Source organism: Oncorhynchus gorbuscha, linkage group LG15, assembly GCF_021184085.1.
Source record: "Oncorhynchus gorbuscha isolate QuinsamMale2020 ecotype Even-year linkage group LG15, OgorEven_v1.0, whole genome shotgun sequence".
Taxonomy (NCBI): domain Eukaryota; kingdom Metazoa; phylum Chordata; class Actinopteri; order Salmoniformes; family Salmonidae; genus Oncorhynchus; species Oncorhynchus gorbuscha.
The window spans coordinates 26027021-26171199 of record NC_060187.1 but is presented as its reverse complement, the minus strand read 5'-3'; the positions used below and the strand labels follow the sequence as shown (position 1 = coordinate 26171199).

At 41.7% G+C, this 144179-nt stretch overlaps 4 protein-coding genes across 16 annotated transcripts in view; 2 read left to right on the top strand and 2 right to left on the bottom strand.

The window, feature by feature from the left end:
• Positions 1-34919: 34919 nt before the first annotated feature.
• On the top strand, positions 34920-40869 carry LOC123997015 (transmembrane protein 165-like). 2 transcript variants are annotated; one of them, XR_006832073.1, is made up of 7 exons: positions 34920-35280; positions 35782-36010; positions 38280-38455; positions 38587-38769; positions 39056-39161; positions 39280-39601; positions 39739-40869. XR_006832073.1 is itself a non-coding variant. In XM_046300947.1 (6 exons), the coding sequence occupies exons 1-6, from the start codon at positions 35131-35133 to the stop codon at positions 39354-39356; spliced, it is 921 nt and encodes a 306-aa protein (XP_046156903.1). In that variant the 5' UTR covers positions 34920-35130; the 3' UTR covers positions 39357-40869. The 2 variants fall into 2 exon arrangements, 1 of the variants encoding a protein (XP_046156903.1); XM_046300947.1 differs by having other exon boundaries at positions 39280-40869.
• Positions 40870-48638: 7769 nt separating this feature from the next.
• On the bottom strand, positions 48639-99946 carry LOC123996813 (circadian locomoter output cycles protein kaput-like). Of its 9 annotated transcripts, none has more exons than XM_046300543.1 (23): positions 99851-99946; positions 77365-77432; positions 76909-77155; positions 72626-72717; positions 58575-58637; positions 56971-57119; positions 56755-56846; positions 56503-56532; positions 56329-56418; positions 56109-56229; positions 55808-55921; positions 55547-55665; positions 55294-55376; positions 54748-54854; positions 54466-54613; positions 54213-54294; positions 53771-53924; positions 53566-53660; positions 53318-53470; positions 51641-51787; positions 50999-51438; positions 50600-50840; positions 48639-50504 (listed from the first exon to the last, which is right to left on the bottom strand). In XM_046300543.1, the coding sequence occupies exons 4-23, from the start codon at positions 72643-72645 to the stop codon at positions 50241-50243; spliced, it is 2712 nt and encodes a 903-aa protein (XP_046156499.1). In that variant the 5' UTR covers positions 72646-72717; positions 76909-77155; positions 77365-77432; positions 99851-99946; the 3' UTR covers positions 48639-50240. The 9 variants fall into 9 exon arrangements, with proteins under 9 accessions (XP_046156499.1, XP_046156501.1, XP_046156500.1 ...); XM_046300545.1 differs by having other exon boundaries at positions 51020-51438; XM_046300544.1 differs by having other exon boundaries at positions 53771-53921.
• Positions 99947-109887: 9941 nt separating this feature from the next.
• LOC123997916 (neuromedin-U-like) lies at positions 109888-119718 on the bottom strand. The gene is made up of 7 exons (XM_046302641.1): positions 119480-119718; positions 117545-117600; positions 117221-117268; positions 116926-116979; positions 115996-116028; positions 110207-110260; positions 109888-110112 (listed from the first exon to the last, which is right to left on the bottom strand). Exons 1-7 carry the CDS (start codon positions 119628-119630, stop codon positions 110077-110079), a joined length of 432 nt encoding a protein of 143 aa, XP_046158597.1. The 5' UTR covers positions 119631-119718; the 3' UTR covers positions 109888-110076.
• A 24218-nt stretch (positions 119719-143936) lies between these two features.
• The window catches only part of LOC123996812 (exocyst complex component 1-like), a 14119-nt gene continuing 13876 nt past the window's right edge, over positions 143937-144179 (top strand). For all 4 annotated transcript variants that reach the window (XM_046300542.1, XM_046300540.1, XM_046300541.1 and 1 more), the window contains exon 1: positions 143937-144090. The gene's annotated coding sequence lies outside the window, so the exon portion shown is untranslated. The remainder of the gene's footprint in view (positions 144091-144179) is intronic.

Sequence of the window (144179 nt, the reverse complement as noted above, 5' to 3'; positions counted from 1 at the left end):
ACTATGGCGTGCGAGCACATGCACACACCCTGGAAAAAAATCTGTCACGCTCCCTAGTATGCAACGATGAGATATACTACTGTTCCTTAACAAACAGCAACATGCGCAGCAGTGACACAGATGAAAGGAACAGTCCAGACTCCGTCGAGAAGCTCCCAGGATGCCTACACCCCTTCTGGGGTGAGCAGTTTGCCAGTTATGCCCTCAGGGGTCCCATCCCCCCAGTTAAACTAGAGAATGGTTTCAGTGCAAATCTTTTAAAAATAGAGCTCTGCATGGCCAAGCATGTGTGTCAGTGACTGATGAGTGACCATCTGCCTGTATTTGACTTTTTATGTCAGTAAGAAACTCACTGACTGTTATCTGAGCAGTTTAGCATCAGCGGTGAACTAGACTGGAATACTTGGGGGAAAGAGGGAAACATGGAGGCAATTCCACGCCAAAAAGACCGGAAATATTTTTGGTATCTCAGATTGTTTTGGCAATTCTCAGTTACAAACTTCATTGGGAGGAATGGCGTTTGACATGCTTTTCCATTTGTTTTATTTTTACATCATGGTGAAAGTGGCAATTTTAGATCCTTTTTAGACCTATACAAGACACTATGAATCTTGAACCATACATGATACAGATAACATATTGGTGTCATTATACTCTGTATAGTGTGCTCTAAAATATGGAGTATGTCTAGATTCAGAAATGTTTTTTTTAAATCACGTTAATTTATTCAACATAAAAAATATGAATATCTCAAAAGCATATTTTTTCTTTATCTTATTTTTAGACATTGTTTGAATCAATATACTCATCAAACATGTGAAATTTGACCTCTGTAGTACTTTTGAAGATATGACCCAATTTATACATAGTACATTATAGGATAGTTATTAACCAATCATAGCCCTCCTTTAGGATTGTGCATTCAGCAAATCACCAGCAAAGGGAGTTACCTATGAATCCATTTTCCCATTCACTGTGTTGGTGGTGCTCATCAAATGTATTCTAACTTAAAAATTAGCAGAATTTATTAGCAGAATTGAATTGTTCGAAACAAAATATCTTTGTTCCAACTGTTTAATGTTGTAAACAATATGTATTTTAGGGCTATCCTGGCATGGAATCGCCCATGGATAGCAGTATGCCATCTGCATAGCGGCTTAGTTTGACCGTCTCTTTATCAATCTTAATCCATTGTATCCTTTTATCATCTCTAAGTAAGCAGGCTAAGGGTTCTAAAGACAGAATGAAGCGCAAAGGTGAGAGAACGCACCCTCGGCATGTTCCTCTGTGGAGGGTGAAGGCATCTGACATCAGACCATTAGCGCAGATTTTGGCTGTTGGTGACTTGTATAAAAGTGATATATTCTTAATAAAGTTTGCCCCTAAACCAAACTCTTTTTATTTAACTAGGCGAGTCAGTTAAGAACAAATTCTTATTTACAATGACGGCCTACCCTGGCCAAACCCGGACAAGGCTGGGCCAATTGTACACCACCCTATGGGCGTGGATTCGAATCAGGGACTGTAGTGACACCTCTTGCACTGAGTTGCAGTTCCTTAGACCACTGCGACACTCGGGAGCCCAAACTCTGAGTGTTCGAAACAAATATGCCCATTCTATGCTGTTGAATGCCTTCTCCACATCCAAGGAAACTGCCCCTGGCGTAAAAAAAGGCTGTGCATGAGTTTCCTCATGTTGTCTGCTACTTGTCTATTTTTTACAAAGTCAGTTTGGTGTTTGTGGATTGGTTTGTGTAACATTTTATCATCTATTATCTTCCAGCTAATATCTTCCCAAATATTTGATGATTCACGTTTAAAAGTTTAATTGGTCCTGGTTTTGGTCTTGGAAAAGTACCTCTCTCTTTCGCCACAAGGTATACCTTGAGTAGTTGATCTGGAAGTATCTCAATAAGAATTTTATTAAAGTCTTTATAAAACATAGAAGACTTCATCACATGGGGATTTATTACTTGTAAGTGATTGAATTGCTTCGGTAATCCCCTCAATGCATATATCTCCCTATAATGTGTCTATCATCTAATGTCAGTTTGGACAAAATAATCCACATTTATAGGTGGTGGACTGTAATTCAGCTTGAGTTGCACTTTCTTTTGCCCTCAGAACAGCCTCAATTTGTCGGGCATGGACTTCAAGGTGTTGAAAGCGCTCCACAGGGTCCTGGCCCAAGATGATTCCAATGGTTCCCACAGTTGTGTCAAGTTGGCTGGATGTCCTTTGGGTGGTGGACCATTCTTGATACACACGGGAAACTGTTGAGCATGAAAAACCCAGCCGTGTTGGAATTCTTGATACACTCAAACCGTTGTCATGTCCGTTCACCCTCTGAATGGCACACATAAATAATACATGTCTCAATTGTCACAAGGCTTAAATATAATTCTTAAATATCAACAAGTGGCATCAATAAGGGATCATAGCTTTCCCCTGGATTTACTAGCCAGTCTATGTCATGGAAAGAGCAGGTGTCCCTAATGTTTTATATACTGTGTAGCTGTGCATAGTAATCGTTAAATCTACTATTGATCCCACTTGGATCTGTGAATATATTCTTATTAGTGGATGAAATAGCAGCGATGAGATGTGAGGTTGCCTGTTTTTTTTTATATCTATGAGCTACTATTTTAACAGCTTTGTCTCCTAAATAATAGTTCCAGGAGTATACATTTTTTTTAAACGTTTTTTGTTCAGTAAATCCCCCAGTTCCATTTAAGATTTCATGAGATTAGGATTGGCTTGATGTTGCCTTTCAATAACAGTCAAAAGCTCTGTTAATTATTCAATTATTTTTAACCTTAGTTTTTTCTGTTGAGTGGCATGACTGATGATCCAGCCCCTGACAGGTTTTTTTTAACCTTTATTTAACTAGGCAAGTCAGTTAAGAACAAATTCTTATTTTCAATGACGGCTTGGGAACAGTGGGTTAACTGCCTGTTCAGGGGCAGAACAACAGATTTGTACCTTGTCAAATCGGGGGTTTGAACTTGCAACCATCCGGTTACTAGTCCAAAGCTCTAACCACTAGGCTACCCTGCCGCCCCAGGTTGCTTTATAGGCCTCATAGACAGTAGGACATGAGTTAATAGTTGCTGCATTTGTTTTGAAAAATGATTCAGTCTTATCATTGAGTTCAATGAATTTACAGTGGGGCAAAAAAGTATTTAGTCAGCCACCAATTGCGCAAGTTCTCCCACTTAAAAATATGAGAGGCCTGTAATTTTCATCATAGGGACACTTCAACTATGACAGACAAAATGAGAAAAAAAATCCAGAAAATCACATTGTAAGATTTGTAATGAATTTATTTGCAAATTATGGTGGAAAATAAGCGACCTCATCTTTTTAAGTGGGAGAACTTGCACAATTGGTGGCTGACTAAATCATTTTTTGCCCCACTGTAGATTTAATCTCAATCAATTTAGCTTCAATCTAGTACTTCTGGGAAGGTTGTTAGAGTAGGTAAAAGAGAGCGATGAGAGCATGATCAGAGAGTAAGACGTATCTTAGCCTTGGAGGTGTTACTTAAAATATCTTGAGGACCAAAAGGAATCAATTCGAGAGTAGCTCTGATGGGGGTTGGAATAAAATATATAAGCCCTCTCCCCAGAGTGTCAGTCTCCACATATCAGATAGATCCCACTGACCCTTTGCACATATCTGTTAAAACTTTTGATATTCAAATCAAATCAAATGTATTTATATAGCCCTTCGTACATCAGCTGATATCTCAAAGTGCTGTACAGAAACCCAGCCTAAAACCCCAAACAGCAAGCAATGCAGGTGTAGAAGCACGGTGGCTAGGAAAAACTCCCTAGAAAGGCCAAAACCTAGGAAGAAACCTAGAGAGGAACCAGGCTATGTGGGGTGGCCAGTCCTCTTCTGGCTATGCCGGGTGGAGATTATAACAGAACATGGCCAAGATGTTCAAATGTTCATAAATGACCAGCATGGTCGAATAATAATAAGGCAGAACAGTTGAAACTGGAGCAGCAGCACAGTCAGGTGGACTGGGGACAGCAAGGAGTCATCATGTCAGGTCGTCCTGGGGCACGGTCCAAGGGCTCAGGTCCTCTGAGAGAGAGAAAGAAAGAGATAATTAGAGAGAGCATATGTGGGGTGGCCAGTCCTCTTCTGGCTGTGCCGGGTGGAGATTATAACAGAACATGGCCAAGATGTTCAAATGTTCATAAATGACCAGCATGGTCAAATAATAGTAAGGCAGAACAGTTGAAACTGGAGCAGCAGCATGGCCAGGTGGACTGGGGACAGCAAGGAGTCATCATGTCAGGTAGTCCTGGGGCATGGTCCTAGGGCTCAGGTCCTCCGAGAGAGAGAAAGAAAGAAGGAGAGAATTAGAGAACGCACACTTAGATTCACACAGGACACCGAATAAGACAGGAGAAGTACTCCAGATATAACAAACTGACCCTAGCCCCCCGACACAAACTACTGCAGCATAAATACTGGAGGCTGAGACAGGAGAGGTCAGGAGACACTGTGGCCCCATCCGAGGACACCCCCGGACAGGGCCAAACAGGAAGGATATAACCCCACCCACTTTGCCAATGCACAGCCCCCACACCACTAGAGGGATATCTTCAACCACCAACTTACCATCCTGAGACAAGGCTGAGTATAGCCCACAAAGATATCCATCACGGCACAATCCAAGGGGGGGGGGGCGCCAACCCAGACAGGATGACCACAACAGTGAATCAACCCACTCAGGTGACGCACCCCCTGCAGGGACGGCATGAGAGAGCCCCAGTAAGCCAGTGACTCAGCCCCTGTAATAGGGTTAGAGGCAGAGAATCCCAGTGGAAAGAGGGGAACTGGCCAGGCAGAGACAGCAAGGAGAGTGTTTTCATATCTATGGGAGAGGATCCATTTGACATGTAACAGGGGTTGAGGACAGCATTAAAGTCTTCTCCTAATAATATAGGAAGACCCAAAAATGTGTCACTGCACAGATCTGGGCAATGGTACCAACAAATGTATGCAGCATTGAAGGTCCCCAAGAACACAGTGGACTCCACCATTCTTAACATGCAAGAAACCAAGGCTTTTACGGTTACAGAAGTCAACAAATGAGAGCAACTGGGGAGTGGGAGTGGAGCTAGGCACTGCAGGACCTGGATTAACCTCCACATCACCAGAGGAACAGAGGAGAAGTAGGATAAGGGTACGGCTAAAGGCTATACGAACTGGCCGTCTAGCACATTTCTGAACAGAGAGTAAAAGGATATATATATATTTAGAACTTTTTTCACATACCTTTTTATATTTTTGTTTTAATTTTCCATAAACTCATCTTCAAAACACTCTCCTGCAACCCACCTCACCAATTTATATTTATTTTAAAAAAGTATTATTTAACTCAAATCTGTAATCCTCCAAGAAGCTAGCCAGAAACTAGCCAGAAGCTAGCCAGGAGCTAGCCAGAAGCTAGCCAGAAGCTAATCCAGAAGCTAATCAGAAGCTAGTTAGCTTCTTTACTGGCTAATTGTTAGTATTCAGCTAACCACGATTTGTGGTCTTCAGCTATCCTTTAGCTCGAAAATCTATTGCCAGTTTTGTACGGCGCAGCGCGGCTCGGAACGGAACATACCGGACCAATTTTCTCTCCATGTCCCTGGATTTCAACCGCTAGCTCTGGACATTCATACCTGGATCTCACAGCTAGCTAGCTGCTATCCGTGTGACTATCGGCTTTCGTCGATTCCGGAGCAAACATCAATTATTCCGGAGCTAGCCAGCTGAAGAGTTCCATCAATCACTCCTGGGCTACAATCACCTATCCGGACCCGTTTTACTGCCTACACGGAGCCCCACCGGGCCTTCACAACTGGACTGCCGACGTTATCTACCCGAAGGAGTTATCTGGCTGGCTCCTCCGTCGCGACGTTACCTGAACGCCCATCTGCGGCCCGCTAACCGTTAGCTGTCTTATCGGCTGCTATCGGAATAGACAATCGGACAATTTTTTAATAAAAAAAAAAATTGTTATTATTATTTTTTAATTCTTGGGCCTCTATAACTATATCTATTGTTTTTTTTGTGTGTGTGATTTGGATTAATTCCCTCTACCAAACGGAACCCCACTAATCTACCAACGGAACGCAAGAGGTGGCTAATGACAGACCTCCATCCTATGCTAGCTTGCTACCGAAGGCCTGGCTAGCTGTCTAAATCGCCGTGACCCCCAACCAACCTCTCTACTCACTGGACCCTTTTTATCACTCAACTAAGCATGCCTCTCCTTAATGACAATATGCCTTGTCAATTGCTGTTCTGGTTAGTGTTTATTGGCTTATTTCACTGTAGAGACTCTAGTCCTGCTCACTATACCTTATCCAACCTATTAATTCCTCCACCCACACATGCAATGACATCTCCTGGTTTCAATGATGTTTCTAGAGACAATATCTCTCTCTTCATCACTCAATACCTAGGTTTACCTCCACTGTATTCACATCCTACCATACCTTTGTCTGTACATTATACCTTGATGCTATTTCATCGTCCCCAGAAACCTCCTTTTACTCTCTGTTCCAGACGTTCTAGACGACCAATTCTTATTGCTTTTAGCCGTACCCTTATTCTACTCCTCGTCTGTTCCTCTGGCGATGTAGAGGTGAATCCAGGCCCTGCAGTGCCTAGCTCCACTCCTATTCCTCAGGTGCTCTCTTTTGACAACTTCTGTAACCGTAATAGCCTTGGTTTCATGCATGTTAACATTAGAAGCCTCCTCCCTAAGTTTGTTCTATTCACTGCTTTAGCACACTTAGCCAACCCGGATGTTCTCGCTGTGTCTGAATCCTGGCTTAGAAAGACCACCAAAAATTCTGAAATTTTAATCCCAAACTACAACATAGAACTGCCAAAGGGGGCGGTGTTGCAATCTACTGCAAAGATAGCCTGCAGAGTTCTGTCCTACTATCCAGGTCTGTACCCAAACAATTTGAACTTCTACTTTCAAAAATCCACATCTCTAAAAACAAGACTCTCACCGTTGCCGCCTGCTATAGACCACCCTCTGCCCCCAGCTGTGCTCTGGACACCATATGTGAACTGATTGCTCCCCATCTATCTTCAGAGCTCGTGCTGATAGGCGACCTAAACTGGAACATGCTTAACACCCCAGCCATCCTACAATCTGAACTTGATGCCCTCAATCTCACACAAATTATCAATGAGCCTACCAGGTACCTCCCCAAAGCCTTAAACACGGGCACCCTCATAGACATCATCCTAACCAATTTGCCCTCTAAATACACCTATGCTGTCTTCAACCAAGATCTCAGCGATCACTGCCTCATTGCCTGCATCCGTAATGGGTCAGCGGTCAAACGACCTCCACTCATCACTGTAACAGTAACAACACATCCGCTACGCTGATCCTCAACACAGGGGCCCCTCAGGAGTGCATGCTCAGTCCCCTCCTGTTCTCATGGTTCACTCAAGAATGCACGGCCAGGCACGACTCCAACACCATCATTATGACCCAACAGTGACTCAACAGTGGTAGGCCTGATCATCGTCAAGGACAAGACTGCCTATAGCGAGGTCGGAGACCTGGCCGTGTGGTGCCAGGACAACAACCTCTCCCTCAATGTGATCAAGAGAAAGGAGATGATTGTGGACTACAGGAAAAAGAGGACTGAGCACACCCCCATTCTCATCAACGGGGCTGTAGTGGAGCAGGTTGAAAGCTTCAAGATCCCTGGTGTCCACATCACCAACAAACTTGGTCCATGCACACCAAGAGAGTCATGTAGAGGGCACAACTAAATGTATTTCCTCCTCAGGAGACTGTATATATTACAATATAATATTGGACATGTGTCCTCAGACCCTCAAAAGGTTCTACAGCTGCAACATCAAGAGCATCCTGACTGGTTGTATCACTGTCTGGTATGGCAACTGCACTACAGAGGGTAATGCGTACGACCCAGTACATCACTGGGGCAAAGCTTCCTGCCCTCCAGGACCTCTATACCAGGCGTGTCAGAGGAAGGCCCTAAAAATTGTCAAAGACTCTAGCCACCCTAGTCATAGACTGTTCTCTCTGCTACCGCATGGCAAGCGGTACCGGAGCACCAAGTCTAGGTCCAAGATGCTTCTACCCCCAAGCCATAAGACTCCTGAACATCTAATCCAATGGCTACCCAGACTATTTGCATTGTCCCCCCCTTTACACTGCTGCTACTCTCTGTTATCATCTATGCATAGTCACTTTAAAAACTCTACCTACATGTACATATTACCTTAATTACCTCGACTAACCGGTGCCCCACACATTTTACCGGCATCCCCCTGTATACAGTCTCCCCTGTATATAGTCTCGCTATTGTTATTTTACTGCTGCTCTTTAATTACTTGTTACCTTTATTTCTTATCCTTATTCTCTTTTTTAACGGCATTGTTGGTTAGGGGATTTTAAGTAAGAATTTCACTGTAATTTCACTGTCGCATTCGGCACATGTGACGAATAAAAATGTATTTGATTTGATTTGACATTAGGCCTAGCTCACTCATTAATGTCTTAATTAAAATTATGGATTGCCTCATATCTGTTTGTTGTCCCCTTATGCCATAGTTTGTACATCTCAATTGTCAGTAGAAACCACATTTGTTTAAGCAAGCAAGCAAGCCATATCAGCTGTATTTATTTTTCAGGCAGTAAATGAGGCTGAATGAACTGTTTCACTGCCAGACAAGGCTCCGCTGGTAGCCAGGTGTAGTGGTGGTAAGGATTCACTCCATGGTGCTGAAAAGAAAGCTCTGCTGTTGGAACAGCTTTATGTTGGCCCTAACAGTTTGTGGGCATGGTTTGTCACCATTATAGTGCAATTAATAATATGGTGGAATGTGTTGTGTTGGGTATAAAAAAAAGTTTAAAATCTGTTTGTCCCCACCAAGATTTACATGCTAAAATCACCACTGGGCCTAAATGTTTTGATAAGGTTTGTATCACATTTAAAGTGGCCAAATAACTTCTTCTTAAAATGAAGCACATTAATCCACTTTACAATGGGTGTAGAGCCTAACTGACATACATAAGCAGCTGGTGAGTTGGGGAAGATCATTACACCATAAAAATGCACCTTTATAATAAAAGCATTACATGCATAATCGCATTAGTGGTCACTTTTGATAATGATGTTTTCCTGCTAATGGAACATTCACCTAATAGTTTATCCACATTTGAAGCTAAACGTTCTCATCTGTTGCATCAGGCTCATTGCTTAAAACAGGTTTTTTGATGCTAGTGGTTGTATTAATTTGGGATCTATCACATCCCACAATTGTCCCAGACTATGTTTGGAATATTTATTTCTTACACAGAATAGAACAGGTAAGTTGTTTTACTATGGGGGATAGTAGATTGACATAGGCTAGTGCTTTTGCTGTTTGTTAGGCCAACTCATCTTGTTGGCTGATGAAAAGTAAATGTGGACAGTTCTTCCAATATCTTCAATATGCGCCTCGGAATTGGATAAGGACGCGCTCAGTTGAGTCCCGATGTGTCTGTCTTCACTTTGAGAAAGACCACGTGACAGAGCCATGTGAGTGAGAGGTGCTTCAGCACACAGTGAAGAAAGAGGGAATTATAATTATTATATTCAGCCCAAGGGCTTACATTGGTTTTATTAGACTTTTTAAAATGTAGATGTTCCCAAGGTCTGCATCAGTGGCTTTGGAACATAGGCTATGTATGGAGGCCAGGAGATGCTAAATGTGTTTTTATAATTAAAAGTCAATTACCATGAGACCGGCAGTTATTTGCTTGACAATCACCAGCTGACCAAATGTCATGACCACCACAGCCCTATGTAAAACGGCCCTTATTTTAAAGTCACACAAAAAAACATATAGGATGGCAGATTCAGACCTAATGTATGTAGCGATCAAAAGAGCAGCGTAATTAAATTCAAGGTGAGTCGTCAGGTAATCGGCCGTTGGCAAGTTCAGACAGAGCCAGGGATGGAGGAGTAGAGATGGTAGTGGGCTGATCCTGCCCATTCTCCTCACTGAGAGGATAGTCAGAGTGGGAATCAGAGAGGGGGGCCTGGGGCCTGGTGTGTTACTGACTTTTAGGGTGTGTTATTGATAACAGTTACTGGGAAGTACTGTCTGTACCTCTGTGATAGGGTGGAATCGCCTAATCCTGTTATGTGTGGGCATGACTGTATGTCAGCAATTATTCCTGGATAAACACACCCTGTAGAAATGAGTTGGATCTTAAGAGGTAAGTTTTGTATTGCCTTGCCTTACCTCAAGCAGAGCACTTTGTTTTTTTCTCATGGAGTCTGCAGACACCTCATTCTCCTGCTGAACAGTTAATCAAAATGGCTACCGGACTATTGCATTGACTCGCTTACACTGACTATGCACACTGACTGGACTCTACCCACACACATAGAGTACTTACACTGACACTTACACCACAAACACAATACATACGCTCACACAAAAAACAGACACACACACTACATGCGCTCACACACATAAAACACGCATGCATATTTACACTACACACACACACACATATTGTACATACATACACTTTCACACTCTCCATATACATGGTGCTACTCTGTTTATCTATCCTGATGTTACATTCCCCAGCAAGAAAACCGAAAATGTCGCTCAAACAAAAGGGGAACTAACAAAGAGTCATGAAGACAACCAAAACCAAACAGGTAGGGTTATAGGAGGGGTTCTACAAGACACTCAATGGGATGTCCACTGAAAGTTGCATAGTAACAACAACTGGGACCTAAAAGACACCCACCATGAGTGGCTACTACATTTACCCACTACGAGGCAAACAAAAGAAAACCCACACCAAACATAATTAGGGATAGGCGTCCCGTCAACGGGGCAATTGTAAATCATGCAGCGCCTTGTTTCACGATCGCAGATTTTAGAGAAACAACAAATGTCGGTACATATACAGTGTAAGTCAGAAGTTCGCATACACCTGTGCCAAATACATTTATACTCAGTTTTTTACAATTCCTGAAATTTGATCCTAGTAAAAATTCCCTGTCTTATGTCAGTTAAGATCACTACTTTATTTTAAGAATGTGAAATTTCAGAATAATAGTGTTATGCAGGTGAGTGAGGACCCAAAAGCGACTTAACAGAAACTGAGTTTATTTAAGTCCAAACAGAAAAACATAATCCTCAATCCTTAACAGGAAATGTCCCAACGGGGATAACAGAAATCCTCTAGTAGTAGAGGGGAATTGCAGGATAAGCGGCAACCGACTGCAGGTCCCTTCGGGTAGGCGCGGGCCGTAGCTGACAGAGACACCTGCTCACACGCAGCATCTGATGATAGGCAAAACACGACAGGACGGAACAAGAACACAGTAAACAGCAAACAAGGATCCGACAAGGACAGAAGCAGAAACAGAGAGAGAAAGAGACTTAATCAGAGGGCAAAATAGGGGACAGGTGTGAAAGAGTAAACGAGGTCGTTAGGAGAATGAGGAACAGCTGGGAGCAGGAAGGGAACGATAGAGAGAGAGAGGGATAGAGAGAGGGAAAGAAACCTAATAAGACCAGCAGGGGGAAACGAATAGAAGAGAAAGCACAGGGACAAGACATGACAATATATGACAATACAAGACAAATAGTAGAGAGAATAATTTATTTCAGCTTTAATTTTTTTCCAGTGGGTCAGAAGTTCACATACACTCAATTAGTATTTGGTAGCATTCACTTTAAATTGTTTAACTTGGGTCAAACGTTTTGGGTAGCTTTCCACAAGCTTCCCACAATAAGTTGGGTGAAATTTGGCCCATTCCTCATGACAGAGCTGGTGTAACTGAGTCAAGTTTGTAGGCCTCCTTGCTCACACACGCTTTTTCAGTTCTTCCCCACAAATATTATATGGGATTGAGGTCAGGACTTTGTGATGGCCACTCCAATACCATGATGTTGTTTTCCTTGAGCCATTTTGCCACAACTTTGGAAGTATGCCTGGGGTCATTGTCCATTTGGAAGACCCATTTGCGACCAAGCTTTAACTTCCTGACTGATGTCTTTAGGTGTTGCTTCAATATATCCTCATAATTTTCCTACCTCATGATGTCATCTATTTTGTGAAGTGCACCAGTCCCTCCTGCAGCAAAGCACCCCCACAACATGATGATGCCACCCCTGTGCTTCACGGTTGGGATGGTGTTCTTCAGCTTGCAAGACTACCCCTTTTTCATCCAAACATAACAATGGGAATTATGGCCAAACAGTTTTATTTTATTTCATCAGACTAGAGGACATTTCTCCAAAAAAGTTAGATCTTTGTCCACATGTTCAGTTGCAAACTGTAGTTGATATTATGTTGATATAGGACTCGTTTTTACTGTGGATTTAGATACCTTTGTACCTGTTTCCTCCAGCATCTTCACAAGGTCCTTTGCTGTTGTTCTGGGATTGATTTGTACTTCTCGCATCAAAGTATGTTCATCTCTAGGAGACAGGACACGTCTCCTTCAATAGCGGTATGATGGCTGCGTGGTCCAATGGTGTCCCATTGAGTCCCCCGGACTCCCTTTGGCAAATCCGACCAAGACACAATCTTGCTCGTCCCGGCTTATAGGCAGAAACTCAAACCGGATGTACCAGTGACGTGAACCATTCAGCGCTGGTCTGACCAATCGGAAGCCATGCTTCAAGATCGTTTTGATCACGCGTACAGGTCATAACATTAACCTATACGCTGACTCTGTGAGTGCGTTTACAAATAAGTGCATTGGAGACATTGTACCCACTGTGAGTATTAAATCTTAACCTAACCAGAAACCGTGGATGATGACAGCATTCGCGCAAAACTGAAAGCGTGATCCACCACATTTAACTGTGGAAAGAGATCTGGAAATATGGCTGAATATAAACAGTGCAGTTATTCCCTCCGCATGGCAATCAAAGAAGCAAAATGACTGTACCTGGACAAGGTGTAGTCGCAATTCAATGGCTCAGACACGAGACGTATGTGGCAGGGTCTACAGGAAATCATGGACTACAAAAACAAAAACCTGGAAGTCACTGTCACTGATGTCATGCTTCCAGACAAACTAAACACCTTCTTTGCCCACTTTGAGGATAATACAGTGCCACCGTCGCGTGTATTAGGTAGTTGTTAGATATTACTGCACTGTCAGAACTAGAAGCACAAGCATTTCGCTACACTCGCATTAATATCTGTTAACCATGTGTATGTGACGAATAACATTTGATATGATTTATATAAGCAATTTGTAAATACAGTGCATTCGGACAGTATTCAGACCCTTGACTTTTTCCACATTTTGTTACGTTACAGCCTCATTCTAAAATGTATCTACACACAATACCCCATACTAACAGAGAAAAAACTGTTTTTCAGAAATGTATTAAAAAAACTATAGAAATACCTTTATTTAAATAAGTATTCAGACCCTTTGCTATGAGACTCGAAATGGAGCTGAGGTGCATCCTGTTTCCATTGATAATCCTTGAAATGTTTCTACAACTTGATTTATTTGAGTCCACCTGTGGTAAATTCAATTGATTGGACATGATTTGTAAAGGCACACACCTGTCTATATAAGGTCCCACAGTTGACAGTGTATGTGAGAGCAAAATCAAAGCCATGACGTCGCTGGAATTGTCCATAGAGCAGGATTGTGTTGAGGCACAGATCTGGGGAATGGTACCGAAACAACATTTCTGCAGCATTTAAGATCCCCAAGAACACAGTGGCCTCCATAATTCTTAAATGGAAGAAGTTTGGAACCGAAGACTCTCCCTAGAGCAGCCACCCATCCAAACTGAGCAAACGGGGTAGAAGGACCTTAGTCAGGGAGGTGACCAAGAACCCAATGGTCACTCTGCCAGAGCTCCAGAGTGCCTCTGTGGAGATAGTTGTCCTTCTGGAAGGTTCTCCCATCTCTGCAGCACTCCACAAATCAGGCCTTTATGGTAGACTGGCTATACGGAATCCACTCCTCAGTAAAAGGCACATGACAGCCCGCTTGGAGTTTGCCAAAAGGCACCTAAAGGACTCTCAGACCATGAGAAACAAGATTTTCTGGTCTGATGAAACCAAGATTGAACTCTTTGGACTGAATGCCAAGCATCACGTCTGGAGGAAACCTGGCACCATCCCTACAGTGAAGCATGGTGGTGGGAGCATCATGCTGTAGTGATATTTTTCCGCAGCAGGGACTAGGAGGCTAGTCTAGATCGAGGCAAGGATGAAGGGAGCAAAGTTCTGGGTTCAAAGGTTACCTTTCCAACAGGACAACAGGATAACGACCCTAAGAACACAGCCAAGACAACGCAGGAAGGTTTCTGAATGTCCTTTAGTGGCCCAGCCAGAGCCCGGACTTGAACAGCAGGTAGCTTAGTGGTTAGAGCATTGGACTAGTAACTGAAAGGTTGCAAGATTGAATCCCTGAGCTGACAAGGTAAAAATCTGTTCTGCCCCTGAGCAAGGCAGTTAACCTAATGTTCCAAGGCCATCATTGAAAATAAGAATTTGTTCTTAGCTGACTTGCCTAGTTAAATAAAAGGCAGTGACTCTCACTATCCAACCTGTCAGAGCTTGAGCAGATCTACAGAGAAGAATGGGAGAAGCTCCCTAAATACAGGTGTGCCAACCTTGTAATGTCATACCGAATTTTGCTCTCTGCAATTTCACCGGATGTTGTCCCGCTAGAGGTTCATGGCCCTAAGAGGATAATAACTAATGTTAAAAATTGTTCCCTCTCAAACAATAGCATGGTATTCTTTCACAGCATAATCAGCTACACTGTGGGAGTCCCTGCCAAATCTTGATTAGCTTCCGGGGGGGGGGGGGGGGGGCTCTCGTCCGGAGAACGGGGCATCAAATCTTCCTCACTTCTCCCACAAACCCCGCCAGACTAGCACATATCTGCTGCTGTTGTTTCCACATGGTAGTAGCCCAAGTCAGAGCCCTCCCGATCAAGCAATCTGAGGGGAAGAAGGAGTGCTTAAGTTCGAAGACGAGGGCACACTGAGCTAGGAACATCCGACAGGTGCTCGGCTCTGCATTGAAGAGAGCCGAGGAGGAAAGTGGTGCTCCCGAGAAGATGGAGTGACTGATGTGATGGGACTGCTAGCAGCTGAGTCACAGAGGAGCTGTGGGGTTACCACCATGGTAGGCAGCCTCCCAGACAACCCGTGGAATTGCTCCAGCACACTGTCCAACACCCAGTCATGGCGTTGAGCCAACATTTGGAACCCCTCCACAAGGTGACGAAGCAATTCCTCGTGCTTACTGATGGTGGCTCCCTGGGTGATAGCGTTGCGCAGCTGACCCAGGTCTGCTGGGTCAGTCATGGCCAGTTCATACTATCAAGAATCAAGGTAAGACCCAGAAGCAGACACGTCAAATTGACAATGGTTTCATTTTCCAACAGGGGCAGGCAATAGACAGGTCAAAGCAGGCAGGGGGTCAGTAAACTAGAGGTGGGGCGTGGGGCAACAGTACCGGACAGCAGGCAGGCTCAGGGTAGGCAAAAGGTCAACAATCCAGAGGTGGGGCAAAGGCACAGGTCGGTAGGAAGGCTCGGGAGCAGGCAGAGTGGTCAGGCAGGCGGGCTCAGAGTCAAGATTGGCAAGCGTCAAAACCCGGAGGGCGAGAAAAAGAGACTGGGAAAAGCAGGAGCTGAGAACAAAAATGTTGGTTGACTTGACAAACAAAGCAAACTGGCAACAGACAAACAGAGAACACCAGTACAAATACAAGGGATAAAATGGGGAAGATGGGCGACATCTGGAGTGGGGTGGAGACAATCACAAAGACCGGTGAAAAAGATCATGGTGTGACACAGACCCCTTGACCCTTTCACATTTGGTTATGTTAGTCTTATTCTCAAATGAAATTGTTTTTTCCTCATCAATCTAAACACAATGCCTCATAATGACCAAGCAAAAACAGATTTTTAGACATGCAAAGCATGCAAAGCTCCACAGCAGAGATTGGAGTATCTGTCCATAGGTCCACTTTAAGCTGTACACTCCACAGAGCTGGGCTTTATGGAAGAGTGGCCAGAAAAAAGGTGTTGCTTAAAGAAAAAAATAAGCAAACACATTTGGTGTTCGCCAAAAGGCATGTGGGAGATTCCCCAAACATATGGAAGAAGGTACTCTGGTCAGATGAGACTAAAATGTTGCTTTTTGGCCATCAAGGAAAATGCTATGTCTGTCGCAAACCTAACACCTCTCATCACCCTGAGAATACCATCTCCACAGTGAAGCATGGTGGTGGCAGCATCATGCTATGGGGATGTTTTTCCATCGGCAGGGACTGGGAAACTGGTCAGAATTGAAAGAATGATGGATGGTGCTAAATACAGGGAAATTCGAGGGAAACCTGTTTCAGTCTTCCAGAGATTTGAGACTGGGATGGAGATTCACCTTCCAGCAGGACAATGACCCTAATTATACTGACCTTAGAGAGCATTTTTTATTCTCTATTTGGTTAGGTCGGGGTGTGACTTGGGTGGGCAAATCTGTTTCTATTTCTTTGTTGGTCTAGTATGATTCCCAATCAGAGGCAGCTGCTTATAGTCATACTTAGGCAGCCCTTATTCCCACCTTAGATTGTGGGATCTTGTTTGTGTGTAGTTGCTTTCTGCACTGCATGTTCATTTTTGTATTTTGTTGTTTTTTCAGTGTCATTTAAATAAAATAAAAATCCATCGTTAAACGATCGTGAAACCATTGGCTAAATGTGCCAAGCTTATAGAGACATACCCCAAGAGACTTGCAGCTGTAATTGCTGCAAGAGGTGGCTCTACAAATATTGACTTTGCGGGGGTGAATAGTTATGCACGCTCAAGTTTTCCGTTTTTTTTGTCTTATTTCTTGTTTGTTCCACAATAAAAATATTCAAAGTGGTAGGCATGTTGTGTAAATCAAATGATACAAACCCCCCAAAAAATCTATTTTAATTCCAGGTTGAAAGGCAACAAAATAGGAAAAATGCCAAGGGGGGTGAATACTTTCGCAAGCCACTATATGTTTGGCTTATGGTTCTCTATGGCTCCAGTGAGATGTCCTGTTGGAGGATCGACAGACAGACAGACAGACAGACAGACAGACAGACAGACAGACAGACAGACAGACAGACAGACAGACAGACAGACAGACAGACAGACAGACAGACAGACAGACAGACAGACAGACAGACAGACAGACAGACAGACAGACAGACAGACAGACAGACAGACAGACAGACAGACAGACAGACAGACAGACAGACAGACAGACAGACAGACAGACAGACAGACAGACAGACAGACAGACAGACAGACAGACAGACAGACAGACAGACAGACAGACAGACAGGTTGAAAGAAGTGCAATAACATGAACAATAGTCACCCACTGTATCCAGAGGGGGCTGACCAATTGTCTTCCAGTGAGTCTTATATCCGGTCTTCTAGTCAAGTGTGTGTGTGTGGGGTGTCAGGGTCTAGGCCTGTGTCTGTGTATATATGCCAAGGTACAGTGCCTTGCGAAAGTATTCGGCCCCCTTGAACTTTGCGACCTTTTGCCACATTTCAGGCTTTAAACATAAAGATATAAAACTGTATTATTTTGTGAAGAATCAACAACAAGTGGGACACAATCATGAAGTGGAACGACATTTATTGGATATTTCAAACTTTAACAAATCAAAAACTGAAATTGGGCGTGCAAAATTATTCAGCCCCCTTAAGTTAATACTTTGTAGCGCCACCTTTTGCTGCGATTACAGCTGTAAGTCGCTTGGGGTATGTCTCTATCAGTTTTGCACATCGAGAGACTGACATTTTTTCCCATTCCTCCTTGCAAAACAGCTCGAGCTCAGTGAGGTTGGATGGAGAGCATTTGAACAGCAGTTTTCAGTTCTTTCCACAGATTCTCGATTGGATTCAGGTCTGGACTTTGACTTGGCCATTCTAACACCTGGATATGTTTATTTTTGACCCATTCCATTGTAGATTTTGCTTTATGTTTTCGTTCAATGTCTTGTTGGAAGACAAATCTCCGTCCCAGTCTCAGATCTTTTGCAGACTCCATCAGGTTCTTCCAGAATGGTCCTGTATTTGGCTCCATCCATCTTCCCATCAATTTTAACCATCTTCCCTGTCCCTGCTGAAGAAAAGCAGGCTCAAACCATGATGCTGCCAACACCATGTTTGACAGTGGGGATGTTGTGTTCAGGGTGATGAGCTGTGTTGCTTTTACGCCTATAACATAACATTTTGCATTGTTGCCAAAATGTTACATTTTGGTTTCATCTGACCAGAGCACCTTCTTCCACATGTTTGGTGTGTCTCCCAGGTGGCTTGTGGCAAACTTTAAATGACACTTTTTATGGATATCTTTAAGAAATGGCTTTCTTCTTGCCACTCTTCCATAAAGGCCAGATTTGTGCAATATACGACTGATTGTTGTCCTATGGACAGAGTCTCCCACCTCAGCTGTAGATCTCTGCAGTTCATCCAGAGTGATCATGGGCCTCTTGGCTGCATCTCTGATCAGTCTTCTCCTTGTATGAGCTGAAAGTTTAGAGGGACGGCCAGATCTTGGTAGATTTGCAGTGGTCTGATACTCCTTCCATTTCAATATTATCGCTTACACAGTGCTCCTTGGGATGTTTAAAGCTTGGGAAATCTTTTTATATCCAAATCCGGCTTTAAACTTCTTCACAACAGTATCTCGGACCTGCCTGGTGTGTTCCTTGTTCTTCATGATGTTCTCTGTGCTTTTAACGGACCACTGAGACTATCACAGTGCAGGTGCATTCATACGGAGACTTGATTACACACAGGTGGATTGTATTTATCATCATTTAGGTCAACATTGGATCATTCAGAGATCCTCACTGAATTTCTGGAGAGAGTTTGCTGGGCTGAATAATTTTGCACGCCCAATTGTTCAGTTTTTGATTTGTTAAAAAAGTTTGAAATATCCAATAAATGTCGTTCCACTTCATGATTGTGTCCCACTTGTTGTTGATTCTTCACAAAAAAATACAGTTTTATATCTTTATGTTTGAAGCCTGAAATGTGGCAAAAGGTCGCAAAGTTCAAGGGGCCGAATACTTTCGCAAGGCACTGTATTTCCTGGTGGTGCAGAACTATGCCCAGGGCCTGTTTGTCATTCCAGAGGAAATTAAACAGAGATCCTGAAGCAGAGAAAGATGGGCTCTTAAATCTTATATTCTGTTTTTGTTTGAGTGTGTCTGTGTCTCTTTACCCTCTTCACCATCAACAGTGGTGTAAAGTACTTAAGTAAAAAATACTCCTTAATTAAGGAGTATCTGAACTTTACTATTTATATTTGACAACTTTTACTTTTACATTCCTAAAGAAAATAATATACTTTACTCCATACACTTTCCCTGACACCCAAAAGTACTCGTAACATTTTAAATTGTATTTATTTTATTTTTAAAATGTTTTATTTCACCTTTATTTAACCAGGATTAGAATAGGGGGAGGGGAAGAGACAGAGAGGGAGAGAGTGAGAGGGGAGGGGGGAGGGGGGGAAAGGGAACCCAATAGGCAAGTTGAGAACAAGTTCTCATTTACAACTGTGACCTGGCCAGTACAGTACAGTCAATAACACAATAGAAAAATCTGTGTACAGTGTGTGCAAATGAAGTAAGGAGGTAAGGCAATAAATAAGCCAATAGCGGCAAAGTAATTACAATTTTGCATATAACACTGGAAGTGATAGATGTGCAGATGAAGATGTTCATGTAGAAATACTGGTGTGCAAAAGAGCACAAAAACAAAAACATATGGGGATGAGGTAGGTAGTTGGATGGGCTATTTACAGATGGGCTGTGTACAGCTGTAGTGATCGGTAAGCTGCTCTGACAGGTGATGCTTAAAGTTAGTGAGGGAGATGTCTCCAGCATCAGTGATTTTTGCAATTCGTTCCAGTCATTGGCAGCAGAGAACTGGAAGGAAAGGCGGTAGGTTGGGATGACCAATGAAATATACCTGCTGGAGCGCATGCTACGGGTGGGTGTTGCTATGGTTGCTATGGTGACCAGTGAGCTGAGATGGGGCAGAGCTTTACCTAGCAAAGTCTTATAGATGACCTGGAGCCAGTGGGTTTGGTGACGAATATGTAGCGAGTACCAGCCAAAGAGAGCATAGAGGTTGCGGTGGAGTTATATAGGGCTTTGGTGACGAAACGGATGGCACTGTGATAGACTGCATCCAATTTGCTGAGTAGAGTGTTGGAGGCTGTTGTAAATGACAATCACCAAAGTCAAGGATCGGTAGGATGGTCAGTTTTACGAGGGTATGTTTGGCAGCGTGAGTGAAGCGGGCTTTGTTGCAAAAGAGGAAGCTAATTGTAGATTTAATTTTGGATTAGAGATGCTTAATATGAGTCTGAAAGGAGAGTTCAGTCTAGCCAGACACCTAGGTTTTTATAGTTGTCCTCATATTCTATGTCAGAACCGTCCAGAATTGTGATGCTAGTCGGGCGGGTGTGGGCAGTGATCAGTTGAAGAGCATGCATTTGGTTTTACTTGCATTTAAGAGCCGTTGGAGGCCAAGGAATGAGTGTTGTATGGCATGAAGCTCGTTTGGAGGTTTGATAAACCCTCTTTAGGAAAGGTGTGCCGCTAGCGGGACACCGACAACATCCGGTGAAATTGCAGAGCTCGAAATTCAAATTACAGTATTATAAATATTTAACTTTCATAAAATCACAAGTGTAACACATCAAAATAAAGCTTAACTTCTTATTAATCCAGCCGCTGTGTCAGATTTCAAAAAGGCTTTATGGTGAAAGCAAACCATTCGGTTATCTGAGGACAGCGCCCCACATACAAAACCATTGAAAACATATTTAAACCAGGCAGGTGTGACACGAAAGTCAGAAATAGCGATATAATAAAAGCCTTACCTTTGATCTTCTTCTGTTGGCACTCCATAAGTTCCCAGTTACATCACAAATGGTCATTTTGTTTGACAAAGTCCTTTATCATAAAAACTCAGTTTAGCTGGCGTGCTTCAGTCAATAATCCACCGGTTTCCCTCCATCAAAGTGCATCCAAAATGAATCCCAAACACTAATAAACTTTTCCAAACAAGTCAATCAACGTTTATAATCAAACCTTAGGTACTCTAATACGTAAATAAATCTTCAAATTTAAGACAGAGAATCGTTATTGTCTTTACTGGAGAAAAATACCAAAGAATGCGCTCTCTTCCACGCGCTTGGAAACACTACAGCCAAAATGGGAACCACCTAGAAAAACTACAATTTCTGGCTAATTTTTCCAAAAACCAACCTGAAACTCTTTTCAAAGACTGTTGACATCTAGTGCAAGCCCTAGGAACTGCAATATGGGAGGACTTTGCCTTATAAAAGTGATAGCCATTGAAAATAGAGGTAAGCTGAACATTTTTGGGGGGGGTTGGTTTGTCTGCCATATCAGTTTTGTTATACTCAGGCATTATTTTAAGTTTTAGAAACATTAGTGTTTTCTATCCACATCTACCAATTATATGCATATCCTAGTTTCTGGGCCTGAGTAACAGGCAGTTTACTTTGGGCATGCTTTTTATCAGGACGTCAAAATACTGCCCCCCATCTCAATGAAGTTAACACAATGTCCAAAGAAGGGCCAGAAGTATACAGAATTGTCACCTGTGTAGTGGTGTATCAAAGAATCTCCCGCAGTAAAGAGTGACATCATTGATATACACAGAGAAGAGTCAGCCCAAGAATTGAACTGGCACTGTGGCACCCCCATAGAGACTGCCAGAGGTCCGGACAACAGGCCCTCCGATTTGACACACTGAACTCTGTTTGAGAAGTAGTTGGTGAACCAGACGAGGCAGTCACTAGAGAAACCAAGGCCGTTGAGTCCGCCTATAAGAATGCAGTGAGACAGAGTTGAAAGCCTTGGCCAGGCCAATGAAGACGGCTGCACAGTACTGTCTTTTATCGATGGCGGTTATGATATCGTTTAGGACCTTGAGCGTGGCTGAGGTGCACCCGTGACCAGCTCAGAAACTGGATTGCATAGCGGAAAAGGTATGGTGGGAATCGAAATGGTGGGTGATCTGTTTGTTAACTTGGCTTTCCAAGACATTAGAAAGGTAGGGCAGGGTGGATATTGGTCTGTAACAGTTTGTGGCTAGTGTCTCCACCTTTGAAGAGGGGGATGACCGCGCCAGCTTTCCAATCAGTAGAAATCTCAAACGACACGTTTAACAGACTAGTAATAGGGGTTGCAACAATGGTGGCGGATAATTTTAGGAAGAGAGGGTCCAGATTGTCTCGCCAAGCTGATTTGTAGGGATCCAGATTTTGCAGCTTTTTCAGAACATCAGCTGTCTGGATTTGGTTAAAGGAGAAGCTGGGGGGGCTTGGACCTGTTGCTGCAGGTGGTGCAGAGCTGTCGGCCAGAGTTGGGGTAGTGTCGTGTTGTGTCTTTAGCTATGCCGGATTAAGTGAAATTACATGCATTCCTATAAAATAATTTATGTAATTAATATTACCTGATTAAGCTAACCAGGTTAATGTAATTAACTAGAAAGACAGAGCACCACAAAATAATGTTTATTCAGAAGATAACAGCTCTATAAACTCTTAAAGAACTGGTAATATTTTACATCAGTAGCAATCATTTAATCCTCACCAGATTTAGTCTCATCTGAAAGTTGTAAATTCTTCACAAACCCTGGTTAACAAGTTGAATCAGCAATACAACATTTGGTTTAATTATTTATTTACTAAATACCTAACTAATCACATAGAATTACATAAAGGAATTAATCATACATGAATTACGAATTGTCATAAAGAAAAACGGCCCTGGTGGACGGAACAGCTACGATGGCTGGTTACACAAAGAGAGGGGGTTGGGCTTGAATGAAAGAGCAGGAAGACTAAGGAACAAAGGGAGAAGCTATGCTACCGTAAATAAAGAATCTTATGCATTCTAAATTACCGGCCATCTGGAAAAGGAAAATGCAATAAATATTTAGTCTGAGCTACGCTTCAATAGGTTGGTTGTAAATGGAAGGCCGTGTTGCCCAACAGAGATCTTCCTTGTCCTTTGAAGAGTGTCTCTGGTGGTATACTGGATGATTTGTAGTATCGTTGTTGTGTGGTAGACTTGATACATCTTCCGTCCTTTCCTAGCCCACGTTTATAGCGGCCGCTGCTAACAGCTAGAAGGTATCACTTCTGGAATGAATAAAAGTGAAAAGTTCATACCAAGTTGCCATGCTTTTAAGCTCATGCTATATTCTGGCTGGTATAGTCGAAATTCATCCTTCTGGGGTGTAGGTAGTCACCTTCATATTGAAAATCGATGTGAATGTCGTTAGATTCTTGCTGAGGTTGGCTTAGTTCTGTAGGTGGTCTTTGTCCTTTCAAATGTGGGTACCTCAAGTCCACACATCCTTGGAACAGCTTACTATCTGAACCCTTTTAACATAGACTGTCTCCCTAATGTTCTCGGAACAGAAAGTTACATTTTCGTCAAGGGCTTTATATAGGAGGGGAAAGAAGGGCGTGTTTCATAGCTTATAACCAATGTCTGTTCACATGGACAGAGCCACTGTGTTGAGAATTGTTTACTCTATGACAAACAGTTCTCTCATTAAGAAGCTAAATTACATTTAATCTTTTCACAAATAGTTTAATATTTAAACATTTAAATTGCACAACAATTCCATGTGAATCTGATAACGACAATGTGTAGACTTTCCAAGATACAGTTTGTCATCTGTAATCATCTGTAGGATGCAAATATCTGTTTGAAAAAGCTAGCCTTTGCGTTCCTAACTGACGCTGTATATTGGTTCCTGACTTCCCTGAAAAGTTGCATATCGTGGGGACTATTCGATGCTACTGCAGTACACCACAGGATGTTTTTGTGCTGGTCAAGGGCAGTCAAGTCTGGAGTGAAGCAAGGGCTATATCTGTTCTTAGTTCTACATCTTTTGAAAGGGGCATTGTATTTGTATTTATTATGGATCCCCATTAGATGCTGCCAAGGCAGCAGCTACTCTTCTTGTGGTCCTCCAAAATTAAGGCAGTTTATGCAATCTTAACATTACATGCACAGATTTCACAACATACTGTGTGCTCTCAGACCCCTACTCCACCACATATCTACAATACCAAATCTGTGCGTACGTGTTTGTGTATAGTACGTGTGTGCATGCATGTGTCTGTGCCTACGTTTGTGTTGCTTCAGTCTTGCTTAGCAGGACAGGAAATGGTCCAATTCACACACTTATCAAGAGAATATCCCTGGTCATTCCTAATTACTCTGATCTGGCAGACTCACTAAACACATGCTTTGTTTGTAAATTGTCAGAATGTGCCCCTGGCTATCTGTAAAAAAAATATATTAAAAAATTAAAGTATTGTGCCGTCTGGTTTGCTTAATATAAGGAATCTTTATTATTTATCATTTACTTTTTATACTTATGTATATTTAAGACCAAATACTTTTTCTCAAGTAGTATTTTACTGGATGACTTTCACTTCATTTTCTATTAAGGTACCTTTACTTACTTTTACTCAAGTATGACTATTGGGTACTTTTTAAACCGCTGACCAACAAACACATTTGCATCAACACATTTGCAGCTTTTCTTTTAGTATTTTACCAAACTATAGACATTACTGGAATTCTGACATAATCACAGACCGACACACACACACACACTAAAATGCACACCAGTTCCTCACAGGACCAGAGTAAGGCATGTACAGTAGATGTGTGTTCTCCATTAAAACAGCAGAGGTACAGAGGCATCTATAGTCAATGAGTGGAACTGCATACAGTTGCCTGAAACCCATAAAACGGAACTACTAGATCCTGCAGAATTACGGCTCAGAGTTCCGACTAACGGACGGATGAGAGTTGATGCTGTATATTTACTCCACAGTAGTTTGTGTGGAAGTGGAAAACGAGCTCTTAAGCTGCCAAACATTTCCTCCGGTATGCTATAATTAAACAGAGTGCGGTTGTTGATTGAGGACAAATATTCATTCAAGAACACTTACACACACTCCTAGGGAAGCACCTCTATCCTCTTTAACAGATCCACGGTCACCAGCAGCTCTGACTGCTGTGGTAGTGAGAATGCACGGTTACAGGAGTGTGTGCAATTACATGCTCTGAGACATCCTCAAGGTTATGCAGCGATTGTTCTTTGAACTCATCTTAATGGTGGGTTGTAATAAATAGTCAGAACATTTTCAGCTTTACTTCTTGGCACATTGTGGGTCAGAGGTAAAATAAACCTCAGATACTAGTAAAGATGCCCACTCCCAACAAATCACCACTTTATTTTAAGAATGTGAAATGTCAGAATAATAGTAGAGAGAATGATTCATTTCATATTTTATTTTGTTCATCACATTCCCAGTGGGTCAGAAGTTCACATAAACAATTAGTATTTGGTAGCATTGCCTTTAAATTGTTTAACTTGGCTCAAACGTTTCAGGTAGCCTTCAACAAGCTTCCAACAATAAGTTGGGTGAATTTTGACCCATTCCTCCTGACAGAAGTGGTATTATTAAGCATTGGGTTACCCCCTTACCTGAGCCCTCCACCAATTTTTGGTTGTGTTTGGTCCACGTCACTGTCGGGGTGGGTGTCCCGGTCACCTCACATATTAGCATGGTCGTGGCACCGACATTCACTCTGGTCTGTCAAATTGTTCAGGATCCTCACTGCCTCGAGAGCTACAAAAACAAGTAGAAAATACTAAAGATTCTCCCAAACACTAGATCTGGAAATATGTGGTGCCCATGAAATAACTTTGGTTAAGGACCTGTTAGAGTGGTCCAAGTAATTGTGGAGGATTTGATTGATAAATATGGTCCAGGTACAGATCCGTACCTCTGAGGGTGAGGTGTCGGTGGAGGCAGGTCCTCTCCCCAGTCTTGATGTTCTCCACCTGGCAGGCGTATACCCCCTGATCCCCCCCGAGACACGGTTAGGGGCAGCTCCAGTGTGACGTTGGTGCCCTGCAGGCCAGACAGGACAGTCTGGGATAGGGGCCTCTGGGACAGGAACAGTGCCTGACAGCGCTGCATGGCTGGGACCTGCTCTCGGTCAGACACATTCCCCACACGGAACCAGGCTAGCTTTCCATAGATCAGCCGGTCTGCCTTACATCTCAGAATAACCTGGTCCTGCTCAATGGGCTACTGGGACAGAGACACACTCAGCTAAACACCAACTGTAGAGTCAATAATCACATGCACAAGCACACACAATCATGGTGTTCTAATGCACGGTCAGGCACATGCATAGATAGAGGTCTAAGGGTTCTGAGCACCTGCCCTTTCTTTGAGAAAAGTGCACCTTCAGATTGGAGGCATTTTTTATTATTACATTTTTTATTCACTTTTAGTATGTTCTCTCTGGTTATTTAAATGAATTGCCCATCAAACTAGCTCATTTAGATTGTTCCAAAAGCATAGCTAGCTATCTTGATGTGTGATTTTGCAGAAAATAAAGGCCTATGCTAATATATATGCATAAATGTAGGTACAGGACAATTTGATTATTGGGGGGGGGTCACTTTGAAGACCTGCCCCTCCAAAAGAACAGAAGACACAAAAGGAAGCTTACGTGTCAAATGGAAAAGGATGATTCTTGAATCTTGTCCCGCTTTGTTAGAAGTCAGGCATCTGTAGAGACAACACAGTCTGCAGATAAACATGGGCTATACTGTTATTTTAATGATTCATTGATATCACAAATGACTGAGATCACTTAGAGAGGAAGGAATGGTGTTGACCTTGTGAAAGTGATCTGTGTTCACGCTAATTCCATCGATAGGATTCTTCTGCCCTGTGTTATTCCTGATGTCCCTCCATTTGATGCAGCCCTCCAGCTTGACCCCAGAGTTCACCACTCCTGACCTGCAGGACAAAACCAAGATCACTTAACTGACACTGCTATAATCAGACACAGAAGATCCATATAAGCACATCCCTGTACATAAACATTCACACACAAATGTAAAAAGATGACAAGGAGCTTTATAAATACATGTACAATATGTAGGTCGCTGGTCTATTGGTTTATTGGTCCCTTTTCTCAGATTATTATTTCAGGAGAGTTATGTCATTTATTTACAGACTGGAGTGGGTAGGAACATCAACAAACACATACCACTACAGTAGAGACCAGAACGCAAACAAAGGAGCAGGAGAAAAGAGTAGCATAGAAATTGACAGAGAGAGAGAAAGAGCTGAACATGTAAATGATCTGTAAAATGGGGAGCCAGAGATGATTGTTGTGATGGTGGTAGGGATGATGGAGGAAGAAGCCTTCAGACAGAGTAGTGCACTAGGAACAGGAAACCCTGACCAGGACTGACGAAGTGCTTGGATGTGCAGGCTGAAGATAAGGCCTTACTGATGGTATGTGCTGTGGACTGGACCATACACTGCAACCACTATCAACAATCCTCACGTTACTGCATACCTGAGGGGCCCATTCACTAATCACAACCCATTCTTAAGCTCCAGCTCTACCCAATCACAATCTTCCCAAGATACTCAAAGTTCTCTTGAATACAAGGCTAAGCCACAGAGTACTGGGATCATGTGGAAAACACATCATACAAACACTCCCGAGTGGTGCAGCGGTCTAAAGCACTGAATCTCAGTGCTAGAGGCACCACTACAGATCCTGGTTAGATTCCAGGCTGTATCACAACCGGCCGTGATTGGGAGTCCCATGGGCGGCGCACAATTGGCTCAGCGTCGTCTGGGTTAGGGTTTAGCTGCGGTAGGCAGTCATTGTAAATAATAATTTGTTCTTAACTGACTTTCCTAGTCAAATAAAGGTAAGTCAAATAAAAAAAAACAAAGATAAGCTTGGTCTTCATGTATTTCTCAATCTAACTCACCCTGGTGTTAAACTATGCATGCAACTTATTGTGAGAAGTATGAATCATATCCACTTAACTGGTGCAGGTCAGAGGGCACATTCATTGTCTCTGTTAAAACTTCTTATGGCTTGAATTCCGCTAACGGGATCGATATAACAGCCGGTGAAAGTGCAGGGCGCCAAATTCAAACAGAAATCTCGTAATTACAATTCCTCAAACATAGAAGTATTTTACACCATTTTAAAGATAAAGTTGTTAATCCCACCACAGTGTGCGATTTCAAAAAGGCTTTACGACGAAAGTACAGAAATACAGTGTAGACATTGTTAATGTTGTAAATGACTATTGTAGCTGGAAGCAGCTGATTGTTTATGGAATATCTACGTAGGCATACAGAGGCCCATTATCAGCAACCATCACTCCTGTAATGGTTGTCGTAGGTGGAAGAAGGTGAAGAGGACCAAGGTGCAGCGTGGTAGGTGTTCATGGTAGATTTAATAAAGAAACTGAACACTAAAACCAAAAACAACAAAGCAGCTCAAACAAAACAGTTCTGTCTGGTGCAGACACACAAAAACCGAAAACAACTACCCACACCCATAGTGGGAAAACAGGCTGCCTAAGTATGGTTCTCAATCAGAGACAACGATTGCCAGCTGCCTCTGATTGGGAACCATACCAGGCCAAACACATAGAAATACAAAACCTAGACTACAAAACATAGAATGCCCACCCCAACTCGCACCCTGACCAAACTAAAACAGAGACATAAAAAAGGAACTAAGGTCAGGACGTGACAACTCCTGTGTTCCAATAGCACGTTGTGTTAGCTAATCCAAGTTTATAATTTTAAAAGGCTGATTGATTATTAGAAAACCATTTTGCAATTATTTTAGCACAGCTGAAAGCTGTTGTCCTGATTAAAGAAGCAATAAAACTGTCCTCCTTTAGACTAGTTGAGTATCTGGAGAATCAGCATTTGTGAGTTCGATTTACATTGACCCATTGACTCAACATTGATTTACATAGTAACCGCAAAACACCAGTCTCAACAGTGAAGAGGCAACTCCGGAATGCTGACCTTCTAGGCAGAGTTGCAAAGAAAAAGCCATATCTCAGACTGGCCAATAAAAATAAAAGTTTAAGATAGGCAAAAGACCACAGACACTGGAAAGAGGAACTCTGCCTAGAAGGCCATTATCCCAGAGTCGCCTCTTCACTGTTGATGTTGAGACTCGTGTTTTGTGGGTACTATTTAATGAAGCTGCCAGTTGAGGACTTGTGAGGCGTATGTTTCTCAAACTAGACACTAATGTACTTGTCCTCTTGCTCAATTGTGAACCGGGGCCTCCCACTCCTATTCTGGTTAGAACCAGTTTGTGCTGTTCTGTGAAGGGAGTAATACACAGCGTTGTATGGGATCTTCAGTTCTTCATTGGCAATTTCTCACATGGAATAGCCTTCATTTCTCAGAACAAGAAGAGACTGATGAGTTTCAGAAGAAAGATATTTGTTTCTGGCCATTTTGAGCCTGTAATTGAACCCACAAATGCTGATGCTCCAGATACTCAACTGGTCTAAAGAAGGCCCGTTTTATTGCTTCTTTAATCAGAACAGCAGTTTTATGCTGTGCTAACATAATTGCAAAAGGGTTTTATGATGATCAATTAGCCTTTTAAAATAACAAACTTGGATTAGCTAACACAACATGCCATTGGAACACAGGAGTGATGGTTGCTGATAATGGGCCTCTGTACGCCTATGTAGATATTCCATAAAAAGTCAGCTGTTTCCAGCTACAATAATCATTTACAACATTAACAATATCTACACTGTAGTTCTGATCTATTTTTATGTTATTTTTAAATGGACAAAAAATACTTTAATTTCAAAAATAAGGACATTTTTAAGCGACGTCAAACTTTTGAAGGGTAGTGTACTTGAGGCACTGTTCATTCAGATAGGAGAGAAAGGCCAGTGCCTGTTGCGCACTGCAAAATCACCCACCTTGAAATCTGAGAGGAGGCAGTCAACATTTTGAAACTCTTTAACCGTGAAAGGTAATTGTTTAAAACCTGGACATTTTTTCATTTTATGAGGCATGTCTTACTGTGTTCCAAACATAGGAATGTTAAGGGGATTGTATTATAAACACTTCCTATGCTATTGAAACCAATATTTCTCTCATGTTCTCAACTTTCTTTAATTGTCCAGCATCCAAAGACACAATCTTGATGGCACCGACAGAGATGGTCGTCTCGATTCAGGTCCTTAGGAAACTATCCAGGATTTCTTTTTTTAAATGTATTATTTCTTACATTGTTAGCCCAGAAAATCTCAAGTGCTATTACATACAGCAGGGAAGAACTATTGGATATGAAAGTGATGTCAACTTACCAACATTACAACCAGGAATACGACCTTCCCGAAGCGGATCCTTTTAACCGACTTCCACCCTGGACATTGGATCTTATCCCAGAGGCCGACCCAAAACAAATTGGTCGCCGCAGGAGAGGCAGACGGAGCGGCCTACTGGTCTGACTGAGAAGGCAAGCAGATTTTACACCGCTTCTGAGCATATTACTCACCAATGTCCAATCTCTAGACAATAAGGTAGACGAAATTAGGGCTCGAGTTGCATTCCAGAGAGACATCAGAGATTGTAAGATTCTCTGTTTCACGGAAACATGGCTCACTCTGGATATGTTGTCAGAGTCGGTACAGCCACCCGGTTTCTTCACACATCACGTCGACAGAAACAAACAACTCTCTGGTAAGAAGAAGGGCGGGGGTGTATGCCTTATGGTTAAAAACTCATGGTGTGATCATAACGACATACAGGAAATTAAGTCATGTTGTTCACCTGACCTAGAATTCCTTACAATCAAATGCTGACCGCATTATCTACCAAGAGAATTATCTTCGATTATAGTCACAGCTGTGTATATCCCCCCAAGCAGATACCTCGAAGGCTGTGAAAGAACTTTACTGGACTCTATGTAAACTGGAAACCATACATCCTGAGGGGACATTCATTGTAGCTGGGGATTTTAACAAAGCTAATCTGAGAACAAGTCTTCCTAAATTCTATCAGCATATCGAATGCATGACACAGGCAGGTAGCATTCTCAACCATTGCTACTCTAACTTCCGCGATGTATACAAAGCCCTCCCCTGCCCTCCCTTCGACAAATCTGACCATGACTCCATTTTCTTGCTCCCAGCCTATATACAGAACCTAAAATAGGAAACGCCTGTGCTCAGGTCTATCCCATGCTGGTCTGACCAATCGGATTCCACACTTCAAGATTGCTTTGATCACGTGGACTGGAATATGTTCCGGGTAGCCTCAGACAACAACATTGATGTATACGCTGACTCAGTGAGCAAGTTTACTAGCAAATGCATCGGTGATGTTGTACCCACTGTGACTATTAAAACCTTCCCTAACCAGAAACTGTGGATTTATGGCAGCATTTGTGCAAAACTAAAAGCGCAAACCACCGCTTTTAATCAGGGCAAGGCGACTCGAAACATGACCGAATACAAACAGTGTAGCTATTCCCTCCGCAAGGCAATCAAACAAGCAAAGCATCTGTATAGAGACAAGTAAGGTGCAATTCAACGGCTCAAACACGAGACGTATGTGGCGGGGTCTACAGTCAATCACAGATTACAGATTCTGACGGGCCGCCCCCAATTGGTGAAGGTAGGAAACAACATCTCCACCACGCTGATCCTCAACACTGGGGCCCCACAAGGGTGCGTTCTCAGCCCTCTCCTGTACTCCCTGTTCACCCACGACTGTATGGCCATGCACGCCTCCAACTCAATCATCCAGTTTGCAGACAACACTACAGTGGTAGGCTTGATTACCAACAACAACGAGATGGCCTACAGGAGGTGAGGGCCCTCGGAGTGTGGTGTCAGGAAAATAACCTCTCACTCAACGTCAACAAAACAATCGTAGACTTCAGGAAACAGCAGCGACGGGACAGGTGGAAAAGGGGACATCACGGACAAACAAATGGTCCACCCACACAGGCAGTGTGGTGAAGAAGGCGCAACAGCGCCTCTTCAACCTCAGGAGATGGAAGAAATTTGTCTTGTCACTAAAACACTCACAAACTTTTACAGATGCACAATCAAGAGCATCCTGTGGGGCTGTATCACTACCTGGTACGGCAACTGCGCCACCCATAACCACAAGGCTCTCCAGAGGGTCAAGGACAAAAGATCAAGGAAAACGACCCCCCACGCCACTTTTATAAAGTCTACATATCCTACATTACTCATCTCATATGTATATACTGTATTCTATACCATCTACTGCATCTTGCCTATGTCGCACGGCCATCGCTCATCCATATATTTACATGTACATATTATTATTCATCCCTTTACATTTGTGTGTATAAGATAGTCGTTTTGAATTTGTAAGATTACTTGTTAGATATTACTGCACTGTCAGAACTAGAAGCACGAGCATTTCGCTACACTCGCATTAACATCTGCTAACCATGTGTATGTGACCAATAACATTTGATTTGAACCCATGCTTGTGGTTGTGTCTTTACATCTTCCTACATTTATGAAGGATATTTTCATCTAGGTCATATGAAACCGCTAGCATTTGCAGTGCACTTTTGAGAACTGTGTTTTCCCACTAATTGCATTTTGGAACATTTGCGCTTGCTGCCGTGTGCACATTGCAGTGATTATAATGTGAAGAAATAGCCTAACAGTTTATCAACATTTTAAGCTAAACGTTCTGATCTGTTGCATCAGCCTCGTAGCTTTTAAAAGGGTGGTTGTATTAATTTGGATCTATCGCGTCCCACAACAGTCCCAGCTTGTCCTTCTCACACAGAAGGACAAGCTGACCAATAGAATAGGTAAACTTTTGTACTATGGGATATAGTAGATTGACATAGGCTAGTGCTTTTGCTGTTCCTTACTCATCTTGTTGGCTGACAAAGTAAATGTAGATCGTTCTTCTAACTTCGTGTCAATATGTGCCTCGGAATTTGATAAGAAGGAGGGGCGCCGTCTGTATTCACTTGTAGACTACTTTGGAGCTGCAATACCTGTGAGAAGGATCTGATCAGGTGAAGGGCATTGGCTAATAAGAATTTAGATATCTGAAAGAGCCATGTAAGTGAGAGGTGCTTTAGAGCACAGATGATTGGCAGTCCGGAGAAGGGAATTATATTTATTGTATTCAGCCCAAGGGCACAACGCACAGATTTTGAACGCTTGCTCAGCATCCCTACTTCCCACGACTGTGCCTGCAGCACACGTTACAACCACAATGTTATTTAACTGGTCATTCAGTACATTACCGTTCTATACAACATTGCTCACCGTTCTGTCATGCTGAACACACTCCTTCAAGGGTTTGCAAGTATTTATATGTATATATATTTTTTTCCTTTATTTTTAAAATTCATAATACAAAATGATCAACAACTTACATCGCTACATCAAACATGTATAATAAAACAAAACACAGGTATAAACAAGAAAATACTCAAAAATATATCAATGTATAAAACTTTTTTTTTTAAAGAACGACAATTCTAATGCAATTGTAAACACTCAGAAATAGGGATAATGTCTTAACGAGATGATTAAATTCAATCAAAAATATTTGTAATTTGGTATAGAATTCTGGAACTTTTGTTTGTGTATAAAAAACATGGGAAGTGTTCAAAACGGTAAATATGTATTCTGCAAGGTTTTCCCAAAATTCTATCACAGATTTACATTCATAGAACAAGTGAGTCAGATTTTCCCATTTTTTAGCAGAAAACGCAGATATCATCAATAGCTACAAATTTGGACAACGTAGAATTACATGGATATATCTTATGTAGAATCTTAAAGTGCACTTCCTTAAATTGGTTTGGGATACAATATTTGTAAGGCATCAACCAAGCTTTTTTCCAGATAATGCCAGGAATAAGCATGTTCCAGAAAAATGTTCCTCTACGCGTTAGTTGGTTCCGTGAATGGAAAATGTGTCTTAATGTATTTATTACAACAAGATTTCTCAAGTAAGCCCACGCCTTCCAAACTGAGTTCTGGATATGCTTTGTGATCATCACCAAAGCTAAGATGAGTTTATTAGTGTAGTTAGACCACTGGAAATGGCTTCGATCACAGAAATAAACTCTCTGAAAGGTATTGGAAACTCATTCAATGTTATAAATTGTTCATATGGAAGAATATTAACACTGTTGTCGAAAACATCAAAAACAATGTCAATATTCCTCTCATGCCAGCTAGGGTAGAACAATGACTTATTCCTTAAAGTTATGTCTGAAAAAATGTACAGGAAACATATTTTCAGGACATTAAAGCTTGTTGGTGAAACCTAGACAATTTAGCGGGTAATCTTTCAGGAATATAATTACATTTCAGTAAAAATGTAAAACCTCCCAATTTATTAAACACATTGTTTGGAATGAAATGCCAAATTGATTCTGTATTGACCAAACATCTTTTCAACCAATTGATCTTGAAAGTGTTATTTATGTAAACAAAATCCAACACTTCCAGACCTCCTTCAGCTGATATATTTGAGAGGACTGACTTTTTTCCGTTTGTAAGATTTATTTTTCCAGATGAAGTCAAGAAAGTTCTTGATGATCTCTATACAGGTAGAGGGATTTACAAATACAGATAATGAGAAGTACGCAACGCGTGACAGTCCCTCTACCTTGGACAGAAGCACTATCCCATACATAAACAGATCCCAATGATTAAATATATGGTTTCTTAATTTTAGGAGAAATTCGAATGCTGTCTGACTAACATGGGTTTGCAAGCATCTCTAGTGACATTTTCCATGACATCTAAAAATTGAACGTTGAAATAGCCAATGACAGTACTGCAGAGTAGGTACGTAGGACATTACATACACGCCCTCCTTTCAGCGGTCCAATCACATAAGTGGTTTGTGTACTTGTCTTTCAGGTAAAAACTTCACATACCGTATGAGTTTGATCAGTCAGTGAGGGACAGATTGCCTTTACTAGCTAGCTATGTAGTTAGGTCGTTTACAGCTAATTATACCGAGTAATTCATGCAGTCAGGGGGCAGTCATTTTTATAATTTAACACATAGCTACGCTACTACAAATTACCCGTATTATCAGCATTTTAACACAATCTGCACGCTTCGCTGAAATGCTTCTCCTGGTCGGCGTAAGGGATGGAAGGGCTAACAGAAGTGTGATATGCGTCCTGCTGCCCATGGCTGTCGCGGTGTTGCTGTCGGTCGGAGTTGCTGGGATCCAGGAGGAAAACAAACATGTCCAAGAACAAACGCCACAAGAGGTAGTTAGCTAGCAATCATTAATCAAATGCAATACACCGATGTTTCGCATGTATGCTAACGGTAGCATACTAGCTAACTATGGTTAGCAACTCGAAAGCATTCCACATAGATAGCTAATGCTAACTAGCTAGCCAAAGCAACGTCACCGCCACCAGTATATATTCCCCTAGTCACTGACCTCCTTTCGAGGTTCACGTTTTAGGGTCGACATAGCTAACGTTAGCTGGCTGTTCCTTTCTAGCTCGTGTGGTGTTCAGTTCCGCGTTATGTCCATGTCACGAGCCCAAGTCAGGAAGTTGAACTGGCAATGAGGGAAGTAATTGATTCTCATAGCTAACAAGTATTATTGTGCCACTCCCTCTACGTGACTTGACTACCCGCTTCAATTAGACAGCCTTTACACATGCCAAGATACAGTATGTGGACATACAAATTATAACATGGTTTTCATGGCCAACCTGTTCTGGACCTCAAGTGACATTTGTTTCCCCCTTCAACAGAAAGCACCTACTGCTCATGCCATTGGCCCCGAGGTCAGTGGAAGTGACTCCAGCAAATCCGAGAACCTGGGCTTCATCCATGCCTTTGTAGCTGCCATCTCTGTCATCATTGTCTCTGAGTTGGGAGACAAGACGTTCTTCATCGCTGCCATCATGGCAATGCGCTACAACCGCCTCACCGTGCTTTTGGGGGCAATGCTAGCCCTTGGCTTTATGACCTGCATCTCCGGTTAGTGGATGAGATGGGGGGGGCTGATGATCCTGGGGGTTTTCTGGGGTGGGGGGGGTTCTGGTTCAAAATGGGGTATACAGTTGAAGTCGGGAGTTTACGTACACTTAGGTTGGAGTCATTAAAACTCGTTTTCCAACCACTCCACACTTCTTTTTAACAAACTATAGTTTTGGCAAGTCGGTTAGGACATGAACTTTGTGCAAGACACAAGTCATTTTTCCAACAATTGTTTACAGACAGATTATTTCACTTATCATTCACTATCACAATTCCAGTGGGTCAGATGTTTACATACACTAAGTTGACTGTGCCTTTAAAAAGCTTGGGAAATTCCAGAAAATAACGTCATGGCTTTAGAAGCTTCTGATAAGCTAATTGACATCATTTGAGTCAATTGGAGGTGTACCTGTGGATGTATTTCAAGGCCTACCTTCAAACTCTGTTTCTTTGCTTGACATCATGGGGAAAAAAAAAAAATCAGCCAAGACCTCAGAAAAAAATTGTAGACCTGCCTGAAGGTACCACGTTCATCTGTACAAACAATAGTATAGTATGCAAGTATAAACACCATGGGACCACTTGGCCGTCATACCGCTCAGGAAGGAGACACGTTCTGTCTCCTAGAGATGAACGGACTTGGTGCGAAAAGTGCAAATCAATCCCAGAACAACAGCAAAGGACCATGTGAAGTTGCTGGAGGAAACGGGTACAAAAGTATCTACATCCACAGTAAAACGAGTGCTACATCGACATAACCTGAAAGACCGCTCAGCAAGGAAGAAGCCACTGCTCCAAAACCGCCTTTCAAAAAGCCAGACTACAGTTTGCAACTGCACATGGGGACAAAGATCGTACCTTTGGAGAAATGTCCTCTGGTCTGATGAAACAAAAATAGAACTGTTTGGCCATAATGACCATTGTTATGTTTGCTGAAGATCACCATCCCAACCGTGAAGCCCGGGACATCAGACATCAGTCAGGAAGTTAAAGCTTGGTCGCAAATGGGTCTTCCAAATGGACAATGACCCCAAGCATTCTTCAAAAGTTGTGGCAAAATGGCTTAAGGACAACAAAGTCAAGGTATTGGAGTGGCCATCACAAACCCTGACTGCAATCATATAGAACATTTGTGGGCAGAACTGAAAAGGTGTGTAAGAGCAAGGAGACCTACAAACCTGACACCAGCTCTTACACCAGCTCTGTCAGGAGGAATGGGGCAACATTCACTCAACTTATTGTGGGAAGCTTGTGGAAGGCTACCCGAAACGTTTGACCCAAGTTAAACAATTTAAAGGCAATGCTACCCTATACTATTTGAGTGTATGTAAACTTCTGACCCACTGGGTATGTGATGAAAGAAAGAAATGCTGAAATAAATCATTCTCTCACCTATGATTCTGACATGTCACATTCTTAAAATAGTGGTGATCCTAACTGACCTAAGACAGGGAATTTTTACTAGGATTAAATGTTAGGAATTGTGAAAAACTAAGTATAAATATGTTAGGCTGTATGTAAACTTCCGACTTCAACTGTAAGTGGTGGGCATGGCCATGGTCGATGGTGTAGTAGGTGACCAAACATTTTAGAGGCCTTCCTGTTTTCTGCAGTGATCCAATGTTGCTGTTTTATAGCTAATTTTATGCAATTCTACACATTTTGCCATGTGGTGGAGATACAATGTTGTAGTTTGCTAATTTCCTGTAATTATACATATTTTGCTTTGAGGCTGAGAGAAAGAAATTCAGTTTTATAGCAAATTTCCTGAAATTCTACACAATTTGCCATGTCTTACTCTATCTGAATGACTCAAACTTCACATCAATGGGGGGCCTCATGCCATGACCAAAATACTCTTGAATGCCTAGCTTTTATTTTGGTGATTGTTAGTTATCAAATATGATCTTTTATTTAAAAATATCTAGGTCCATTATCTTTTCTACATACTTTATTTCGTAAACTTAAACAAAGTTTGAGTTGTTTAAGTTTACACGGAAAGCTTTACAATCCCAATAATTATTTTCATTTAAAAAATATTTGTTTTAATGTTTGGATGTAGGCGGCCTGAAAAAAAACACTTTTCTATGCAGAAAGCCCCCTGTGATTAGAATGGATGTGACATGGCTTCTAAGTTCATTAATGTATCCCAATTAGTGGAGGTACCACTGATGAATCCTGGATTTGTCCGAATGTTTGTCTGAATATTTGGATCTGTACAGACTACAGGGCCGTCACCTTGTCTGTTCTTTGTCTTTGTTTTTATCAGTGATGTTTGGTTATGCCACCACCATCATCCCCAGGATCTACACATATTACGTGTCTACGGCTCTGTTCGCCATCTTTGGTGTGCGCATGCTGAGAGAGGGGCTGAAGATGAGTCCAGACGAGGGTCAGGAGGAGCTGGAGGAGGTGCAGGCTGATATTAAAAAGAAGGATGAGGAGGTCTGTACACACACACACACACACACACACGGCCCATACCTACATTTGCATATTGTTATGCATTTTCATATAACCCTGCTGTATCTTGTTCTAGGGATTCAATGTTTGTCTTGTATTCCTATTTCCTATAGCTGCAGATGTCTAAGCTGCTAAATGGGGCTGCAGATGTGGAGTCGGGCTCAGGATCAAGCCATCCTCAGAGGAAGTGGCACAGCTTCATCTCGCCTGTGTTCATCCAGGCCTTTACCCTCACCTTCCTGGCAGAGTGGGGAGACCGCTCTCAGCTCACCACCATCATCCTGGGTGCCCAGGAGGTGAGTCCTGACAGAGCCACTGTTGAGTCTGTCTGCTTGCCTAGTCAAAATGGGACATTCTGGCAAATGTTACACTGACTTCAAACCAAGGCTATAATGCTTAGGTGTGGCAGTGGATGCAAAGTCAGTTAATGATTATGGTCAGGATGAAGAGTTACTGTTGCTGTGTATACTCAAAAGGAATTATATTGTTAGGGAATTATTGTTGTGTTTTTTCTACTGTACTGTCATGCTTTTTGGTTCTGTGAGAATGTTAAAGATGTCATAAACCAATGCTCTGTCTCAGGATCCTTTTGGGGTGGCGGTGGGTGGTACTCTGGGGCACTGTCTGTGCACAGGACTGGCTGTGGTTGGAGGAAGGATGATTGCACAGAAGATTTCTGTCAGAACTGGTAATGTTTTATTTTCTTCCTTTCAGTGTTCCTGGTCAAGTGGTCATCATAGCCTATACTGTAATACATGTAGTAGTCATCAGAATTGTGTTATGGACTGTTTTTCTCTCCTCCTCAGTTACAATCATTGGTGGGATCATGTTCCTGGCCTTTGCCTTTTCTGCCCTCTTCATCAAACCGGATGCTGGATTCTAATTGGAGGGAAGACTTTCAGGCAAATTTTGTACATATCTGTAAAGCTCAACTATGTTTATTTAGTGTGTGTGTGGTTGAGAGGGAGAAATATGGAGAATATTCTCTAATGGGACTGAGCGAGTGTGTGATTTCTGTTCTCTTGTCTTACTAAGTCTGTGATCCCTCACCGGTCTGAGTCCTGTGGCCTACACTAAGGACAAGACTTACCTCTCCCTCACACTCAGGCCCGTCAGTACTGAGCTTGGGTCTGTTTATTCATTAATTCCCCATCCTTATTATTATATTATGCTTTAAAGTCCTACTCCAATCTAATTTTCACCTCATTTAACACCTGATTTACGTAACGGGGGGCGCTTTCCTCTTTTGTTCTCTATTGCACCAGTATTGTTCCTCAAGCAAGCCGGGAGGTCAATGACATCATAGGGCACCATCAGACCAACTCATCAAAAGCCCTACTCCTTGAAGGTTGCAGTTGCACCCCCCCAAAAGACACCTGTGCAAATTATTTTATTTTTTACCCTTGTGTGTACTTTAATGTATTTATACTTGGGATATTGCTTTTCAATAGGAACAGTACGACAACAGAAAATATGTCGGCTGAACACTGACTCCAGGTCTGTCCCATGGAGTCCAGTGTTATGGCCACTGTGAAGCGATTCAGTCCCTTTGATCTATGGCCAGGCCTCAGGCCAATTCCCATATGTTTTGTTCCCCTCAGAATATCATCTGAGAACAGTAACATTGGGCTGCCTTTGCTTCATAAACCCCATAATCAGTTGATCTACCATTTCTCCAGCTGTATCAGGGATGTGAATCTTTTCACGGTTGTGAGTATTACTGTTCAGCGATTTCCATCTGCTAGACAGGACATGCCAGTTCTAAGCATCATGGGGATCTTGACGCAGCAGTAACCCATTCAGTGTCAGTATTCTACATTCCAGCTTCAAGGCAGCAAAGGGGGGAGGCACACCCCACGGCCAGTGTGTCCCAATGGGGGCTGTGGGGGGAGCTATAGGAGGACGGGCTCAATGTCTGGAATAGAACTGTATCAAACCCCATTTGACTCCGTTCCAGTAATTCCATTCCAGCCATTACAATGAAAGCTTCCTCCTATAGCTCCCCCATCAGCCTCCTCTGGTCTGTCTCCCACTCATTGCTACTAGGGTTTATTAAGAGGTTATGTCTGATGCCTACTGGCGACGAAATCATGGAACAAAATATTTCTTTGCTTCCTCCTAAATTTCACTGCCGATTTTTAAAAAGGACCTAAGCCACTAAGTCTACTGCACCTGTCCTGAGTGGTTGGTTATGGTAGGTATTTACAACTTTGAGGCACAGATGATGATATTTTTTGTGCACAGGGTAATGTGACTCCATTGTCAATATTTGACCAGTTGAACCCTGTGACGACCAAACAGGCGTGTACATGTATGTGGATTGAGACAGATGAACTTTTGATTGTTGTAAATCCTGATCAATGCTTAAATGCTCAATAAAACCTGTCTTGCCTAGACTCTCTTACCCTACACTTTATGTACCAAGTTAATCTGGATATTTACATTTGTTATTTAGCAGACGCTCAGCTTATCCAGAGAGACTTACAGGTGCAATTAGGGTTAAGTGCCTTGCTCAAGGGCACAGATGGATTTTTCACCTAGTCAGTTCATGGATTTGAACTACAACCTTTCAGTTACTTGCCGGATATGAGTGATTGCAGCGAATTGCAAGCAGGTTTCTTACCTGACCATTGACACTCGATTTCTGGTTTGGTTTGTCCAAATGATTCTTCAACTGAACACATAAAGTTGTTTTTATTGAATAAGGGGAGAAAACAACACTGTTTGCTTTAAAATGTTCCATTATGTTTAGTATGTAAAATTAGTCTGGCTCTAGAAACTCATTTATAGCAGTACACTCCTTGCAGTGATATTAAAATGCCTTCAGAATATGTGTCTTAAGGTTTTCACACAACTTAATTTAGCTATGCTGCAGAGCAGTGTTAGCACCATAGATATAAATAAAATGGGTAGAACAGACTGCACTCTAAGTTTAAGTCCACACAGGGTTCAAGGAATGAAACTCCAAAAGAAATCAGGCCACCATAGTGTCTTTTTAGTATGGGTACTAAGAGAACAATTAAATACAGTTGAAGTCGGAAGTTTACATACACCTTAGTCAAACACATTAACTTAGCTTTTCACAATTCCTGACATGTAATCCTAGTAAAAATTTGTCTTAAGTCAGGATCACCACTTTATTTTAAGAATGTGAAATGTCAGAATAATAGTTAAGAATGATTTCAGCTTTTATTTTATCACATTCCCAGTGGGTAAGAAGTTTACTTACACTCAATTAGTATTTGGTAGCATTGCCTTTAAATTGTTTAACTTGGGTCAAACGTTTTGGGTAGCCTTCCACAAGTTTCCCACAATAAGTTGGGTTAATTTTGGCCCATTCCTCCTGACAGCTGGTGTAACTGAGTCAGGTTTGTAGGCCTCCTTGCTCTCACACGCTTTTTCAGTTCTGCCCAAAAATGTTCTATAGGATTGAGGTCAGGGTTTGTGATGGCCACACTTTGTTGTCCTTAAGCCATTTTGCAACAACTTTGGAAGTATGCTTGGGGTCATTGTCGATTTGGAAGACCCATTTGCGACCAAGCTTTAACTTCCTGACTAATGTCTTGAGATGTTGCTTCAATATATCCACATTATTTTCCTCCCTCATGATGCCATCTATTTTGTGAAGTGCACCAGTCCCTCCTGCAGCAAAGCACCCCCACAACATGATGCTGCCACCCCCGTGCTTCACGGTTGGGATGGTGTTCTTCGGCTTGCAAGCCTCCCCCTTTTTCCTCCAAAGATAATGGTCATTATGGCCAAACAGTTCTATTTTTGTTTCATCAGACCAGAGGACATTTCTCCAAAAAGTACAATCTTTGTCCCCATGTGCAGTTGCAAACCGTAGTCTGGCTTTTTTTATGTAGGTTTTGGAGCAGTGGCTTCTTCCTTGCTGAGCGGCCTTTCAGGTTTTGTCGATATAGGACTCAATTTTACTGTGGATATAGATACTTTTGTACCCGTTTCCTCCAGCATCTTCACAAGGTCCTTTGTTGTTCTGGGATTGATTTGCACTTTTCGCACCAATGTTCGTTCATCTGTAGGAGACAGAACAAGTCTCCTTCCTGAGGGGTATGACGGCTGTGTGGTCCCATTGTTTATATTTGCGAACTATTGTTTGTACAGATCAATGTGGTACCTTCAGGCGTTTCGAAATTGCTCTCAATGATGGACCAGACTTGTGGTCTACAATTTTGTTTCTGAGGATTTCGTTAGATTTTCCCATGATGTCAAGTAAAGAGGTACTGAGTTTGAAGATAGGCCTTGAAATACATCCACAGGTACACCTCCAATTGACTCAATATGTTAACTAGCCTATCAGAAGCTTCTAAAGCCATGATGTCATTTTCCAAGCTGTTTAAAGGCATAGTCAACTTAGTGTATGTAAACGTCTGACCCACTGGAATTGTGATACAATGACTTATAAGTGAAATAATCTGTCTGTAAACAATTGTTGGAAAAATGACTTGTGTCTTGCACAAAGTAGATGTCCTAACCCACTTGCCAAAACTATAGTTTGTTAACAAGAAATGTGTGGAGTGGTTGAAAAACTATTTTTAATGACTCCAACCTAAGTGTATGTAAACTTCTGACTTCAACTGTATGTTGGTCCGTTCTACTGATTTCTGGGCACCCTCAAGGATTGTGTTTGAATTTTGTGGTTCAACTAATATGATGTCACAAAACTACCCAGAAGTTGTGAAATTTTTTACTTGACTAAGTGTTTGAATTTTGTGGTTCAACTAATATGATGTCACAAAACTACCCAGAAGTTGTGAAATGTTTTACTTGACTAAAATGCTGAGAAATGCATTGAACTACGAACTGTCCATTCTACTTGTTCTAACTCTATAATTAAAAGTATTATGGGTTAGCCCAAGTCAAGAACAGCTGGTGTAAAAAGTGACACACGGCACAATTGAGTCATAGCCAATGGCTAAGAGATATTGAGTATTAAAACAGCATTTTCCAGTTCCAGGTGCTTTCTGCAAAGTGTACTGTACAGATTAATTTCATGAGCCAAACAAGTGTTCTGCAAAGAACACCACACATACAAAGATGAAATGATAGAAAGAAGAACACTCACTGATAGACATTCAGAACATCTAGTGCGTACAGTACCAGTCAAAAGTTTGGACACACCTACTCTTTCTAGGGTTTCTTCATTTTTACTATTTTCTACATTGTAGAATAAATGAAGACATCAAAACTATGAAATAACACACATGGAATCATGTAGTAACCAAAAAGTGTTAATATAAAATATTTTAGATTATATTATTTTAGATTCTTCGAAGTAGCCACCCTCAGCCTTGACAGCTTTGCACACTCTTGGCATTATCTCAACCAGCTTCATGAGGTAGTCACCTAGAATGCATTTCAATTAACAGGTGTGCCTTGTTAAAAGTTAATTTGTGTTATTTATTTTTAATGTGTTTGAGCCAATCAGTTGTGTTGTGACAAGGTAGGGTGGTATACAGAAGATAGCCCTTTTTGGTACAAACCAAGTCCATATTATGGCAAGAACAGCTCAAATAAGCAAAGAGAAACAACAGTCCATCATTACTTTAAGACATGCAGGTCAGTCAATCTGGAAAAGTGCAAGAACTTCAAGTGCAGTCGCAAAAACCATGAAGCGCTATGATGAAACTGCCTCTCATGAGGACCGCCACAGGAAAGGAAGACCCATAGTTAGCTCTACTGCAGAGGTGACACTGTCAGTGATTTATTTTGAATTCAAGGCACACTTAACCAGCATGGCTACCACAATATTCTGCAGCGACACACCATCCCATCTGGTTTGCTCTTAGTGGGACGATCTGTTTTTCAGGACTATGACACAACACAACTCCATGCTGTGTAAGGGCATCAGACGACCTGCCTCCACAATCACCCGACCCCAACCGAATTGAGATGGTTTGGGATGAGTTGGATTGCAGAGTGAAGGAAAAGCAGCTAACAAGTGCTCAGAATATGTGGCAACTCCTTCAAGACTGTTGGAAAAGCATTCCAGGTGAATCAGTTTGAGAGAATGCCAAGAATGTGCAAAGCTGTCATCAAAGCAAAGTGTGAAAATATATTTTGATTTATTTAACACTTTTTTTTGGTTACTACATGATTCAATGTGTTATTCCATAGTTTTGATGTCTTCATTTATTCTACAATGTAGAAAATAGTCAAAAATAAAGAATCACCCTTGAGTGAGTAGGTGTGTCCAAACTTTTGACAGGTACTGTACATTAGAACATGATTCACCACATCTTACATTGGCCTTCCCATCTGGGTATTAAAACCATGTATAACAATTTATTCCCATCTTTCACTTTGGATACAAAACATCAATACCACTCCCTCCATTTTCCCCACCTCACATAGTCTGGGTTGAATTACCTTATTGTAGCCTTTTGAGAAACAACATAAGGGATTCCTACTTTGATACGTCCAATAAACATGTGGATAAGTCTTATATGGGTCATTTGTTAAAAGGTACCATGAATGTGGTCATCCTAGAGATGATCCAAAATATTTCAAATCTAGCATTCCTAATGGTTAAAACTTAATAAAAACAAAAAAATGTATCTAGTATTCCTCATCACATTTTCAGAGAATTTATAACATTTATTGGGAAAAAGAAACCAATTACATGGGGGGGATATATGATGTTAAATAGGTATTTCTTTAAATATTTCTGTACACCTTTGCATAACCATGAGCTCGTGATGAGTTCTGTTTTGGGTACATTAGATCAACAGTCACAGTTTGTTTCATTCCTTTCTCATTTGAGGTAATGCATTGGGTAGATTTTTGTTTTGCTTTCTTTTCTACACAATGAACGCAGTATATTACAGTGTATGACGTTATATATCTACTTGCTCAATTCATCGTTTGAGGTCTAGCTTGGCCATAGAAAAATCATCTTAAAATCTGAGGTTTGTTTCCTGTTAAAATACTTTCAACTAAGCCCTCCTCGACTATTCATTTATTTATGCATGACCGTCTTCAGACAGCTATGTTAGCGTTTGATATTGAATTACATTCATTCAAGTATTGCACTGCCTGACCCGGTACTGGTAGCTGTAAGGTTTATCACGCCATTGGTGGCACAGGTTTACTTTGTGTCCAAAAAAATATTATAAAATCACAGTGACCAAACAACTTTTACGTAAGAGCCACGGACAGTTTCTGTACAACGTGTTGAATAAATCTGTTTCGATATGCATTACTGGCAAGACAATAACTTTGTGGTTATAAGAAGTACCAGCTAAGTTCTGCTGTACATGGCAATGCACCACCAATAACCTAGCAGCAGGGACCACCATTTGCACTAAGCATGAATTTCAAAAAGCAGAGACGAGCAGACTGACTTACTGCACTGTAAACACAAGGGCCTGGGACAGTTTTGCCATGAGGTACATGAACATACTGTGCATTTGGAAAGTATTCAGACCCCTTGACTTAATCCACATTTTATTACATTACAGGCTTTTTCTAAAATCTATTACATATTTTTTTCCTGATCAATCTACACACAATACTCCAAAATAACAAAGCAGAAACAGGTTTTTTGACATTTTTGCAAATGTATTAAAAATACAATTATTCAGACCCTTTGCTATGAGAGAGACTCGAAATTGAGATCAGGAGCATCCTGTTTCCATTGATCACCCTTGATGTTTCTACAACTTGATTGAAGCTCACCTGTAGTAAATTCAATTGACTGGACATGATTTAGAAAGGCACATACCTGTCTTCACAAGGTCTCACAGTTGACAGTGCATATCAGAGCAAAAACCAAGCCATGAGGTCAAAGGAATTGTCCATAGAGCTCCGAGACAGGATTGTGTCAAGACACCGATCTGTGGAAGGGTACCAAAACATTTCTGCATCATTGAAGGTCCCCAAGAACACAGTGGCTTCCATCATTCTTAAATGGAAGAAGTTTGGAACCACCAAGACTTTTCTTAGAGCTGGCCGCCCGGCCAAACTGAGCAATCGTGGGAGAAGGGCTTTGGTCAGGGAGGTGACCAAGAACCCGATATCACTGACAGAGCTCCAGAGTTCCTTTGTGGAGATGGGTGAACCTTCCAGAAGAACAACCATCTCTGCAGCACTCCACCAATCAGGATTTATGGTAGAGTGGCCAGAGAGAAGTCACTCCTCAGTAAAAGACACATGACAGCCCGCTTGGATTTGGCCAAAAGGCACCTATAGACTCTCAAACCATGAGAAACCAGCTTCTCTGTTCTGATGAAACCAAGATTGAAGTCTTTGGCCTGAATGCCAAGCGTCACATCTGGAGGAAACCTGGCACCATCTCTTCAGTGAAGCATGGTGGTGGCAGCATCATGATGTGGGGAGTTTTTTCAGCGGCAGGAACTGGGAGACTTGTCAGAATCGAGGTAAAGATGAACGGAGAAAAGTACAGAGAACCTTGATTCAAACCTGCTCCAGGGTGCTCAGGACCTCAGACTGGGGTGAAGGTTCACCTTCCAACAGGACAACGACGTTATGCAGACAGCCAAGACAATGCAGGAGTGGCTTTGGGATAAGTCTCTGAGTGGCCCAGTCGGAGCCCGGACCCAATAGAACTCTCTGGAGAGACCTGAAAATAGCTTTGCAGCAACACTTTCCATCCAACCTGACAGAGTTTAAGAGAATCTGCAGAGAAGAATGGGAGAATCTCCCCAAATACAGGTGTGCCAAGCTTGTAGCATCATACCCAAGAAGACTCGAGGCTGTAATCACTGCCAAAGGTTCACACAAAGTACTGAGTAAAGGGTTTGAATACTTATGTAAATGTACTATTTTTTATTTTATACATTTGCTAACATAAAAAATAAAACGTTTTTGCTTTGTCATTATGGGGTATTGTGTGTCGATTGAGGAAGATAAAAATATTTAATCAATTTTAGAATACGACTGTAATGTATCAGAATTAGAAAAAAAAGTCTAGGGGTCTGAATACTTTCCCAATGCACTGTAGTTTGGAGCAGCCAGCCATGTTAGAGACCGGAGCAGGAAATGACCCCTAGAGGGCCCAGACATTCTACATAGTGTTGTGCTATGATACCAGAGGTTTGATATGTGATTTTCATCCACCAATAAAAAGTGAAATAATGTAGGTTTCACACAGTCCTCAATAAAACATTTTGCCATCCATTAAGAAAAGTCCATTGAAATTGAACAGACCAAAGATAAATGCTACCAATTAAACAATAACCTCTTTCTGACCACATGATTCAGGATTGTCACACTGAAATTCGAGGAATGAGGGAAATGCCCAAGCAAGCATAACTAAATAGTTTGGCAATAGTTTTTTTCTTGAGATGAACATAACTTGTCACGGTAAGGGACAGGATTAGTTAACATTCAATACAACTACTACTAAAGTGCCATTCTACAGAGGCCCCTGACAGGAAATGAAGCAGCTTGGAAAACCAGAGGCTCGACCCCCAAGAGCCCCACTCCACAACATTTACAATAGAAACCTGGAAATCCCCTATAGAAGTTATTATGGCGACGTACATTACAACCAGTTCATAGGACCCCACTCAACAAACATTGTTTTAAATTTGCCATGGCAAGCGACACCCCATCAGCACGACAATCGAACCATCAGCTTATAACACAGTTACATGGGGATAAGTACTGTCTGACAGGAGCGGCAGAGGAGCAGGAGCAGAACAACTTCAAACATACCACATCTGTTATCCGTATGATGAATTGTTTCAATTCATTCTCTTGGCAGGTCCAACTAACACCAGTTTCACTTATTTCAGAGGTCATTTGTGTTCTAGGCCATGGATCAAATAGCCTTAGCATTCGCTCTATTCTTGTCTGGACTGGGTTTAGCCATAGTACACATTAGGAAACATTTTTGTAGTTTCTCTTCTCCCATTCAAACAACTGAGAAGTGGAGAATACTGTCTGTAAGGGGTACTTAGTGTTAGAGAGGTATAAATAAGTGCTATATGTTTACTTTAATGACCCCAGCAGCTCAGATTTGCATCTCTTGGTTAAAACAGTAACCCTCCCCATCCCACCACACACTATAATGCCTCCAGCACTGTCTGACTGGCTTTAGATAAAACAGACAAGCTCACTTTATTAACACATGAAGATGAACTCAGATCACAACAATTGCTAGCGGCATTCTGTCCAAACACTTATTTGATGAGATCCACCATCATTTAATGTTCTAAAGAGGAGAGATATCACTCATTTGTTTGTTCTGACATTGCCAACCCATAAAAAGCTTAATATGAGATAAACATGCTGTAGTTGCAAGTGACAGGAGAGAGTAGGAACATAAGGGGATGCATTTCATTCATAGAACAGACACTAGATTTCTAACGGCAGAAATGGGATAATGTGCAGAAATATCACTGCGTGAATTGAATTTCTGAGTTTAAGGTAATTTTTGTGACATAATTGAATATATATTTATGAGAATACTCATTTTTCTACACAAGCCTTTAGGGCTAAAAAAGTACAGTATTGTAAAGCACTAGTATAGTCTGTACCTAGAGGTACTTTGCATGCATCGCTATGAGCGTTACGAGACCACACTAAAACAGTCATAATGCCTCACTCATATTTAAATCAACTAAAGATAAACACTAAGGACTTTTTAAAAGTAAATTTTTTTTAATGAATAGCTATGGCAACTGTTATGAGGCATGATGGCAGAGAAAATAAGGAGCTCATAAGCTTTCCATAGGATACATTTAAAGTATTTTTGGTAAACTTTGGGTCTTTGCTTTATTTACAATTTAAAATATTGTTCTGAGTAAAGTCATGTATCTATTTAGTCCTCAACATAATCGCATTGGACCACAATATATATTCTAAAAAAATATTGTAACTTTAAAACATTTCTGTTTTTAATCTCAATAGAGAAGTTTTATTAAAACTACGAAAGTGAGGAAGAGGATGAAACAAACTGTGACATGACCAGCAGCATCAGCTACACAGACAACCACGGTCCCAAAAAGACACACAGCCCCTGGGAAGAAGAACATCTGTGAAAAGATCAGCCATTAAGCGTGTTTAGGTTCTTTTTTTCATAGAGTACTAGAAAAAAAGGTATATTCAAAGCTACAAATAACAGACTATGCTTTTAATTTCATGCATCATATAAAATATTCGTTATTTTTCTTTTTTTCTCCATATATTTACATATTATTTTTTGTTCTGTACAATAAAAGTTCAATCCACATGACATTCTTAAAAATATTTTCTGACCCATAATTACTTTGACATGAAAAACAATATGAGAAAACCAGAACACAAACGAGGCGTCTGTCTGCTCTCTGTAGGACTTCCTTGAAGCCTTGATTGAAGCTCCAGACTGGATCGTCCTTCATAAATAAAATCTGTGAGGGTGACGGGAGCACACACTGAACACACAACAAGAGGGCAGGGTAGGGGACAAGCACTGGCCCCTGTCACAGTGGTGAGGGGACCTCGACAGAGTGGAGGTCTCTGTGGGAAAGAGTTCTAAGCATGGCCATGAAGCGGAGCAACTCCGTGCTCACTGTGAGCACAGCATTGTTTTCTACCTGACGCGCCAGTGGCTCATGAGTTCAGTGCAGGCAGCCAGAGATCCATCTATTGATCCATCCATCACAAACTCTACAGACCAAGTTGAAGCAGGGTAGTCTTAGAGCCATAGTCTCAATACTGCTTTTCTCAACCGACCTCTTCACCCCATCACACAGACAAATAGATTTGGTTCAGTCCATATGTCTGATCGGACGTTGCCAGGTTACTGGGGCTGTGTGCTGGAGCGGCCTGACATGCCATCTGCCCTGTGAGAGACCAGCTGCTGCTCCTGTTGCTGCTGTTGTTGGAGTTGTTGTTGCTGTTGTTGTTGCTGCTGCTGGAGTTGTTGCTGCTGCTGCTGATGTTGCTGTTGTAGCTGCTGCTGCTGCTGGTGTTGTGTGCTGGCGAAGGCTCCTTGCTGCTGCAGTGGGAACGCTGTTTGCAGGATCAACTGGGTGGACTGGTTTCCATGGAGCAGCCGAGGGCCCTAGATAGGAAGAAAAGAGAGGTGAGTGGCTGGTCAGAATAGGGACAAGTACCGGATCTACCTTTAGAAACGTTACTCTCTGGTGGTCACCTCACCTGGAGGAACTGTGTTTGTTGCTGGGCCAGCCCTTGCTGTGTGGCTTCGGCCTGAGACTGAGCCTGCTGCTCCTGCTGCTGAGGCTGCTGCTGGGCAATGCTGATGGTCTGAGTCTGGCCCTGCTGAGGAGCAAATGCTGTTACCACCTGGCCCATGAACATGGTTGTAGGGACCATCACCGCTCCACACGCCATCGGCCCAGTCACCAGCTTAGTCAGCAACTGAGAGCCAGCAGGGAACCTGAGAGAGATGAGGGAGTGAGGTTGGTAATGAATGAGCAACATATTTTTTTTTAAACAGACACATGAAAATGTAAGCAAATCCTGTGGATAATCAGCATATTTCTCAGTAACATCAGCCACTGAGTGTGGCGCATACTGAGTGAGAGGAGAACATACCCTGTTGGTGGCATCGTGTACCTGATCTGTCCCGAGCGGTCCTGGGCAAAGTTTGCCATGGCAGCTGTGTTGTTGCTGCTGTTCTGGGCCAGGCTGGTAGCGATCTGGACCACATTGGCCTGGTTGGGCTGAGAGATCATCATGGTGTTGTATAGGGAAGCCGGCAGGGCACTCTGCTGGGGCGGCAGAGAGTGAGTGGACCGCACAGAAGACTGTGAGAGGACAGAGCTGGTGTCTCGTAACAGGTTCTGTTGTTGTGGCTGGGACTGCTGCTGGGGTTGTTGTTGGACCGTGTGTTGCTGTGGAGTGCTGCCCTGCAGACTGCCTGCAGACACCACTTGGCCATGCATGGTGAGAGCACCCCCTGGCTGCATGGTGGTCCCGTGTGCCAGCTGCACAGAGCCCAGGCTCAGCCCACTTGTACCCGGCTGGAGAAACATCTGCACCAGAGCAAATACCACAGAGTAAGACGAATCTCCTTTCATAGACAAACACAGGCATAATGACAGATACATGCATCCATGCAAATGTGCAGACCTTTTGGTTCAAGTACTCACACAGTTCTACCTAAGAGGGCAGGTGGTTAGTATATGAGGCCCAATAGCGCTATTCCCCAGACAGACAGTAGGGGGCAGTGCTCACCTGTAGGCCATGGCCCTGCACCTTGTTGAGCTCTTCCTGGATCTGCCTGAGCTCCTGCTGCTGCCTCTGGATGTTGGCCTCGATCATCCTGGTCCTCTGCTCCAGCTGATCCTTCAGGTGCTGCATTGCATCCAGCTGGGTGGAAAACTGTACCATGGGCTAACAAAGTTACCTGTCTTTCAAAGATAATTTGTAAAAATCCAAATAACTTCATAGAGCTTCATTGTAAAGGGTTTAAACACTGTTTCCCATGCTTGTTCAATGAACCATAAACAATTAACAAACATGCACCTGTGGAACAGTCGTTAAGACACTAACAGCTTACAGACGGTAGGCAACTAAGGTCACAGTTATGAAAACCTAGGACACTAAAGAGGCCTATCGACTGACTCTGAAAAACACCAAAAGAAAGATGCCCAGGGTCCCTGCTCATCATGCCTTAGGCATGCTGCAAGGAGGCATGAGGACTGCAGATGTAGCCGATGCTAAATAAATTGCAATGTCCGTACTGTGAGACACCTAAGACAGTGCTACAGGGAGACAGGACGGACAGCTGATCATCCTCGCAGTGGCAGAACCACGTGTAACAACACCTGCACATGATCGGTACATCCCGAACATCACACCTGCGGGACAGGTACAGGATGGCAACAACAACTGCCCGAGTTACACCAGGAACACACAATCCCTCCATCAGTGCTCAGACTGTTTGCAATAGGCTGAGAGAGGCTGGACTGAGGGCTTGTAGGCCTGTTGTAAGGCAGGTCCTCACCAGACATCACCGACAACAATGTCGCCTATGGGCACAAACCCACCATCACTGGCCCAGATAGGACTGGCAAAAAATGCTCTTCACTGGCGAGTCGCGGTTTTGTCTCACCAGGGGTGATGGTCGGAATCGTGTTTATCGTTAAAGGAATGTGTGTAACACCGAGGCCTGTACTCTGGAGCGGGATCGATTTGGAGGTGGAGGGTCCGTTGTGGTCTGGGGCGGTGTGTCACAGCATCATCGGACTGAGCTTGTTGTCATTGCAGACATTCTCAACGCTGTGCGTTACAGGGAAGACATCCTCCTCCCTCATGTGGTACATTTCCTGCAGGCTCATACTGATATGACCCTCCAGCATGACAATGCCACCAACCACACTGCTCATTATGTGCGTGATTTCCTGCAAGACAGAAATGTCAGTGTTCTGCCATGGCCAGCGAAGAGCCCGGATCTCAATCCCATTGAGCACGTCTGGGACCTGTTGGATCGGACGGTGAGGGCTAGGGCCATTCCCCCCAGAAATGTCTGGGAACTTGCAGTTGCCTTGGTGGAAGAGTGGGGTAACATCTCACAGCAAGACCTGGCAAATCTGGTGCAGACCATGAGGAGGAGATGCACTGCAGTACTTAATGCCACACCAGATACTGGTGGCCACACCAGATACTGACTGTTACTTTTGACCCCCCTCCCCCTTTGTTCAGGGACACATTATTCAATTTCTGTTAGTGACAGTTTATGTCTCAGTTGTTGAATCTTGTTATGTTCATACAAGCATTTACACATGTTAAGTTTGCGGAAAATAAACGCAGTTGACAGTGAGAGGACGTTTGTTGTTGTTGTTGAGTTTCTGTGTCACTGACTCTAGCAAAAGAAACTGCCAAATTACAATCACGAGGAAGATTTCTCACCTGGACACTGGGCTGGATCTGAAGCTGCTGCTGTTCAGGTGGTGGTTGCTGCTGTTGCAGTTGTTGTTGCTGCTGCTGCGGTTGTTGTTGTGGAACCATGGATGGGGTCATGTTCTGCCCTGTGTTCTGGGTGTGCTGGGAGCTCATCGATTGCTGTTGGATACAAGCACAGGAACTACATTAGGAACCAAATCACTATCAAATATAGAGAGAGGCTTGACCGCAAGCTGAAAGAAACCCACTCTGACCTGACTGCTGATGGATGATCTTCGCTGTGATGTCATCTCAATAGCAGAGACGGACTGGCATCCCGGTGTACCTCTGTCTGTCTTAAGCTTAGGTGCTGAGAAGGAAAAAACAAACACCTTACTCTTAGGATCAAAGAAGCTCTCAGGACAGATGACATCATATCAGACAAGATGGATGTAGTAACGTCATGTGGTCAGCTCTTACAGGCTGGGTTGGAGATGGCAGTGTGGGACGAAGACTTGCGGGAGCTGTGTGAGGAGGCCGAGGGCGTCCGGCTGCGGTCAAAGCCCTCTAGGGCCTCCTTCAGACTGGAGGTGTTGAGCTGGTGTTGAGACTCAGAACCAGAGTCCTGAGACTGCTGTGAGGTGAGAGAGCAGAGAGAACAGTCAGTAGTACTGGGATTGAAGGACGCATTCAAAACCCATAACCCCACTGTTTGCTCACCAAATATGTTTTAACATCCTCCTTGTTGTCTGAGCACTTAACCATGTCTTACTCCAGTGAGAGTCACAGACAGTGAGACATCGTATCCCTTAAGCTGAACAAGACCTCATTAACCAAACTCAGCCATCTCTTTATTCCCGCTCAGTGATTTCTTATGTTCAGTGGTGAGCAAGTTCTCACATTGGTCTTATAAGTGTCTCACCTTATCTACTGCAGAGATCTCTGGCGGTGACTCCTCAACAATCCCCAGCTCTCTGCGCTGTTCAGCCCTCACCTCAGCATAGCTGCTCCACAAGAGAGGGACAGTGTTGAACATCATGCCCGATGGTGGTGCATGTGATAGTGTTTAGGATGTCAATGCAATACTGCTGGTTATATGTAGTATGACTGACACATTGATACTTGTTGCGAGATATGCATATGAATATCCTTTTTAGTGATTAGTCGATCTTCACCTGACGACAGTGTGCGTGCAGACGATGAACTCGGGCCTGGAGTTCCACTGGTGGTAGGTGATGTAGTAATGGGTCTGGAGCCAGATCCACTGTTGACCTTTGGTGAGAAACCTGTAGTAGCACGATTTCCCCTTCCCATACTGCATTACTGCAGAATGCAGCAAGAGAGAGAGAGAGGAGAGAGATGATGTCACAGATCTGTACATGGGACAGTAAAACACAAACACACTCATAAAATGTGCACTTACAAAATACACAAATGCGACAAAAAAAATGACTCACAGTGTTCGTGGCATTTGGCCAGTGTCTCCAGGTCATCAACGTGGTAGTAGTCATATCCAGATGTACCCAGAACCTCAAACGGCAGGTAACCTATTATGGGCGGAGCCCTGGGGAGATAAACAAGCAATGTTCTTAATGTGACAGCATAACCCATTTAAATACAATGATATACAGTTTCTCAGCCTTTTAAGCAGTAATAACACATTAAAACCCCATACAAAGCATTGTATTAACCTCTGGACATAGTGTCTACAAAAGTCCATATAATATAGGTTTTCAGTAGCAGTGAAACACTAAGTACTCCATCTAGTGCTGTTGCTCCTAAACGATTGAGACTCAGAGCTGTCTCCTCTAGAGAGCAACCGACTGACTGGCCCAGATATAGAACATAGCAGCCAGCTAACAGAGTTGACCCAAACACACTCTCACTGGGACTTGTGTTCTGACTGATGTGCTGAGTCTCACACAGCTAGAGGCTAACTCTCTCTTGCATGACATAGGCAAGTAAGCACACACACAGACATGGATATAGACAGCACACATTACCTGTGGTCCAAGAAGAGGAACTTCCATTCTAAGCTGTGTCTAGAGGTGAATTCTTCATTGGGTTCTTCAACAGTGCACATCTCCTGTGGGGTGAATTAAGAAAAACTAGATGTTTACATCTCATACGAAGAAAATAATTTACAGTGCTCCTACTAAGAACACGTTACAGTACAACATTAGACATATTTGGTTACCTAGCTACCGAAATATGCAGTTTGTGATATATAAGTCTATAGAATTCCAATTGTCTTACCTTGATAAACTGTGGTTTGGCTAATCTCACAGTTGCTATAAAACAGACTCGGTCCTCAAAAGCTGGCCGGAGTGACCGCTGGATCACCCCTTCCAAGCCATTTCGAGTTGAGTTAGGCACTATAGGAGAAAGGGAAAATTAGTCAGTGTTGCCTTTTGGTCGGTCTAAGTGCATTTATGGTCACAAACCAAATACAGACCAGCTACTTGTGTACTACATTCAAAGTCTAATTTTTCCTAAATCAATATAATGAAAACTTACCATTATTCAGGGACTTGAAGTTTCCGATGAACTTAACATACTCATACACAGGAGGCTCTTTGGGGTCGATCGTCCCTCGGAGCATGTGGCAACAGAATTCTAACTGGTTTTTCGCTGAAAACAAATTAAATCATACAATAAAGCAGAGTACAATTTGATTGACTTGGTTTAAATAAACTCATCTAGTTCTGAAACAAATCATTTACTCATGGCATGCTGTGGCCAAAACTTGACATAGGCCATTAAGACCATGAACATGATAGAAACTACTAGACAATACTGAAACAGCTCCAGTACTTACTCTTGAGATACTCGGGCGTTAGCGTCTCTCCCTCCAGTATGTGAGACGACAGGGCTTTATACACGTCTGAATGTTCCCCCAGGGGCAGGAAGTTCAACAGGTTCTGATCCACCAGGTCAGACTAAAACCAACACACACATGTATGTCATCCTTGGTCATGGATGTCAACCTTACATACTGTAGGCATTAACTCATGTATATGTATGGAGTGAATACTCACAGGAAGATGTTCCAGTAGAGATGTAACACTCTCTGAGACATAGATTATGTTCCCATCTGTCATAATTGCTAGGAAGAAGCCGTCTAATGCCTAGCAGATACAAAACAGTGTGTTAAAACACCATCTACTTGCAAAATAGAATGTGAGAAAGTGAACTATGTAGAAAACAGGTACCATTGCGCTCAACCTTGAACTTGAATAGTCCTTGGTGCGTTAAACCAAAAAGGGTGGGGGGGTTTTCTTGCTTACACAGCAGGCAGGGAAAAAAATTCACAGACGTTTCGTTGTCAACCTTCTTCAGTTAACTACAAAAACAGTACAGAATGTTGCTACTGATATCCTTGGACTGACATCCTTTCTTTCAGGATACTTCTTAGTGAAAGGATGTGCAAACTACTGTACTTTAGTGTGTCAAGTGCCACTGACCTCCAGCATCAGCTGTGTGAACTCTTCGTTACTAAGAAAAGGAGGTTTCCAGTCCTGTCGGATCTCACTCGACTCTGACTGCGCAGCTATTTCTGACAGAAACACAGATGGGGGAGTAACTGATGTTAAATACTCAGACAGCTTGGTAAAAACACAGAAATGTTCCTATTCTTCCAGACATGTTGATATCCGAGGCCTAGGGGGAGAGGTCTTTACCTTTATGCTTGCGTAGGAAGTCGATGCTCTTCTGTAAGATGGTGGACTTGTCCATCTTTCGGGTGTTGCCTGGCAGCATGGTACCCAGCTCCTTGATGAGGACATTGAACTGGTCTCTGCGTTTCTTCTCAGACTTGTTACGGGACACTCTGGAGGGTTGGACATGAGAAACAAGAATACACATACTAAGATTCTAACAAAAAAAACACAATGATTACATGCAACATTCGCACTGAGCTAAAGGGTAGAGCTGCCACTTTCAAGGAGCGGGACACTAACCCGGAAGCTTATAAGAAATCCTGCTATGCCCTCCGATGAACCATCAAACAGGCAAAGCATCAATACAGGACTAAGATCGAATCGTACTACACTGGCTCGTCGGATGTGGCAGGGCTTGCAAACTATTACAGACTACAAAGGGAAGCACAGTCGAGAGCTGCCCAGTGACACGAGCCTACCAGACGAGCAAAATAACTTCTTTGCTCGCGTCGAGGCAAGTAACACTGAAACATGCATGAGAGCATCAGCTGTTCCGGACGACTGTGTGATCATGCTCCCCGCAGCCGATGTGAGTAAGACCTTAAAAAAGGTCAACATTCACAAGGCCGCAGGGCCAGGCGGATTACCAGGATGTGTACTCCGAGGATGCGCAGGCCAACTGGCAAGTGTCTTTACTGGCATTTTCAACCTCTCCCTGTCTGAGTATATAATACCAACATGTTTCAAGCAGACCACCATTGTCCCTTAGCAACATCTCAAAGCCTCAAAGCTCATCACTAAGCTAAGGACCCTGGGACTAAACACCTCCCTCTGCAACTGGATCCTGGACTTCTTGACGGGCCGTCCCCACGTGGTAAGGGTAGGTAACAACACAGCCGCCATGCTGATCATCAACACTTGGGCCCCTCAGGGGGTGTGCTAAGCCCCCTCCTGTACTCCCTGTTCACTCATGACGGCATGGTCAGGCAAGACTCCAACACCATCATTAAGTTTGCTGATGAAACAACAGTGGTAGGCCTGATCACCGACCACAATCAGATAGCCTATAGGAAGGAGGTCAGAGACCTGACCGTGTGGTGCAAGGACAACAACCTCTCCAGTTGGCATGGGTCCTCAGATCCTCAAAAGGTTTTATAGCTGCACCATCGAGAGCATCCTGATGGGTCCTCTGCTACCACACATCTAGGTCCAAGATGCTCCTAAATAGCATCTACCCCCAAGCCGTAAGACTTCTGAACAGCTAATCTAATGGCTACCCATAAAGCTGCTGCTACTCTGTTATTATCTATCTATTATCATAGTCACTTTAATAACTCTACCTACATGTACATATTACCTCAACAGCAGTGCCACCGCAGATTGACATTGTACCGGTACCCCATGTATAAAGCCCCGCTACTGTTATATCCCGCTGCTCTTTAATTATTTGTTATTCTTTTCTATTACTTCTTTCTTTAGGTATTTTGCATTGATGGTTCAAGGCTTGTAAGTAAGCATTTCACTGTAAGGTCTGTGTGACAAATAAAATGTGATTTGATTTGATCAAACTAAGCCTACGTACAGAGTTGTCTTTAATGTTTCGCTTGAGCTCATAAAGACCTCACCGTTTTGCTTTGTCCTTTTCATCTTCTTCCATTAACCCATCAAAGATACTGCTGGCGTCATCCCTGAAAAACAAACAACCAACCATTTTTATTTCAGGCCAAAACGCTGGTGCAGATAGCATTGGTCAGACTGCTACCCCAGCCCGGTCCGTAGAGGGCAGTGCGAAGCATAGTCTAAATTTAGACAGAGCCCATGCTCAATGACTCAGCTGGAATTGAGGCAGAATGACCAGGAATGCAACTCATTTGCCTTGGAAGGCAGAACCTTTTGCTTACTCAGCAGACTAGGACTGACGTCACTAACATGTAGGTCAGATGGTCATTATTAGAACCTTGACAAGTGGCATAGCTAATGTTCTGCCTGCAGTTAGAAAATAATAATCCTGAAGTAGTGTCAGCATGGATGTGACCTATTGTAGCCTATGGTGTTGTGTATGTGCCAGTATGCATGTAACTGTGTGTATATAAGTGTGTACACCCAGTAAATGTCAATACACACCTTCAAGAACTAAATGAAAGTGCTCGTCTGTCTGTTTGCATGCGTGAATATTCAGGTGCACGTTCCTCAGGTCCAGGTGAGCGTTCACTGTGCTCCTCAGTCCTTCCAACCAGTTCTACATAGTTGTTATATACACTACATGACCAAAAGCATATGGACACCTGCTTGTCGCCCATCTCATTCCAAAATCATGGGCATTAATATAAAGTTGGTCCTCCCTTTGCTGCTATAACAGCCTCCACTCTTATGGGAAGGCTTTCCACTAGATGTTGAAACATTGCGGCAGGGATTTGCTTCCATTCAGCGACAGTAGCATTAGTGAGGTCGGGCACTGATGTTGGATGATTAGGCCTGGCTCGCAGTTGGCGTTCGGAATTCATCCCAAACGTGTTCGATGGGGTTGAGGTCAGGCCTCTTTGCAGGCCAGTCAAGTTCTTACAAACCAATCTCGACAAACCATTTCTGTATGGACCTCTGTTTGTGCATGGGGGCATTGTCATGCTGAAACAGGAAAGGGTCTTCCCAAACTGTTGCCACAAAGTTGAAAGGTCATAATTGTCTAGAATGTCAATGTATGCTGTAGGGTTAGGATTTCCCTTCATTGGAACTATTCCTCCTCCAAACTTTACAGTTGGCCCTATGCTTTGGGCAGGTAGCGTTCTCCTGGCATCTGCCAAACCCAGATTTGTCTGTTGGACTGCCAGATGGTGAAGCGTGATTCATCTTTCCGTAGAACGCGATTCCACTGCTCCAGAGTCCAATGGCGGCAAGCTTTACACCACTCCAGCTGACGCTTGGCATTGCGCATGGTGATCTTAGACTTGTGTGCGGCTGCTCGGCCATGGAAATCCATTTCATGAAGCTCCCGACTAACAGTTATTGTGTGGACATTGCTTCCAGAGGCAGTTCGGAACCCGGTAGTGAGTGAAGCAACAGTGGACAGATGATTTTTACACGCTATATGTTTCAGAACTTGTTGGTCTCGTTCTGTGAGCTTATGTGGCCTACCACATTGCGGCTGAGCCGTTGTTGCTCCTAGCTCTAGCAGGGCAGAAATTTGACGAATTGACTTGTTGGAAAGGTGGCATCCTATGAAGGTGCCACATTGAAAATCACTGGGGCGCTTCAGTAAGGACATTTGATTTACTATGTTTGTCTATGGAGATTGCATGGCTGTGTGCTTCATTTTATACACCGTTAGCAACGGGTGTGACTGAAATAGTTGAATCCGCTCATTTGAAGGGGTGCCCGCATACTTTCATGTGTGTGTGTATTTGTCAGTTTTTTCATACACTTCAGATTCAAACCACCCATGCTATCCCAATAATAAATTATTCGATTTTTCCATTGTGTCAATGATGGCAGATTGATTGACTTCCAAGTTTTTTCAAGATGAGAAGAGAATTGTCCAGCCCATTGCTTATCTCACTACACCCAGTGCTTGACTTGGGATGGAAGAATTGCAGGAGCTGTCTTTTTCCAAGTCGGTACATTATACTATGTTCACCGAAATTCACAAATTGCATTAGGCTATATAGACCTCTATACTTTGAACCATATTTTCATGACTTATTGTAGCCTACATGAAAAAGTAAACATTATTGACACTGGAAATCTTTTGTCTAATCCCATGTAGATATACCAACTCCTGCCGTTGATCAAGGCATTTTGCCCCCACATAGAACTGAACTGTTAGTCACATGTTATCAACATGTGGTCAACCCTCCATCAGGAGAGCACCTGGGTGTGCAGGCTTGACTTTTTCAACATCACAACCAAATACTTTTGTCTTTATAAAATGATTTCTTCATTCAATAAATCAGGGATCAAATGGATAAGGTAGGCTACTTCAAAGCAAGATGTCTAAGTAGACGACGGACAGATCAAAAGCAAACGTTTGGACACCTACTCATTCAAGTTTTTTTTTTTGTAAAATAATAGTAAAGACATTAAAACTATGAAATAACACATGGAATCATGTAGTAACCAAAAAAAAGGTGTATTTGAGATTCTTCAAAGTAGCCACCCTTAGCCTTGATGGCAGCTTTGCATTCTCTCAACCAGCTTCATGAGGTAGTCATCTGGAATGCATTTCAATTAACAGGTGTACCTTGTTAAAAGTTCATGTGCAAAATTGATTTCCTTCTTAATGTGTTTGAGCCAATCAGATGTGTTGTGAAAAGGTAGGGGTGGTATACAGAAGATGGTCTTTTACCAAATAGGGCTATGTCCATATTATGGCAAGAACAGCTCAAATAAGCAAAGAGAAATGACAGTCCATCATTACTTTAAAAACATGCAGGGCAGTCAATACGGAAAATTTCAATAACTTTTAAAGTTTCTTCAAGTGCAGTTTTAAAAACCATCAAGCGCTATGATGAAACTGGCTCTCATGAGTACCGCCACAGGAAAGGAAGACCCAGAGTTACCTCTGCTGCAGAGGATAAGTTCAATAGTGTTACCAGCCTCAGAAATTGCAGCCCAAACAAATGCTTCACAGAGTTCAAGTCATTTCCTTATATGAACTCTAACTCAGTAAAATCTTTAAAATTGCGGCATGTTGTGTTGATATTTTTGTTCAGTATAGTTAGTCTGCAATTATTTTATACCTGCTACTGAAATGACGCACTCTCTCCCCTCGGGCAACGGCCCACTCACACTGGCACACACGCAGCATCAGACATTCACTGAAGGGCCATTCTGATAATGGCAAGATATGTGCTTTCATTAATTATATTAACAACAATTATGAAACTCATTTCCATGACTTTTCCTGACTACACAAACCCTTATTTGACCCTCACCTGGCACATTTTGAATCAGTGCAATCTCGAACAGCCTACTGTCACTCAAGGATTCACAGACTAACGGCAAATAAATTGAACAAACCGTAAATCAGGAAATGAATGCCCACTCTCCATTGCTATTCAATGAAGATCCCACCTTCATTCCACTTTGATCAACCTTTTTTTGCCAGGGTGTGTGAATCTGGGCCAGCAAAAGGCTACTTGTTAGAGTTTCCGGTATGCAATTCCCCAAAAATTGAAAGTGCCAGTATGGTGCTTCGGACAGCTTCGGCACAAGTCAAGCACTGAATACACACCCATAAGCATGTCTTAAAATATGCAGGCAGACAGATTAAAAGTACATTTACATTGTAATACTTCTGACAGCCAACTTTCTAGCGCTGTCCACAACTTCCAGACTTTATAACATTCCCAGAAAGCATGGATTATGGAGTCATTATTAGTTTTACACTTAAAGACATGACTCTGCAGTTGTGCTGTAGAATTTGTGAATTCTCTCATGTATAATAAATTCCATACATTAGTTTATACTGGATTAAGCCTATATTTTCATAAACTGTCATTTTGTTAGTTATGCTCCAACTTTCCCTCCATCTTGTGCCAACATCAGTTACTTTCCTATATCTTCCCTGTCATATGAACATACATTTCTGACTCAAATAAGATTCCCTCTAGGTTTCTCCCTCCAAGGTCTATTTTCACTGCACACTTCTCATTGAACAATAATTAATGGACCAATGGGGGCTGATCTGAGCGTATGACATTCTGTGGAATGACATATACTGGCATGCTTTTCTGTATGTGTGCATCTGTACCTAATTTTCCTTCATGCATTTCTGTGCATGCTGTGTGAGCATGAGAATAATGTGGTGCCGGTGTTTTTACCCCCGGGCTACTTCAAACAAATAAGCTCCAATTACACTCACCAATGCTATTTTTAGACAAGCCCATTAAAGTCAACAATGTAGAAACACAATAGTTTAATAGCAAACAACAAATACAGTAATGAAGAGTAAACAAGCATTTTACAACCATGTGCTGGGCGATATGGACCAAAAGTAATGTAAAATGTAACAATTTTGCTTGATAGTGATAAATACAACGATTGAGATATATATCTCTAACGTATTTATTTATAGATTTTTTTTAAATGGACAATTATGCCTACTTTCCATTAGTGGCAGTTTTTTGTTGTTGTGCCAAGACAAGTAACTGAGATGGTATAGCCTATGATAGAAAATGTAAATTATTTCCAGGGATATTTTGATGTGCAACCTGTCAAAATAGGATCCAGAATGATCAGATTTGTTGAGGTCTTCAGAGATGAATTTGCCCACGCCTATTGGCCTCGGCCACAGGTATCAAATTTATTCCATGGAGGGCTGAGATGTTTGCAGGTTCACATCCCTCCTTTGTACTTGATTGATGAATTATGGTCACTAATTAGTAAGGAACTCCCCACACCTGGTTGTCTAGAGCTTAATTGAAAGGGAAAAACTCAAACCCTGCAGACACTAGGCCCTCCATGGAATGAGTTTGACACCCCTGTTCTAGGTTGTTGTTCACCACGTGTGGAAGTGAGAACTCAAAACACTTAGCCATGTAGAGTTAGCAATCTAGCTATCAGAAAATGTAATGTCCAACAAAACTTTCCAGTACTAGGCTACTTGATGTAAGCATATTCAGCGCAAATGGTGCACTCCGCTCCGTGGGCACATCAAAACCATACTCTGGTTGTAAAGTGGTGGAAAACTCAATATTAAGAGGTGAGAAAAAAACAGTCTGTCCCGCAATTGCATTTGGAGCAATGGTCATATGCTTGTGCTTATTAGAAAGCATCCCTCCCTCCTCTGTGCGCACAGTGGGGAGAGGGAGCGATCAATGTTGGCCAAATAATCATCTTAGAACAAAAAAATATGTGCAGGAACGTTGTGTAGAAAAATTTAAAATTACCAACCTAAGCAAATTGCTCCGGTAAGAGGGCAATGTCGGTGTGGGTAATTTTGTGTTTATCATCCCAGCTCTATTGTACATCCCACACCAAGCCAAAGATATAGAAGTACAGTCAGGCTCTGGCGTATTATTTACCCGAATGGTGTTTGCTCTCATATGAGAATGGGACTCGGGAGATATGTGAACTGATATGGACGGAAAGAAGAACGTTCTTATTACATTCCCCTTCCTGGAGGTAGAGCTTTTTTATTTTTATTTATTTATTTCACCTTTATTTAACCAGGTAGGCTAGTTGAGAACAAGTTCTCATTTGCAACTGCGACCTGACCAAAATAAAGCATAGCAGTGTGAACAGACAACACAGAGTTACACATGGAGTAAACAATTAACAAGTCAATAACACAGTAGGAAAAAAAAAAAAAAAAAAATGGCCAGTCTATATACAATGTGTGCAAAAAAAAATTTTTGCAGATTAACACTGGAGTGATAAATGATCAGATGGTCATGTACAGGTAGAGATATTGGTGTGCAAAAGAGCAGAAAAGTAAATAAATAAAAAAACAGTATAAACACAGTATGGGGATGAGGTAGGTGAAAATGGGTGGGCTATTTACCAATAGACTATGTACAGCTGCAGCGATCGGTTAGCTGCTCAGATAGCAGATGTTTGAAGTTGGTGAGGGAGATAAAAGTCTCCAACTTCAGCGATTTTTGCAGTTCGTTCCAGTCACAGGCAGCAGAGTACTGGAACGAAAGGCGGCCAAATGAGGTGATGGCTTTAGGGATGATCAGTGAGATACATCTGCTGGAGCGCGTGCTACGGATGGGTGTTGCCATCGTGACCAGTGAGCTGAGATAAGGCGGGGCTTTACCTAGCATGGACTTGTAGATGACCTGGAGCCAGTGGGTCTGGCAACGAATATGTAGTGAGGGCCAGCCGACTAGAGCATACAAGTCGCAGTGGTGGGTGGTATAAGGTGCTTTAGTGACAAAACGGATGGCACTGTGATAGCAAACTGGATGCAGTCTGAGTAGAGTGTTGGAAGCCATTTTGTAGATGACATCGCCGAAGTCGAGGATCGGTAGGATAGTCAGTTTTACTAGGGTAAGCTTGGCGGCATGAGTGAAGGAGGCTTTGTTGCGGAATAGAAAGCAGACTCTTGATTTGATTTTCGATTGGAGATGTTTGATGTGAGTCTGGAAGGAGAGTTTGCAGTCTAGCCAGACACCTAGGTGTGTGGCTAGACTGCAAACAACATGCCCTTAAAGATGCCACATGACCAAATGAAATTCCACCCATAGCACACAATTAAATTAGGCCACGTAAAGCTGCCAGTGTTTTAATATGATGCCATGTAAAGCCTGAGGATTGTGTATTTAAGACGGTGGTAATAGTGTTCGTCAGCTCTAACCTCTGCCTTACAGGAGGCAGAGCTACAGAAGACCGGAGGGCTCTATAGGTGTTGCAACAAAAACCTATTCCCCATGGGACAATGAGCAACAGGCCCTGCTCACACAAAACATACTTACACAACTGCCATCAACATACCTTAGACCACGTGTCAAACTCAAGGCCCATTTTAATCTTGTTTTTGTCAATTTTCCCCTGAAAAACAATCTCAAATCGACAATGAAATGACAAAAAAAATAATGAACCTACATTTAGTCTCTTCACTCTGTCCAGCTTGCTATTAGTCATTGAAACAAAAGCTAGAGAGTCAGGGAATGTAGAAAATTCCAGAAGAGATTGATAGAGGACAATTTTTTGCACTTTTTGACGGCGAGGAAATATCAATATTATGCGCGGCCCTCAACCTCAATGAAGACCAAATGCAGCCCACAGGGCAAATGAGTTTGACACCCCTGCTAAACTATCAACATACCTTACACAAAACTAATGAAGGACTTTTGACAAAGGGTATTTCTATAGCGGTTGTGCAGTTTGTTTTCAATCATCACAAATCATTACCATTTGTTCCTTTAAGTAGCAGCTAATGTGAATAAATAAATGGATTTAAAATGTTTTAACCTCTATTCAACCCCGTACACTTGCTGGAGTTGTCCTATATGAATAGGGCTAAATTGAAATGTTTCTTACAGAAGAAATATGGAAAATATATGCATAACCATGGCAGCAATTTAAAAAAGGGGAACATTTGAGATTATGGGAAAATTAGACTAAAAGGTGAGGACAAAACAGTTAATCTGACAAGACTGAATCCAAACATTACACTGTTGATTATATATGCATTTTACATTTGCTGTACTTTCATTGCATTTGTTGATAACAAAATCTGACAATACTCTGGATACATTCAGTAACATAATATTCATGGCAAATTTGGGGTAGGTGCAAAATAGGATGAAAAAATGACAAGGTTTTGAGTGAGAGGTCTAACTGGTGTCTCCAAGTGGCCACATACAGTGTCTCCAGAAATGATTAATAACTCTTTACTTTTTTTCAAAATGTTGTGTTACAGCCTGAATTTCAAATGTATTACATTTTGATTTTGTGTCTCTGATATACACACAATAAGCCCATAATGTGGATTGTCTTCATAGAACCTTATCAAAAATATGATAAATTACAAGCGTAAATGTTCAGGCAGGAGTAAAAATGTGCTTAAATTCACATAATATGCATGGACTCATTCTGTGTTCAATAATAGTGGTTAACATGATTTTTGAATGACTAGCCCATCTCTGTACCCCACACATAAAAATAATTGTAAGGTCCCTCAAATCGAGTAGTGAATTTCAAGCACAGACAGATTCAACCAAAGACCAGGGAGGCTTTTCAATGCCTAACAAAGAAGGGCACCGATTGGTAGATGTAAAAAAAAAATAATAATAATTTAAAAAAGCAGACTCTGAAAATCCCTTTGAGCATGGTAGGTAAAGTTATTAATTGGGCTTTGGATGATGTATAAATACACACAGTCACTACAAAGATGCAGACGTCCTTCCTACCTCAGTTTCCAGAGAGGAAGGAAACTGCTCAGGTATTTCATCATGAGGCCAATGGCAATTTTAAAACGGAGTTTAATGATTGTGACATGGAAAAAAAGGAGGATGGATCAACTTTGTAGTTACTCCACAATACTAACCTAAATGACAGTAACTTTTTGTCCTGAATACAAAGCGTTATGTTTGGGGCAAATCCAACAACACATAACTGAGTATCACTATTCATATTTTCAAGCATGGGTGGTGGCTGCATCATGTTATTGGTATGCTCGTCATCGGAAAGGGAGTTGTTTAAGGAAATAATGGAACAATATAGCTATGCACAGTCAAAATCCTAGAGGAAAACCTGGTCCAGTCTTCTTTCCAACAGACACTGGGAGACAAATTCACCTTTCAGCAGGACAATAACCTAAAACACATGGCCAAATCTACACTGGAATTGCTCACCAAGATGACATTCAATGTTCCTGAGTGGGCTAGTTAGTTTTGACTGAAAATCTATGGCAAGACTTGGAAATAGCATAATAGCAATAACCAACTTGACAGAGCTTGAAGAATTTTATATTGTACAATCCAGGTGTGCAAAGCTCTTAGAGACTTATCCTAAAAGATTCACAGCTGTAGTCACTGCCAAAAGGTATTTCTAACATGTATTGTCTCAAGATAGTGTTTTATTTGTCAAATTTCTTGTTAGAATTATTCTTCCACTTTGACAGAGTATTTTGTGTAGCAAAAATCACAATTAAATGAATTGTAATCCCACTTTAACATGTGGAAAAAGTTGAGGGGTGTGAATACTTTCTGAAGGCACTGTACCTCTCCAAAGTGTGCACGGTTCCTACATAATTCCAATGCACTTTTATGACTCAAAGAAGAGTCTTCAACTATAAAAAAGGTGCTATTTTTAGCTCTCAGCTGTGTTGTCGAGGAACTAGAGCAAGCAGACTTGTTTTCTTTTGGAACGCAGCCCAGCATCCCCACTATCACACAATTACTGTTGTTGTTTATGCATTCCAAAAATGTTCCATTATAATTCACAATCCGGTCTGGTGGGCATTATTTGAAAGCATGTTCTAAGGCCAACATGGATATGTTGTAAAATATGATCTTACAGTGTTAGGCTTTCACATGGCAAGTGCACATACAGTGCATTCGGAAAATATTCAGACTCCTTGACTTTTTCCACTTTGTTACATTACAACCGTATCCTTATTCTTTTTAAATTTCCCCCTCAAACTCTACACAATAACCCATAATGACAAAGCAAAAATCAGGTGTAGAAATGATTTGCAAGTTCATTAAACATTTTAAAAACTGAAATATAAATTTACTTAAGTATTCAGACCCTTTACTCAGTAATTTGTTGAAGCACCTTTGGCAGTGATTACAGCAGAGTCTTCTTGGGTACGATGCTACAAGTTTGGCACACCTGTATTTGGGGAGATGCTCCCATTCTTCTCTGTAGATCCTCTTAAGCTCTGTTATGTTGGGTGGGGAGCATCGCTGGACAGCTATTTCCAGAGCCCGGACTTGAGGAAACCAATCAAGGAAACCAATCTTGGTTTCATCAGACCAGATAATCTTGTTTCTCATGGTCTGAGAGTCATTTAGGTGCCTTTTACTGAGGAGCGGCTTCCGTCTGGCCCCTACCATAAAGGCCTGATGGGTGGAGTGTTGCAGAGATGGGAGAACCTTCCTGAAGGACAACCATCTCCACAGACGATCTCTGTAGCTCTGTCAGAGTGACCATCAGGTTCTTGGTCACCTCCCTGACCAAGTCACTTCTCCCCCGATTGCTCAGTTTGGCCCTGTGGCCAGTTTTAGGAAGAGTCTTGGTGGTTCCAAACTTCTTCCATTTAAGAATGAGCTCTACGGACAATTCCTTCCACCACATGACTTGTTTTATGCGCCGACATGCACTGTCAACTGTGGGACCTTGTATGGACAGGTGTGTGCCTTTTCAAATCATGTCCAAACAATTAAAAATTCACCCCAGGTGGATTCCAATCAAGTTGTAGAAACATCAAGGATGATCAATGGAAACAGGATGAACTTGAGCAAAATGTAGAGTCTCATCGAAAATGGTCTGAATACTTGTGAATAAGATTCTGTTTTTTATTTTTAATACATTTGCACAAATAAATACCTTTTCACTTTGTCATTATGGGGTATTGTGTGTAGGTAGAGGAGGAAAAAATCTATTCAATACATTTCAGAATAAGGCTGTAACGTAACAAAATGTGGAAAAAGTCAAGGGGTCTGAATATTTTCTGAATGCACTGTAGAAAAGAGTGACGAGTGCATTCAAATGCGTGTTCCCAGCCAAACGTCTTCACAATATGACAAACATAGTCTCATTCTGTTCAGGACAACCCAGGGTATGACACGATGTCAACTTGTAACTGTACATGAAGCAGAGTGATCATAAACGTTGACACTATGAAATTTGTTTTATGATATGGAAATGTGAAGTGCAGATTTAGGTGTGTTTGGCTCGCTTGTATGACATCAAAGTGGTATTTATTATAATCCTTAACGACTCAATATATTTATGAGACCTCTATTTAGAGCACTTCCTCTACTCAGACAAAAAAAAACTGCGGGAGGTGGGGCAACTTCTTGTCACACGCAGTGTTCACGTTCAGAACGGCTGTCAGTCAAAACCAATACTGAGCTGTAAAGCGGAGACCTTGAGCTGACATCATACAGCATGTTTTTGTACACCCACTGCATTTCAATTTAGGCATTTATCAGCATCCAAATCTGCTATTTTAACTAGAGGTCGACCGATTATGATTTTTCAACGCCGATACCGATTATTGGAGGACCCAAAAAAAAAAAGCCGATACCAATTAAATCGCCCAATTTTTTTTATTTATTCGTAATAATGACAATTACAACAATACTGAATGAACACTTTTATTTTAACTTAATATAATACGTCAAAATCAAGTCAGCCTCAAATAAATCATGAAACATGTTCAATTTGGTTTAAATAATGCAAATAATGTTGGAGAAGAAAGTAAAAGTGCAATATGTGCCATGTAAAAAAGCTAACGTTCAAGTTCCTTGCTCAGAACATGAGAACATATGAAAGCTGGTGGTTTCTTTTAACAAGTCTTCAATATTCCCAGGTAAGAAGTTTTAGGTTGTAGTTATTATAGGACTATTTCTCTCTATACCATTTGTATTTCATATACCTTTGACTATTGGATGTTCTTATAGGCACTTTAGTAATGCCAGTGTAACAGTATAGCTTCCGTCCCTCTCCTCGCCCCTACCTGGGCTCGAACCAGGAACACATCGACAACAGCCACCCTCGAAGCATCGTTACCCATCGCTCTTGCAGAGCAAGGGGAACAACTACTTCAAGGTCTCAGAGCGAGTTACATCACCGATTGAAACGCTATTAGCGAGCACCCTGCTAACTAGCTAGCCATTTCACATCTGTTACACCAGCCTAATCTCAGAGTTGAAAGGCTTGAAATCATAAACAGCTCAATGCTTGAAGCACAGGGAAGAGCTACTGGCAAATGCACGAAAGTGCTGTTTGAATGAATGCTGATGAGCCTGCTGCTGCCTACCACCGCTCAGTCAGACTGCTCTATCAAATCAGACTTAATTACAAACATAATAGCACACAGAAATATGAGCCTTATGTCATTAATATGGTCAAATCCAGAAACTATCATTTCAAAAACAAAAAGTTTATTATTTCAGTGAAATACGCAACTGTTCCATATTTTATCTAACGGGTGGCTTCCATAAGTCCAAATATTCCTGGTACATTGCACAACCTTCAATGTTATGTCATACTTAAGTAAAATTCTGGCAAATTAGTTCGCAACGAGTGACACAATTTCCCTAGTTTAATATTGCTTGCTAAAAAAAATATACCTCTGTGTATTGATTTTAAGAAAGGCATTGATGTTTATGGTTAGGAACATTCGTGCAACGATTGTGATTTTTTCGCAAATGCGCTTTTGTTAAATCATCCCCCGTTTGGCGAAGTTGGTCTTCACACAGTTCGCAACGAGCCAGGCGGCCCAAACTGCTGCATATAGCCTGACTGTTGCACAGAACGCAAGAGAAGTGACACAATTTCCCTAGCTAAAAGAAATTAATGTTAGCAGGCAATATTAACTAAATATGCAGGTTTAAAAAATATATATGTGTGTATTGATTTTAAGAAAGGAGTTGATATTTATGGTTAGGTACACATTGGTGCAACGACAGTGCTTTTTTCACAAATGCACTTGTTAAAAAAACATTTGGCGAAGTAGGCTATGATCCAATGATAAACTAACAGGCACTGCATTGATTATATGCAATGCAGGACAAGCTAGATAAACTAGTAATATCATCAACCATGTGTAGTTAACTAGTGATTATGTTAAGATTGATTGTTTTTTTATAAGATGTGTTTAATTCTAGCTAGCACCTTACCTCCTTGCTGCACTCACATAACAGGCAGTCAGCCTGCCACGCAGTCTCCTCGTGGAGTGCAATATAATCGGCCATGATCGGTGTCCAAAAATGCCGATTGTTATGAAAACTTGAAATCGGCCCTAACTAAAATCGCCCATTCCGATTAATCGGTCGACCTCTAATTTTATGAGTGGGTATGAGTGTAAAGAGTTAACCAGGCAAGTCCATTAAGAACAACTTACTATTTACAATGTTGACCTGGCAAGGTATAGTATATCCCTGCCAGGGGGGAATGAGTGTACTCTCCATAGTCCATAGGAACCCAACTTCTCCTTCTAGGAAACTATTTGCCTTTGATTGGCCAAATTAAGCCCCTCCTTCAGCATGAGGTCATGTTCCATACTCTTTACTGACCACCCACCGCACCCGCCTCCCCTGCTCTAATGACAGTAAAGGGGGAGTTCAGTGGTGCCGACAGAAGCCCCAGGCCCTGGCTGGCCCACCTCTGTCACATGAGACGGCACACACACATCAGGGGAAGAGTAAAAACACCAACCATGGCCTCCCGAGTGGAGCAGTGGTCTAAAGAACTGCATCGCAGTGCTAGCTGTGATGCTAGAGATTCTGGGATCGAGTCCATGCTCTGTCGCAGCCGGCCGTGACCGGGAGACCCATGGGGCGGTGCACAATTGTCCCAGCGTCGTCCGAGTTGGGGGAGGGTTTGGCCGGCAGGGATGACCTTGTCCCATCCCACACTAGCGTCTCCTGTGGCGGGCTGGGTGCAGTGCATGTACAGTGTTTCCTCCGACACATTGGTGTGGCTGGCTTCCGGGTTAAGTGGCCATTGTGTCAAGAAGCAGTACAGCTTGGTTGGGTTGTGTTTCGGAAGATGCACGGCTCCCAACCTTCGCCTCTCCCGAGTCCGTACGGAAGTTGCAGCGATGAGACAATTGGATACCACGAAAAAGGGGTAAATTATTATTTTTTAAATCATAAATATAGATATTTAAATAGATATTTTATAATAAACACCAACCACTCAAAACGGAACAGGGCTGAGCGGCATGCTAATCGTGGGATGAAGGCGGGAGATCCCGTGCTGGTGGGACATTCCTGCTGTCACTCAGCTACCCCAGCCAGTTAAAACAGGTCCAGAGCCACCCATGCACACAGGTCAGTCACACACACACCTAAAGATCCATCAAATGTTGCTTGAAATCATCATAACAACTAAATCCAGGCAAAGTAAAGCACAGATTGAGAACATTTTAAAAAACGTTTTATTTTATAGATTGTTAGTCACAGATGATTTGACAGACATCTGCCAGTTAGATGAGCAGCTAGGGTAGGATATCCATTTCTCTCAAGTGTAGGAGGAGATTAGTAGACTAACTCACCCGCCTATACTGGAAGTCATTTTGTAGCCTGTTCAGGGTCGCAGTTATGGAGAGGGGCCTTTTAATCGTGAGGTAGACATTTGTGAATGAACCTGTCAGAAAAAGCGAGATTAACAGTGAAATTACAATTACAGCCTGAAACTAAAAATAATGTACAGTACCAGTCAAAGGTTTGGACACACCTACTCATTCAAGGGTTTTCCTTTATTTTTACTATTTTCTACATTATAGAATAATAAAGACATCAAAACTATGAAATAACATATGGGATCATGAAGAAACCAATTAAAAGTTCATTTGTGGAATTTCTTTCCTTCTTAATGCGTTTGAGCCAATCAGTTGTGTTGTGACTCCTTCCAGACTGTTGGAAAAGCATTCCTCATGAAATTAAATGTTGGACTCATCAGACCTGGGTCTGCCTTTCCTGTGGCGGTCCACATGAGAGCCATATTCATCATAGCACTTGATGGTTATTGCGAATGCACTTGAAGAAACTTTCAAAGTTGTTGAAATGTTTCGTATTGACTGACCTTCGTGTCTTAAAGTAATGATGTCATGACTGTCATTCCTCTTTGCTTATTTGAGCTGTTCTTGCCATTATATGGTATTTTACCAAATAGAGCTCACTCTGTATACCACCCCTACCATGTCACGACACAACTGATTGGCTCAAACGCATTACGGATAGAAATTAAACACATTAACTTTTAACAAGGCACACCTGTTAATTGAAATGCATTCCAGGTGACTACCTCATGAATCTGGTTCAGAGAATGCCAAGAGTGTGCAAAGCTGTCAAGACTGACTGAGGGTGGCTACTTTGAAGAATCTCAAATATAAAAAATATTTTGGTTTGTTTAACACTTTTGGTTTCGAAATGATTCCATATTTGTTACTTCGTAGTTAATGTCTTCATTATTATTCTACAATGTAGAAAATAGTAAAAATAAAGAATAACCATGGAATGAGTAGGTATGTCCAAACCTTTGACTGCATGTGTGATATATACAGTGGGGAGAACAAGTATTTGATAACCTGCAAACTCTGCAGTGTTTCCTACTTACCAAGCATGTAGAGGTCTGTAATTTTTATCATAAGTACACTTCAACTGCAAGAGATGGAATCTAAAACAAAAATCCAGAAAATCACATTGTATGATTTTTAACTAATTAATTTGCATGACATAAGTATTTGATACATCAGAAAAGCAGAACTTGATATTTGGTACAGAAACCTTTGTTTGCAAGTACAAAGATCATACGTTTCCTGTAGGTTTGCACACAATGCAGCAGGGATTGTGGCCCACTCCTCCATACAGACATTCTCCAGATCCTTCAGGTTTCGGGGCTGTCGCTGGGCAATACAGACTTTCAGCTCCCTCCAAAGATTTTCTATTGGGTTCAGGTCTGGAGACTGGCTAAGCACTCCAGGACCTTGAGATGCCTCTTACGGAGCCACTCCTTAATTGCCCTGGCTGTGTGTTTCAGGTCGTTGTCATGCTGGAAGACCCAGCCACGACCCATCTTCAATGCTCTTACTGAGGGAAGGAGGTTGTTGGCCAAGATCTCGCGATACATGGCCCCATACATCCTCCCCTCAATACGGTGCAGTCGTCCTGTCCCCTTTGCAGAAAAGCATCCCCAAAGAATGATGTTTCCACCTCCATGCTTCATGGTTGGGATGGTGTTTTTGGGGTTGTAGTCATCCTTCTTCCTCCAAACACGGCAAGTGGAGTTTAGACCAAAAAGCTCTATTTTTGTCTCATCAGACCACATGACCTTCTCCCATTCCTCCTCTGGATCATCCAGATGGTCATCGGCAAACTTCAGATGGGCCTGGACAGGCGCTGGCTTGAGCAGGGCGACCTTGCGTGCGCTGCAGGATTTTAATCCATGACGGCGTAGTGTGTTACTAATGGTTTTCTTTGAGATTGTGGCCCCAGCTCTCTTCAGGTCATTGACCAGGTCCTGCCGTGTAGTTCTGGGCTGATCCCTCATGATCATTGATGCCCCACTACTAGGTGAGATCTTGCATGGAGCCCCAGACCGAGGGTGATTGACTGTCATCTTGAACTTCTTCCATTTTCTAATAATTGCGCCAGCAGTTGTTGCCTTCTCACCAAGCTGTTTGCCTATTGTCCTGTAGCCCATCCCAGCCTTGTTCAGGTCTACAATTGTATCCCTGATGTCCTTACACAGCTCTCTGGTCTTGGCCATTGTGGAGAGGTTGGAGTCTGTTTGATTGAGTGTGTGGACAGGTGTCTTTTATACAGGTAACGAGTTCAAATAGGTGCAGTCAATATAGGTAATGAGTGGAGAACAGGAGGGCTTCTTAAATAAAAACTAACAGGTCTGTGAGAACCGGAATTCTTACTGGTTGGTAGGTGATCAAATACTTATGTCATGCAATAAAATGCTAATTAATTACTTAAAAATCATACAATGTGAATTTCTGGATTTTTGTTTTAAATTGTGTCTCTCACAGTTGAAATGTACCTGTGATAGAAATTACAGACCTCTACATACTTTGTAAGTAGGAAAACCTGCAAAATCGGCAGTGTATCAAATACTTGTTCTCCCTGGTGTGTGTGTGTGTGTGTGTGTGTGTGTGTGTGTGTGTGTGTGTGTGTGTGTGTGTGTGTGTGTACTCCACAAATTTCTTGTTAACAATCTATAATAAAGACATTACTGCGTGCATGACAATAATTTTTCCAACAATTGTTTACAGACATATTATTTCACTTATAATGCACTCCATCACAATTCCAGTGGGTCAGAAGATTACATACACTAAGATGACTGTGCCTTTAAACAGCTTGGAAAATTCCAGAAAATGACATCACGGCTTTAGAAGCTTCTGTTATGCTAATTGACATCATCTGTGTACCTGTGGATGTATTTCAAGGCCTACCTTCAAACGCAGTTCCTCTTTGCGTGACATCATGGGAAAATCAAAATAAATCAACCAAGACCTCAGAAAAAAAATTGTACACCTCCACAAGTCTGGTCCATCCTTGGGAGCAATTTCCAAACACCTGAAGGTACCACTTTCATCCGTACAAACAATAGTATGCAAGTATAACCACCATGGGATCACACAGCAGTCATACCGCTCTGGAAGGAGATGCATTCTGTCTCCTAGAGATGAACGTACTTTGGTGCGAAAAGTGAAAATCAATCCCAGAACAACAGCAGAGGACCTTGTGAAGATGCTGGACGAAACAGGTACAAAATGATATATATTCACAGTAAAACAAGTTATACATCGTCATAACCTGAAAGGCCACTCAGCAAGGAAGAAGCCACTGCTCCAAAACCACCATAAAAAACGCCAGACTATGGTTTAAAACTGCACATGGGGACAAAGATCATACTTTTTGGAGAAATGCCCTCTGGTCTGATATAACAAAAATAGAACTGTTTGGCCATAATGACCATCGTTATGTTTGGAGGAAAAGGGGGGGACTTGCAAGCCGAAGAACACCATCCCAACCATGAAGCACGGGGGTGGCAGCAGCATGTTGTGGGGGTTCTTTGCTGCAGGAGGGAGTGGTGCACTTCGCAAAATAGATTGCATCATGAGGGAGGAAAATTGTGTGGATATATTGAAGCAACATCTCAAGACATCAGTTAGGAAGTTAAAGCTTGGTCGCAAATGGGTCTTCCAAAAGAACCATGACCCCAAGCATACTTCCAAAGTTGTGGCAAAATGGCTTAAGGACAACAAAGTCAAGGTATTGAGTGGCCATCACAAATCCCTGACCTCAATCCTATAGAAAATTTGCAGGCAGAACTGAAAAAGCGTGTACGAGCAATGAGGTCTACAAACCTGACTCAGTTACACCAGCTCTGTCAGGAGGAATGGGCCAAAATTCACCTAACGTATTGTGGGAAGCTTGTGGAAGGCTACCTGAAACGTTTGACCCAAGTTAAACAATTTAAAGGCAATGCTACCAAATACTAATTGCGTGTATGTAAAATTCTGATCCACTGGGAATGTGATGAAAGAAATAACAGCTTAAATAAAATCGATCTCTACTATAATTCTGATATTTCACTTTCTTAAAATAAAGTGGTGATCCTTACTAACCTAAGACATGGAATCTTTTACTAGGATTAAATGTCAGGAAATGTGAAAAACTGAGTTTAAATGTATTTGGCTGAGGTGTATGTAAACTTCCGACTTCAACTGTGTGTGTGTGAGGGATATACGTATATCTATCTCACACAGAATAACCCACAGCCTCTAGTCCTGAGGGGCAGCAGCACCCGGCCCAACCTTACCTCCTGTCCAGCAGACTCTGTGGGAGGATGAGGAGAGGTGGTGTAGGATGAAGGTCCACCCAATGTGGAGGCACTGTGGGGATGGCAGAGGTCTGTGTCCCCCCCTAGGGGAGGGGAGTAGTTACACGCGTCACTGGGAGGATCCTTTGTCAAAGGCCAGCGGTTGTCAACGGCTCCTTGCTGAGCTGAGCATTCCACCGTGCTGGGCTGTGGATGTACCACATGACCGCTACATCGGATGCTCTAACTGGTTACAAAACAGAAGACATTACATGAATTAACCTGTAAAGTGGTATATTTACTCAATCCCAATTCAACCATAGCCTCTGTACCGTAGGTTGTTGTCTATCTGGAATTAGTTTATTCGATAAATGTTATATGGCAGAAATTCCACTTAGCATATCAGTGGGCTAAGTAGAGCTATATGTTTAGTACAGAGCAGAGGTGAGCACTTACCAATCACATGGTTCGTCTGGAGCTGCTATGGTTACTGGACTAGAAAAGAGATGTTTTCCTTCGGGGATCTAAAATAAGAAAAAAAACACACAACATATACCCTGAAAACACACACATCCTTAAACCCTGCAACAGACACAGAAATAACCTTACATATAGACGTACACAGAACCTTATATCCTTAACGATTACATGATGATGGAAAAGCTGATTCAACCGATCGCTGCAGCTGTACATAGCCCATCTGTAAATACCCCACCCAATCTACCTACCTCATCCCCATATTGTTTTTATAAATTTTCTGCTCTTTTGCACACCAGTATATCTACTTGAGCAGATGATGTGCATCTATCACTCCAATTTGCTAAACTGTAATTACTTCGCTACTATGGCCTATTTATTGCCTTACCTCACGTCATTTGCACACACTGTATATATACTTTCTTTTTTTATATTGTGTTATTGACTGTATGCTTGTTTATTCAATGTGTAACTCTGTTGTTGTTTGTGTCGCACTGTTTTGCTTTATCTTGGCCAGGTCGCAGTTGTAAATGAGAACTTGTTCTCAACTAGCTTACCTAGTTAAATAAAGGTGAAATAAAAAATAAAGAGCCAGAAAGGTCATGACAGCCACAGCCTCAAATACGCAACCAAAAACACAAACTGACATGATAAAATCCTGGTTTAGACACATGCCTTAGTCTCTAAACTAGTTAGGGATCCTAATAATGCCTAATTGTGCCAATGCGAGGACGTCAACAGTGGAGCTCGACTGACCAATATGTCTCTAATAGTGAGCTTTCCTAAAATGACCAGCATCATGATTAATCTCATTCTGACCCAACAGACTGCAATGCTTTCACACAAACTGGACTAATGCCTGGATAGAACAGACCATTAAAGTGAATGTTATCCAACATGTATGAACATATTTTTGGGAGAGAAAGAGAGTGACCGAGAGAGACAGACATAGGGGTGTCGTGGCCTTGTCGGAGTGTCTTGGTGAATGAGGGGAGTGTTGGGAAATCTATAGAGCATCTACAGATGGACTACCCAAATAAAGTGTGACCCCAAGTGCCTGAAAGGAAGGGGGAGGGGCATTGTCACAGCCCATTGACTTTCAGCTATGCCCATTTCTCTGCTCTCTGGACGTGGCTTAATTGCAAGTAAAACTAAATGCATGCTATTCAATCGATCACTGCCCGCCCGTCCAGCATCACCACTCTGGACGGCTCCGACTTAGAATATGTGGACAACTACAAATACCTAGGTGTCTGGCTAGACTGTAAACTCTCCTTCCAGACTCACATTAAGCATCTCCAATCCAAAATTAAATCTAGAATCGGCTTCCTATATCGCAACAAAGCCTCCTTCACTCATGCTGCCAAACAAACCCTGGTAAAACTGACCCTCCTTGACATCGCCGAAGTCATCTATAAAATATCCTCAAACACTCTACTTAACAAATTGAATGCAGTCTATCACAGTGCCATCCGTTTTGTCACCAAAGCCCCATACACTACCCACCACAGCGACCTGTATGCTCTCTTGCAACCATACAGTTAACTAGTCCAGCGCTCTAACCATTGCACTCCACGAGTAGCCTGCCTGTTACGTGAATGCAGTAGAAGCCAAGGTAAATTGCTAGCTAGCATTAAACTTATCTTATAAAAAACAATAAATCATAATCACTAGTTATAACTACTAATCCAGTTTAGCAGGCAATATTAAAACAGGTGAAATTGTCTAATTTCTCTTGCGTTCATTGCACGCAGAGTCGGGGTATATGCAACAGTTTGGGCTGCCTGGTTCATTGCGAACTAATTTGCCAGAATTTTACGTAATTATTACATAACATTGAAGGTTGTGCAATGTAACAAGAATATTTAGACTTAGGGATGCCACCAGTTAGATAAAATACCGAACGGTTACTTATTTCACTGAAATAAACGGTTTGTTTTCGAAATTATAGTTTCCGGATTCTATCATATTAATGACCAAAGGTTCGTATTTCTGTGTGTTATTATGTTATTATTAAGTCTGATTTAATAGAGCAGTCTGACTGAGCAGCAGCAGGCCTGTAATCATTCATTCAAACAGCACTTTCGTGCGTTTGCCAGCAGCTCTTCGCAAGCACAGCGCTGTTTATGACTTCAAGCCTATCAGCCTAATGGCTGGTGTAACCAATGTGAAATGGCTAGCTAGTTAGCTGGGTGTGCGCTAATACCGTTTCAAACGTCACTCGCTTTTAGATTTGGAGTAGTTATTCCCCTTGCGCTGCAAGGGCCGTGGCTTTTGTGGCGCGATGGGTAACGCTGCTTCGAGTGTGGCTGTTGTCGATGTGTTCCTGGTTCGAGCCCAGGTAGGGGCGAGGAGAGGGACAGAAGCTATACTGTTACACTGACAATACTATAGTGCCTATAAAGACATTCAATAGTCAAAGGTATATGAAATACAAATGGTATAGAGAGAAATAGTCCTATAAATACTATATTAACAACAACCTAAAACTCCTTCCTTGGAATATTCTCCTTTAAACATAGTCTCATGTTAAAAGGAACCACCAACTTTCATTGATTCTCATGTTCTGAGCAAGGAACTTAAACGTTAGCTTTTTTACATGGCACACATTTTTACATGGCACATACATGGCACATTTTGCACATGTTACTTTCTTCTCCAACACTATGATTTTGCATTATTTAAACCAAATTGAACATGTTTCATGATTTATTTGAGGCTAAATACATTTTATTGATGTATTATATTAAGTTAAATTAAGAGTTCCTTCAGTATTGTAGTAATTGTCATTATTACAAATAATATATTTTTTTAATATTTAAAAAAAAAAAATAATAATAAATTTAAAAAAATAGGCTGATTAATCGGTATCGGCTTTTTTGGTCCTCCAATAATCAGTATCGCCAATGAAAAAAATTGTAATCGGTCGACATCTACTGGTCACCCCAAAGCCAATTCCTCCTTTGGTTGCCTTTCCTTCCAGTTCTCTGCTGCCAATGACTGGAAAGAACTGCAAAAATCACTGAAGCTGGAGACTCATATCTCCCTCACTAGCTTTAAGCACCAGCTGTCAGAGAAGCTCACAGATCACTGCATATAGCCCATTTATCTACCTCATCCCCATACTGTATTTATTTATTTATCTTGCTCCTTTGCACCCCAGTATCTTTACTTGCACATTCATCTTCTGCACATCTATCATTCCAGTGTTTAATTGCTATATTGTAATTACTTCGCCACCATGGCCTATTTATTGCCTTAACTCCCTTATCTTACCTCATTTGCACTCAATGTATATAGACTTTTGTTTTATTTTTTCTACTGTATTATTGACTGTATATTTTGTTTATTCCATGTGTAACTCTGTGTTGTTGTATGTGTCGAATTCCTATGTTTTATCTTGGCCAGGTCGCAGTTGCAAATGAGAACTTGTTCTCAACTAGCCTACCTTGTTAAATAAAGGTGAAATAAAAAATAAAAAATTAGATACATTTGACCTGCACAAGCAACACGACACACAGGGTCTCACACCACAAACACATCACACAGAAAATGTGAGGGTCTCTGTCGAAAACATAAGGTTATAGGTTTAATAAATTCTCAACATGACCATGTATGTAACAGTAGCAGCAGAGTTTCTATCCACCTTATGTAACCTGGCAACAAGGGCACCATCTGATTGGTCCAGAAACTGATGGGTTGGGCCAGAGCCAGAACACGTGGACAAGCAGCGATTTGAAAATTGGTCATTGGCTTTGATACTCATTGGTTAGAGATGCTCAAAAATAGCTGTTGTCGCCTCTCGTCACCACAAACGACTTCAATGATGTCCGTCTCACACTCAAGCATGTGGCAAACAGAGCAGCGGATTAAATTAATGTGAGTCATCAGGCTATAAATAAAGTGCACATAATTTCATGGTGGGGAAAAACATAGAAAAATGTGTTTTCGTAGTATAAGCACTCGGAAGCCGACATTAGCATAATTAGCATTCCCATAGAGTTAACATGGCAGGTTAGCTAGTTAGCTTTGAGGCACAACAGAAAATATCCTAATGTTATTTACATAAAACATTTCGGGCACAGTTTGTCTTTTGTCATTGATATTCTGCGTTAACGACATTGTCCATTCAAGCATTGATTGAAAAAAATGTGGCTAACATTCAAATGTTTTCATACATTTTCGTCAACAGATAACATATTTCAAATTCTGTGCACATTATTTAATAGTTTTGACAAATGTAATTCATATTTTACAATGGTGTTACTTGTGTCAATGCGCAGGAAGTTGAAAGACAAACACGTTCAAAATAGCTCAGGTCAAGTGGGCAGGGCTACATAAGGTGAATATGGGTCACAGCAAGTGAGTAGTGTCTCATCTCACCTACAGCTTTTGGAGGGGTAATCAGACCAAAGCATAGAGCACTGTTTCATTCATACACTGTTGTTTTAAAAGCTGCCAATCACTAAAACTTTGTCAACACTGAAAAGAGTCCGTGTTGACAGTGGGAAAAGACATGCAGACAAAGCATGATGTGAGAGCAAAGGAATGATAGGAAGTAGGGTTAATAGAAACATTTATGTTTCCTTTAAAGCAGCAATAGTTGCAGTAGCAGCAGGAACACAAGCGGTAGCTGCAGCAAAAAGCTGTGCTTGTATAACTGCACTCAGTGCTTCACTGACCTGCTGACACAATGACCTACTTTCTTCCTCCTTCCCCTTTAAACTTCATCACAGCTCCACATGCAGCCAATAACAGAGCACCTTCAGTCACCGAAAAACCCTGAGCAGCCAACCAGTGAGCAGAGTATGTCACCATGAGCCCTGAACAGCCAATCAATTCCCTAACCGGCATTTTACAACATTTGGAAGCTAATCACACAGTAACCAAATGCCTCCTGGCTTCCCCTGGGCAGTAGTGAGACAAAGGAACTACGAAGAGAAGAGAGGGAGGGAAATGGAAAATTAAGTGGTGGAAGGGAAAGAGAAATGTTTAAAGCAGCCACTCAAATCACTGATGCCGCAAATGATCTTTCTCCCTCATATACACTCGAACAGACAAATACACCTCCCACACAGAAGCCCCTTCATCATTTCTCAGTAGCCTCAAATACATCGCTTCTCGCACTCACAAAATCTCACTCACCAACACTTTCTCACCATTTCTACACACACAAATTGTGCCGATGTGCTGTGCGTGAAGTGGATCATCGGTGCTGCTTGTCATCACGCACTCATAGCGACGGTGCCCATCGGTAACGCCATAGCAACCACCCGCACCATGCAGGGTAAAAATAGCATAGCTGAATTCCTCTACAGTTGAGACTCCATCACAGAGTGAGCCTCCCCTATTCTATAATAGAGCAGAGAGAGAATCCCTTTATATCTGGCTGAGGCTGCCCTATCTACCACAGAGAGGACCTACCTCCATCACTGGATGCTGCTCGCAAGCAGTCTAAACCATCCATTACCGTTTTAGTGTTCTGTAATGCTATTGAGAAGAGACTGTCCTCATACGTGTGCTTTCTATGTTATACAGTAGAAACCCCCTGTTTTTAATATATGAGAGAGAGAGAGAGAGAGAGAGAGAGACTCAATCACCAAGCTTGCCCACCCCCCTGCCATTATACAGCAGAAACTCTTTCCATCAAGGAAAGTGCTTCCACCATTCTGGTCTAGAAGCATTGTAAAACTAAAACCGGGTTAAAATGAATATAGCAGGGTAAACAGAGTAAGGAAAACAGAAAAAAAAAGAAAAAAAAATACCTAGATTAAACAAAAAAAATCTGATCCGGATCATATGGACCTTGGCATACAGAATGGGTCCTCTCTAAACTGAGCCTAAGCCTGTATGTACCATTCCTGACACCTGAAACCAATGAGGATTTGTGGTCCATTTATCAGTGAGTGGGTAGGATAGCCCGAGTGTCGACATTTGAAAAGTAGCAGCAGGGAGCTTACAGTAGGGATGGGAAAAATGAGTCCGCCATAGCCATTGAAACAGGTCCATCGGCTCGCATCGCCAACATTTAAAACCTTCAGAGAATAAACTGGATTAGAGGTTCTGCTCTATGGCTGCGTTGACACAGGCAGCCCAATTCTGATATTTTTCTTTCACTAATTGGTCTTTTGACCAATCAGATCAGCTCTGATATGATGTGAAATGATCTGATGTGATTTGTTTGGGAAAAAAATATCAGAATTGGGCTGCCTGTGTAAACACAGCCATTGTGGCAGAGAATCCCTCATTGATCTAATGCAGTCAGAAACCACCAACGAGCATCAACACATTCACTCCTGGGAACTGCAACCAAATACACATTTACACACACTTTGCATATACACCTTCTTTTTCTCCCGCTATCAGATCAGAGGCTGCACCTCTCAATGTTAAATCACGTTCAGACAATAAGAGAGGGTGTGCCTGCTACAGTGCACACTGTGGTTAATGGCTTCTAATTAGTAGGCTGACATTTCCAAGAAAACAGAGAATACAGTGGATTTCTTGGTAAGTGAAGTTACTGACAAACAGCAGCAGGCTTGATTCTTCTGATGGTCATTGACCCATACTGTAGCTGGGCTTAGGCTATTCCTATATCCATGTTGCTGCCCAGTGCCCTGCCTACCCCAGCCAGTCTCTCCACCACTGGGCAGCTGAAGCCTCCCAGAGCTGGGCAGCCAGCTGTGTTCCATCCAAGAACATGCACCCGCAGCCCCGGGCAGCACAAAAGGAGTCTCTGCTTGCATGTGTCCCACAGGCCACAGACAGGAATGTCTTAGAGAAGAGCAGCGGTTTCCACTAGCAGCGGGAGAAGGGAGAGGCTGGCAGGGGTCCCGCCACTGTCCCACAGGGGCCTGAACCATACCAATGGCCCCGTACTGCAGCCAACTGGGTCAGTGGGGTTAAAAAAAAAGAGAGCGAGAAAGAGGGAGGGGGAATGAGTACTGCCAGGCCAGCACATGATAGGAGGAAATTAAAATATACTATGCCAACTGCCCACTGGTCACCACCTACCCCCATATGCATCATGAGTGTTGGCCTACATGAGTGTTTTTCTCTGCATGTGAAAAAGTCCTGCAGACACACCTGGTCCAAAGGTTGTCTTTATTGGCTGGGGTCAAACAGACTAACAAAAACGTTTCCGATTTCACAGTCACCTGCTACACTATCATGACTCATCAGACAACAGAGTCAACAAACACCTCACCTACTGCACACGCATATGGCAACAATATCTCCGACACTGATTCTCAACACGGGGGCCCCATGTCCTCAGTACCCTCCTGTACTCCTTGTGTACCTGGGCACGCACCCCATCCTCAAATCTAATTTTATTGGTCACATACACATATTTACCAGATGTTATTGAGGGTTTAGCAAAATGCTTATGTTCCTAGCTCCAACCGTGCAGTTGTATCTAACAATTAACTCATCTAAAAGTAAAAGAATAGAAGAAATATATATATATATATATATTAGGACAAGCCATGTCAGAGCGGCAATGACTAAAACACAGTAGAATAGAATACAGTATACATATGAGATGAGGAAAGCAGTATGTAAACTTTGTTAAAGTGACTAGTGTTTTATTATTAAAGCGACCACTGATTCCATGTCTATGTTTATAGTGCAGTAGCCTCTAAGGTGCAGGGTTGAGTAGCCGGGTGGTGGCCGGATAGTGAGGTCTATTTTACAGTCTGATGGCCTTGAGATAGAAGCTGTTTTACAGTCTCTCGGCCCCAGCTTTGATACATCTGTACCATCCTCGCCTTCTGGATGATAGCTGGAAGAACAGGCAGTGGCGCAGGTAGTTGACGTTCTTGATGATCTTTTTGGCCTTCCTGTGACATCGGGTGCTGTAGGTGTCCTGGAGGGCAAACAGTGTGCCCCCAGTGATGCGTTGGGCAGACTGTACCACCCTTTGGTGTAGAGGTCAACCGATTAATCGGAATGGCCGATTAATTAGTTATTTTTGGGCGCCGATTTCTGATTCTTTTGGGTTTTTTTTTAAGAATACTTTTTATTTATTTAACTAGGCAAGACAGTTAAGAACACATTCTTATTTTCAATGACTGCCTAGGAACTGTGGGTTAACTACTATATTAACTACAACCTAAAACCTCTTACCTTGGAATATTAAAGTCTCACGTTAAAAAGGAACCACCAAGTTTCATATGTTCTCATGTTCTGAGCAAGGAACTTAAACGTTAGCTTTTTTATATGGCACACATTTTTACATGGCACATATTACTTTCTTCTAACACTTTGTTTTTGCATTATATAAACCAAATTGAACATGTTTCATTATTTATTTGAGGCTAAATTGATTTTATTGATGTTTTATATTAAGTTAAAATAAGTGTTAATTCAATATTGTTGTAATTGTCATTATTACAAATAAAAATACATTTTAAATCAGCCGATTAATCGGTATCTGCTTTTTTGGTCCTCAAATAATCGGTCTCGGCGTTGAAAAATCATAATCGGTCGACCTCTACTTTGGTGAGCCCTGTGGTTGCAGGCTGTGCAGTTGCCATACCAGGCGGTGATGCAGCTTGACAGGATGCTTTCAATTGTACATCTGTAAAAGTTTCAGAGGGCCAAGACAAATTTCTTCAGCCTCCTGAGGTTGAAGAGGCGAGTACAGAAGGGGGCTGAGCACACACCCTTATGGGGCCCCTGTGTTGAGGATCACAAAGTGGAGGTGTTGTTTCCTACTATCACCATCTGGGGCAGCCCATCAGGAAATCCAGGACCTAGTTGCACAGGGCGGAGTTCGGACCCAGGGCCCTGAGCTTAATGATGAGCTTGAAGGGTACGATGGTGTTGAATGAACAGCGTTCCTACATAGCTATTCCTCTTGTCCAGATGGGATAGAGCAGTGTGCATTACAATGGTGATTGTATCGTCTGTGAATCTATTGAGTCGGTAAGGGAAATGAAGTGTGTCTAGGGTGTCAGGTAAAGTGGAGTTAATATGATCTGTCATGAAGTTGGCCTGTTGGGGGAGGTTTATGACCCCCATAAATACCTTTCCCCTTTTCTCTCTCTCTAATTTATAGAGTTGACTCTTGTAAAGCAGAGAGTCTGGTAACATCAAAAGGTGGGAAACGGAACCATATTTCGGTAATTCAACCAGTTGAAAATATGCTTAATGAATATGATCTCAGATCAGTTGTTGTCTGAGACATTACTACTAATGGACAGGATGACAAACTATCTTGGAAAGTCAACACATTCTAGTTATCAGATTCACATGGAATTGTTGTGCAATTTAGAATGTTTAAATATTAAACTATTTGTGAAAAGATTAAATGTAATTTTAGCTTCTTAAATGAGAGAAAGGTTTGTCATAGAGGCCCCACCCAAGTGAACAGACATTGGTTGTAAACTATGAAACACGCCCTTCTTTCACCATAATATAAACCCGTTGACAAAAATTCACATTTCTGTTCCAAGGACGTGAGGACTTGCGGTCCGCACGTTGACAGGACAAAGATCACCTACAGAACTAAGCCAACCTCAGCGTGAGCTCTGTTTGAACGTCAAGAACCTAACAAAATTAGCATCGAATTTCAACGTGAAGATGACGATTCAATAGGATGAATTTCGTCTATACCAGCCAGAATATAACACGAGCTTAAAAGTATGGCAACCTGGTATGAACTTTGAACTCTGATTCACTCCAGATGTGATACCTCCTAACCGTTGAGTTAGCAGCAGCCGCTGTAAACGTGGGCTAGGAAAGGACGGACGACATATCCAGTCTAACACACACAACGATACTACAACGTATCTAGTTTACCACCAGAGACATTCATCAGAGGACAAGAGATCAATGCTGGACAACCCTGCCTTCTATCTACGACCAATCTTACACTTCCGGCGCCGACTGAGATGGCCGCCTCGCTTCGCGTTCCTAGGAAACTATGCAGTTTTTTGTTTTTTTTTACGTGTTATTTCTTACATTAGTACCCCAGGTCATCTTAGGTTTCATTACATACAGTCGAGAAGAACTACTGAATATAAGATCAGCGTCAACTCACCATCAGTCGACCAAGAATATGTTTTCCGCGACGCGGATCCTGTGTTCTGCCTTACAAACAGGACAACAAACAGGACAACGGAATGGATCGCATGCAGCGACCCAAGGAAACGTCTCCGAAAAAGAGGGAAACGAGGCGGTGTTCTGGTCAGACTCCGAAAAAGGGCACATCGCGCACCACTTCCCAGCATTCTTCTTGCCAATGTCCAGTCTCTCGACAACAAGGTTGATGAAATCCGAGCAAGGGTGGCATTCCAGAGGGACATCAGAGACGGCAACGTTCTCTGCTTTACGGAAACATGGCTTACTGGAAAGACGCTATCCAGGGCGGTGCAGCCAACGGGTTTCTCCACACATCGCGACGACAGAAACATACATCTCTCTGGTAAGAAGAGTGGTGGGGGCGTATGCCTCATGACTAACGGGACATGGTGTGATGAAGGAAACATACAGGAACTCAAATCCTTCTGTTCACCTGATTTAGAATTCCTCACAATCAAATGTAGACCGCATTATCTTCCAAGAGAATTCTCTTCGATTATAATCACAGCCGTATATACCCCCCCCCAAGCAGACACATTGATGGCTCTGAACGAACTTTATTTAACTCTTTGCAAACTGGAAACCATTTATCCGGAGGCTGCATTCATTGTAGCTGGGGATTTTAACAAAGCTAATCTGAAAACAAGACTCCCTAAATTTTATCAGCATGTCGATTGCGCAACCAGGGGTGGTAAAACCTTGGATCATTGTTACTCTAACTTCCGCGACGCATATAAGGCCCTGCCCCGCCCCCCTTTCGGAAAAGCTGACCACAACTCCATTTTGCTGATCCCTGCCTACAGGCAGAAATTAAAACAAGAGGCTCCCACGCTGAGGTCTGTCCAACGCTGGTCAGACCAAGCTGACTCTACACTCCAAGACTGCTTCCATCACGTGGACTGGGACATGTTTCGTATTGCGTCAGATGGAAATATTGACGAATACGCTGATTCGGTGTGCGAGTTCATTAGATCGTGCGTCGAAGATGTCGTTCCCATAGCAACGATAAAAACATTCCCTAACCAGAAACCGTGTATTGATGGCAGCATTCGCGTGAAACTGAAAGCGCGAACCACTGCTTTTAATCAGGGCAAGGTGTCTGGTAACATGACCGAATACAAACAGTGCAGCTATTCCCACCGCAAGGCTATCAAACAAGCTAAGCGTCAGTATAGAGACAAAGTAGAATCTCAATTCAACGGCTCAGACACAAGAGGTATGTGGCAGGGTCTACAGTCAATCATGGACTACAAGAAGAAAACTAGCCCAGTCACGGACCAGGATGTCTTGCTCCCAGGCAGACTAAATAACTTTTTTGCCCGCTTTGAGGACAATACAGTGCCACTGACACGGCCTGCAACGGAAACATGCGGTCTCTCCTTCACTGCAGCCGAGGTGAGTAAGACATTTAAACGTGTGAACCCTCGCAAGGCTGCGGGCCCAGACGGCATCCCCAGCCGCGCCCTCAGAGCATGCGCAGACCAGCTGGCCGGTGTGTTTACGGACATATTCAATCAATCCCTATACCAGTCTGCTGTTCCCACATGCTTCAAGAGGGCCACCATTGTTCCTGTTCCCAAGAAAGCTAAGGTAACTGAGCTAAACGACTACCGCCCCGTAGCACTCACTTCCGTCATTATGAAGTGCTTTGAGAGACTAGTCAAGGACCATATCACCTCCACCCTACCTGACACCCTAGACCCACTCCAATTTGCTTACCGCCCAAATAGGTCCACAGACGATGCAATCTCAACCACACTGCACACTGCCCTAACCCACCTGGACAAGAGGAATACCTATGTGAGAATGCTGTTCATCGACTACAGCTCGGCATTCAACACCATAGTACCCTCCAAGCTCGTCATCAAGCTCGAGACCCTGGGTCTCGACCCCGCCCTGTGCAACTGGGTACTGGACTTCCTGACGGGCCGCCCCCAGGTGGTGAGGGTAGTCAACAACATCTCCTCCCCGCTGATCCTCAACACGGGGGCCCCACAAGGGTGCGTTCTGAGCCCTCTCCTGTACTCCCTGTTCACCCACGACTGCGTGGCCACGCACGCCTCCATCTCAATCATCAGGTTTGCGGACGACACAACAGTGGTAGGCTTGATTACCAACAATGACGAGACGGCCTACAGGGAGGAGGTGAGGGCCCTCGGAGTGTGGTGTCAGGAAAATAACCTCACACTCAACGTCAACAAAACTAAGGAGATGATTGTGGACTTCAGGAAACAGCAGAGGGAACACCCCCCTATCCACATCGATGGAACAGTAGTGGAGAGGGTAGCTAGTTTTAAGTTCCTCGGCATACATATCACAGACAAACTGAATTGGTCCACTCACACTGACAGCGTCGTGAAGAAGGCGCAGCAGCGCCTATTCAACCTCAGGAGGCTGAAGAAATTTGGCTTGTCACCAAAAGCACTCACAAACTTCTACAGATGCACAATCGAGAGCATCCTGGCGGGCTGTATCACCGCCTGGTACGGCAACTGCTCCGCCCTCAACCGTAAGGCTCTCCAGAGGGTAGTGAGGACTGCACAACGCATCACCGGGGGCAAACTACCTGCCCTCCAGGACACCTACACCACCCGTTGTTACAGGAAGGCCATAAAGATCATCAAGGACATCAACCACCCGAACCACTGCCTGTTCACCCCGCTATCATCCAGAAGGCGAGGTCAGTACAGGTGCATCAAAGCTGGGACCGAGAGACTGAAAAACAGCTTCTATCTCAAGGCCATCAGACTGTTAAACAGCCACCACTAACATTGAGTGGCTGCTGCCAACACACTGTCATTGACACTGACCCAACTCCAGCAATCATTTTAATAATGGGAATTGATGGGAAATTATATATAAATAAAAATATAAATATATCACTAGCCACTTTAAACAATGCTACCTTATATAATGTTACTTACCCTACATTATTCATCTCATATGCATATGTATATACTGTACTCTACATCATCGACTGCATCCTTATGTAACACATGTATCACTAGCCACTTTAACTATGCCACTTTGTTTACTTTGTCTACACACTCATCTCATATGTATATACTGTACTCGATACCATCTACTGTATGCTGCTCTGTACCATCACTCATTCATATATCCTTATGTACATGTTCCTTATCCCCTTACACTGTGTATAAGACAGTAGTTTTGGAATTGTTAGTTAGATTACTTGTTGGTTATCACTGCATTGTCGGAACTAGAAGCACAAGCATTTCGCTACACTCGCATTTAACATCTGCTAACCATGTGTATGTGACAAATAAAATTTGATTTGATTTGATTTGATTTTAATCTACCGAAGCGTAGCTCAGAGTAAATATTTATTGCATTTTCTTTTATCAAATGGGCGGTTATTTAGAATGCATAAGATACTGTATTTACAATAGCATCGCTGCCTGATGAACTAAATCTTTTTGTTCCTCAGTCTTCCCGCTCTTTCATTCAAAACCCAACCCCCTTTCTTTGCGTAACCAGCCGTCATATCTGTTCCATCCGCTCGGGACGTTTTCCTTTATGACATAATTTGTAATCAATGTATGATCCATTCTGTGTAAGATGTAATTATGTGTGATTAGTTAGCTATTTAGTAAATAAATAATTCAACCAAATTTTACATTGCTGATTCAACTTGTTAGCCAGGGTTCTAATTTACAACTTTCAGATGGGACTGAATAAAGTGAGGATTAAATATTGACTGCTACTGATGTAAAAGATTACTCTGTATTTAAGAGTTTATTCGGATGATAACAGCTCTGTAATCATTATTTTGTGGTGCCCCGACATTCTAGTTAATTACATTTACCTGATTAGCTTAGTCACGTAATATTAATTACAAAGAAATGATTTTATAGAATAGCATGTCATATCACTTAATCCGGCATAGCCAAAGACACGACAGATCCTTAACTAGCCTCTCAAAGCACTTCATAATGACAGAAGTGAGTGCTTCATGGTGATAGTCATTTCGTTCAGTTGCCTTTGCTTTCTTCGGTACAGGAACAATTATGGACATTTTGAAGCAAGTGGGGACAGCAGACTGGGATAGGGAGAGATTGAATATGTCCGTAAAACACTCCAGACAGCTGGTCTGCACATGCTCCGAAGACGCGGCTTGGGAAGCCGTCTGGACCGGGTTAACATGCCTTGCGAGGGTTAACACGCTTACATGTCTTACTCACGTCGGCCACGGAGAATGAGAGCCCACAATACTTGGGAGCGGGCCGCATCGGTGGCACTGTGTGATCCTCAAAACGGGCGAAGGCGTTTAGCTTGTCTAGGAGCAAGACGTTGAGCCCGCAACATGGCTGGTTTTCCCTTTGTAATCTTGTGATGGTCTGTAGACCCTGCCACATAGGTCTTGTGTCTGAGCTGTTGAATTGCAACACTTCGTCTCTGTACTGACGTTTTGCTTGTTCGATTGCCTTACGGAGGGAATAACTACACAGTTTGTATTCGACCATATTGTCAGTCACCTTGCCATGGTTAAATGCGGTAGTTCGCACTTTCAGTTTTGCGAGAATGCTGCCATCCATCCACGGTTTGGGTAGGTTTTAATAGACACCGTGGGAACAACATCCCTATACACTTCCTGATGAACTCAGTCACACTGTCCAGGTAAACGTCAATGTTATTCTCTGAAGCTACCCGGAACATATCCCAGTCCGCATGATGAAAACAATCTTTAAGCATGTATTCCGATTGGTCAGACCAGACTTGAATAGTCCTTAGCACGGGTACGTCCTGTTCAAGTTTCTGCCTATAGGAAGGGAGGAGCAAAATGGTGTCATGATCTGATTTGCCAAAGGGAGGGCGGGGGAGGGCCTTGTAGGAGTCTTGAAAAGGCGAGTAGCAGTGATCTGTTTTTCCTAAGCGAGTACTACAGTCAATGTGTTGATAAACACTACTGAAGTTCTTTCTCAAAATGTGCTTTGTTAAAATCCCCAGCACCAGTAAATGCAGCCTCAGGATGTAGTTTCCAGTTTTCATAAAGTAAAGTGTAGTTCCTTGAGGGCCGTCGTGGTATCGGCTTGAGGGGGAATATACACGGCTGTGACTATAACTGAAGAGTATTCTCTTGAAGGTAATACGGTCGGCATTTGATTGTGAGGTATTCTAGGTTGGGTGAACAAAAGGACTTGAATTTCTATATGTTATCACAATCAAACCATGAGTAGTTAATCATGAAACATACACCCCCTCCTTTCTTCCCAGAGAGTTCTTTATTCCCGTCTGTGCGATGAACTGAGAACTCAGGTGGCTGTATGGACGGGGACAGTATAACCAGAGGGAGCCATGATTCTGTATGTTACAGTCCCTGTTGTCTCTCTGGAAGGAGATCCTCGACCTGAGCTTGTCTACTTTATTGTCCAGAGACTGAACATTAGCGAGTAATCTAATCGGAAGCGGTGGATGGTGTGCCAGCCTCCTGAGTCGGACTAGAAGTCCACCCCGAATACCCCTTCTCTGCCGGCGGCGTCTTGGAGCAGCCTCTGGGATAAGTTCAATTGCCATGGGGGGGTACAAACAAAGGATCCAATTCGGGAAAGTCGTATTCCTGGTCATCAACGGGATCACAGCGGAGACGGTCAAAAACGTTAAGTTCCTCAGCGTACACATCACCGAGGAGCTGAGATGGCAAACCACACCAACACCATGGTGAACTAGTCACGACAGAGTCTTCAACCTCAGGATGCTGAAGAAATGTAGACTGTCTCCGAGGGCACTCCATGTTCTACAGGGGCACCATCGAGAGCATACTGTCAGGCTGCATCACAGCCTGGTACGGCAACTCCACAGCCAGAGACCGCAAAGCGCTACAGAGGGTGGTACGCTCTGTCAAACACTGCCTGCATTCGACAATTAAACTTATAATTTAATCATCATAAAAACACTGGAGTGCACAGCAGCATATAGTTTAGCATCACAGCCAATGGTGATGATGATCAGGGATGTCAATTTATCAAAAGGCACAATTTTCTTCAGTTTGGAGCCTTTAATCCCAATACTTGTTGCAGAGTTTTCTTCCAAAATCCATTTGCCACATACATCCCAAAAGGTTGGAATTTACCCTATAGATGACCAACTACAGCCCAGCAACAATGTATTCCTGCTGAGATCAACTCCATCTAATGTTCATATCATCAAACTCAGTCATGGGGCTGAATGGAGGGAGGGTGGAAGGAGACATCAGTTCAGTGGTTGTCTGTCTGCTGTTGCCCAGACAGTGAGATCATTGGCTATAGGGGAAATTCCCACAGTTACAGACTGCTGAATGAGGAAGAGTGTGCTCTCTGGAGATGCAAGATACAGACAAACTGCTCTGGCAAAGTCATCAAGGAGCCCTCAGTATGTCCAAGCTTTCTAAGACGAGCCTACATCATAGCAATACACCAACAACACAAACAAAAACAAGTACAACAGTAGACAATCACATCAACATCAGAAACCGTATTCAATAGATATTTGACCTATTTATTCCATGATAGTCAGGCGATCATTTTTTAAAAAATATATATTTTTGTTGTTTTAAAAATCAGGCCATGATCCCAAAACACTTACGTAACACCATTTTTACTTATTACCTGGACACATTTTACCAAGGACTTTACTTCGGCAAACCCAAAGACCAGCATTGAGAAACCCATCCCCCAATAGGCTGCCACATAGCTAGATCATTCAATCTAAATTACATATACACATAAACTAAATTGGTCACAGCGTTTATGCAGAAATTATTCAGACCGTCACACCAATGGTGCCAGTCTAAATGGAATCCTTGCATACAGACTGTACATTCCTCAAAATCCACGCAGTCTTTTTCCTCATCTCCTTACTTCCTTCACTTTAAGAGATGTCTTGTAAGGCAACAAACCCTCTGCAGGCTGTGGTCTCTGCACATCCGCCTTGTTCAAAATGTCCACATGGAAAATAGAAAAACAAAGGCCAATGATAATCATGCTCAAGTTATATCAAGATTGTCCTGTGGTTTGGGATAGTCTACATGGTAGGAATATGAAACAGTTGTTACCTGACATTCTTGTGACGTGACCCTCCTGAAGCTTCTCAAATGTCCTTGTGACCAGCCAAAGAAACAAACAATGTATCGTGCCAGAATGCAGTCTTTAGCAGGCAGAGACCCAGAGGGAATTGGATACTAGCCTAACACAATCCACTATTTGGGAAAACAGCCTCAAAACACCCATCACATTCTTTCTTGCTCTTAAGTCTGCAGTTTTGGTTTATATTAATCCAATAAGCTGTTGGACCGAGGATGGTGTTATGGTGTAGATTTAGGTTTCATTGGGGTTGGCTGTGGTGGATTGTGTATATTTTCAGAGGACAAGGTGGTGCCATGTGAGAGAATCACAGTGCTGATGGTTCTGTTCTAGAACCGTCAGCCCAGAGAGCCGTCCTCCCTGCTCTGCTACTCCCAGAGGTTTTGATTAGAGATGAATCACAACTAAAACATCTGGGTCATCCTGAAGCTCCCACAGTAGTCACACACCATTCAGAAACACACACAATCAATTCCAGTGCTATAATAAAGCAAGGAAATAAGGCTACATTCTGATGAAAGCATACCAATCCCTGTTTCCATCCTCTTTGCACAAAGACAGAGCCAGTCGGACGGCCATTACCACTGTAGAGGAGGACACCACTTGAGTGGAGATCACATTCTACACAGAATATCCACCGTCTGGTCTGAGTCACCACTGACATTTATGTCTGACCTAGGTAGTGCTAGACTAAAGTTTACCTACCCTGAAACTTCTAGCAATATACAAGGAATACATAAGAGAAAAATACATTAAACCCGACAATTTGAAGATGAAGTCAATGCTATATAAGAGCAATGAACTTTGACACCAAAGGATTAAATGGATGTGTTGTGCGTTAAAATAAGATGCTCATTAAATAAAAAATGTGGCTAAAGGTTTGCTATTTCAGACGATGGTCAAAGACGTGACATATTGTTGTCGGTGATGAAAGCTTTGGTGCTCTGCTATAACAAAGACTGTAATTTCAGGCAGCACCACAATAGCGTACAAATGCCAGAGACAAGCTTATGCTAGAAGAAAAAGCCATCTGCGTCCATTTCTTCCTGAACATCATGACACAGAGTGGTCAGTTCGCATCAAACGGTTGACATACATCCCAAGAAGAGAGGTGGTGTCCTACACTGAGTTAGACCTAGATACATTACTGTAGACTACTGGAAAAGACCACCTCTATAACTAAAAAGGGAACAGAAGTGTCAAGTATGCTTATTGGAACGAGCTGGATTTGCATATTAGCCTCCATTCTACTGGAAGATCATAATGAAAATGAGAGTAAGTTCAGAGTAGCTACACAAGGGATATGGTCTTACAGCCGTACTACCACATGCCTGTTTCGATCTCTCCTCACTCTGCCACCTTAAAAAAGGACATTCTGTTTGTGTGTTTCCTCATTAATTATTTCCACATCATGGATTGATTCCTGAACTCCACAGCTAATTTTGTACACATTTCACAAAGGTTTGGATCGATTCTTTAACACTGCAATTGATTTCAAGACTGTCAAATGTATTTTGCAGTGAAGAACTAATAACACGCTCCAAGATCAAAAGCCCTAAGGACATAATACTATCAGGCTGTAATGTAACTGTAGTCGGTGGGCATACGATCTGAGCTGCCATTCCCTGCTGCAGTGCTGTCAGGTTCAGCTTAGAGATCCCTAGGCTGTTGTGTTGTGCTTGGGACTGGTTGCATCACTGCCTAGTACGGCAACTGCTCGGCCTCCGACCGCAAGGCACTACAGAGGGTAGTGCGTACGGCCCAGTACATCACTGGGGCTAAGCTGCCTGCCATCCAGGACATCTACACCAGGCGGTGTCAGAGGAAGGCCCTAACAATTATCAAAGACCCCATAGACTGTTCTCTCTACTACCGCATGTCAAGCGGTACCGGAGTGCCAAATCTAGAACCAAAAGGCTTCTCAACAGCTTTTACCCCCAAACCATAAGACTCCTGAACAGGTAATCAAATGGCTACCCAGACTATTTGCATTGTGTGCCCTCCCCAAACCCCTATTTTATGCTGCTGCTACTCCGTTTATCATATATGCCTAGTCACTTTAACAATATATTCATGTACATACTACCTCAATCAGCCCCGACCAACAAGTGCCCCTGCACCTATCTGCATTGTGTCCCGCCACCCACCACCCCCTCTTTCGCGCTACTGCTACTCTCTGTTTATCATATATGCAGTCACTTTAACCATATCTACATGTACATACTACCTCATTCAGCCCGACTAACCAGTGCCTGTATATAGCCTCGCTACTGTATATAGCCTCGCTACTGTATATAGCCTCGCTACTGTTATTTTTCACTGTGTTTTTACTGTTTTTATTTTTTACTTACCTATTGTTCACCTAATACCTTTTTATTTTTATTGCACTGTTGGTTAGAGCCTGTAAGCAAGCATTTCACTGTAAGGTCTACACCTGCTATACTTGGCACACGTGACAAATACATTTTGATTTCATTTTATCTTAGCATCAAATTAACAACACCATACGTCACTCCATCTGAGGGCAGCTAATATTGTATGCCGGAGTCTAGGTGTCAAATGCACATCGCCTCAAACATATTTCCTTACTGTGCAGTTTCTAAGAATACAAGGTTTAGGCTAAGAAATAAACTGCGTACTATTTGGAGAGCGACTGACACACCTAACTTGGCCACAGTCAAACCAAAAGTCACTGTGCAGTTTCTAGAATTCAGACAACAGGCTACTGTGCAGCAGGTTAAGGCTTCCTGCCCAATATTGTGTGAGAGCTGTGACGTGGCACCCAATGATGGTTTGAGGGAAGAGAGCTTCCAAGGGCCATAAAGGCCATGCATTGTGCAGTACTCAAATACAACTTTGCCACAAACTCCTAAACACAAACAACAACACTAAGGTCACTCAGACAAGTCACAGACACAGCACTAAAGACATGACTAGATGCAGGGGAAACTAGGTATCTCTAGTACTGTCAACAAAACAGATACAGCTCAGAGTGGATAACTATTAAGAATGATAAGAATGTGTATGCTCTGATGAAGGTCTTGCGACTGAAAGCTTAGCATACTTAAATGAAATTTGTGCATTGATCCTGAGTGTGCAGAATCTTTATTCCATTACAGAATAGGAATTACTAACCATGGCCTGCCCTCAACTTGTTCAACCATAGAGCCACTGAACAACTTGTTATTCCATTTGCATGGTTAAATGGATGTTTCAGCATTGGTTACACGCTGCATCCGTCAGTGCAGATATTGGATCGGCATAAGTCAGAGGGCAACTTATCAATAACAGATGACGTATCCATCCTGGACTAGGCAAACATTGGCCACTGTTAGGTGATACTGGGCAATTCCACGGTAACAGAGTGCAGATGCAAAGTTTAGTAACAATGACTGCACAAACAGTGCATCACTTTGTTACTAAAATTGTGTATAGAGTTGTATGGTTTGTTTAACTTTGCAATAATTGTTTTTTGTTTAACATACAAGATTTTTCACTTTAAAATGTATTACTGTTACCTACCATGGAATTGCTTGTTTTACAGCTGATTAAGAAACATATCAGTATTTTTTCAAGGCTGTCCAACACTACTGAGCATCACAGGAGCCAGTGAACCCAAATTGCATTTGTCAGGCATCCCGTGCATAAATAAACAACATTTGTAGCCTACATCAAGGCAGTACAATAACAGAATGAAGATGGTCAGATAGGTTACTCAACTGATTTGGTTACTAGAACTAAAGCCATTTAGACTTTTACCAGTGGAATACATTGTAGCCGAGTCAAAAGCCATATACACTGAACAAAAATATAAACTCAACACATAGTGTTGGTTTCATGAGCTGATTTTTAAAAAAAAATTTATACCAGAAATGTTCCAAATTTCTCAAAATCTCCACCAATTTGAGCATTGCTACTTTGCCAAGATAATCCATCCACCTGACAGGTGTGGCATATCAAGAAGCTGATTAACCAGCATGATCATTACACAAGTGCACCTTGTGCTGGGGACCATAAAATGAAACTCTAAAATGTGCAGTTTTGTCACACAACACAATGCCACAGATATCTCAAGTTGAGGTCAGCGTGCAATTGGCATGCTTGACTACAGGAATGTCCACCAGAGCTGTTGCCAGAGAATTGAGAGTTAATTTCTCTGTGGGGGGAAACTCATTCTGATTTGCTGGGCCTGGCTCCCCAGTGGGTGGGCTGCACCCCTGCCCAGTCATGTGAAATCCGTAGATTAGGGCCTGGTTAATATATTTCAATTGACTGATTTCATTATATGATGTGTAACTCAGTAAAATATTTGAAATTGTTGCATTTTGCATTTATATTTGTGTTCTTTATATATGCTAAAAATGTTGCTTACAAGAGCCACTGTATCTGCAAACAAATATAAGTGGTCTGCATTTTTTTACCCATAGCCTACATTGCAATATTTTGAGAAAAATACACAAACTGCAGCTATTTAGTTTACTGGCGCACAATGCTCTCCCTCATTCTATGAGCCAAAATCGAGGTTCGAATTGTAACTGTAACTCATTCTTGATTACAGTGTCCATTATGCCCATTGGCAGTATATCTGATCACTGACAAACCCATTCAAGCTCATGCTAAATGTTCATCCCCGTAAAAGCCAACGGATTTCCTCTGCATAATATTGATTTGAATTTCTCACTGGATCAACCCGCTCGCTACATTTACAGGTTGCGTCCGCGGAACCTAGGTGAAAATGTTCTGGATAACTTGGACTTGTTTCACACGGGAGAGCCCAAATCCATGAGAAAGCATCCGATTGCACAGTAAAAACGTAACAATCGCATCCACAGCTAATGGCACCTTAGCTGCACAACCGCAGCGTTCAACCCCAAAATGAACATCGCTAGAAATTACTGTGAAACAGACGCAACTGTGCTGTCATTCCGAACGCGCACCCGAAACCAACTGCGCGTTTCATCACTCCAAAACAGGGGTCATTGCGAGCAACCAGGTTAAATATAGAAACAAAGTTAACACATTATGCGATAGATATAGCAACAATATTACAGAAGATTGTAAACATACGAAACCCGGGGAATATTTAAACCTCAAAAACATCTGCGGCGTTCTGCTGCTCACTCTCCGGTATTTGTAGCCTAGATTATGAATGTGGGTCACCAGGCCTTCTGAATCAAGCAAACATAGCAACAACAAGAAAACATCTCCGTTGACTCCTCTTCAATATGACTGCGTCCGCACTATAAACAGGCGCGTTTCCAAATTATTGTAGATTTTGTCGGTAAAAATGTAATTCTTACCTTCTCTGTTCATCGGGATTTTCCTGCTCCTTGTTTTTCTGCGCTGGGTTGATCTGGAGTTGGATAAACAGCAGGGCCTACCGCGGTCTCCTGACGCGCATGCGCATTTTTACTGAGCATTCAATTTGGCACAATAAACTCATCCATATCTTGCAAATATTGTAAGACGTTTGAGTGAATTATGTTTCGCTTAGATAATAACACAAAGCATCTATCCTAGCACAACAACCATAACCATAATTAGTTTTGTTGTTGAATTATATTTTTGGAAAGAAGTAGCCTATACATTTTCGAGGCACTTAAAAAAGTGTTCTGCGTATAGGCATATATACGGAATTATAAACTTTAAAGTCAACATGGATAAATGGCTCCTTTAGTATTTTATAGGAATATTAAATACAAAACCAGATGTTTTATATAAATCATATATATTCAATGATTTATTATGTTTCATAGTTTATATTAGTGGTTCATTATCTGTAAACTAAAAGGGTTACCATCACACAGCCAAACACATTTTTGTTTCTTCCATGCAATAGTGTAAAGTACTATTTTTTTTATATCTTCCTCATATTTCCTTTCATTTTATTATAGTTGTTGTGTATCTAGAACGGGTTTATTGCTGTGTTTATGTATTATCCGAGATATTGGAAGTTCCTCGTTCCTATTCGTAAGTTCACTTGAAAGACCCTTCAAGTCTGAATAAGTTTACAAGTGGGGAATAAAAAATTATAACAAATCCGTTTTAAACAACTACAGATATTGTCATTGTTAAGAAAGCTAGATAGGCTAGCTAACGTTGCTTAGAATTAACTTATCAACCTTATCAAGACAGCTAAAGTCTTATTATAGGTTGAAGAATTGTTCCGATCAAAAAGTACATGAATGAAACGAAGTCGTATTTCTGACATCACAGGTAGGAAATAGGAAGCTACGACAAGCATATGAACGCAGCGCATAGCCTATCATTTGTTGCTACTGAACACTTTTTCTCATAATAGCCTACCCTAAACATTTTCTTCATGTAGGCCTATGTATACTGAACAAAAATATAAACACAACATGTAAAGTGTTGGTCCCATGTTTCATGAGCTGAAATAAAAGATTACAGAAATTTTCCACACACACAAAAAGCTTATTTCTCTAAAATGTTTGTTTGTTTACATGCCTGTTAGTGAGCATTTCTCATTTTCTAATATAATCCATCCACCTGACAGGTGTGGTATATCAAGAAGCTGATTAAGCAGCATGATCATTAAACCGGTGCACCTTGTGCTGGGGACAATAAAAGGCAACTCTAAAACGTACTGTTTTGTCACACAACACAATGCCACAGTCTCAAGTTTTGATGGAGCACACAATTGGCATGATGACTGCAGGAATGTCCAATATTGCTGTTGCCAGATAATTGAATGTCAATTTATCTACTATAAACCGCCTCCAATGTAATTTTCGATCATTTGGCTGTATATCCAACCAGCCTCACAACCGCAGACCACATGTACCCACGCCAGGCCCAGGAACTCCACATCCAGCTTTTTCACCTGCTGTATCATCTGAGTAAAATCAGTAAACACAATCCTTATTTTGCTATTAGATGGTGTAAACAACAACTATGTTCGTTTCATGTGAATCTTTTTAAGAATGGTTTGTGGCTACGCACGCGCGCTCTGAATTCCTGTTATACAAACGTTCCAAATCTTTGGCCTCCATGAGCGCTCACTGAGTTGGCAGAGTGCCAACTAGGTCAAACTCACGAGTCAACCAACCTTTACTGTGCGCGGGAAAATAGACGCTTGGCAGCTGGTGTGTCGTATCACTGGATTGTGCGTTTTCACAACAGGATTTACGTCAAACAGAACGTCCCTTTAAAAGTTGGGCACGAGCTTTCAATATTTTTGGACTATCCGTTTGTTAGATTCTGAACAATTAAGGGTGGAACAAGGAGAGACATACTGTAAAATCGAAATGGACCAGGACTATTGCCCAGCTGTAAACTCACACAATCCACAGAAATAACAAAGCCAGTAAGACAATATTAGCCTACTACAGAACTTCATATTTATTTTGGGTCTTCAGACATGGCCTGACCTGGTTGTTTGGAAATGATGGACTTTTTGTTTTAGCAATTGTTATCACCATATCATAGCCTACTCTGAAATGTATCCCATTGATAATAGTATAAAGTACAGGAAGAACATGAAATCTGGCACAATACTTGAACTATAGTCTTTATTGTGTTAGCACTATTGACCTCACATTCCATTAATGATAGCTCTCTGGGGCATAGTTCAGTGCAAAGTCAGTTTGCAGGTTTGCAAGCTGACAAATAAACTGTATTTAGGCTACTGTTTTACTAAAGATTTTGCAGCATGCTGGATGTGGGAGATTTACTGTATAGGCCTACATAGTCATTGTAAATAAGAATGTGCTCTCAACTGACTTGCCTGGTTAAATAAGTAAAAAATAATAATGAACATAGATCCAGTAGTCCTACGCTATTATTACTAACTACCATCATGACACAAAGTTCTGTCTGCTTTAGGATATTATATGGCCCCTGCTCAAATGTGCTGTTTCCCTGAAGGAATTGAGAGCGAAAAAACAAACAAGCACTCAGAACCTGACCCAATAGCTGAGAAAAAACAAACACTTTATTTTGTATGGTTTTCAACACTATGATAATAATCTTAAACAAATGTACACAACTTCTAAATGAGGGAACTGTACCATTTCCTTGGAATGGGCTTGGTGCTGAAGAGAGGACTATGTTTTCTGATATGTTCTTTGGACAACCACCAGATAGCGCCATTATCAAATATTTTTTACAAATAAACATTTGTTTTTTTCAATCATTTTGGTACATTTTTCAGATGTAAGTGGTATATTTTCAAAGCTCTAAGTACAAAACTCTATAAACCTTTAACACTTGTAATGCCTCTTCTCTTATGTTCAGAACCTTTGAGCATTTATTGGGGTTTCAAACATCTTTCACCCAAGTATTTTCATGCAAAATCAGTTTTGCTGAGAAATATTTGGCACCAATTCATCAGATAAGGAATGGTAGGCTCAATCTAATTGCTAAAAATACAAGGTAGACATTTCAAAACTGTTATTTTTAAAGTGATGAATAGAAATAGATGGTAAATATAATTTTCTATACAGTATTTACTATAACTTGACATGCACAATTTCTTTATAATTTCTATCCAATGGCAGGTTGTGAGCATGTTGTATCTTTATATAGTACATAGAGTTGAAGTCGGAAGTTCACATACACCTTAGCCAAATACATTTAAACTCCGTTTTTCACAATTCCTGACATTTAATCCTGACTTAGGTCAGTTAAGGTCACTACCTTCTTTTCAGAATGTGAAATGTCAGAATAATTGTAGATAATTATTTATTTCAGCTTTTATTTATTTCATCACATTCCCAGTGGGTCAGAAGTTTACATACACTCAATTAGTATTTGGTAGCATTGCCTTTAAATTGTTTAACTTGGGTCAAACATATAGGGTAGCCTTCCACAAGATTCCCACAATAAATTGGGTGAATTTTGGCCCATTCCTCCTGACAGTGCAGGAGTAACTGAGTCCGCTTTGTTGGCCACCTTGCTCGTACACGCTTTTTCAGTTCTGCCCACAAATTGTCTATAGGATTGAGGTCAGTTCTTTGTGATGGCCACTCCAATACCTTGACTTTGTTGTCCTTAAGCCAACTTTGGAAGTATGCTTGGGGTCATTGTCCATTTGAAAGACCCATTTGTGACCAAGCTTTAACTTCCTGACTAATGTCTTGAGATGTTGCTTCAATATATCCACATAATTTTCCTTCCTCACGATGCCATCTATTTTGTGAAGTGCACCAGTCCCTCCTGCAGCAAAGTACCCCCACAACATGATGCTGCCACCCCCGTGCTTCACGGTTGGGATGGTGTTCTTCGGCTTGCAAGCCTCCCCCTTTTTCCTCCAAATGATGGTCATTATGGCCAAACAGTTCTATTTTTGTTTCATCAGACCAGAGGACATTTCTCCAAAAAGTACGATCTTTGTCCCCATGTGCAAACCGTAGTCTGGCTTTTTTATGGCGTTTTTTGAGCAGTTGCTTCTTCCTTGCTGAGTGGCATTTCAGGATATGTCGATATAGGACTCGTTTTACTGTGGATATATAGATACTTTTGTACCGCTTTCCAGCATCTTCAGGTCCTTTGCTGTTCTGGGATTGATTTGCACTTTTCGCACCAAAATACGTTAATCTCTAAGAGACAGAACGCGTCTCCTTCCTGACCAGTATGACGGCTGCGTGGTCCCATGATGTTTACACTTGCGTACTATTGTTTGTTCAGATGAATGTGGTACCTTCAGGCATTTGTAAATTGCTCCCAAGGATGAACCAGACTTGTGGAGGTCTACAATTTTTTTTCTGAGGTCTTGGCTGATTTATTTTAATTTTCACATGATGTCACGCAAAGAAGCACTGAGATTGGATGTAGTTCAAGGCCTACCTACAAAGGTCCACTTTCAATTGACTCAAATGATGTCAATTAGCTTCTAAAGCCATGGCATAATTTTCTGGAATTTTCCAAGCTGTTTAAAGGCACAGTCAACTTAGTGTATGTACATTACTGACCCACTGGAATTGTCTGTAAACAATTGTTGGAAAAATGGCGTGTGTCATGCACAAAGTAGATTTCCTAACCGACTGGCCAAAACTAGTTTGTTAACAAGAAATTTGTGGAGTGGTTGAAAAATGAGTTTTCAACCTAAATGTATGTAAAATTCTGACTTCAACTGTACGTTAGACAAATCATCAGAAATAACGGTATTGTAAAGCAGTTGGCTACGTAGCACGGTGTTGTATGCCATTTCTGCCCCATGCAACATTATACAAGATCACCTTTTCTCCGTGACTTGTAATCTGATACAGTATCGCCTGTCTCTCTGCTTGAAATTCATCAGTTTAGAGTGTATCAATGAAATTCAGATGAGCGGAATATATTGTTACTGTATATACAACCTAGGTATTTCTGTAGTGCATTGAACAGAACAATATAATTCCAAATGTTAGCACATTGTGACTAATTTCACTTTGTCCTATTGAAGCCACCTGACTGATGGAGAATGATGATTTAATATTTATAGCCACATCCATATGTGATTTATTTTTTAAAATATTTGTCAAATTTATACATTTATGAGGTGAACATATGCATTTACAGTGTTCAGCAATCAGCTGTTATCAAACTATATTCGTTAGTTTTTATTAAAACACTGGTGCAATTTTCACAAGTATGTGGTACATTTTTACAACTCTTAGTACAAATTTCCAAACAGATAATCAAAAAGGCAGTTGTTTCAAAACTGTAAGCTCATTTTCAATTGACTAAAAGTACAACCCAAAAAATCATACAGTCACTAATCAGTGTTTCGTCTAGAAATACATGTTTCACATTGCAACATATGTTCATATAAAGTAATTGCCTTTCACAATACAATATACACATTACTTTTTATATGATCTTCTCAAATAAGAAAAAAAAACATTTTACTATTACAAAATCTTTAATTGATGATCACTGAAGGAGGAAGTACCAGTGACTCGCTCAATACGGAAATGGTCAGACAATGCTACAGGACTGTTTTGCTAGCACAGACTGGAATGTTTCGGGATTCATCCAATGGCATTGAGGAGTATATCACCTCCGTCTCAGGCTTCCATCAATATGTGCATCGACAACGTCATCCCCCAGTGACCGTACGTGCATATCCCAACCAGAAGCCATGGATTCCAGGCAACATTCACACCGAGTTAAAAGCCTAGATCTGCCGCTTTCAAGAAGTGACACTAATCCAGACGCTTATAAGAAATCCTGCTATGCCCTCCGACGAACCGTCAAACAGGCAAAGCGTCCATACAGAATTAAGACTGAATCCTACTACACTGGCTCTGACACTCATCGGATGTGGCAGGGCTTGCAAACTATTACGGACTACAAAAGGAAAAGCAGCCGCGAGCTGCCCAGTGATGCAAGCCTACCAGATGGGCTAAATGTCTTTTGTGCTCACTTCGAGGCAAGCAACACTGAAGCATGCATGAGAGCACCAGCTAGTCTGGACGATTGTGTGATCACGCGCTCCATAGCCGATGTGAGCAAGACCTTTAAACAGGTCAACATTCACAAAGCCGAGGGGCCAGACAGATTACCAGGACGTGTACTCAGAGCATGCGCAGACCAACTGGAAAGTGTCTTCACTGACATTTTCACCCTCTCCCTGACAGTCTGTAATACCTACATGTTTCAAGCAGACCACCATAGTCCCTGTACCTAAGAAAGCAAAGGTAACCTGCCTAAATGACTACCGCCCCGTAGCACTCACGTCGGTAGCCAAGAAGTGGCCAAGCATGATTCCAACACCATCATTACGTTTGCTGACGACACCTCAGTAGTACGCCTGATCACCGACAACGATGACACAGCCTATAGGTAGGAGGTCAGAGACCTGGCAGTGTGGTGCCAGGACAACAACCTCTCCCTCAACATGAGCAAGACTAAGGAGATGATCATGGACTACAGGGAAAGGGAGGGCCGAACATGGCCCCATTCACATCGATCACCAGCAAACTATCAAGTCTGGAGACTTGGCATGGGTGCCCCAGATCCTCAATAAGTTCTACAGCTGCTCCATCGAGAGCATCCTGACTGGTTGCATCACCGCCTGGTATGGAAACTGCTCAGCATCCGACCGTAAGGCGTTACAGAGGGTAGTGCTTACAGCCCAGTTCATCACTGGGGCCAAGCTTCCTGCCATCCAGGACCTTTATACTAGGTGGTGTCAGAGGAAGGCCCAAAATATTTTCAAAGACTCCAGGCCCTCAAGTCATAGACCATTCCCTCTGCTACCACACGGCAAAGCGGTACCGGAGCTCCAAGTCTTGGTCAAAAGGCTCCTTAACAGCTTCTACCCCCAAGCCATAAAATTGCTGAACAATTAATCAAATGGCCACCAGGACTTGATTGATTTGACCCCCCCCCCCCTTTGTTTTTACACTGCTGCTACTCGCAGTTTACTATCTATGCATAGTCACTTTACTCCTACCTACATGTACAAATTACCTCGACTAACCTTTACCCCCGCACATTGATTCGGTACCTGCCACCCCAGTCATAGACTGTTCTCTCGACTACCGCATGGCGGTACCGGAGTGCCAAGTCTAGGACAAAAAGGCATCTCAACAGTTTTTACCCCCAAGCCATAAGACTCCTAAACAGGTAACGAGATGGTTACCCAGACTATTTGCATTGTGTGCCACCCCCCAACCCCTCTTTTACACTGCTGCTACTCTCTGTTCATCATATATATGTATAGTCACTTTAACTATACATTCATGTACATACTACCTCAATTGGCCCGACCAACCAGTGCTCCCGCACATTGGCTAACCGGGCTATCTGCATTGTGTCCCATCACCCACAAACCCCTCTTTTTACGCTACTGCTACTCTCTGTTCATCATATATATATGTATAGTCACTTTAACCATACCCACATGTACATACTACCTCAATAAGCCTGACTAACAGGTGTCTGTATGTAGCCTTGCTACTCTTTTTTTTAATGTATTTTTACTGTTTTATTTCTTTACTTACCTACACACACACAGTTTTTTTTTCTCCGCACTATTGGTTAGAGCCTGTAAGTAAGCATTTCACTGTAAGGTGACAAACTTTGATTTGATATAGAATACAAATGTATACTTTGTTTTCTGTTACCTAAAAACTATTCATATCAGTGTCTCTCTTTTTCCTTTCTTGTTTCTCACTGTGGGAGTATTTATTTGAAAGAAGTATCTGAAGACAGAGGACTGACAGTGACACATTAGTCCATGAGCAGGCTGCGGTGCCCTGGCAAGACAGAGCTGGGTGGGGGGTAGGTGGGTGGGTGTGTGAAACGACAAGCATCCCCAAGACAACTCTCTGAGTATGAGATCTCAGCCAAGCGGAAAGCCTATGTTCTGTCACCAGCCAGAATGCTCTGTCAAAGGGTGAGAGAAGGGCTGGTAAAATACAATACCTGCCAGCTAGACATAATATTGCACCAGATAAAACAGAAGACTGACATACATTTGTATTGTAGGACCCATGCCAAATCTTTTTAATTTCATGAGGGGGAATAGGCTTTGTTGTGCCCTCTTCATGACTGCCTTGGTGTGTTTGGACCATTCTAGTTTGTTGTTGATGTGGACACCAAGGAATTTGAAGCTCTCAACCTGCTCCAATACAGCCCCGTCGATGAGAATGGGGACGTGCTCGGTGCTCCTCTTCCTGTCGTCCACAATCATCTCCTTAGTCTTGGTTTTGTATATTATAGACCAGACAAAAACATGAATTATGCTTCAATGCTGTAAGGTAAATACAATTAGTAAGTCATCAGAATGAGTTTAGTTCTTCACCTGAATGTAATAGTTGGTAACTGAAACAATTTGGTAATATATAACAATACATGCCATTTAGCAGAAGCTTTTATCCAGAGCAACTTAGTCATGCGTGCACATATTTTACATATGGGTGGCCAGGGGAATCAAACCCATAATCTTGGCATTGCAAATTCCAATGCTCTACCAACTGAGCAATACAGGACTATGGGTGGGCGGCTGAAGGAGTTGGGAGTGTGAAACGACAAGCCACCCCCAAGACAACTCTCTGAGTGTGAGAACTCAGCCAAGTGCAAAGCATGTGTTCTGTCACCAGCCAGAATGCTCTGTCAAAGGATGAGAAGGGCTGGTAAAATACAACCTATTTAACCTTTATTTAACTAGGCAAGTCCGTTAAGAACAAATTCCTATTTACGATGACTGCCTACACAATACCTGCCAGCTGGACATAATATTGCACCAGATAAAACAGAAGACGTACACACATCTGTATCATGATGCAGGATCAATTACAGTTTTTTTCAATCACTTCAGTGCAATTTTCAGAAGTAATATATGTGGCACAAAAACTAAACAGAATCAAAATGGCTCATGTTTCAAAACTCTACAACCAAATTCTCAGTCACTTGTTCACTGCACCAAATCACTCTTTCAATTTGAATAGATATTCAATCTGCTTTTTAAAATGCAATATTGAATATTGAAATTATTTTACTTGAAATTTGTTAACAATACAATTAAAGATGCACTATGCAGATATAGCTCCGCCATTTCATAGTTGCTAAAATTCGAATAGTTTGCCTAATTTCAGTTTGTGACAAAACAAGTAAGTATAGTGTAGAGAGAATCATTGTACCATCTAAACCACCAAAAAATATATATTTACCTAACTAAAAATATTGTATTTTCAAAACCGAAAGTAAAAGATGCAAAAATAAATGTAAGAATGGGAAGCATAAAAATAGCGCTCATAGAACAGATCTAACACTTCTTAGACTGTGAATTTGGTTGGGTCGCCCAAATCTAACTATCACTTCATTAATCCTCTCAAAACCGAAAACTACTGAACCAAAATGATATAGTGCCTAGTCAGTTTTTTTCAATTGTTCTTGTGCTAGTTTCACAAGTATGTGTGGAATTTTCAAAATTCGTAGTACAAAATTCCAAACGGGAACACTTGTTATGCAGCCAGTGTTGATTCAATGTCATAAAATGTATTTTGGGGGGTTTAAATGACGTGGAACCAATGTTGATTTAACCAGTTTTTGTACAGTGCATTGAGACAATAAGCAGCCTTTCTGGTCTAGTCTGTTTAGAAAGGTGGATTTGAATCATAACAGAATGTGATGCAGCACAATAGTGTTGGGTGAGATCTCAATATTGTGTTGTTATAGGAGATGTTTCAGAGAAAGACAACATTTGTGTGTGTCGTTTTCTTGAGCACACTAAGTAGTCTATAGTAACGAATATTTCAGCTAACACACATACACACTCCACTTTTGTGTTCACTGATAATTTTACAGTTGAGCCAGGACCTCTTTGTGCAAGTTTATTTAGCAGTATCTGTCTTTCTGCAAAATCATGCCACCACAAAAATAACCATATAACAATGCTTTTAATTCAAGACACCTTGTAACACAAATAAGACTTTTGGACCAATAAAGACTATTTTATTTGGATTCTTTCATTGTGTACATTCAACATCACTGTACAATGATCATTAAGGGGTTGTGGCAGAGGTCTGGACCACTCTAGGAAGGTTGTGGCTGTTCAATACCCCATACCTTACATTTAATCAAATTCTAGGGATCTTCTTCCATTTCTTGGCTGTAAATAAGATAAGGAAATGTTACTGATGAATGAAATCAAACAAACATTTTAACAGAGTTTATTCCTGTCCTCTGAATGTGTGTATTCATACCCGATACAAGAAGTATCCTCTGCTCTGAATTCCCTCAGGTCCCTGGAGATCATCCTAAACAGAAGGCACAGCAGGACAGAATATATCAATGAACAGGTGCTCTACATTCAGGTATGGTCCCATGAGTATGGCAGTATTTATTCAGCCGACAACTGCTTCCAGACGAAAAGAAAGTCTTACAATTTCAGTTGGAACAGAAAGCAGTGTGCTAGATGTTGAAGCTTATTTCCACTTATTTCATTCTTTCGTAGGCAAAACCATTAGAGTAGAGATCACTCCCATTGACTTTCCACCGTAAACAGACACACACTAAGCTGAGCACTTTTCCTCTCACAGTTCTGCTGTAGCTACTATGTCAACGCCAATCCCATTTGGATGAAGGATGAATTATGTTGAGTTTAAACACAGCAATGTGGAAGTTCACCTGTCAGATGCACTAATTTTAGACCGTAATTACCTGCATCATGGAAAAGAACAGCTAATGTAGACAGAGCGAGTACAGGGTGACAGTATGTGTGTAAAAAAGGTAGCCTCGATACGCACAATGAATCACATGCTTATACTGTACACACAGACATCACATACACAACAGTCTCATAATAGGGTAACACTGAAAAAATGACAAATCCTGTACACATTGACAAAGTGAAAAGAGCATATCCTCCAGATGCCCTATATTGACTTCTGAGTGGTGCAGCGGCACTGCATCTCAGTGCTACAGACCCTGGTTCGATCCTGGGCTGTATTACAGCCAGCCGTTTTTGGAAGTCCTATAGGGCGGCGCACAATTGGCCCAGCGTTGTCCGGGTTAGGGGAGGGTTTAGCCGGGGTCTGCCGTCATTGCAAGATCTTACAATATCTTTCATTTGATCATTACTATAACAAAGTATGGTAAATTGTGGTGGCTTTGTTGTAAACTCAGCAAAAAAAGAAACGGCTCTTTTCAGGACCCTGTCTTTCAAAGAGAATTAGTAAAAATCCAAATAACTTCACAGATCTTCATTGGTCATCCCCATGTTCAATGAACCATAAACAATTAATGAACATGTACCTGTGGAACAGTCGTTAAGACACTAACAGCTTACAGACGGTGGGCAATTAAGGTCACAGTTATGAAAACTTAGGTTTGGGCGACCCAACCTAAAGATGCCTTTCTACTGACTCTGAAAGAGAAAGATGCCCAGGGTCCCTGCTCACCTGCGTGAACGTGCATGCTACAAGGAGGCATGAGGACTGCAGATGTGGCCAGGGCAATAAATTGCAATATCCGTACTGTGAGACACCCAAGACAGCACTACAGGGAGACAGGACGGACAGCTGATCATCATCGCAGTGGCAGACCACATGTAACAACACCTGCACAGGATCGGTACATCCGAACATCACACCTGCGGGACAGGTACAGGATGGCAACAACAACTGCCCGAGTTACACCAGGAACACACAATCCCTCCATCAGTGCTCAGACTGTCCTCAATAGGCTGGACTGAGGGAGAGAGGCTGGACTGAGGGCTTGTAGGCCTGTTGTAAGGCAGGTCCTCACCCAACATCACCGGCAACAACGTTGCCTATGGGCACAAACCCACCGTCGCTAGACCAGACAGGACTGGCAAAAAGTGCTCTTCACTGACGATTCATGGTTTTGTCTCACCAGGGGTGATGGTCAGATTCATGTTTATCGTCGAAGGAATGCGCGTTCCCCCGAGACCTGTACTCTGGAGCGGGATCGATTTGGAGGTGGAGGGTTTGTCGTGGTCTGGGGCGGTGTGTCACAGCATGAGCTTGTTGTCATTGCAGACAATCTCAACGCTGTGCAAGACATCCTCCTCCCTCATGTGGTACCCTTCCTGCAGGCTCATCCTGACATGACCCTCCAGCATGACAATGCAACCAACAACACTGCTCGTTCTGTGCGTGATTTGCTGCAATACAGGAATGTCAGTATTCTGCCATGGCCAGTGAAGTGCCCGGATCTCAATCCCATTGAGCACGTCTGGGACCTGTTGGATCGGAGGGTGAGGGCTAGGGTCATTCCCCCCAGAAATGTCTGGGAACTTGCAGTTGCCTTGGTGGAAGAGTGGGGTAACATCTCACAGCAAGACCTGGCAAATCTGGTGCAGTCCATGAGGAGGAGATGCACTGCAGTACTTAATGTAGCTGGTGGCCACACCAGATATTGACTGTTACTTTTGATTTTGACCCCCCCTTTGTTCAGGGACACATGATTCCATTTCTGTTAGTCACATGTCTGTGGAACTTGTTCAGTTGTTGAATCTTTATGTACAAATATTTACACATGTTAAGTTTGCTGAAAATGAACGCAGTTGACAGTGAGAGGACGTTTCTTTTTTTGCTAAATAAATAATAATAATTTGGTGGGTGCCTATATTCTATTTCACACATGTACAAGTGTGTATTAATAAGCATGTGTGAATTAGAATTGTTTTTTTTGCATATCCGAAATCTCCCTGAGACACTCTTGGAAAATGGGGCCATGGTCTGCTATTATCAACGGCAACCCTGGAGCAATTAGGATTAAGTTCCTTGCTCAAGGGCATACTGACAGATTTCTTACGTTGTCGGCTCGGTGATTCAAACTAGCGACCGGCCCAATGCTCTAAACACTAAACGCTACCTGCCCCCAGTTAATGGGTCTCCAACAGGTCAATTGTGAGCTACCAGTAGCTCGCAGACCACCTATGAGTAGCTAGCCAAACAATTATGAAAGTACATGCAATGTTCACGTGTTCCAGAGCAAGCTGTCATAAATAAATCTCACATATATCAGACAGCCAAGCTCCCAGCTACTGTCTAACCAACACAACATTAACATTATCCCACACCCGGTTAGCCACTATTGGCTTAAAAAGCCAAACCTAACACTATCTGGCAATTAGTTTCCAGCAATATTGCCCCTTTATATCTGTGCGGTGCGGACCTTTGTCTATCACTCCGTGTGTAGCCAGTAGTGATGGGTCGTTCATAAACCATTGTCTCTTTATATCTGTGCGGTGCAGACCTTTGTCTATCACTCTGTATGTAGCCAGTAGTGATGGGTCGTTCATAAACCATTGTCTCTTTATATCTGTGCGGTGCGGACCTTTGTCTATCACTCTGTATGTAGCCAGTAGTGATGGGTCGTTCATAAACCATTGTCTCTTTATATCTGTGCAGTGCGGACCTTTGTCTATCACTCTGTGTGTAGCCAGTAGTGATGGGTCGTTCGTAAACCATTGTCTCTTTATATCTGTGCGGTGCGGACCTTTGTCATTCACTCTGTGTGTAGCCAGTAGTGATGGGTCGTTCGTAAACCATTGTCTCTTTTTCAACGCCTCTTTTTGGTGAACATTGGCTCCCATATTTGCATACTTTTACCACTGCTTTTTGACCTCCAGGCATCGATTATCTGCAGATAAATTATAAAAACATTATCTGAAGATGGTAATTCCGCAGTGCAGGAACAATATAGTGAGGAGAGAGCCTCATCCTAGACCAAGCAAATCTTTTCAGTGTGTAACTGTCTTCATTTATTTTGTAGGCCATCTAATAATTTGGTCAGGAAATGTTTTATTTGAACTCACATTTCACGATCTGACATAATGTTAGGTAATTTTTTAGGCTTTAAAATGGTTTTAGGTCCATTTCTAAGCATTACCTAACAAAGAGCCACTTGGGAGCCAAAGGTCTCTTTTAGGTGAACTGAACCAAATGATCCGGCTCAAAGAAAAGACTCGGAATGCCCATCACAGTTGATGTGATAACCATCTTGTGGGATGACAGATAGTTTTCCCAAAACCTTCTCAATTAAATGTTAACTGCAAAGTCGGCTTACCTGGCAGAAATATATCATGAGTAGGTACAGTATATAATTTGTATCTATTGTTATTTTCAAACTTTGCAATGAAATGAGCAGCAACAGTACAGAACCATTAGTAGCTTGTGACATGTTTCATTTTTTTTAAAGTAGCTCTCATGCTAGAAAATGTTGGAGACCCCTGGATTAGTGTGATATTTCCTCTCCAAAGAATCAATTTGTTTTATTTGTCACATGCGCAGAATACAACAGCTGTAGACCTTATAGTGAAATGTTTACTTACAGACCCTTAACCAACAATGCATTTAATAAAAATAAAAATAAACAATTAAAGAGCAGCAGTAAAATAACAATAGCGAGGCTATATACGAGGGGTACCGGTACAAAGTCAATGTGCAGGGGCACCGGTTAGTCGAGGTAATATGTACATGTAGGTAGAGTAATTCAAGTTATGACGCAGATATGTAAAAAGGAACATGCAGATGGTACATACGCGGACCACAAACTCCTCTCCTCTCTCTCGTCTGGTATTGAGTTGAGGAACTAGCTGCAGGAGGGGATGCATCACAGGGGACTGACACATCCACAAAACATACGGACAGACATGAAGAAACATGAGAACCATGAACAACTGCTCTGAGACAGAGACAAAGGGGTGGGAGCTGTAGAGAGGACTCCATATACACACACATTACCACTAGACACCCCATCCACACCCCACACACACACCTCAGTACAACCCTGTGTTCATTTGCAGACTCTGCATTCATGTTTAGATCAACAAAACACATAGTGACAACACGCTCTCCCCAAGCAGGCCATGCACAATGTCTAGGAAATACGTCATATTTTCATTGTTATCTGGTTGACATATTTTACATTTTGTCAACTCGGCTTGATTTTCCTGTGCTAACATCCTCTGAGGATAAACTATAACAAACCTTTGCAAAGCCAATCTCTGCCCAGTGACTGTAAACAAAGCTATATCCTAAATGAATAAATGAAGCCTTCACTAGAAATGGAGGATGGCATTTTGGTTCCATTACAATAGCTTGGAGACTTGAGAAGAAAATGATTGGCACTTAAAGATACAGTCTGCCATGAATTATTCAGATGGGACAGAAAATGTGTCCGTTCCTTGTCATTTCTGTTATCTAATTTACACTGATGGTGTTCCCCACGTCAGTCCAACTGATGACACAGCGGAAGGGAGGGAGGCATGAGGAATTCAAAGTAACTTGTGCAAACAAGACAAGATATATGGATGTGGACACATGCCGCACCTAAAATTGTTTCCAATAAAGTGTGCATCTTGCATGTAGAGCAAGAGACAAGGAGAAGGGAAGCACTGTGACAGGTGGAGCAGTGTTTTTCCAACTTTCTTTATACCACAGAAAACTACGGTATTCTCTATACCAAGAACCAGAAATGTAGGGGACTATCTCCTTGGAGGACAGCTATTGAGAACTGACTATGTTAACAATCTGAGGGACTGGGCAGCAATAGGGTCTGTGTTTGTCTGCGTGCATGCATTTTGAGAAGGTAAGAGCTCGGTAATGTAATATGCAGAAGAGTGTGCAATTCATGCCTCGTAATATTTTGGTTACTCTGGAAATAAAAACTAAGCTAAAACGTAACACTTTTTCAGGATAAAAATTAATGTTCTAGAGTAAATAAGTCATACAATACTAAAAGCACAGTACAAGTAACAAATAAATAAAAAAATTCAGTGTGCCTTGTCAAGCAGTGCAAAGTGAACTTTAACCCAACTTACCGCCCCCTCTGTTAGGCCAGCACCTTGTTGCTTAGCATAATGAAATAAAAACTATACACAAGCATACACACACAAAAACACACACAAACAAATAAAATAGTTGATTGCATTGATAGGCGTTCACTAAAGGGAACATATTTCAATAGACAGATGAAAGACTTGATGAAGCAGACATGATAAAACTGACAATGTCACACTTACCCTTTTACTAGGATTGTCCCGCACTTTCATGTCCTGCAATGACAAGAAAACAAAAGTAAATTTACGATTGAAAATGATTAAAGAAGTAATTCACTATTTTACAACTTGCTGTTAGATGGTTCCTCACCCTGAAAGTAGTCTATGAGCCAGGAGAAACTGTAATCCATGGTCCAGTTTCTTTAAACAGTCATTACAAACTTCAGGTAACTTTAACCACTGCTATTTAAAAATCTATGGAAATGATAGTGGCATGTGTGCATGTTTAAAAAATATATGTCCAAATCACCTGAAAACAACTATATTTGATTTGATGTTACTTAAAGGTGATTTGGCCATTTAAAAAGAAAACATGCTCACGTACCGCCATCACTTCCATAGATTTTTCACTAGAGGTGGACAAAGGTAGCTGAAGTTTAATGGCTGTTTGAAGAAAACTGAACCATGGATTCATGAACTACTCCTTTAAACACTGCATAAACACTGAGTGTACAAAACTCTTTCCATGACAGACTGACCAGGTGAAAGCTACAATCCCTTACTGATGTCCCTTGTTAAATCCACTTCAATCAGAGTAGATTAAGGGGAGGAGACAGATTTTTTTAAATGATGATTTAGCCTTGAGAGAGAATTGAGACATGGATTGTGTATGTGCCATTCAGAGGGTGAACATACAGCCAACTTGACACAACTGTGGGAAGCAACATGGGCCTGCATCCCTGTGGAACGCTTTCGACAACTTGTAGAGTCCATTCTCCGACAAATTGAGGCTGTTTTGAGGGAATCTCAATAGTAGGAGGTGTTCTTAATGTGTTGTACACTCAGTGTAGGTGCAACTGTGCTGTGCTCACAGAACAGAATAAACCACTATGTGTGTACATGTGATATGATTATTGTTTGAGCTACTATGCTGGAACATGAAGGGTGGAATACCTTAGACTTCTGTACAAGGATTAACACACAGAGTTCTCCCAAAACATCAGGTGTCTAGAGTAGCGACCAGAGAGCAAGGGGGAGGAGGTGAGAGAAAGAATCTGATACAGTTGTACAGATACAGTTCATTTCACGCCTGTAAGTGACTACCGTAGTTCAATTTGATCATAATTCGAATTTATCCTGAACTTGAAAATATACGAAAGTGAGAAAACATTGAACATGCATCTTTCCCTTCAGTGCTTTTTTTTGTACCTATTTAACTTCCTTTGATCATTTCTCTCGTCTTACTCACCCGAAATGGCAGGTCTGCAGAAAAGTAGGATGAGCACACATCTTCAAGCTATGGGAGACAAGACAGGTGAGTGCTGTTATGAGAGGGGGAGTTAAAAAAAAATACACATCTCTTTGTTTCAAAGGAAAGCAACGAGAGAGAGAGAGAGAGAGAGAGAGAGAGAGAGAGAGAGAGAGAGAGAGAGAGAGAGAGAGAGAGAGAGAGAGAGAGAGAGAGAGAGAGAGAGAGAGAGAGAGAGAGAGAGAGAGAGAGAGAGAGAGAGAGAGAGAGAGAGAGAGAGAGAGAGAGAGAGAGAGAGAGAGAGAGAGAGATTCTGTGGTTCACCTGGTTGAGAAGCTGGTCCTGGTATATATTTGCTCTCTGCTGTTGTATTGGAACACCTTCCATTGAAACAGACAGACACAAGAATCATTCCATCTCTATCATCATATTGATGCTGTAACAGTAAGGTGGTGAGAGTGTGCAGATTGTGATTACACAGCCATAACAATCCACTTCCAGTGCATCATGGACATCAATTAATGCATTTTAACAACATAACAGAAGGATGGGGACTTGGAGAGTGCATTGAAGCTTTCCTACACTCTTAGAAAAAAGGGTTCCAAAAGGATTCTTTGGTCATCCCCATAGAACCCATTTTGGTTCCAGATAGAACCATTTTTGGTTTCAGGTAGAACCCTCTGTAAAAAGGTTACTTCAAAGGGTTCCCCTACGGGGACAGCCAAAGAACCCTTTTAGGTTTTAGATAACTTTTAAAGAGTATGTTATGTTGTAATTATATCTGTTCATATTCAAAAAGTCATAGTGACCAACAAATTGAGGCTGTGCTTCTACATCTGCATTGCTTGCCGTTTTAGACTGGGTTTCTGTATAGCACTTTGTAATTACCAATGCAGTAAGTACTGTTACAGGTTTAAGTTTTTCCATTTATGTTTAGAGGTTGGACATTAGCACGTAGGGCTCACCAATTGGTGTCACCTCATTAGTCAGTATGTGTTACACATGTACTGGTTACCATCTTGTTAGTGGGAAGGTGTTTCACCTGCGCTAGCCCAGGTACTATTTAAGAGTGGCTGGCCCAGTTGTTTTGATGGATGCGGAGGGTTAACACCTTTAGTTGGCACACCCTTTTTTGTGTTCTATACAAACAATCCTTTATTTGATTTTGTTTGCTTCCTGTATTTATTAAGTTTGGTGTGGGTTTTTCTTTTGTTTGCAAATTTAGTGGGCGCTGATGGTGGATGTCTTTAAGGTTTCAGTTGTTGTTGATTGTCAACTTTCAGTGGACAACCCCATGAGTGTCTTTCAGAATCCCTCCTAAAACCCCACATGTTTCATTTTGGTTGTTGGTCAGAGACTCTTTATTAGTCCCCCTTCTGTTTGAGTGACATGTTTTGCTTTAGAACTTAACAGTACACTCAAATTCAAATTTTACAGAATATTACCAAAACATTAGGAGTTCCTCTCCAACTGATGTATGTTATGTATATGGTTATGTGGAGGCATTCGAGTAAAAGTATAATTACGTACTAGAACAACAGGCTGAAGTCGCATTAGGCCTACTGGTGGGTGCAGCTTCTATATGCTTTAGGCTACACCAGTTCTCTATGCTGCACAGATTAGAATACATACAATTCCAGTCAGAGAAAATCCCAAAACGAAAATACAGTCTTGGATAATAGGTTATAAACCAACAAGACACCAGGGCCTCTTCATAACAAAATAAACTTACAAATTGAAAGTGCTGAAGTATGTCAAATATTTCTCAAACCTTCTATCCGTTGCGCAAATTCACAAGAATGCGTAATTACGCACAATATGATTGACGTGTAAGAATCTTGAGTTTAAACATTTGGGTAAATTCATATTGTAAACAATTCAAATATACTGCACCTTTGGTCTACAGTTTTATTTAAGGAGAAGTAAACTCATTGCACTTTAAACCTATAACGTTTCATTTTGTAAGGTAAACAAGTTCCTTTCAATCTTTTCAACATATTGGTTTTTTGCAAAACAATGTAAATGCAAATAGAATTGAACTGAATGATTTAAATTAGCTTGTCGATTACCAATTTATGTTGAATGGTTTTGAACAACTATATTTTTCCTAAACTATTCAATTAGGCTACATCAGATCCGCAAACATGTTCCATGGCCCAAAGTTTTACGTTTTTACATCTTGAATTGGACCTACAGCAATGCATACGTCTGTCCATATTCTATACCCAAAGCATGGTCAAAATATGTATATTTACTTACTTTTGCATACTGGGATCGCTGAGATGAGGAGAACAAGAAGCGTGAGGCTCGTGCTGCTGAGCGTGTTCATTGCGCTGGTGCTGAGATCGCTCACGTAGCTTGCGCTGCCGCTCTGTGAGACTCTGGTTTGGCACTGAGAGGTCTTCATCATTACTGTTCTCTGGTTGCTCTTGGTTTATGTTCTAGCCGATCTGTGATTTCTAATCTTTCACGTGAACCATTTTAAAGCACGAGGTCACCCCCTCTCTACATCAATGACACTACACTGCGTCATTAATTCCACGCGTGCATACACTAGGGCCTATTTAATTGATGAGTAAGGCTAGGAGGGAACGTGGTGCTATAACAGAAATAACATTCTGCCTGAAGAAATAAAGTAATAAGATATAAAACACCATATGTTTGACATAATATCTGAAAATATTATTAGTTTTACAATTATTTTATCGTGTTGTCTAAATCCAGGCCTTTATAACACCAAACCGTCAGTAAAAGGAAATAGATATTGTAGCTTAATGAAGTTATATCCTCATTGTCAATCAAATGGGTTCAGACATGACAAGAAAGTGACAAGAAGTAATGAAAACATGATATTTTGTCTGCAGGAACTAGCTCTTTTTCACTCGGTCCACTCGTCCAAGTGCCGATGTATTTTGTGGCATGATGTAAACAGTACGAATTTGTGTCACTACCAAAGTCTAATGGTTTTAAATGACTGTTTTGTATGGTCTGGAAACTCACTTGTAGAATTCGCTTGCAGTAGGTCTCTTAAACAGAGGTGCCTAAACAGAGGTGCAACCTAACCCTGGCCCTGATATGCAATGTCTCCAAACCCCCTCTGATTTTAAATCAAGATCTGGTTTTGGTATTTTTCATTTAAATGTAAGCAGCCTGTTGTCAAAAATGGATGGGGTTAGGATTGGGACTAAATCAACTGATGCTGATGTAATTGTGTTTTCTGAAACCTGGCTCAGCAAGTCTGTTTTTGATAAGGATATTTGTATAAGTGGTTACAATGTTTATCGCACTGATCAGGTTATTAAGAAAGGTGGTGTTGTGGCTATATATGTCAAATCTAAATTCCCTGTAAGTGTGGCAAAGTCTGAAACTATTTGTAAACCGTTGGAATTTCTTGCTTTGAATATTGAGGTTTCAAAGGGCCTCTATATAACTGTGATTGGCTGTTATAGACCCCCCTCTGCTCACTATAACTGTGATTGGCTGTTAAAGACCCCCTCTGCTCACTATAACTGTGATTGGCTGTTAAAGACCCCCTCTGCTCACTATAACTGTGATTGGCTGTTAAAGACCCCCTCTGCTCACTATAACTGTGATTGGCTGTTAAAGACCCCCTCTGCTCACTATAACTGTGATTGGCTGTTATAGACCCCCCTCTGCTCACTATAACTGTGATTGGCTGTTAAAGACCCCCTCTGCTCACTATAACTGTGATTGGCTGTTATAGACCCCCCCTCTGCTCACTATAACTGTGATTGGCTGTTATAGACCCCCCTCTGCTCACTATAACTGTGATTGGCTGTTATAGACCCCCCTCTGCTCTCGGTGATGCATTTTCTTCTTTGACGCACCTTATGTCTAAACTTCTTTACAGTGAAATGATCTTGATTGGTGATCTCAACTGGTTTTGGTTAAAGCCGGTGTCTGATGATTTAAAAAAAAATGTAATTGTATGATTCTTACCCAGTTGATTAACTCACCCACTCGCCCAATTCTTAAATGCCCAGATAAATCTATCCTGATTGATTTGATACTGACAAATGTAATAAATATTCTGCGATTGGTGTTTTTTGTAATGATTTAAGTGACCATTGTGCTGTTGTTGGTGTTAGAAATACTAAGGTTCCAAAGTCAAACCCACATTTTATTCGTAAGAGAAATTTGAAGTGTTTTAATGAGCAGGCTTTCTTTCATGATTTTTTTATTTTGACTGGAGCAAGATTTTCCCTGATTTTGAAATTCTTTCATGATGGTTTTTTTTCCCCAAATAGTAAACAAACATGCCCCATTCTGCAGGTTCAGGGTTAAAGGGCGGGATAATCCTTGGTTTTCTTCTGAGCTGTCTTGTATTATTCACGAAACTGCCTGGGCTAAAGCAAGGAAATTGTTCTTGTCATGTTTTGTCATGTCTTGTTTTTTTCCCTTCTGTTCGTTTCCCCCTGCTGGTCTTAAATCCCTCTCTCTCCCCCTCCCTCTCTCACTCTCTCGTAAATTCAAAATCATTTAGTCTTCCCATTCCTTTCCCCTGATTAGGTCCCTCATTTCTTCCTTTGGTTCCGTTAATGTATTGGTCACCGTGCTGTGTTTGTGTAATCCTGTGGTTTTCAGATGCTGCGTGGTGAGCAGGTGTCTTCTGTATTATGCCTTCACGACTACCTGCTGTTCAAGATCTAGTCCTGGTTCTCTAAAAGTTGTGTTTTTTGATTGTATTTTACTTTACTGGATTAAAGACTCTGTTTTCGCCAAATTCACCTGCATAACAGTTCTGATGCTGATTCGCTTATTTTTAGGCAGTTACGAAACAAGTGTTCTTTTCTTCTCAGGAAGGACAAGTCTGAATATTTTATGTCTGTTACCACTGATAACCTGAATGACCCTATAAAGTTTTGGAAGGCTATTAAGTTTATGTCTGGTAACAGTAATGTTAATGAATTACCATCATGTGTTTTGAAGGACTCTGTTACTATATATGACAACTGAAATGCTAAATTGTTTCAATGAGCACTTTGTATCATCTGGTAGGCTGTTTGATTCAGTGTCCTCTGTCTCTGTACAACCCTGTGTGGATGAACCAGTGAGAGCTGGTCAAACTTTTAGCTTTTTGCCATTCTCAGTGCAGGTGGTACATAAAGCCCTGAAATCCTTAGATCAGAGAAAGCCTGCAGGTCCTGATCTTTTGGATCCCTGCTTTTTAAATCTGGCAGCTGATTTCATAGCTGAACCACTTACATCTCTGTTCAATCTAACCCAGGAATGTAATGAAATTCCAAAGATCTGGAAATTAGCATTTGTCCTAACACTTTTAAAAGGGGGAGATCCAACTCTTTTAAATAATTATAGGCCAATCTCAAAGCTGTCACCCCTGGTGAAAATACTTGAAACCCTTGTACGTGAACAGCTAAAAGAGTTTTTATTTACTAACTCTATTTTATCAATGTACCAATTGGGCTTCGGGAAGAAGCATAGCACAATTACAACAGCCATGAAGGTTTTAAATGATATCACTGAAGCCATTGACAAAAAAAGAGCACTGTGTCTCACTTTTTATGCTATACTAAGGCAGAGATTGTCGAGTGTAGGTCTTTCGGAGCATGCAGTTGCATGGTTTGCTAACTATCGGTCTGATAGAACTCAGTGCACTCAATTTGATGGGCTTATGTCTGTTAAATTGTCTGTCTTGAATGGTGTGCCTCAAGGCTCTGTACTTGGTCCTCTCTTATTCACTATTTATATAAATGATTTAGACAAAAATGTCCAAAATGCACAACTTCATTTTTATGATGATGACACTGTTATTTACTGTTGTGCCTCGTCTCTTACAGAAGCTTTCCAGAACATGCAAACTGCTTTTTATACTGTTCAACATACCTTGTGTCAATTGAAGCTTATCCTCAACACTGACAACTAAACTAATGACGTTTTCTAATGCAAGAAATAGACCTCTGAACCTTTCACCTAATACTACCTGTCAGGGCAAGGAGATTGAGGTTGTAACCTCATATAAATATCTTGGAATTTTAATTGATGACAGCCTCTCTTTTAAATTGCATATTCAACAACTTACAAAAAAATTGAAGCTGAAATTGGGATTTTATTTTAGGAATAAGGCCGTTTTTTTCTTTTGAAGCCAGAAAGAGGCTAGTATCAGCTACATTTATGCCTTTACTAGACAATGGGGATATTTTATATATGAATGCTTCCGCTCAGTGTTTGAGATCAATTGACACTGTTTACCATGACACTTTGAGATTTATTTTAAACTGCAAAACCCTTACGCACCACTGCACTTTGTATACCAGTGTTGGCTGGCCTTATCTAGTCACTCATAGACTCAGTCACTGGTATACTTTTATTTACAAAGCCATTTTGGGTTTACTACCTTTTTTATTTGTGCATTTTTATTGTTCAGAAATGTGGTGGGTACTCTCTTCGTTCGCTGGACTTTATCCTGCTAACTGTTCCAAATGTCCGAACTGAATTTGGTAAAAGGGCTTTTTTGTACTCTGCGCCATCGTCTTGGAACACCTTACAAAATACTTTTAAACTCGAAGAACTTGTCCCGATTGGTGTTTTTAAATCACTGATGAAGGATTTTGAGGCTGATTCCCTGACCTGTCAATGTTTTTATTTAGCTGTTTTATACTCTTGTGAATTCAATGGTTTTTACTAGATTACTTGTAGTTTTTCATGTTGTCTGTCTGTCATTTTTTTGGAATGACTTGGTGCTGCCTATCTTGGCTAGGGCACTCTTGAAAAATATAATAATAATAATAATATGCCATTTAGCAGACGCTTTTATCCAAAGCGACTTACAGTCATGTGTGCATACATTCTACGTATGGGTGGTCCCGGGAATCAAACCCACTACCCTGGCGTTACAAGCGCCATGCTCTACCAACTGAGCTACAGAAGATTTTTAAATGATTTTAGATTTTAATCTTAATGAGCCCTTCCTGGTTAAATCAAATAAATAAATAAAATAAATAAATAAAATATAATAATAAATAAAATATCAAAGATCAAAACTTTACTATTTTAGACCGTGGGAATTGAACAGTAGGCTATTCAGACCTACTGTTAAAATAAATATTCAGCTTATATGTTTTAAAAAACAACTTAAAGTTTGCAAATTTGATAGTGATTCATTGGAATTCATCAACTCTGTTGGAGAAGAGAAAAAGTGTCTTTCTCTTATGTGGAAGATCCTCCAGTGAGGCAGCACTCATCCATTAAGGGTATTATGGAGGCAGGAAATTGCATAATCAGGCGAGTGCCTTTATGTCAAGAGGTCCTATGAAACACCACGACTGCCTTGTATGTGATTGCTGTTTTTCCACCCCACTCATATAAGAAATGGAAGGGCCATTTTACAGTCTTTCAAACAATGTAGTCTGGAATAGAAGATTTGAGGCCCCCAGCCTGCACAGCGGGTCAGCGATTCGAGCTTCACCCCAAAATAGAACAATAAGAAGGCAGGCAGAAGAATATCAAACTTGATGTGGATAAACTAATACACATTAGCTCTCACGCACCACCACCCAAGGGTCACCAGGACAGAGCCATGTATTGTAGACTACTGTGAGAAGTTATGGTTGACCTGTATAAGAGAACTTTATACAAACAAAAGTCTTATGAGAGAGCCTTATAAGAGAGCCTTATGAGAGAGCCTTATGAGAGAGCCTTATGAGAGAGCCTTATAAGAGAGCCTTATGAGAGAGCCTTATGAGAGAACCTTATGAGAGAGAGCCTTATGAGAGAGCCTTATGACATAATCAGACAATGAATTCTATAGAAACAAAGCACACATTACTTCATACCAAGCTCAGGTTGACATTGTCATCTGAAACTTTTTAATTTATATCCAGAGCAATTGTAACTGTTATGTGTACCCTGTTTCAGAATAAAAAATACTGTTGCACAGTAAACCCATTAGAACGATTAAACATCTGTTAAACTTAACTATTTATCAAAGTTGTACATAACAAATTAACACCATCACAGATTGGTTCAGCAACCACATAGATGCTGAGCCAGTCAACCATTTTATTCAACCCGTCAGTTCTCTGTTTCCATCTTCTCAAATGTACTATTTAAGTAGCAGTAGTGTGACCCCAGTTCTCTCAAAGCCAGCCTTTTCTCAGTAAGTTCACACAATTAGACCACGGCAATGTGCATCTGTATTCTTCAATTGATATCTATAAAACTGTAATCAAGTTTGTCATTACTATCTGTACTAAATGGCCAACGGTCCAACATGTCAACATCAGTTAACCCATATTCTACGCCTGCTGTGTTGAATATGGCTTCAACTGAATAGTATACTTCTAGTATACTACACTGTTAAAATGAAGTGCTTTGTAACACTAAATCTAGTAGCAACTGAGCTGCCATCACCTTAAAGGAGCCAAAACCTTAACTTGGCTGGACTATTGAAACATGGTTGTGAAGGTATTGGGACAGATTTAAGGTGTACTGAAACATTCATCCGGAGGTGTTCTGAAACATGACATGGTGTGTTGTAACATCACATAATCAAGAGTTGTGCAACTCTTGGAAACACTATGATGGTGTTAGAGCCCTGTGTAGAGCAGAATTAGATCCCTTCTCTTTTGGTGTCGTTTCCTCTCTAAAAGCTCCTAAACACTATGATGGCATCTCAAATCGTGTCTAGTGCATAATTAGATCCCTTCTTTGGGGGTTTTCAAATACTGTAAATGGGAGTCCCTTCTCTTGTATAATATTCCCTGCTCTTATTTGGTGTGTTAATAAACTAGCCTCTCTACACTGGCTTCCTGTTAAGGCGAGGGATGATTTCAAGGTTTTACTACTAACCTACAAAGCATTACATAGGCCTACTCCTACCTATCTTTCCGATTTGGTCCTGACGTACATACCTACACGTACGCTATGGTCACAAGACGCAGGCCTCCTAATTTTCACTAGAATTTCTAAGCAAACAGCTGGAGGCAGGGCTTTCTTCTATAGAGCTCCATTTTTATGGAATGGTCTGCCTATCCATGATGAGTCTTTATTGAAGACTCATCTCTTCAGTAGGTCCTATGATTGAGTGTAGTCTGGCCCAGGCGTGTGAAGGTGAGCGGAAAGGCACTGGAACAATGAACCGCCCTTGCTGTCTCGGCCTGGCCGGTTCCCCTCTCTCCACTGGGATTCTCTGCCTCAAACCCTATTACAGGGGCTGAGTCACTGTCTTACTGGTGCTCTTCCGTGCCATCCCAAGGAGGGGTGCGTCACTTGAGTGGGTTGAGTCACTGATGTGATCTTCCTGTCCGGGTTGCCCCCCCCGGTTGTGCCGTGGGGGAGATCTTTGTGGGCTATACTCAGCCTTGTCTCAGGATGGTAAGTTGGTGGCTGGAGATATCCTTCTGGTGGTGTGGGGGCTGTGCCTTGGCAAAGTGGGTGGGGTTATATCCTGCCTGTTTGGCCCTGTCCGGCGGTATCGTATGTCACCAGAATAAGACCCTCAATATTTATTGGAAAGGAGCAGCAAGCGCATCACCTTGCACTTTCACCACCCTGTGAAGTTCATCCTAACTTATTTCATCTGTAGCCTAACGTTGTGTGGGAGGACCACACAATGTGTCATCGCATGACTTCAAGTTTACTTTGATAGGATGGTTACTATATCAGTGGTGCAGTGGTCTAAGACACTGCATTGCACTACAGGCTGGGGTTCGATCCCAGGCTGTGTCACAACCAGCCGTGACCCAATTGGGTTAGGGGAGGCTTCCCTTGGCTCATCATGCTCTAGCGACTCCTTGTGGCGGGCCGGCACCTGCAAAACTGACTTTGATTGTCAGTCAAATGTGTTTACTCTGGCACATTGGTGCTTTCGGGTTAAGCGAGCAGTGTGTTAAGAAGCAGCACAGCTTGGCGGGTCATGTTACTGAGGACACATGTCTTGACCTTCGCCTCACCTGAGCCCGTTGAGGAGTTGCAGGATGAGAAAATATCATAACTAGCAATTGGATATGATGAAAATGAGGAGATAAATGGGGCAAAAAAAATTGTGTTTCCACTGACATTTCTCACATAATTTATTTTACAGACACAAAAAGATCCCACCTTGTCTTGCGTATTTTGTTTTGTGCTGACATTTGGAAAGTTTACCAATAAATGTTCTGTTTCCATCAGGACTGTCATGACATTTCTTATCTGACATGTACTTTACTGGAAACCTGGATATTGAGTGAATTCCTTTTCTGTTTCCTTCTTCAACCTGGTCTCAGAGCATTCCGTATTCTATATGCAAATCCAAGACACTCCATTCGGTATATGTTACATTTCATATGGTATGTATTCATTTGTGGATGTCCATCACCCATTTCATATGATATGTTCCGAATTACAATTTGTATTTTATGTTATACATTTTCTAAATGTACAATATGTTACAAATTTGCAAAACATATGACATGTTACGAGTTACAGTAGTAGAATCTCTTCTGGATGTTGGGGTCATAGTAGGTTAGAGAAACCTAATGCATATATATGCGTGTCATATGTAAAGCTAAACCACAACTTATCAATGCTATCCACATTAGCTCTATTTCATAAACATCTCAGGTGACTAATACAGAAATGTGTTGGATGATTCTCTAACCTTTATGTGTGTTTTCACTGTTTCACTCCAGTTATACAGTAACTGATGCACATGTGGGAACAATATCTGATACACACAATATGTTCAGCGCCATTGGGAAATATACTGCAAATATCAGATGAATGAACAAATATGAGAAGATCCCTTACAAGAGGGTTATTGCTTGAGCTGTAATTGGTCACATTGATGATATAGTTGTTCAAATGGAATACATATTTGCATTTATAACTGATGAGGAAGAGGATGGAGATACTGAGGAAGTTGAATAAGAGGCAGTTAAAGAAAATCAAGGACAAATATGATTAGGATTTATTTATTTATTTTCAACCAATGACTCCTAAAGATCTACCTTTCCCACTGGCATGTAGAAGCACTCAAAACCAAATATAATTCTGCAATCATTCAGTGCTCAAGCCCAGAAGTCATATCTATAGAACGTGAATCAAAATGATCGCAACGGCCCACCTGAGTGTATTACACTCTAATATTTGGATGTGCCATTAGATTATTAGAGCATCCATCCAAAAATGTCTCCTCTTTTTGGGTCCAGCTGTTACATTATCTTTTTACCATATTAACCTGAGACCGACCCTTAGCTCAAAGGCGTGGAGGAGTGCAGTAATGAACCAGTACTATTTCCTGTCAGTGTTTACACTTGACTCATCCACACCCTTCTGCACTTCCTACGCTAATCTGTAACTGTCTCTCTCTAACTCAAACTCCCCCCTTCTTGCTTGATTACTGTAAGATGGGTTCATCTGTGGTCATTGTGATTGTCATTTTCCTGATTTGTATTACTACCAAATAGTAGCTCATGAAATGCGAAACACAATGGCTGTATCTGAAGACAGTACTAATTCCAGGGGAGGAGCCTTTGATCCTCTTGTCCAATGCGCTTTGAAAGGGGTGAGGAATTGGAGGAAACAAATATGGAGGAAGCAAGGATTTGAGAACAAGATGCAACTTTTGGGACTCATTAGTACTCAGGGAGATCTCACTTCTCAAGAGTCTTAACTACATTCCCCAATAAACATACAGTACCACACAGCGGCACAAATTGGGTACGATGAGCATAGCCTTCTTTACACTGTATGTGGTTGTGATATGTACAGTTTTTGTTTCCTTCCAAACCTGACTGCTAAATCCTCTTGTTCTTCAATGAAACAGATGCCTTTGGCTGAAATGTGGTGAAATGTCACAACCTTTTGTGAGTTCTAGATCACACTGCAGTCTGAGTTTAGAGATGGTTATGAGGTCTAGATTGGCATTTGTATGCCCAGCTCTAATTGGCTTGTTTGAGACGGGACCAGAGGTATTGTGGGAAGGTTACTTTCTCTGTGACGTATCACTGGAGAAATTACATTTAGCCATGCTCACCTCAACTTCTCTGATCATAGCACTGTTTTCCTCAGTACTGTTTTCCTCAGTACTGCCTGTAGAGAAAGTGTCATGAAGTGAATCAATATATTTCCTATCCAGACATGTTGCTTATATAAGCCTAGCATACATCATGTCCATAAAGGTGATTTTTCAATTCAAAGAACAAACGTCCTCTTATTCAGTCTATCATTTTATTCATTTAGGATGATTTTGGATGGAGATTATTCCATTCTCAAATACTTTTTCCTGTCCTATTGTTTTCAAACTGCCCAGAAAAATCACTCACAGACAGGTGTTGTCTTCCTATAAATAAATAAGATTAACCTTATCAATATGGCAAGTCACTGACAATATTGCATTTCTTGGGGAAATTTATGATTAGAAAACAGCAGTACACAACTCATATACCAGTGTCCTGTGAGTGTCTACAATTATCCTGTGTTTTTCCATCTTTAGTGAGCTGTGCAACAATGATAATATAGCGCTCATTGTGTCTCTGAGAAGAGCAGGCAGTTATCAAGATCCATTTGTCTGGTGAGGAATCTCAATAGAACGAAGCGAAGACCGGTCGACACTATCATAGAAAATGATTGAATATTGTCACTCTAATAAGATATCCACACTAGTTCATGTCATATAAATGAAATCACACATTCTAGTTCTGTGGTTCATACTTTACCCACTGATCACAATTTGCTAGTTCATCCTACTAACAAGAGTGTATACTATACCCTAAATATTATTTTAGCTCTAAGGTTTTCCATCTAGGTCATTCGTGACTCCATGATAGAGAAATCTATGCTCTTGAAATCATGGTCAAACTAATATTCAATTCAATTCAAGGGCTTTATTGGCATGGGAAACATGTGTTAACATTGCCAAAGCAAGTGAGGTAGACAACATACAAAGTGAATATATAAAGTGAAAAACAACAAAAATTAACAGTAAACATTACACATACAGAAGTTTAAAAACAGTAAAGACATTACAAATGTCATATTATATATATATATATATATATATATATATATATATATATATATATATATATATATATATATATATATATATATATATATATATATATATATATATATATATATATATATATATATATATATATATATATATATATATATATATATATATACAATATACAAATAGTTAAAGGACACAAGATAAAATGAATAAGCATAAATATGGGTTGTATTTACAATGGTGTTTGTTCTTCACTGGTTGCCCTTTTCTCGTGGCAACAGGTCACAAATCTTGCTGCTGTGATGGCACACTGTGGAATTTCACCCAAAAGATATGGGAGTTTTTCAAAATTGGATTTGTTTTCGAATTCTTTGTGGATCTGTGTAATCTGGGGGAAATATGTCTCTCTAATATGGTCATGCCGTGTTGGTTTCCCATCCCTGGCTAGTATGTCATTTAGTCTTCATAATTGGTTAATAACCCACCTCTACTCCTATCCTGAGTCCATTGGGCAGGAGGTTAGGAAGTGCAGCTCAGTTTCCACCTCATTTTGTGGGCAGTGAGCACATAGCCTGTCTTCTCTTGAGAGCCATGTCTGCCTACGGCGGCCTTTCTCAATAGCAAGGCTATGCTCACTGAGTCTGTACATAGTCAAAGCTTTCCTTAATTTTGGTTCAGTCACAGTGGTCAGGTATTCTGCCGCTGTGTACTCTCTGTGTAGGGCCAAATAGCATTCTAGTTTGCTCTGTTTTTTTGTTAATTCTTTCCAATGTGTTAAGTAATTATCTTTTTGTTTTCTCATGATTTGGTTGGGTCTAATTGTGCTGTTTTCCTGGGGCTCTGTAGGGTGTGTTTGTGTTTGTGAACAGAGTTCTTTACCTTGGTCTCACTTTACATAATGAGTAATTCTATTATTATAACAATAATTGTCAGCAGAGCAGCAAAAGTAGCATGCATGTTTTTCAACCCTCAGTCAGGTCAAAAACTGACCACACGAATGTAATTCTGAACATTGAACAGAGGGTTTTGGACCACAAACAAACCCTTACAGAACATTTTGTTTGAGAAGCAACAGTTTCTATATAAACGAGGAGAGGAGTTAAAAGTCCTCTATTATATCTGCCAGAGCACACTACAGAATGTGAAGTGGAGATTAATATAATCAACAAAATCTTAAATCACCTGCTAAGGCCACAGGCACCAATGGTAATTACACTTGCTTTCATATTGTGTAATTATTTTTTAAAATCAGATTCTATGCTCAACTAATTGCTTATCATCTTTTTGTATTCATTTAAAAAATGTCACACAGATACACACCACCACCATCTCAAACTGTCTCTGCTTTGTACCATTTCTCCAAATATTTAAATAATGATTTATTATTATTTCTATTTCTATGGGCAGGTGGGACGGTAGCGTTGCAGAGCGCGAAATTCAAATATACCAAATTCAAATATTTAACATTCTTGAAAATATATGTGTTATACATCAAAATAACGCTAATATTGTTGTTAATCCAGCCTCTGTGTCAGATTTTTAAAAGGCTTTATGGCGAAAGCAAACCATGCGATTATCTGAGGACAGCGCCCCGCATACGAACACATGAAAATCATATTTCAACCAGGCAGGTGCGCCACAAAAGTCAGAAATAGCGATATAATTCATGCCTTACCTTTGAAGATCTTCTTCTGTTGGCACACCAAAATGTCCCAGAAACATCACAAATGGTCCTTTTGTTCGATAATGTCCTTCTTTATGTCCCAAAAATGTAAATTGATTTGATTCAGAAATACACCGGTTTCAACTCGCCCAACATGCCTAAAAAGGATCTAATAAGTTACCTATAAACTTGGTCCAAACATTTCAAACAACGTTCCTAATCCAACATCAGGTACCCTAAAACGTCAATAATACAATTTAAGATGGAATAAACTGTTTCCAATATCGGATTAAAAAAAACATGAACCATGGTCCAGTTCACGCGTATCAAAACAATAGAGTACCCCTGGAATGACACTTATCATGAATAGCACTACTTATTCATTTCTCAAATGAAAAACATAGAACAATTTCTAAAGACTGTTGACATCTAGTGGAAGCCATAGAACTGCAACCAGGTTCCTAATAATAAGGGTATCCCATAGAAAACAAATGGAAAATCCTATGACCTCAACATTTTGTCCCTGGATGGTTTGTCCTCGGGGTTTCGCCTGCCATATCAATTATGTTATACTCACAGACATTATTTAAACAGTTTTATAACCTTTAAAGTGTTTTCTATCCAAATCTACCAATATATATGCATATCCTAGCTTCTGTGCCTGAGGCAGTTTACTTTGGGAACGCTTTTCATCCGGAGGTGAAAGTACTGCCCCCTACCCATCCTTGTACAAGATGCTGAGTTACATGGTTAAATATAACACAAAGCATGACAACCACCTATCATGACAACCATTGAGCTCTACTCATCTAGGACCTCTATATCAGGCCGGGTGAAAGGAAGGCCTGGAAAATCGTTCAAGACTCCAAGCGCAGCGGTCTAGGGTACTGCGTCGCAGTGCTTGAGACGTCACTGCTGACCTGGGTTCGATCCTAGGCTGTGTCACACCCGGCTGTGACTGAGAGACACGTGAGGTGGCGCACAATTGGCCCAGTGTTGTCCGGGTTAGGGGAAGATTTGGCCGGTCGGGATGTTCTTGTCCCATCACGCTCTAGCGACTCCTTGTGGTGGGCCAGGTGCCTGAAAGCTGACTTCGGTTGCCAGTACGGTATTTCCTCCAAAACAATGGTGTGGCTGGCTTCTGGGTTAAGTGAGCAGTATGTCAAGAAGCAGTGTGGCTTGACAGAGTCGTGTTTCGGAGGACGCATGGCTCTCGACTTTCACCTCTCCTGAGTCCATACGGGAGTTGCAGCCATAAACTGTTCTCTCTGCTTTCACACTGCAAGCGGTACCGGTGCATCAAGTATGGCACCAACAGGCTCCTGAACAGCTTCTATCCGCAAGCCATAAGGCTAAATAGCTAACAAAATGGCTACAAGGACTATCTGAGTTGATCCATGTATTTTATTTAAAAAATGTTGCACTGTCTCTATGCACACTCACAGGGCCCTACACAATCACACACACTGGCACTCCTTAACACACACACAAACACTCCATCATTTGCACACACTCACATAATATGCACATACATTTATATTGACTCTACACACATGCACACCCACTCACATACGAATCATCATATACACTGCTGCTACTCTATTTATATCCTCATGCCTAGTAACCTTACCCCTATCATTCCAGTATCCCTGCACATTGTAAATATGGTACTAGAAATGACTAACTCTGTATACAGTGAGGGAAAAAAGTATTTCATCCCCTGCTGATTTTGTACGTTTGCCCACTGACAAAGAAATTATCAGTCTATAATTGTAATGGTAGGTTTCTTTGAACAGTGAGAGACAGAATAACAACAAAAAATCCAGAAAACCACATGTCAAAAATGTTATAAATGGATTTTAATTTAATGAGAGCATTAAGTATTTGACCCCTCTGCAAAACATGACTTAGTACTTGGTGGCAAAACCCTTGTTGGCAATCACAGAGGTCAGACGTTTCTTGTAGTTGGCCACAAGATTTGCACACATCTCAGGAGGGATTTTGTCCCACTCCTTTTTGCAGATTTTCTCCAAGTCATTAAGGTTTCGTTGCTGACGTTTGGCAACTCGAACCTTCAGCTCCCTCCACAGATTTTCTATTGGATTAAGGTCTGTAGACTGGCTAGGCCACTCCAGGACCTTAATGTGCTTCTTCTTGAGCCACTCCTTTGTTGCCTTGGCCGTGTGTTTTGGGCCATTGTCGTGCTGGAATACCCATCCACAACCCATTTTCAATGCCCTGGCTAAGGGAAAGAGGTTCTCACCCAAGATTTTACGGTACATGGCCCTGTCCATCGTCCCTTTGATGCGGTGAAGTTGTCCTGTCCCCTTAGCAGAAAACCACCCCCAAAGCATAATGTTTTCACCTCCATGTTTGACGGTGGGGATGGGTGTTCTTGGGGTCATAGGTAGCATTCCTCCTCCTTCAAACACGGCGAGTTGAGTTGAAGCCAAAGAGCTCCATTTTGGTCTCATCTGACCACAACACTTTCACCCAGTTGTCCTCTGAATCATTCAGATGTTCATTGGCAAACTTCAGACGGGCATGTATATGTGCTTTCTTGAGCAGGGGGACTTTGCAGGTGCTGCAGGATTTCAGTCCTTCACGGTGTAGTGTGTTACCAATTGTTTTCTTGGTAACTATGGTCGCAGCTGCCTTGAGATCATTGACAATATCCTCCCATGTAGTTCTGGGCTGATTCCTCACAGTTCTCATGATCATTGCAACTCCACGAGGTGAGATCTTGCACGGAGCCCCGGGCCGAGGGAGATTGACAGTTATTTTGTGTTTCTTCCATTTGCGAATAATCACATCAACTGTTGTCACCTTCTCACCAAGCTGCTTGGCGATGATCTTGTAGCCCATTCCAGCCTTGTGTAGGTCTACAATCTTGTCCCTGACATCCTTGGAGAGCTCTTTGGTCTTGGCTATGGTGGAGAGTTTGGAATCTGATTGATTTATTGCTTCTGTGGACATGTGTCTTTTATACAGGTAACAAATTGAGATTAGGAGCACTGCCTTTAAGAGTGTGCTCCTAATCTCAGCTCGTTACTTGTATAAAATACATCTGGAAGCCAGAAAACTTTCTGATTGAGAGGGGGTCAAATACTTATTTCCCTCATTAAAATGCAATGCAATCAATTTATAACATTTTTAACAGGGGTTTTTCTTGATTTTGTTGTTGTTATTCTGTCTCTCACTTTTCAAATAAACCTACTATTAAAATTATAGACTAATAATGTCTTTGTCAGTGTGCAAATGTACAAAATCAGCAGGGGATCAAATACTTTTTTCCCTCACTGTATATACTGAACAAAAATATAAACACAACATACAACAATTTCAATGATTTTACTGAGTTACAGTCATATAAAGAAATCAGTCAATTGAAATAAATGTATTAGGCCCTAATCTTTGGATTTTACATGACTGGGCAGGGGCACAGCCATGGGTGGGTCTAGGAGGGCATAGGCCCACCCACTTGGAAGCCAGGCCCACCCACTGGGAAGCCAGGCGCAGCCAATCAGAATTAGTTTTTCACCACAAAATGGCTTTATTACAGACAGAAATACTCCTCAGTTTCATCAGCTGTCCGGGTGGCTGGTCTCAGACAATCCTGCAGGTGAAGAAGCTGGATGTGGAGGACTTGGGATGGTGTGGTTACATGTGGTCTGCGGTTGTGGGGCCGGTTGGATGTACTGTCAAATTCTCTAAAATGTCATTGCCTTTTATTGTCCCCAGCACAAGGTGCACAAGGTGCACCATGTAATCAAATCAAATCAAATGTATATATCAGCTGATATCTCAAAGTGCTGTACAGAAACCCAGCCTAAAACCCCAAACAGCAAGCAATGCAGGTGTATAATCATTAGAAGTTTAATGTCATGCTGTTTAATCAGCTTCTTGATATGTCACACCTGTCAGGTGAATGGATTATCTTGGCAAAGTAGCAATGCTCACGAACAGGGATGTAAACAAATTTGTACACAAAATTTGAGAGAAATATGCTTTTTGTGTGTATGGAACATTTCTGGGATCTTTTATTTCAGCTCCTGAAACATGCTGTGTTTATATTTTGGTTTCAAAATATATTTTATTTCTCTTGTGTTTTTGTTCTAACCTTAAGTTATTTTTAGTATTACGTTGTTATTGATTACTTCATTGTTGGGTTCAGAGCTTGCAAGAAAGACAGTTGTGCATGTAACATTCAAACTTAACTTGAAACTTGAAAGAGACTACTGCTTAGTAGAATTCAAATCAAATCAAAATCAAATCAAATTTTATTTGTCACATACACATGGTTAGCAGATGTTAATGCGAGTGTAGCGAAATGCTTGTGCTTCTAGTTCCGACAATGCAGTGATAACCAACAAGTAATCTAACTAACAATTCCAAAACTACTGTCTTATACACAGTGTAAGGGGATAAGGAACATGTACATAAGGATATATGAATGAGTGATGGTACAGAGCAGCATACAGTAGATGGTATCGAGTACAGTATATACATATGAGATGAGTGTGTAGACAAAGTAAACAAAGTGGCATAGTTAAAGTGGCTAGTGATACATGTGTTACATAAGGATGCAGTCGATGATGTAGAGTACAGTATATACATATGCATATGAGATGAATAATGTAGGGTAAGTAACATTATATAAGGTAGCATTGTTTAAAGTGGCTAGTGATATATTTACATCATTTCCCATCAATTCCCATTATTAAAATGGCTGGAGTTGGGTCAGTGTCAATGACAGTGTGTTGGCAGCAGCCACTCAGTGTTAGTGGTGGCTGTTTAACAGTCTGATGGCCTTGAGATAGAAGCTGTTTTTCAGTCTCTCTCGGTCCCAGCTTTGATGCACCTGTACTGACCTCGCCTTCTGGATGATAGCGGGGTGAACAGGCAGTGGTTCGGGTGGTTGATGTCCTTGATGATCTTTATGGCCTTCCTGTAACAACGGGTGGTGTAGGTGTCCTGGAGGGCAGGTAGTTTGCCCCCGGTGATGCGTTGTGCAGTCCTCACTACCCTCTGGAGAGCCTTACGGTTGAGGGCGGAGCAGTTGCCGTACCAGGCGGTGATACAGCCCGCCAGGATGCTCTCGATTGTGCATCTGTAGAAGTTTGTGAGTGCTTTTGGTGACAAGCCGAATTTCTTCAGCCTCCTGAGGTTGAATAGGCGCTGCTGCGCCTTCTTCACGACGCTGTCAGTGTGAGTGGACCAATTCAGTTTGTGGACCAATTCAGTTTGCCACAGCTTTTGAGCATACTGTCCTTCTGTTGGGAAGACCACCAGTATCTTTATGTTTAAGTGCAATTTGCTAATGACGACGAGGACTATCCACATAAGATGAGGTTACGTAGTTGGGTATGCAGTCAACAAACCTGTTTCCTGTTGAGATTATGTGAGCCCTAGTGAGCCCTGTTCATGAGTGCTTGGACATAGGGCTCAGTATTACAGGGGAGGCAGATGACACTACTCATTGGTTTAGATGACATTGGTTTAGATGACATGTGGAGAGGAAGGTCACAACAACAACACAGCAGTAATACACACTTCAACGGTGCAGCGGATACCAACACAAGGTCAATAATATTGGAGGACCCTTGAAAGAAAATAGGGTGCAGGATACTCATACTCATTTCCTACACAAAAAGTACATCTTTTCAACAGCTTTCACATACCAAATTAATATTTTGCTGATCGCCTTGAACAATTGTATACAATCTTATTTTAGGTTTGCAGTATAGTAGCCAAGAGTACTCATATTATTCAGTATTATTAATTATAATCATTCATATAATTTGCTTAACTACCCTCTATGTTATTCCTGGCAATAGAACAAGACATGGATGAAACACAGATATGACCATTTGAACATGCTAATACAGGGCCACACAAAATGTTCACCTGATATCAACTCATCATAAAATGCTTATTTAGATACCTTTCTGATTATTAATCAAAAATAGAAAGGCTGTCAATGTTTTCATCACCAGTGTGAATGTACACACAGATTCCATCAGTCTCCCTCCACGCTGCAGTTCCGGTGTGAAAAAAACTTTTGTTTGCAGGTCACATTTGCATGTTATTTGCTGTAAGGGGTTCCCACAACACCGAAGTAGGCTACACTCCTGCCAGGTTCATTTACAAGAGACACCTCTTGCCTCTGGAGGCGTGGCGGTCGAGATTACAAGATGGGAAAAGTGGAGTGACCGGGCAGGTTTTAACACTTGTCCTAAATTGCATTCACACTTTGCCAAAGAGCTTGCTGGTCATATGCAGTGATTGAAATCAAAGTCGCTAGAGGTTATTGTTTTGTGTCAACACTTCTATCGACAGAATGTCTACATGGGCACTGACATCTTACTTTGACATTTTCAAAATATATAAATATGTGGACAGTGAGATCAAGCACAAAAATAGCAGGACCAGCGTGTGAATCACGACCACGGCAAGCAGAGCTTGTGGCATAAAATAAATGTGTGTTGGTAAAAGCTAATGGCTGTGTATGTGTGTGGGCTGTCAGAACCACAGGATATACATTAAACATGTTGGGCTAAAACAGGCTCCTTTTCCTCGAATGCACTGAACCAAACACACGCATCAGCATGTCACATTGAACTATTTTTTTTAATTTTTTTTAATTTAACCTTTATTTAACCAGGTAGGCTAGTTGAGAACAGGTTCTCTTTTGCAACTGCGACCTGGCCAAGATAAAGCATAGCAGTGTGAACAGACAACACAGAGTTACACATGGAGTAAAAAATTAACAAGTCAATAACACAGTAGAGAAAAAAGGGGGAGTCTATATACAATGTGTGCAAAAGGCATGAGGAGGTAGGCGAATAATTACAATATTGCAGATTAACACTGGAGTGATAAATGATCAGATGATCATGTACAGGTAGAGATATTGGTGTGCAAAAGAGCAGAAAAGTAAATAAATAAAAACTGTGGGGATGAGGTAGGTGAAAATGGGTGGGCTATTTACCAATAGATTATGTACAGCTGCAGCGATTGGTTAGCTGCTCAGATAGCTGATGTTTGAAGTTGGTGAGGGAGATAAAAGTCTCCAACTTCAGCGATTTTTGCAATTCGTTCCAGTCACAGGCAGCAGAGTACTGGAATGAAAGGCGGCCGAATGAGGTGTTGGCTTTAGGGATGACCAATGAGATACACCTGCTGGAGCGTGTGCTACGGATGGGTGTTGCCATCGTGACCAGTGAGCTGAGATAAGGCGGAGCTTTGCCTAGTAGATGACCTGGAGCCATATCCGTCTGGTGACAGATATGTAGCGAGGGCCAGCCGACTAGAGCATACAAGTCGCAGTGGTGGTTAGTATAAGGTGCTTTAGTGACAAAACGGATGGCACTGTGATAAACTGCATCCAGTTTGCTGAGAAGAGTGTTGGAAGCAATTTTGTAGATGACATCGCCGAAGTCGAGGATCGGTAGGATAGTCAGTTTTACTAGGGTAAGCTTGGCAGCGTGAGTGAAGGAGGCTTTGTTGCGGAATAGAAAGCCGACTCTTGATTTGATTTTCAATTGGAGATGTTTGATATGGGTCTGGAAGGAGAGTTTGCAGTCTTGCCAGACACCTAGGTACTTATAGGTGTCCACATATTCAAGGTCGGAACCATCCAGTGTGGTGATGCTAGTCGGGCATGCGGGTGCAGGCAGCGATCGGTTGAAAAGCATGCATTTGGTTTTACTAGCGTTTAAGAGCAGTTGGAGGCCACGGAAGGAGTGTTGTATGGCATTGAAGCTCGATTGGAGGTTAGATAGCACAGTGTCCAATGACGGGCTGAAAGTGTTCTGAATGGTGTCGTCTGCGTAGAGGTGGATCAGGGAATCGCCCGCAGCAAGAGCAACATCATTGATATACACAGAGAAAAGAGTCGGCCCGAGAATTGAACCCTGTGGCACCCCCATAGAGATTGCCAGAGGACCGGACAACATGCCCTCCGATTTGACACACTGAACTCTGTCTGCAAAGTAAGAGCGTCTGCTAAATGACTTAAATGTAAATGTAATTTGTGAACCAGTCAAGGCAGTCATCCGAAAAACCGAGGCTACCGAGTCTGCCGATAAGAATATGGTGATTGACAGAGTCGAAAGCCTTGGCAAGGTCGATGAAGACGGCTGCACAGTACTGTCTTTTATCGATGGCGGTTATGATGTCGTTTAGTACCTTGAGTGTGGCTGAGGTGCACCCATGACCGGCTCAGAAACCAGATTGCATAGCGGAGAAGGTACGGTGGGATTCGAGATGGTCAGTGACCTGTTTGTTGACTTGGCTTTCGAAGACCTTAGATAGGCAGGGCAGAATGGATATAGGTCTTTAACAGTTTGGGTCCAGGGTGTCTCCCCCTTTGAAGAGGGGGATGACTGCGGCAGCTTTCCAGGACTATTGTGAGAAGTTTTCTGGCAGAAGTCAATGTAAAGTGTCACCACCAAATTAAGAGTTTATTCCTAAATGCTATATATCCCTTTACTGAAATGTTGGTAAATTTGAATTTCATTGTTTAAAGAACTTATGAAAGATATTGGTGTGCTTCAGTGACAGTGACAGACATGTATTTGTTTGAAATCTATTTGAAATCTATCAGTTAATGTTTTCATTTCAGAGAGACAGAAAACGCTATATATCCTCCTCACTCTCAGAGAAATAAGTAGTACTGCTAGGTTTTACACAGTCAAATGTAACAAATAACACTTTTTTAAATGAAGAACTATACGAATGATGCATTTGTGACATCAATATAAAACTGTTTTATTTTTAAATGAATCACTACAGTTAAATGAGTTAAAATATTTACATTTTACATTTTAGCCATCTAGCAGATTCTCTTGATTAAAGAGCATGATCATTTCACCTTGTGCTGGGGACAATAAAAAGCCACTCTAAAATGTGCAGTTTTGTCACACAACAAACACAATGTCACAGATGTCTCAAGTTTTGAGGGAGCGTGCAATTAGCATGCTGACTGCAGGAATGTCCACCAGAGCTGTTGCCAGATAATTTATTGTTAATTTCTCTACCATAAGCCACCTCCAACATTGTTTTTGAGAATTTGGCAGTGCGTCCAACCGACCTCACAATCACAGACCACGTGTATGGCGTCCTGTGGGCGAGCGGTTTGCTGATGTCAACGTTGTGTACAGAGTGGGGGTGGGGTTATGGAATGGGCAGGCAAAACTGCGGACAACAAACACAATTGCATTGTATCAATTGTAATTTTAATGCACAGAGGTAATGTGACAAGATCCTGAAACCCATTGTGAGGCCCATTTTTTTAAGGTATCTGTGACCAACAGATGCATATCTGTATTCCAAGCACAGGAGGTTGGTGACACATTAATTGGGGAGAACGGGCTAGCGGTAATGGCTGGAGTGGAATGGTATCAAATACATGTGTTGGATGCCATTTAATTTGCTCTGTTTCAGCCATTATTATGATCCGTCCTCCCCTCAGCAGCCTGATTCCCAGTCAAGGGAAATTCATAGATTAGGGCCTAATACATTTATTTAAATTGACTGATTTCCTTATATGAACTGTAATCTTTGAAATTGTTGCATGTTGCATTTCTATTTTTGTTCAGTATAGCTTCAATGACTGTAATTTTCATCCATATTAAAGGGATCGTTCAAGATTTTTTACAATTGTTTCACAATTGTATTATGTTGTAGCCAGCAATATTCATTAAATAATTTGAAAAAATCCCAATTTTTCATTTTTCAGATGATATATATTTCTTATCGCAGACCCTTGCAGTACCTCTGAGAACCCCTAGGGAGCCACGGAACCCAGTTTGAAAACCCCTGATTTAAGACACTCCTATTCAGCTGCTCATTTGACGCATGCACAATTTCTTTATGGAATTATTGCCATCTCTTTGACTTTATTAGGAGATTAATTTGGACAATAAGTGATTGTGTACCAGTATTTTATTTAATGTGTCAAATGATAATGCATATAGGCTACTGTATAAACACTGCTCTACTTCACTTCTCTAAAAACAAAATGTAATATCACACTAGACATTTATTTTCATATTAAAGCAATAACTGTGTTCAAAGTCTTATTGTGGGATGTGAGAAGCTCAGTACGTCTTAGTGCACTCCTATAATCAGATATCCAACACCGCCAACTCCAACATCCAGTTATCTCGAAGAGCCATGCTTGGCCAGTAGTTCCCCATCATTCTTAAGACTCCAGGAGAGCCATGTGTACCCTTGGGCCCAAACCATGCCAGAGAGCTGAAGATGACTTGTCGAGAAACACACAGGCACTAACAACTGCTGCTTAAAGTGTGGTTGTACCCTTTAAAACCCCTTACCCCAGAGTCTTGACCTCTTTCACACACTTCTGAGTTACTCACCTCATTGAATCTGCTTCAGACCTCTGGGACTATAATCTTGTTATCTCCTATTTCATATTAGTCTCCTATTATCTCCTATTTCAGATTAGTCATATTAAACATATCCTTCTGGGTGAATATGTGAGAACTGCAAATAATTAGATCACAGTCGGGGGCTATAAGGACACACATGTATGTTTTGGTTAGGTTCAATTAACCTTTAAACCAATTACTGTGGAAGATCAAAAAGACACACTAATATCAGCATTACACCAAATTTCAAAATGAACCCCCCCCCCCCCGAAAAAAAAAACGAAATGAACACATTAAACCACCTTGGTTATTGTGAATATTGATAATGGGAACCGATGATACAATTGTAACGATGTGCACTGCGAGTTTGGACGCAAGGTCAGGGAGTGAGTGTTATAATAAATAAACACAACATAAGGCAAACTAAGAAACATTGCCAACGCACAACCTTGACATAGAAACAGAAACAATAATGCCTGGGGAAGGAACCAAAGGGAGTGACATATATAGGGAAGGTAATCAGGGAAGTGATGGAGTCCAGGTGAGTGATGACGCGCAGGTGCCCGTAACGATGGTGACAGGTGTGCGCCATCATGAACAGCCTGGTGACCTAGAGACCTGAAAGGGAGCACATGTGACAACAATGATAGAGACAAGACACAAATATGTATTTGTTGAAAACAAAACATAATTGTGGAACCCAACCTCTTTCGACTGCCTCACTATATTACACTATCTCTATTATCTGACCAACCCACACAATTGATTGAATCACGAGATGTCTCTGAGGGACCTGTACAGTATGTGGATGGGGTTTACAGATCCTCCCAAAAGTAAAGATGATCTAGAGCACCCACTTAATTTGGTATAATGATGCTCATCTAGTGTATCCAGGACACTGAGACAAAATACATGTGTTTTTGAAACATTTCAGTATTCTTATCCAGCTATTTGAAATTATAGATAATTAATAAGACAATTGTTATCATAAATAGTTATCTATATATTACAAAAAGCTGTGAGTAAGGAAACAGATGAATGTTGCCATCTGATGTTCTTTGATTGAAATTGGGTCCTGGTGTGAGTCTCACCAGAGGTGTAGGCAGAGAGGAGAGAGCGATGTGTTGTGTCATGTCCACAGGGACTAGCTAGGCTGTAAAAGTGAGAAGTGGTGTCCATTTGGTCCTGAAAAGGTCATTCTAACACTTTCAGCAGAAATCAAACAAGCTAGCACATTGTCCATGCCAGTCACCAAAATAGAGTCAGGAACAGTCACACACAACCATACTCAGTAAAGACACACACAGTTTGTGCTTTCACTGAGTGACATCAGGGCTACATGTTTGAGTTTGTGCCAATTTAATTTGATTCTTCACTAATAACTTGGAAAAGTAGACAATTCCCACTTATTTAGATAAATTGATTACAGTAGGCCTCAATTCGCAATCGGATTAGATATTCTGGGGATTGAGTCTCACCTTGGTGTCTGAAAACTACATAAACCTGTGTGTTCAACCTACAGAAAACGTACTGCCTATACACAACAAAAACATGTTTACATTTATTTAAAAACTCGCTACGTTTCTTCATGAATGATGGAAAAGTCTTCCCCAAAGGACCAGACTGAAAGAGGCAGGTTGTGATGTGACTCGTCATCAGCAGTGCGTCACGTGACTGGTCCAGCCCATCCCGGAAACAGAAAACAGCAGGGCAGTGGCCGAAGAAGACAGTTTACCATTTTCCTTGATTAGCGATTGGAAAAATAACACAATTAAATGAAAATAAACAGTGATTAAATGTCTTGTGCATGACTTGTTCTATTCACATCCCATTTGAGGTAAGTGTATAAAACTTGGGGCGGGAGGTTTTAATTTTATTTAACTTGGCAAGTCAGTTAAGAGCAAATTCTTATTATGACGACCTACC

Bases quoted from the DNA above. Each gene is read 5' to 3' on its own strand.
- LOC123997916 (XM_046302641.1), bottom strand. From the start codon at position 119,630: ATGATGAAGACCTCTCAGTGCCAAACCAGAGTCTCACAGAGCGGCAGC. The intron at 117,601-119,479 runs GTAAGTAAATAT...TTTCAATGGAAG, and splicing joins AGCGATCCCAGTATGCAAAA to GTGTTCCAATACAACAGCAG. The intron at 116,029-116,925 runs GTATTCCACCCT...TTGTCATTGCAG, and splicing joins TCCTTGTACAGAAGTCTAAG to GACATGAAAGTGCGGGACAA.
- LOC123996813 (XM_046300543.1), bottom strand. From the start codon at position 72,645: ATGACTTCCAGTATAGGCGG. The intron at 56,533-56,754 runs GTCAGTGGCACT...TAACGCACCAAG, and splicing joins TCACACAGCTGATGCTGGAG to GACTATTCAAGTTCAAGGTT. The intron at 50,841-50,998 runs GTATGTTCTCCT...CATCTCTCTCAG, and splicing joins TACACGATGCCACCAACAGG to GTTCCCTGCTGGCTCTCAGT.
- LOC123997015 (XM_046300947.1), top strand. From the start codon at position 35,131: ATGCTTCTCCTGGTCGGCGTAAGGGATGGAAGGGCTAACAGAAGTGTG. The intron at 35,281-35,781 runs GTAGTTAGCTAG...CCCCTTCAACAG, and splicing joins AAGAACAAACGCCACAAGAG to AAAGCACCTACTGCTCATGC. The intron at 36,011-38,279 runs GTTAGTGGATGA...TGTTTTTATCAG, and splicing joins CTTTATGACCTGCATCTCCG to TGATGTTTGGTTATGCCACC.